General features: G+C 39.2%; 1 protein-coding gene across 1 annotated transcript; it reads right to left on the bottom strand.

The window, feature by feature from the left end:
* Positions 1–58321: 58321 nt before the first annotated feature.
* ADAMTS18 (ADAM metallopeptidase with thrombospondin type 1 motif 18) lies at positions 58322–134204 on the bottom strand. Its single transcript, XM_065640811.1, has 23 exons — positions 134103–134204; positions 133868–133946; positions 131722–132038; positions 106214–106496; positions 103197–103396; positions 102395–102478; positions 101364–101523; positions 100640–100745; positions 97095–97232; positions 95479–95632; positions 94336–94431; positions 93211–93359; positions 87418–87590; positions 85130–85260; positions 84871–84994; positions 83500–83744; positions 72794–72935; positions 71151–71277; positions 66581–66785; positions 64065–64256; positions 63588–63800; positions 62027–62174; positions 58322–58502 (listed from the first exon to the last, which is right to left on the bottom strand). The coding sequence occupies exons 1-23, from the start codon at positions 134202–134204 to the stop codon at positions 58387–58389; spliced, it is 3684 nt and encodes a 1227-aa protein (XP_065496883.1). The 3' UTR covers positions 58322–58386.
* Positions 134205–144179: the final 9975 nt, after the last annotated feature.

The raw sequence follows: 144179 nt of genomic DNA, 5'->3' as shown, positions 1-144179 counted from the left end.
CACTGAAGAAAAGCTGTTTTTATTTAGGTCACTGTGAACCCATTCACAGGAAAGAAAACATATTCCTCAGAAGACAGGAGCACCAAAGATCATGCATTAGCCTTTACTGTATGTTTTCTCTAAAGAAACTATCTGTCAAGAAAGCAACTTCTTTTTACTGCAAAGTTGAGGCAACTAAAAAGCAGCAGTTAAGGATCATGATATACAGTTGCCTCAATATGTGTGGCTTTAGTATATTGCCATAGGAGAAGGGCCAATACAAACAACTTTTTTCAGATCATATTCAGTCAGTATTACTGGGTGCACCGTGCCTTGCACGCTGTTGCATACCATACGGCTTTTCTGCGCTCTGCTTCTGGTTGCCACAGGTTTGTCCGTTGAGCACCAAAATGCTTTAGTCTAGACCAGGATATTGGGCTGAACCTAGAGGTAACTGAAAATAATGTTCTCCAAGATACAGAAGATCAAACTGGCCCAGCTGCCTTAAATTCTGTGATGATCAAGAGAAAGAGAAAGGTTGGTCAGTGTGATGTCTGTCTTTCACCTATGCAGGATTTTTAATAAACCCTAAATATATTTTTCATATAAGTCTAGGACACTTTTTCAGTAGTACAGTCTGCATCAACCTTCATAATAACGGAGTCAAAACTGGATGCTTGCTGTTTCCTCTATTCTGTCCCCTGTGCAATTGGCAGGTTTCTGCTGTAGGGAAGAAGCCATCTTAAAATGGAACCTCTAATCGAATGCATATTTAGCATTAGACTATGTCATCCGAGAAATGTCTTAGCTCCACAACAATGACCTACGTCTTGCATTTACTTGCATTCCAGTTTACTTAATGACATGCTGTGGGAAATTTAAAGGAAATAACTACAGTATTTCTTCTTTCCCATCTTAAGCATTATTTCAGGTTGCAAAAAATAAGCCATGTTCCACCACTTTATGAAGTTATGATGTTGTATTTGTAAACATATAATGACATTTGTGGCACAAAAAATAGCACAATTACCATGGGTAATTACTTACTAGTATCAGCAGTGAAGACTCTTAAACAAGCACTCCAGTGGAGCTCAGGACACTTTTAGAAGAGATGAAGAAGAAGGAAAAGTTAAGTAGAAGTTGTTCATTGCTTTTATTGTGTGCTAGGAAAGAGGATCTAATTATTGCTCGGGTAGTCAGGCAGACTGGCTTCACTTCACTTGTAAAATGACAAGTTCATAGCCTGAGGCAGAAAGTCTGCATCATACCATTCTGTTATATCTTACCAGAATAGTCTTAATGACCTGGCATCCCAGATAAAACACATACAACTCTCTTTTTACTCCTTTTAGTTCTCAGCAATTCCAGGGTCAACGTTATGTAATCTGATGGGTGAATAAGCATCTGTGAAGGAGTTTGATATGTGTCATCCTCAGTGTGTCTGGAATCAATCTCTGCCAAGTCTTCCTGAGACACTACAGTAGAATAATTCAGTAAATCTAAGTCACACTCATGGCTAACAATTTTCAAAGTTGAAAGAAACCCTACTTTTTGTTTTCTGAAAACCTTGGGGATGGCAGGGGAGGGAGGAGTGATTGCCCTGGATGTGATAATGGCAATAATTTGACGGTGTCAGGTGTTACTTCTAAGCTGACAGATCTCTAGAAACATTGAGGTTAAGGCTTTGAAGATGGTTTCATAAGAAAAAAAGGTACTTCAATGATCCAGGACTTTTATTTTCTTTACAAGATGAAATCCTGATGAAGTCCCAGATGAAGGCACATAATCATGTTAATGTAATTACAGAGAAATAAGGACTTGCAAGGGATTGTGTCAGATGTATTAGAAATCACACTGAAAGAGTGAAAACAGGAGAGGTTAACATATCCTTGTGCTAGTCGACATTAAAACTTGACAGAAGCAGAAGAAAGTGACACTATTTAGTGCACCAAGCAGTGTTATACCTCCACAGAACCATCACTGCAAGATAAGTCGTGAAAGCTAGTAGAAATAGGTAAAATAATAGAATCTCTCCAGGACTTCTTTTAATCTGTGCAAGTTCTGTGCTTTTAAATTCTGTGTCATGAATAGGAGTATAATTCACAGTGTTTCCATTGCTTTAACTAAACTGTGTGTTGCAATCGGCCTCAGTTTTTATTCTCATTGTACAAATGAATTGACATTTATTGTCTTTCAAGGTTTTTTTTCCCCGATTGCAACTGATTTACTGAAAGATCCTAGAAATATCACACCAGAAAACAAGCTGGTCAAGTGCTGTTGCTACCAATAGTATAAACCAGACATCAGCAGAGTCCAGTGCAAAAAGCCTGCAGATCTTTTTGTCATTAAGAATTCGGGAGAGCATTTAGACATGTATTTAACTCCCACAGATTTATGTGTCTTAACTACAGGCTTACTGAGGTGCCTGACATCTTTCCTGTGCCTATCACAGCATCTAAGATGGAGTATTAGTGAAATACACGCTCATACAAGAATTTAAAAAAAAAAAATCTCAAAAATTAAAACCTTAAGTCAACTAATATGCAAAGAAAGGCCTTACTTGTTGAAATAGAATTAAAGACTTTGCTAAATGCCTAGATTCAGCAGGAACATATCTGATGTAAAATATATTCCTTCCAGTTTAATAGGAGATGAGGGTAGAACAGGGAATTTGCTTTGCTGAAAACAAAGGTCTTGCAGACTAAATGAAACTGGAAATTTTGTTGAGAGGTTCTGACAGTGTAGTCAATCAGTTTGTAATGGGACAATACTGGGAGATCCTGGAGCACTGTGTATAGAAGCTTCAGCAGACTGGGTTTGAACTGGGGAGTGAAACTCTGAAGAGCTGCCAGCTAAAATAAATCAAAAGTAAAGGACAACCATTTTTGTTGGAGCCTTTCATTAAAATATTGGCAGCTGCTGATGCATAACAAAAGCTCTGCTTGTGCTATGAGATATTAGAGTTGAAAACCAAGGAGGCAAATGTTCTCTTCAATTGCAGTACAGGAGTAAATGGCTCCCAGCTGACACAAAACACCTAAGAAAAGAAAAAATTCAACAATTTTCTGATAAATTACTCTAAGATTATCTTTCTCCATTTTATTAAGGAGCAGTAGTTCTCTTGCATTAACTATTTCTAGATTATTTTAGAGGGCGTTTTTTTCCTTTTTAAAATTCCATTTTTAGCTTTTATTCTAAAATTGTTGTGTAGCTCCATATATACCTTGTAGGGAGCTTCTCTGTTATAATGGTTACTTCCTGTATGAAATTGGTCATAACTAGGGAGTTAAAACAGAGCAGGTATGGCACCTACAGCAGGAACTCAAAATCTTTGTTCTATTTGAAGTTCAGGGAAGTCTTCAGTTTATCTAATGACCTTTTCTGTCCTTAGTATTTGCAGATGTCTTTTAAATGTAATCTTTATGCTGGTATTTTTAGGTTTGCAATGTGTGGATTGGAGAATTAACAATATGTCTCTGATATTTTATATCCTTAAATGCCTGCTACACATGACTATGAATTTTATCTCCATGTGATTATTCATCAGGAAGTAATACAGGAGTATAAAATACAGTAAAAGTTAACTTGGATTTTTGAAGATGAAAAATGTTTCTTTTAATGAAATTATAGGAAAATATACAAAGAGTTTATTTTATTTTAGACATTACTAATTCTTATGTTATGTCTTTGTGAGATAATTTCCTTTGTAAATTATTTTTCTCCATGCCATGACCAGAAGGAAACAGAATATGAAAGCCTGTTCATATAGATTCTCTGCTCTTTTTGCTTAGCTCTCCAAATTACTTGTATTTCAAACAGAGACCTCCCCAGTGTCAGCAGGATAAATTTCCATTTACTCTTTGCTTTTATACAGCTTCTCCGCAGAGTAGGAAAAACTCCGTTTCAGAGGGACAGCAGAGGGGGTTCTGCTGGGGCAGGAGGGCTGTCAGCAGTTCCTGAGGTTATGGCAGGGAACAGGGAGAAGGACGGAGAATGTCGGCAGTGAGGCTTAGGAGGCTTATGGCAGAGAGGTTGGAGGCGAGAGGTCTTCAGAATGGCTCTGACTGAAGGAGAGTAGTTGAAAGGGGTCCTCACTTCCCACCTGCTTTAAAGTTTTTGCGTTTCTCTACTCTTTTCTTCCTGGGTTCTCAAGGAAGCAGCCTTACATTAGAGCACTCTGTACTTGAAGTGCATCCTAGGCTTTAGGGAAGGAAAGGTGCCAAGCTGGGGAGGCTGCTGGAGTGGGACTTTTGGTGGCTGTTGCTGCCAGAAGGGAGCTGCAGGAAGGGACTGCCAGCACTGGCAGGGAGTGTGGCCTGTCCCCGAAACAGTACGTCCTACACATGCTTGATGGCAACGCAGCATCTGCCAGAGCAGTTCAGGCTGATCCGCTGTTAAAGACTGGAATAGACAACAGCCAAGGAGCGTCTGACACTTCTTTCAGTCTGTCTTGCTTGTATAATACCTTGAGCAGGCCTTGCATTCTGAGCCAGGATTGACAGGAGCTGCCAGGGGGCTCCAGCACTGAATATTGACTGTGGTGAGGGCAGGCATTTTTCTTCAGCCTCACCCAAATGTGCTTGAAGGCAAACTCAACTTGTTCTATTTAATTTCAGGTCATTCCTGTTTTCATTTTAGTTTTCAGTTTATAAAAGAAAATAAGTGGAAGTGAGATTTTACAGAATTTAGAGAAAAATATTATTTCGATTATTCACCAGATATTACTAAAACATCGGCTAAGCTAAAGAAATTATGATATTTTAATATAATCTGCAGCATCTACTTTGACATAGAATGTCAGAAAACATCCTATAAATGATGCAAAATTCCTTTTCCCTTTCTCCAGAAATCAAATAGTCCTTTCCATAGATTGCTGATCCTGAATGAATATTCTGAATCATGATAGGAAGCATTTCGAACAAGTGGTTTCCATTCAACAGTTCTGACAGGGTTTCCCATGAGACACTCTCATGGAAACTAGGCTATCAAAGCATCAGTGGAAAGGTCCTCTCATGTATTAAAAACTGGTTAAAAGATAAAAAATAAAGGGTAAGAATACATGGACAGCTTTTCTGTTGAAGGGAGGTACTCCAAGGCTTTGAGCCAGAATTCGTACTAATCAGAGATCCTGAGAAGGAAGTTCATGTGTAGTAGCAATAAGAAAATTATCAGGGTAATCAAACTGAAAAATGAAAACCTTAGACCTTGAGCTTACAGAACTAATAAAATAGCAGATAAAAGTACGGAGAAGTCCAAAGTAGTGCTCAGGGGTGAATATTGAAACAGGAATAAGGCAACAAGAATGCTCAAAATAGGAGGAAAGATCACACAGATTACAAGTCTTTGGTTTAGAAAATAATTGAAAGGGGATGCTTGTGAAGTGGATGAAATCATAAACAATACAAGGGAAAAGCATCAAGAATTATTACTTTAGTGCTTTTCAAGATTGGTGTACAATAACATCACCAGCGATCTTACTGGTGAGAATGTTTAACAGAAAGAATAGAAAGTTCTTTTTCACAAACTGCATAGTTAATTTGTGGAACTCATTGCTACTGGATTTTTAGAAGATAAAATTAAACATAGGTTCAAAATGTGATTAAACTCTAAAAAGACAAGCTTATTAGTGGCTAGTAAAAACAAGTCTGCGCTCAAATCTTTTGTCCTGGAGACTGTGAATTGCTAACCCCAGCAGGGAAAGCATTTCCCTGTGCATTCCCATTTCTTGTACTTTCTCCTTGGTCCCTCTCAGAGACTGAGTGCAAAACGAGGTGATCTTTTCATCTAATCTAGTGCAGTAGTTTTTAGTGTCTATGGAAGTCTTCAGCACAGAATACCTTTCCATTGTTTTTCCTCTGTTAGGGCTTTTTTCAATGTATTGCAAATCAGGCAGGTCTGTCAGTGCATATGCCGATTATCTCCTGGTGAGCTAGACAAGCAAATCGAGCCTTTCTATTCGCAAACATGTGCATACCAGCTGAAGAGACAGGCATCCACAGATATGGATATCCATTTCATGGTAGGGCACTTTATTGATTTTCTGATCTAATTATTATTATCCCATAGAATTGACAAAGAAAGGTTGTATCTAAAATCCAAAACAAAACTAATGGCCTAGAATCAAGCACATGGGGAAAGTAAAAAGTCCAGAATGGACTATTTCCTGGTCTTTTTTCGTCTCTGTTAAAGAAAAAAACCAGATTCAGGCATTAGTATCTGAATGTATGCCCATGACGAATTTTACCCATTTTACCCATGATGCTCACACCTTAGGTTTTTCTTTTCTCTTCTGCAGGAACGCATGATTGTCTGATCTTCTTTTTAAATGGCCTTTTAGAAAATATATTTAGAGAGAAATATATTTTATTTTCCTCCTGTGAATTAGGGATTACTATAAAGGGATTTTTGCCATGGTTGGAAGATGATGCTGTATTTCCCACTGTAATGATTTCATAGTAGGTCTGCGTTTTGTAGTGCTAGCCAACACTTACAGGTGAAGCAAACCCATCTGCTAGCCCTGGAGACCTTGAAATGTACAGGCATTTGGGAGTGTTCCAGGGACTGGGAGCAGTGAAGACAAATGCTCGTGAAATGGCTCTGGAACAGGAGAAACTGGAAAAGGAGAGGGTTTTGCTGACCTTCCTAATGGCTGCGTATTTGGCCTGAATTCAGAGGTTTTCTGGTATAGGGGGGTTTTTTTGGTTGTTTTCTTTGTTTATGATGTTTTCAATCATTTCCATTCACGGATGTTTGAATGTGCGGCTTTTTTTCTTTGCTTGCCGTGCTCCTTTCTCATTGCTTTCTGTAGTAACAGTTGTGATGTTCACTGCAGAAGCAGGCTGGTTTGGGCACAATGAGGAAGGCAGAGGGGCAGAGGACAGAGGGACAGAGGACAGAGGGCCGCCAGCAGGGTAACGCTGGGGATGCAGACCCAGTGCAAACAGTGCAGGTTGGCAGCAGCCAGGCCGCTCCCCTATTGTGTGACTTGAAGTACACACTATAGAAAGAGGTTTCAAGGAGAGCGGAAGGTGAGGACAGCCCCTCATATCCTGTCCCAGCCTATTTCTGCAAGATAGGTGTATTTTCCTCCTTTCTTTTGTTATGCAAAGTTTATCTCGTTTTCTTCAGTTTAATTAAATCCTTTTCTTTGTGCAACTGTCAAAATCTGTCCCTGCATCTCCAGCTTCAAGAGAATGAAAATAACTGGCTAAAAAACCCTTTGTAGCTTCCAATTGTAAATAGATCATCTGATTCTGTTGTTTGATTCCTCTCAGGTCTCGTGTTTGTTGCTGCCTTATATAAGTTTGGCCACTGCATGTTGAGGAGGTTCACACACTGATATCCTGATTTCTCTGCTGATGATAATTGAAGAAATATTAAGCATATCAGTGCTTCAAATAAAGCACTATCAGCCAAACCAGGCCTGTTTTCATCAGTCAGTTTAGCCACCTACTGCTTTGCAATGTCATCCTAATTCTGTGGAAGGGGACTGCCATTGATTAAAATCAAGTGACCCTCACTGCTGGTGAAGGTCAAGTTGGGGCTTATGCAATGAAATGCATGTAAATGTCTGCTACAGTAATGTTTGTGAAGTTTTTTGCCTACTTCAAATCAGGAAACTGAATGAAGTATTATGTCTTCTGTGAATAGTTCGCGGATGAAAGCAAGGGGGAAAAAAGAGACAAGATGAAATGGCATGTCCAGAATTACTGGGCAGTGACACGTCCAGGTTTCCTGATACTCTGCCCTGAACCACCTGCTTCTCCTTTATTGCTAATGATGTTATTACTAATAGTAGTATTATAAGTGTGATTATCATCATCATTAACTTTTACTCTATGCAACCGCATGCATGCATGTTTCACTTGAAAAAAAGTAAATTATTTAAAGTTATCTAATTGGGACTTCTGATGACATAGAAACTCCAACAATTATCTACAGCATGTGTGAATACATACAGCCCTGAACAAAAGAGAATGGGCCCATCCCCAAATTATTCCATCTGTCAGAGTCAGTACCTGCTGTAGTTCACACATGAATAGCATCAATTTGCATGTAAATAGAGGCCTACATGCTTCTGTGGAGCTAAAAGCTGTATTTCAACATTTCACAGTGGAATTAGGCAGTGGGCACATCACTACATGATGGTTCAACCTTGTAGTGACGTGCCAGCTAAAATCATTTTAAATGCTCTTCTCCATATTTCCCGGTAGGATTATTTATTGAAGTAGTGTGTAAGAGCTCAGAAGAATCCTCTATTGAAATGCTGCCAGCTCCCAGCTACGATTCTGACATTGATGTTGTCAACTGAGATTAAGCATTGGTCTTAATGAATGCTGACAGTCATGTTTCTTAGGTGTGGTCTTTCAGCAAAGAACCAAAATAGAAAGGCTGGACATGAAGAGAAAGATTTAGTAGCCCTGATGTTTACCTGCTACTTGAGCTTTTTTTAAAAATTTCTGCTTCTTTCCTTGAGAGATGCAGCACTAACAGTTAACGTTTTCATATAAAGATGTAACAGCAAATGATCCTGTATCAGGATATATATATGTCGTGTTCCTCCAGCAATGCTTTCAGAGAAGCCGGGAAATTCCAAACTGACTATACAGAATAAAATGAGACCTTTCTTCCACTATGTTGATTCAGTATTTCCTTTGAGAGGCTGGTTAATATTTCATTCTCCTTGCGCACATAAACGTTAGGTTTGATCACATTTGTCTTTTGACCGTTTTCAAATGTATATTTGGTTGTGATTTGTTGACAGTGTGCCCTGTAGTTAAGTCCCAGTGGTATTTAGACAGGTGCTCAACTGAGACTCAATTTCAGAGCCTGAAACTTTATATGATTTTAAATTTGTTTAGTTCATTTGCACATAGTTCTTGGGACATCCATAGTCCAGAAAGCTCCTTGTCTGTGATTGCAGGGAATGCTTTACTTTGTCGTTTCACAAACATCATGTTTTGTTGCAAAAGGAAGGTGAGGCTGTTAAATTCAATAGCATCCCTTTCATGCCAAAATCCTCCTGAGCAAAATCTCTTGCCTAACTCCTCTAGTTACTGAATATGAAAAAGAGGCAGGCAAATAGTGATAGAGACTGGTAGCTGCAGAGTGCAAGGAACTTTTCTCTGGGGTAAACGTCGAGGGTGTTTCTGCTCTTGAGGGAGCAGGCAGGCCCATCACGCTGAATGCCAGCAGCAAGGCATACTTCGCTGGAAAGACAAAAGGGTAGTGAAGGAAGAGAGCAGCCAGGAACACATCCACCTGGGTTGACTGGCAGGGAGGGACTGAACACACAGGGGATCAGCCTTCAACAACCCACACAGTGTTCCCACATTTTCCTTCACTGGAAAACTCAAAAAGAAGTTGCACTGAAGCACCAGGGATGTGTTTCCTTATAAGTTTTTATTGCAGCTTTAAGATGGAAATCAAGCCATTTCAGCAGTGGCAGGATCGAAACCTGAGTGCATAAAATACCCTTAATACTTATCCAACCCACAGAGGGTGATACATGCTCTGTATGTCAGTAGATCAAAGTGGATCAGGACAGACTTCAGGGTATATCCCTTTGAGTAAAATAAATAGATTGTGCTTGTTGTTTCTGCTCCATTTCCAATGTGTTATTAACAGCCTTGCATATTGAAAAAAAGAAAACAGTGAAGGAGAAATAAAAATCAGCCTGGCCTTCCAGAAACAAGGTAAAGTTTTGCTGATGACAAGAAAAAAATGTTCCATGGAAGCACATGGCCTGGGCTTCTTAATGGTTTGCTGTGAGACTTGCAGTCCTGTGTCAGATAATAAGAGGTAACAAAAAGTAGACAGCAGGATAATCGTGATGTGAAGTTAGAACTAAAGGATAGTCAGGGTCTGACTTCCATTTGACATCGAAGTGGCAGCTGTTGAATTTGGGCCATTTCTGCATTTCAGTGAATACAAAAGCCCTCCTCTCCTTTCCATTACTTTTCTGCTGTCATGAAAAAAACCCCTGCATGGTAAAACCTCATCAATTGGCATGCACATTTACATCTGAGTGCATACCTTTCCTTGAGCACATGAAGAATGGATCAGTAGAGTGTACCAGGTTAAGAAGAGTGAAGGGGGCTGCATGAAGCATTACTGTCAATAGGCAATTGACCCCCAGACTGCTCTTTGTGCACTAGCGCGAGTGGTATAAAGTGACACATCCTTGGGAGCAGCTCGAGAAACAAATGCCCCACCCGCAAAGCTGCTTCTGTTCCTGTTTATTGTCATTGCCAATTTGTTTCAGAAAGTTAAGTGGATGAATGAAATACCCTTATTGACACTTATCTTACAGGGATGCCATCACGTTTTCATATTAACAAATTTCCTTCAAGTGCAGGGCAATTATTGACAGTTCTTTAATATGTATCTTGGAGGCAGTCTCCAGGTCCCTACTTTGTTTTCTTTAAATATACCATACTATTGCAGAGCCAGGCTATTTGCACAAAGAAATGAGTTATACCTTTATACCAAGTGCTGTTAAAGAGGATTATAAATAGGCTTTAGACTACAGACTATATAGCTTTGCTTTACAGTTGGAAAAATACATCAATCACCTGGCTGAGACTAAATCCTAACATCTCACCTCCCTAACAGATTTTAAAGGTCACAGATGTATAGAAATGTTCAGCTTAATCTTAAATGCATTGACTAGTCTGGCAAAACCATTTTAGGGTCTTTTCCTTTTTATTTTCTGCTAGCTATTCAAATTGTGAAAGGAGAGTCACTTAAAACTGAAGAGTGGAACTTTAAGAGAAGGCAGAGTATCAGAGATCAGACTCGAATCTTGGAAAGGTCTCTGCAGCTCTGCTCTGCTTTTCAGTCAATCTGATTGGTGATGTTTACAGATTGCACTAGTTCACCCCCACTCCCTCCAACGGGTTGTCAGCAATCAGCTACATGCTGAGGACAGAGAACAACCTCAAATGAGGTCTAGCCTAAAAATAGCCATTTTCAAATTAAAATTTTGAATCAGGCAGGAGAATGGGTTGCAGCTGGGACATCTTTTATTTGCTTATGCCACTAATGGCAATCACCTACAACAACAAAACCTCTTCTCCATCCTAACGTTGTCGGGATTCTCCTTATTAAACGTATTTTATGTTGCAACGATGTAATAGAAACACAAATTAAGCTGCAAGATGATTTCAGATGCCAGACAGTGGAATAAATAGGGTCATTTTCAGTCTACATTCATCTCAATGTAACTATGATTAATGTTCAAATTTACCCCAGAAAACTGACATCTAGGTAAGGAATGTACCTGCTGTATATATATGGCTGTATGTTAACAGAAATAAAGAGGTACCCAAAGAAGATTCAGAGCCTATTTGATCTGAGGTCTCCTCCAGTGGTGTGTAACTCGCTGCTGACAGTACAATGAGACCATAGGTAACACTCTTAAAGTTCAGGGTATTATTTTCAAAAATTTCTAGTGAGAGACACAAGATAGATCTGAGATATTTTCATGTTCTTGTCCCTTGTCATTTTGTCTTTTTCACTCCTCCTTCCAATCTCTGCTTCACTTTTTAAATTCCACCATTTGCAAAACAATTTGGGAAAAGATCCAAATGGGAATGATGCCTTTTTTAGACCCTCTTGCTGACTGATTTATTCGCGGTACCCTAGTCATAATTTCTGAAGAAATACTTATTGAGTAAAGGTAGAATTCTGGCAGGGGATAAGGGCAATGGTACATGGGAGTAGTATGTCACAACAACCTAAGTTTACCTTCACATCCTAGGTGGATTAAGTTCTAGCACTATGAAATGGAACAGAAGATGGCTTATTGGGCTTGGTGCCTAGCCTCGTAAGCATTATAGGATGGAAGGAAGCTGGATGCCCTCCTGAAAGATATGCTATAATTCAGCCACAACTTACTGGATCTAAGGACTGCTTACGTGGTAGGAAGCAATAACTCATTTGATAGCAGGATTTATTGGATGAAATTCTTTGGCCTGAGCGATGCAAATCAAACTGGATAGTCATAATTGTCTTTACTTACTTTAAAATCCATGAACCCTGCAGGCTGAATCAGCTGGTGTTTGGTGAGGTTGTGTTAATTTTCTTATCTCTAAGGCTTGCTGAAATAAGACCTTAGGAACGGACATCTTGGGCTGCATGTATTTTAAAGGTTGTGTAACAATTGTTTAGGAACAGAGATTTATCTCCCTGGCTTTATCTAAAATTCCCTCTCTTTTCAGTGTTGTTTCCTTTATGTATCTCAGAGGTTTAGTAACGGTAACAATATGTATCTGATAAGAATCTAAATGAAAATATTCAAAGCCAAATGATATCCTATTTAAAGCCAAGTTACATAGAGTAAAAGTAACAGAAGGTACACTTCTGATAGTGTCAGTCTATCTGCTTATTCAGGAGTAATATGGCTGTGGTGGGGTTCTCACAATGCTGTTTCAAAATGAGGTTTATTTAATACCACAGATTGGTTATCATAAAGATAGTTTCCACATATCTTTTTACAAGCACAAGATCAGTTAAACCACTAAGATGGCAAACAATGGCAAGACCATCATGTGAGCATCCTCATGAACGCATGGTCCATCTGCCTAACTGGTAAATGAACTATGAACAAACAATAGTAATTTGCTAAAAATGCAGCTTCAGGTTAAAAAACATGAGTTCAAGATATCTTTCAAATTCAGAAGATTTTTTGCCTGAAAAAGGAAAACTCTAAAGAATCAAGTTTTTGTTTCTTACCTTTCAGAAAACAATAATTTGAATTTGTTTATATATAAATTTACTTAAAGGTAATTTAGATGCTTATGAGAAAAAAATCCTGAAAAATAAAACCTGAAACACTTGTGTTTTGAAATGAACAAAATGTTTCAGTGGATTCAGAGGAATTTTCTCATTTTGAAAGAAAAAGCCCCACACCGATGATTTACAATTTTAAACTAAACTGAATAGGCATTTTCTCCTGGTATTTCTATTTGGTTAGGATTTTGTCAGCTTTAAAAAATTATTGGTGGAAAAAAAGAAGGTAAAGACTGTGTAATAGGGATGACTGAGCAGTATGAAAATGAGAGGAAAAATAAAAATATAAGGATTTGTTTGAGGAAATCCAGCTTCCTTGAAAGGCAAAGCCAAGCTGGGGGAGACGTTCACTGGGTAAAGCAATTGCTGCTAAACAAAGAACTTCTTGACCTAAGGAAGTGAAGGGGTGTAAGTTGACTCCAGTCTTCTATGACTGTGAGGCAGCGCATCTAACTAGACATGCACTGAAGTGTGTGATTAGATAAGAATAATAATGTAAATAACCTGCTTGTGTTTGGTTTCGTTTTCATTTGCTTTAAATTTTTGTTGCATTTGCTTAGTAATATACTTGCTTAATAAATACAGTATTGATAACAGGATCCTGAGGAGAGAAAAACACGTAACTGGTTTGACCTTCATATGTTAATCAATAAAAACCAGGGCATATAGAGATCCATATGAAAAATGGGATATCTACACTAACAGGGAATAGGTGCAGCCACAGAAGTCAGTAAGGAGATGAGAAGGGTAATTATTTCTATAACTACGACACTTTACTAAAGGCATATTTAGAGTATTTATGTAAATAAGTAGTTGTTTAGATCCCATCATTTTCCACAGTGACCTCCCAGCACTACTAGTTCCTGGTACATGCATGGAATAAAAATGGATATAGCCTTGAGCTGCCATCAGTTGCCATTACACTTGGAGAACTGGCATTTACTTTGCAAAACAAAAACAACATTGCAGTGCCCTTGGTTACCTCCTTTGGTTACGCTCCTTTTGAAACTTGTCTTCTCTTATCGTGTATGGATTTCCATACCTGGTAGTTTAGTATGTGGTAAGTCCATGTATCAGATGAGAAAGGCCTGATTTCCTGCCCATGGAAGGGGAAAACCACTTGGATTGACTTAACAAGCTTAGTCTCCTGGCCACGATACAAACTGTGGCATTACTGTTCGCTTGTTCTGTGGCATATCCTGAACCAGCCATTCTGAAATAAGACATGATGCTTTTTACAGGGACAAAGTCTCTGAACCTTAGAGGAAAAACATAAAAATAACTCTTCCTTCCCTGCAAATCCTATTTGCATTATATAACCATAACTGCACTTGCTTACTAGATATCTCTCATGAAATAGAGCTCTCCTCTCTGTCCTCTCAGCTGGAGTGGTAACTTCAACACAAATCCTTTTCTGTGAAACATCCTGTCTCCAGAGTGAGTGGGGTGGAAGATGAGGGTAATGTTAAAGGAATAGGGATATAACAGTGAAGTTTTTTCCCCTCATCCAGTGCGCTGGACTTGCTGCTGTTGCAAGTGGACTTTTTTATTTAGTCCAATACAAAAAAAAGTTGGTCTGTTAGTTAGACTAAGGGATCCTTTCATGGAGATCAACTTTTCTAATTCCTTCTTTGAACCTATTTACAATTTTATTCTCCATAACATTAAACGGTATGGATCCATAATGTAATGAAGCATTCTGAAAAAAGGTGCATCCATTTTGTTTAATAAGAACCTGCTGCCAGGTAAGAAGTTTGAGCACCCCATTGCTTGAGACACTGAGCATCCAAGTCTTTAGTTGCCTTTTCCATACCTGGCTTTGGCCCTGTCATCTGCCAAAGGTCTTGTGAGTGGTCCTTTAGCAAACTACTCAGACTCTCTCTGACTCAGTTTCCCAAATGGAAATGACGATGATAACATGCCCACACGCCACAAGACAGACTTGTTTTTTTACTGAGGTAAAATAAGGTAGATGCCTGCACGACTCTTATACTGTGAGGGACTTCAACATATACAAGGCATGTGCTCATTGATCCACTTAATATAGCCAAATTATATACCAGTGGCAATGGATCTTAAATCAGATTTTAAGTTTTTTGACATCTCATCCTAAGTACTTCTCCAGTTCATTCCAACAACTGGTGGTAAAGGCTATAATAAGGGCTTAAGAAAGAGGGAGAATGGGATGGGTGTCTCTAAGAGCTGAGGTGACAGCCTTTTCATGAACAGTCCACGGTCAAACCTCAGCACCTGGGGGAGCACACGTGAGGTCCTCTTCTTCCTGCCATGCAGCAATGAATTCCAGCAGAGGAGGGGCACGAACGGTGGGAAGCTGTAACTACCTTAGTTGCCACAGGTTAATTTAGAGCTGGTGGTGACGCTGAGGTGGACCTCTGCGCGGGCTCTCTGGCAGGAGTCAGCCAAAGACGCTGAATTATGCGGTAAAGAATTTACGTGCTTCAGTGAGCGGATGATACCCTGAATATGTCCATGGCAGAATTTCCTCAGAAGCTCAGCTCTAAACGCTGTTATGTGAGTGCTGAGTGTGCAAGTCAGGTTTTCTTAATGTGTGAGGAATGTGAAAAATGCTTAATAAACCGACTAGTTGAGAGATATGCGAAGATATACGAAATGTTATACAGATTAGTTAACACATACACAGCCTAAAACAGAAACTCTGCATTAGAGATAACATGAATCTGTTAAAAAGATATAGCTTAATGGACATCTCTGTTGTAGTAAAGTGGCTTTTTTCAAATCCTAATACAGCTGGAGTCAATATGAAAAGTCCCACTGCCTGCAATAATTCTTGGATCATGCTTGAAAGAGTTATGCTACATTGCTTTATCCAATTGTCTTTAGCTTTTCATTACAATAGTGTCATATTATGTAGAGGAATAGAATGATCTCGTTTGTGCGCTTATAGAGAGAAATAGCTGAAGTTAATTGCCCTATTAAACAATTAATTCAATAAGTGAGTGTTATACACTAGCATTCAGGTTATATGAGGTAAATTGTCTAAAGCATAAACAGAAACTATGGTCCAAAATAAGAGTCATACACAAGCACTCCAAGAGTGAGAAATGACATAAAAAGAGAACAGGTTTAGAGAGACCTCTAGTGTTCCTTAGCAAAAAAACGTGTTACACAATGCTGTTCTTTTAATAATCAAAAGTACTCAGCATAACCAGATCATCAGTTCTATTAAATCTCATTCAGCATTCCAGGGTATTTTTAATACAATGCATCAAAAAATAGCTATACACTCTCAAGTATATAAATATTAGCCAGAACTCCCATTTCTGCTGTACTGCATAAACAGCACTGATGATCTAAGGCTGTTGTATCAGAGCAGTCTAAGTGGCCCTAGGGTAACAGAGAATCAGACGTACGTCTTTTCAAGTAGGTCTTCCGTTTAATGCGGGATCTTAACATGAATACATTATTATGGCATCTTTCTTTTAGCAAGCCATCAAATTATTGTCTTGCTAGGTGTGGATTTTTTTCAGTTTAAACAATTGCAGTATCATAAGGATTATAACAAACAATTCTCAGAGCATTTCATTTTTAAATTGTAACTTTGCATACTTTTAAGACAGCTAAAAATCATGATCTTCGTACTGCCTGTAAATGTGAACAATTTTCCGTGTGCAATTTATCTTGTGGCATTATCTGCATAAGAAAACTTGCATATTTAACTATTAGATAGGCTTACATGGAAGCTACTAAGACCACCTTGCTCTGATGGACAATAATGAATGTCTGTGTTGGCAGTTTTCAGAATTAGTCCACCTCCTCCAATACTCTGCTGTAAATTAAAGGTCTGATATTAGGCAAGCAGTGGAAGTATTTATGAATAGGGGCTTACTAAGGTGATCAACATGTTCTTTCATGTTCAGAGGACAAATTGTTTCCCTTGGCCCTTGCTTATTACCGTAAGCTGACAGGGAGAGAGCAGAGCAGGTCTCGCTGAAGGGAGAGGACTCCACAGGCCCGCTTACCTTTGGGCTCTGTGTCAGATGAGCTCTGTAGTGGAGTACAAGGTCTTGTAAACACCCACCAGTGTCTCCTCCTGCCTAGTGCAGCATGTCAGCGGTGGTGCCCTGGCTGTTGTGTCCCCTTTGCTCCAGAGGTCCCCTCGTGGATCTCCTGATGCGAGAAGACACTTCCATGTTTGCCTGGGCATTCAGTTGCTGAGAACAGCTGGCTAGAAGAGATTAGACTGGCTTTTCCTAACTGTACAAACTGATAGCTTCATGTTGCTGAGAGCGATAAGAAAATGCATACCAAAGCCCTCGTAAAATGGATAGAGGAGGTGAGGAGTTTCTTATAAGCAAACAGCTCTCCAGGATACTGTTTAGGACTGGCTGTTAGTTTTCAGCCCCAATAGTTTCTGCTAATTCACTTGCTCCCACAGCTGAGGTTTCAAATTACTCAAAAACCTTCAGGTCAGCAGAGTTCCTCTACTAGTCATGTTCTGTAGTCTTTAACAAATGCTTGGTTGACTACCCCAGTTGACCATCCTCATTTTAGTATAAAGTCAGTTAATTCAATCTGAAGGTGAAAAATCCCCTTGTGCCCTAACTTCCTGCTTCTGTGAACACCCCAAGGATTTGTTTCTTATCCTTCAGAGATAACTGCATTTAAATAAATCACTGAACAGGAATAAAACTTGCTTGTGATGCAGTTCCAGGGGATTTTTTTAACCCGTCACTGACAGGGTGTTCTGCTTCCTCAGAAATGTGCAAGAATTATAACAATTGAGAGAAGATCTATTACAAGGAAAGAGAATGTCATCCTGATATTTTCTATAGGCAATTGTTATGTCTTGGAAAGTGAAGATGGTTTTGTTTGTATTAGCCCAATGGTGATGTTACTGAACAGGAGCTTGGCGATTGCCCAACTTCGAAAACTGATGAAGCTCAGCTGAAAACAAGGCTGAGACACAAAAAGAGTGAGCTGTGATGTTATCTGATCTCTGGGGAACAGTGAAGATCTATTGCTACTCCAAAGGTGAAATTTAATCAAGCAAATTTGGCTATTTGTGTTTCTAAGAATGTGTTTTGTCATGGATTGTTTTTTGATCTTGAAATCTCTCCTGTTCTTCTCGTGTTACATTTATGGCTTTTGTTCTTTTCATGCAGGTCTAGAATTTCTGAAGTGTTTGGAGCTGGAGGTATATGGACAAGAAGTTGTGGCATTTCCAAACAAGGTATTTGTCATATCTGTTGTATGCCTCAATAACTCCAGCCTTCTGCCATTTAATGCTTTTAAATATACTATTTTTAGTAAATGAATAAGCAATTGCGAAGATTAGAATTTTTTCAGAGAATAGTATGTTGAGGGCCTTTTCCTTTTCCTCAGTTGCTTCCGGTGTGTTAATAACTCCATCTACAGTTCATCACTGAAATAGTTCCAGAAGTACTGGAAACACAAGCCTGAACCAGGTCACTAATAAGATAAAACCTGGATTCTGTTCACACTTCAAACAATGGCCTAGGTGAGGAGAATACACTAGTGTAAGGGTAAAACGATAAACTTCTGATGTGTTTTGCTGGCACTGCTTTTTCCATGGCACAGAGCAGAAGGAGCAGCAGCACACAGTTGGAGCTGTTCTGCACTGGGTGTTGGCCAGTTTCTGGTTTGGTGCTGGAGACTTCACGGCCTGTGGGCAAATGTTGGTGGGAGAGGTGCTAGTGGGCTTTCTCCCAGTGGGATAGTAACACCCTGAAACCATACTCACAACGGCAAAATGAGCACTTCTCATCCCAAAGGCAAAGTTGGAGGGAAAAAAGTGAAAAAAGCTGTGATCAGACGCAGACAGATCCACATGTGCTTTCCCCGTGCCTGGAGCTGGCAGGACAAGCTGGTTTGGTCCTGGACAGGTCTCAGCGGACTGTTGGCTGGGCTGGCGCATGGCTCCCGGCATGGGAGACACTGGTCTGAACTCCATGTGCGGATACAGCTCCAGGCATCATGCTCTGGTAGAAGATGAATAACGGAGTGTCTGATAAGGGTCAGGGATACGCCCATCGTACACAGAAATCAATTTTCACTGATTATTCTTCTACTCTTATCAGTGATACTTTTGGCAGTAGACCTGGGTAGCATTAAACAAACATACAATCCTTGTACAGGAACTACAAAAACTCTCTGTGTTGAGAATTTTTATGTAAATGTGCTCATCTGTTTGTGACCTGCTTTGCCATGTCCAGAGTAGATACATGTTCAAAATTACCCATGTGTATTCATGTAAAATAAAGAGGCAGTGGTATTGAACTTCAAAAAGAAGTTTAACTGCTAATCAGTTATTATTATGCCTGAGGTCACAAAATTTGTAGGCATCAGTTTTAGCGTGTATGTCCACATGTGGGCAGATGTATTAAAACAGCTCTGCTTTCAGAGAGGCTTAATATTTGCAGCTTTCACCGCCTTCTTTGGAAGCTGTGCGAACTCTGTGCTTCTGAGATCATTATTTTGTAGGAATCTAAATGGCCATTCCGGTATCTTAATTAGTTCAGGTTCCTCCATATTTTTTTTTAATTTATCAGTCAAACCATCTGTAAATTTATTAACCAAAGACTTATATAATAAGTGAGCTGCTTAAAAAAAAATCACTGTTAACAAATTAAGGTGGACAGAAATATAAAAATCATTTTCTAAGACCAAAAAGCAAGAAGCAAATAGAGCCAGGATATCATGGTACTCATGTGGTATTTTTTAGCGTGTTATAAACATAAATATCTTTTCTGCCACAGTAGGATTTTGCAATATGTACCACATTATAGGTGCAGAGGTTAGACTGCTGTAAAAACCGTGGCCCAATGCCTTTCATCTTTGTGGCTGGTGAATTCTCGTGTTGCACCATCTTCTTCCTGTGTGGTTGTCTTTCAACACTGTTTGCTGGCTACTTTGGCAAAAATCTTGTGATGAAATAACTCTAAAACCAGTATTTGAGCAAGACATTTAAGAAAATAATATAATTTATTCTAAACAATCTTGATAGCTAAAATTTTTTTTTGAGAATCAGTTTTTTCCTAGTGTTATTTGCTCTCGAAATCCTTGGGAATTATATTCTAGTGACATCTGTTAACACTGCTGCACTTAACACGTAATTAGGAAGGGAAAAAAAAAGAAAACAGAAAACAAAAGCCTATGCCAATCTAAATGTACTTGAAAGGTGCCAGATTGATGACTCTGGGGAATTGAGTCCTCTGTTTATCCCCTGAATTAGTGCAGCAAAATCAATAGCAGCATAAACTTGCTTGTGTCACCCTGAAATGTCTTGTGGTCGCTCAGCTGTGAGGGCAGCCTGGGCTTCGTTTTGCTGACAGTCCTTCGGATCCCAGTAGGAATGATCTGAAGGATGCCGTCCTGTGGTGGAAGGACTGTGCTGAGAACATTGAACTCATTTCAAATAAATTTCTGACTGTCCATCTGAGGTCAAACTTTTGGCTGTACTTTGCAGTTCCAGCATAGATTACAAATGGTGATTTTGAACTGAGAGGCTTTATTGCGCTTTTCCAATCTTTAGCCATCTAATCCCCTGGTGTGTTTTATTTAATGCATAAACTTCCATTGACATGACAGAACCAGAGGCATTACAATCTATCATGTCAAGACTTCATACATTAACAGTTCTTGTTAGCACGCATTGGCACAATACACTGTAATAGTTCTGAATTATGCTAATGATCCATGGATAATGGGTCGCAAGAAGATTTTTGAACTGTACCTTTAAACCAACGCCACAGTGCTTTTAGGATGTGTCAAAGTGCACAGAGGCTTGGCACTGTAACACGCTTTAATGCATCTTCAGAGCACCTTATCTTGTATGCTCCGCTTTAATTGAGATTAAATGGCTTTGAAGGACCTAACACATTTTCAAGGACAATGCAGTATCTCATATTCTCAGTGAAAGGTTTTTAATGTATTTCCTGAAAACCAAGACAAATATTCCATACAAACACATTACACCAAACTGATGTTAAAGGTCTGTCTCAAACTTAGTGAAGCCAACACAGTTTGAATTAAAAGCGTGGCACAGTATTCCTGAGGCTGTGACTAGGATGGGGTGAGAGAATTGCATAGGATCTTGGGTTCTGCAAGAGTCCCAGTTAGCCAAGTAGCAAGAGAAGCAACACTTCTTGGAAAGTGGAGGTGGTTAGATCCTCTTGCAAGTCAGACTGAATTTGTGCCAAGGAAAGCTTGTGAGAGTTTTCTTCTAGGGGTATGTACTCTGAATTCTTTGCACGGTGTCAAGGCAGAAGCAAAGCCATCCTGAAAGTTTGGTTTAGTTTGTCCCCTAGTCTTTACTACATTCCTATAATAACGGTTTAAGAAAATTTAAATAGATGTCATATGAAAACAGAAATGATAAAAAAATATACTTGCCCCCCCCCGCTTTTGTAGTTTCAGTTTAATACTTAGCATTTTCTTTAGTTGCAAACTTGTCCTCTCAGCCTTGCTTCTGTAGTGATAAAAAGGTGCTGCAGTATCTTGGAAGATGTTGTTGTATTCCAATAACAATAACTGTGTAGTTTCATGAACCTCCTGAGCTTACATTTGAGGACTCTGGAAAAAAACACCATCATATCACAAGGATGTGAAGTGTAATACTGCCAATTTTTTGAATTATTCATTAGTTGGAAGGAAAAATAAGCAAAAAAGACACAGGCTTCCTTTTATTTATGGTTTTATTACTCTTCATGTTTTTTAAGTGAAGGGAATACAAATTTTCCACCTTTTCCATACAACAACTGAAAAAGAAAAGAAAATGTGTATGCTTGAAAAGCTGGGATTTCTGGGAATACGTTTTCCTCTTTTAACTTGCATTTTAAAATAAGGTAAAACATTTTTTTGACAAGGTAAGTAGAGTAAACAAAGATCAGTGAGAAAGCAGAAATTATTGAAGTACTGGAAAAACTGCTGCAGGCTACTTTTTCACACATTGCTGCTCAAGTCAGGATTATGCTATGACAGTTCTAACTCTCCTGCTGACATCCTTATAGACTCTATTACATTATTTACTTCTTGTAAAATAACATTCTATTACAGCTCCTTCATGTCCTGCTGCTATTCCAAGTTCAAGGGGAAGAAATTCTGCTCAACCATAATTCCTCTCTTCCAGCTCGTTAATACTGCTCAGAGGAGATCATTATTAAAAAGACTGATATGCAGTCTCTATTTCATGGCCCATTTTCCGTTGCAGCAACAACTGTATTTCTAGGGTGTTGGTCTTCACTTAAATCAACAACACTGCATAAGATACATTAGGCTGTGTCTTGAATATCAGATGAAGCAAGCCCCACCCTGTGCTGAAGATAGAATGTCATTTTTATGTCTGTAAGGGAGAAAGCTTTCAGATATTTCTCTTGCTTTTTCATTGCGGGGAAAAGCAAAGGCAGGCATGCAATCATACTCAATTTCAAAAGAAAAAGAATTGATTCTCAGTAGACTTGCCAGGAACATCTGTGGATAGAACAGGGTTAACAGCAGACAGGTTACTTGAACACTGAAAATTGGCTTCAGTCTCTTTTCCAATGTCAGTAGATAATCATGCACATATCACCGAGTCCCACATAAAGGGTCTGTTGAAACTTGTTTTCTGGGAAGACATACTTATTAGTACCCAGAAAATGAATTTGCCTATTGTCTCTGAATTCCCACTGTAAGTCCCATTAGCAGCTAGGTGTTCCACAAGCAAAATATTCCTACAATGTGGAAGAATGCTCCCAAAGCACCAGCCTTTGAAAAGCAGTACTTTCATGACTTCCTGAAATCACCCTGGCAAGTCAGTCATCAGCCCTGCTGCTTGCAGTGTGAATCTTGAAAGCAACACTCGACACTTGAAGAACTGGCATCAAACCAAACAGCAGTGACCACATGCTTTGAGATGGTCAGAGGACAGGGAACCCCTGGCACTACACACACAGCTCTGAGCAGTGCACTTCATCAGCTTTCAAAACCCGTTTGGACCATCCCTAATGAAATTTAGGTAGCATTTCATCAGTAATAATACAGACAACATGATAGTTATCTAATTATCCAGTCCTTAGGAGGAGATACTTAATAAACTTCCTAGCAAAACGTGAATCACACGTGCTCTTTCTTCAAGGCAAACAGTGAAACAGCCACAAAATCAGCACTGGCTACAGCAGCGTTTCATTATGTATGTGGTGGGTCCAGACAAGAGCAGTGCAGAGCATTTGGCTGTGGATCTCTGAAGTTTGGCAGGGACTGTGTGGGAATTAAGGGTGACTTTTGCCGTGTACCTCTACCTGAACCAGGACTTCAGTCACTCTCTCTATTATTTTCACAGTTTGTTGCGCAGTGTAGAGTTATGGCACTGAAATTGAGGCTAAAGTTACATACATGAGTGTGCTGTGTCAGAAGGTGGTGATTGTTAACCCTGCATGGTGATGGACATGGGTAATTAAATATCTCATTCGCCAGGAAGAGGTTTTCTGATGATCCTTCAAAGAGGCAAGAGGTGAGAGTGGCCCAAGTTCCAATTTCAGCAATGTGGTTACTAATTCTACTAGAGTAATCAAATGGGATAGATACTTGATATTTCTTTCAGATATGGGGCTATTGGTCAATCTGAAAGAATTATTTAGATTCTTGGTACCCTTTGATTTCAAAGGAGTTTGGGACAGGTTCCCACTATTTTGCTTCACAACCTTCTTGGTGGGTTATTCTGAGTCCCTGGGTGGGTCACATAAGCAAAAGTATGGCCACATATTTATTACTAGCAAAGAAAAAAGCAGGTTGCTTGCTAGTGCTTCAGATTTTCATTTCCCTTAGACATGAAAGATGATCCTCTCTATCTCCCCAGTCTGACCCATGTTTTCTGTAAGAAGGGTTGATTCTTCTCTGGGAAACATATTTTGAAAGAATTTCGGTAAAAATACCATGAATTTCGATAAAAATACCATGAATAACCAGCTGTTATAGCCATTTAGTTCAGTGTTTTTAAGATCAGTGTCCTAGCTCAGTTTGCACTGGTAATCTAGTCTCTGAACCAGGGAGTCATTATATTTATCTATTTGGGTTGGCTTTTAGATACCACCAATTGCTGTTATCAAAATATGTTGAATTAAATGTGTTCTAGGAAAGCAGATAATTTCACTGTAGACTGGTAAATATCTGTTTATAAATGAAGCTACCTTTTATTTATTGCAAAGGCTAGCACATTCATCAGCATGCCTAATTAAAATTTAACAATTAATAAGCAGTGGCAGACCCTGTATGAAGGTCAGTAACAACCTAAGCAAACTTATCAAAAATGCAAAGGGGTTTAGAGTTTTTGAAAAGTTCATTCTGTCCTTAATTAACAGATCTAATTACAGCTCTGCCATAGCAAAATGCAAAATGATCTCTTCAAAAGACAAGAAGTCAAAGGTTTAATAGTGCAGATAACCTTCTTCTTCAGTACATACCGACCCAAGTGTAGAAGGGAATTTTACCAAGCAGTCAACAGAGTTGATTGGGTGGCTTTGACAGAAACTGAAGCCAAGCAATACACAGAAATCCCCAAACAACAAAGGAATTGCACAGGAATAAAAACTCTCTTGTGTCTTGGGATTTGAATTAATACCAAGTCAAGACTTCGGATAATCTCCTTTCTTAGCAAGTTGTCAATGTATTTATTCTGTGACCTTTGCTGGTTAGTTTTGAGTAACACTTTCTGTTCCATAGACTGCATGTGTTTAATTATCACCTCATTCAACCAAAATGGACATTACAAAAATCAAGCATAATCTGGCATAGTATGACTAAATACAATCGAGAGAAACGCTTCAGATTCCTGCAGTTAATAGTCAGCATTTAGGAATTGAAGGGCGGCTTTCCAAGTTTCAGTGAAGGGTTTAGTTATGCATTACTTCTTCAAGAAGACTAAGAAAAATCTGAGCGTTATGTTCAGAGTTTTGCAGGAAGAGGCTGGAAATGCACAGAACTGGATTCATCAGTAAGCGAATTAAATCTTCCTGGCTGATTTATGTGGGCAAGGGTCATTACATGTGGGTAATATAAAGTGGCTGAAGGAAAAATTAGACTGCTTAAAATTAATAATATATAGCTGAAATGAATTGTTACTATTCATCTCTCTGTTTGGATTAGCAGAAAGAACACCAGTATGAGAGGCAAGGTCTCTTCAGGGAAACCTGACCTATGTGAATACCCTTATTGTTTCTTTTCAAACCCTGCCAATGACAAAGTGAATGCAGACCTACAGAACACAGGTACAGAAAGTAGAAACTATTGAATCTCAGTAATTATCTTGGAGAGACTCAAAAATACAGGAGCCATATTCATCTTTTCACGGAATCACACAGAATTACAGAATGTTAGGGATTGAAAGGGACCTCAAAAGCTCATCCAGTCCAATCCCCCTGCCAGGGCAGGAACACCCAGATGAGGTTACACAGGAAGGCGTCCAGGCGGGTTTTGAATATCTCCAGAGAAGGAGAATCCACAACCTCCCTGGGCAGCCTGTTCCAGTGTTCCATCACCCTCACTGAGAAGAAGTTTCTTCTCAAATTTAAGTGGAACCTCTTGTGTTCCAGCTTGATCCCATTACCCCTTGTCTTACTGTTGGTTGTCACTGAGAAGAGCCTGGCTCCATCCTTGTGACACCCACCCTTTATATATTTATAAACATTGATGAGATCACCCCTCAGTCTCCTCTTCTCCAAGCTAAAGAGACCCAGCTCCCTCAGCCTTTTACTGGAAATGAAGTACATGATAACAAATATTTCAACCAAGAGGCTCATTAAACACAACATGAAAACAGAGTCTGTTCTGAGCAATCTCCATGAATTGTCCTCTAGCTTTACAGCTGCACCATCATGACCTGGATTACTTCCATGTGGCATGATAATTTTCTGTTGGCTGTAGGAGGAAAAAATGAAGCTCACTCAGACTCATGAGCATTTTTAGACTTCTATTTAATTGTTTTTCTTAAAAATAATATAGTCTGGTTTTTAACTGTCTGGCTTGAACCAATAGGTAGCATCAGCCATGAATAACATGCCATACTAATGTGGCCTCACGCTGGTCTTGTGCTGTATATTTGAAAGCAGAAATGGTGAGGCTTTTAAATGCAACAAACACAATCTTTTTCTAGTCAAAGAAGCCAGACATCCTGTGTGGCCGTGACATGATCCCCACCTCACCTTTAAGGAAATTATAGTTATCTGTCTAAAATGTGGTTGCTCAGAAAGAGTTTTATCTGCTGTTTGGTCCTTCTCTGCAACCTGCCTCAGCAGAGGAGACAAAACCGGTCCTGCTACATTACTTAAAAACACAGATAGCAGAAAACACCGCATTATCACATTTCTTTCTTTGTTAACAATTGCTTTAAGATAAGAAATGAAAATAATTACTTGAGTTCTGCTGATGGGAAGTGAAATCTAGGAGGTAGGCGTTGTTACTGTTGTTATTATTATTGAAGTGGTAGGAAGTGCAGTGCTGTAAAAACTCATCTAAGCAACGTCACTCCTTCTTACAGACCATTAAAGGTTCACTTCACACTTATATCTCTTTTTTCCAGACTGAATCCCGAATCATTAATTTTGCACTTGATGTTCCTAAAAGAAAGCTTTTTTGAAGCAGAACCTTCTCTTGATGTCTGAATGCACTCTGAAGATGTTAATCACCAGAGCTGTAAATTCAAGACAAAAAGCCATCCAGTTACCTTGAATTTATTGATACTTGAAAGCAATAAGATGCAAAGACTTTTGTTTTATTTTCTAGCACCATACAATGTCTAAGCTTTAGACAATATCCTTTATTAATAGCAATCTGAGAAAGCAAAGCTACTGAAAATAATATATGGCCCAAGACACTATATGAAAGGGTGATAAACTAGATTAATGATTAAAGGGAATCAAACCAAATCCTTCCTCCCCTCCCTTGCCAAACTCAGCTTACAGATCAACTAGCTTTAAAGATAGAGAGTAAGGGTAAGTACAATCTTTGGGTTCTACAGGTAAGATACCCCTAACGAAAAGATAATTTAGGGTTTTTTATATTCTACCTACCTCTATAAGCTTATTTTTATTCTTCTCTTTCTCCCTTTATTTTCCCATTTTCTCTCTATTTTCCCTTTTGCCTTTCCTTTCCAAGAGATTTTTCTCTGTCAGTGCTTTACCAAGATACTAAATAAATTCAGAGATCTTAAAATGTCCTTTAGTATTTTGTTTATAAGAGACACCCCCTTCCTTGCACGCAGATATCCTTCCCAAAAGAGTTTCTCACTTTCTTTTACGAATATCACAGCAGTGTGAAAGAAAGCAAATAATATTTCATGCCCAGTCTTCTGTGAAGCTTTTTCTTCCTCCTTTCCTATCCCAGCGCAAGTCCTTTCCAAATTAAAGCAAACACGTGAAGCAAATTATAAATTTTGCTTAACTGTTAACAAATGAAGACGACCCATCTCAAATATTCTCAGGCTCAGAAATTCTGAATATCTCATGCATTATTGCCCTCTAGTGCTACTTCGGAATGTATGTAGAAGATTCCGTCTGTAAAACTGAAGAATTGCATGTTCCAAAGAGACAGAGCTAGATCTGAACCTGAGAAGAAGTGACCATATATCCATGAAAAGGGGCATTTTGCAGTCCCTTGATTTCAGTTGCATCAATTATCTAAGGGCTTTGCTAAGGAACAAGTGCTTTCAATATTCATTTCCACACAAAGGGAGTAGGGGAAGCACAGGGATCTTTACTTTGCCCTTTGCATCTCTATTTGTACCCCAAAGAGGAAGCCACTGCTGCCACATGGGCATTTCGATCTGATCCCAGTTTTCCTGTGGCTGAAAGTTTCTCAGGGAGTTTAAAATGCTTGGTTTAATGATGGGCCAATATAAATGAAATGAATGAACATGACAGTGTAAGCTCAAAATAGCATTGTTTTAGAATGGTGTGAACAAATTGGAGTGTGACCCATTATCATGCCTGGTTCATGAGACTTAGATGTGCCTCGAAGAATGAGAAAAATGTGAATAATTATCATTTTCTATGGAAATGTTCCAAGGCTTTCCAATTTCCAGGAAAATTTACAGGTTGAAATGGGAAGAAAATTACTAAGTCCCAAATCTTTCCTTATGTCTAAAACAAATTATTGATGCAAACAATCCCAGACTGTGAGGGAATGTCGGTCCAGATCTGCCCTCTCCATGAAGAGACACAAAATAACTACTGTACCCCTGCCAGAGAAAAATTACATATTAGTAGACAGGCTACCAGCAGTTTGCTAGAGTGGGTGCTGAAAATTATGACTCCGCATCACTATTTAGGTAACTCATTAAACCTGATCTAATGGCATACCAGCTAGTTGCAATTTTAAGTAAATGCAATAAACAGGAATATTCAGTTTCTTTCAAAATGAGACCTCTAAAATCATGTTTAGGTTGGTATTTAAATGGTGTTCAGTGTTATTATCAGACAGGCATCAAATACTGCATATTTGTTCATTTTACCAATCTAGTTTTCCCATTTGATGGAGGTCTGCTGGAAATTAAATCATGTGGCTCAGTGAATAAAATTACCACCTGTGGGATGCTAAGTGTTCAAATTCAGGATTTCCTGCATCATATTGTTTTCCTTTGCTTCATTCTTCTCATTTAGAAAACAGGATGATGAAATAATTCACTTATGTAGAATTCTTGGAGATCCATAGATATAAATCGTCCATCAGAACTGGGATTTTACTAGACAATATCCAGATTTCCTCTGAAAGCTTTAAACATAATTGGATAAATTGCTAGATTTTTTAAAACCCTCTCCAAATTAACAATAGCCTTCAGAAAAGTTATCTAAACTGCCTGAAAATGTCGAGCCCATCAGCAGATAGATGCACTTCTCTCAAATCATGCATCATATTCATTTTGCTGCCATTTAAGGAGTAGTTTTAAGGAAAAATCCAGAGGACTCAAGCCAAGAGTCCCAAAGGATCCCTGTGAAGTACAATTTCCAGTTCTCTCATAGGTGCTTTCATCCTGTGCTCATGCAGGAGCTCATATGCACCACTGGAAAAGGTTTTGCTGGGAACATGCTGATGAACTCCAGCAAAGAACTCTGCTCATTTCTTATTCAAAATCCTGAAATCCCCAACACAAGCTGAATCATGGCATCCTAGCTGTTTTCAAACAAGAAATGTTACTATGTTTTTCATATATACATGTTGGGCATGATTTTTATCTCATACTGATTTTACAGCTGCATACTGCAGTCCACTTCGATGACATAGTGTGACATATCCTAATAAAAGGAACAGAATAAGAGCAATGTTAAACACTCTATTACATTTTGTGATCTGTTTATTTGTTACTTTAAATGTGTAAGGGGTCTGTTCCAGATGTTCCTTTGCCAGCCATTTAAAGGTACTGATGATTAGATTTTTAAAGTCATTTATGCACTTGTCAATATCTCCTGGAATTTTCAAAAGAACTGAGATACTTTCAGATTTAAAGGATTTTGACAAGAGTGAGATACTAAAAATTTTCTAAATTGTCAATAGGCATTTATCTACATCCTTCAAAATGAAACGTCTTTTAAATGTGACTCTAATCACTTTCTGAGAACAGTAGACCATGACATTCCAGTACTGGGTGTGTTACATGACACTTCTAAAACCCACTTTGCCAACATTTTTATGTGTCTCCTTGACCTGCTTATAAGAAATCAGTATTCAGACAGCTTCGAGAGGATGATTTAAAATCTGATCTTGAACAAGTCGCTATTTTTCAAAAAAATTGCAAACGTCTCCAACATTTCATGCTCTGAAACTCGTTTTTTTAACGATGCTCATAACTAGGTTTTCATGGTGAATCTTTATGATTCAGAGAAATCTAATCTCAGAGTGATTTGTGCCCCCTCCCCCCGCTATGGTTATAACTTTATAGTAATCTTAGGATGCGCACTAGTTTTCTTTTATATTCAAGGCCCATTAAAAGATTTATGTCTGAAGCCAAATGGGTAAATGCACTGCAGGTTGCACAGTTTCCTAGTACATCATAAGGCCAATTGTCTTCATGTATGTGGCTGAAGTGAGAGGTTTTCCAGACAGGAGTTCCACTAGAGCCAGGGAAGACTTCAGAGCAGCAACAAAAGCGTCTGAAGATTTCCTTCATAGCCCACAGCAACTGCAGCCATCACAGTTGTAAACACTTGTCTCTGTAGAGGAATCTGTTGGGGTAAGCATAGCAGAGAGGCACTTGGCATAGCTCTTCATGTGTGTTAAACACATTTCTATCAACGTGAGAGGAGCCTTCACACAACCCAACAAAAGACACAGTGTGGAAATGAGCTCTGGCTGTTTGCTTTCTGTTCTGAGCAGCACAGCTGTACTGGCTGATACTAATGAAACTGCCAGCTCTGATCTCTGAGCAAAGGAACTGCACATGCTGCACAAGCTCCCTTCATCTGCTGGCTCTGGGACAGCGCTGCCTTTGGGTCATGACTGAACTTGTTGCACTCTCGATTTACTATTAAGCCATTCACAGTAGTAGTATATGTAAGGAGGATCGCACCTTTACCTCTAGTTTGAGCTGGACATGAACAGGGTATTTTTCATGGTCAGAATGCAAGGGTTGTTTAACTTTGGGGGGATTTATTCCTTAATTTTAGCATAAGCAACCTAGACTGGAAGGTGGGCTGCTGAGGAACACGAGAAAATTCTTTTGAGTTCTGAAAACTTGCAGGTCATTGCTTGCACCTGCCTGTTCCTGTGTTCCTCCACTCCTGCTCCAAAATGGAACCAGGGACAGTGATCCCTTCATACTCATTAGATCTGTTCCCTGTGTGACTTTTTCCTTTTATATGGAAAAAAAATTCTTTAGTCCTGTAGAATCAAGACAGTGGTAGGGAAGTAGTTTGGATTATTTTTTTCTCTCTTACATTAACAATGGAGTTTTAACTAATATGCCACTTCAAAAGAGCAGTAATGAAATGCACAAGTCAAGGAGAACACAGCTGTGACTTTCAGAGTTTGCAGGGCTGTCAGCGAGAGAAGATGTATCTTTACCTGTAAAGTGGGAAAATTTATTCTCTAAGACTTTGAGAGAAAATAAATTTGGAACTTCACAATGATGTTTATTCGGAGTCACTTTTCAGCATATAACTACTTCTTAAAGTTCTCATAATAGTCAGTAAGAATCTCATAAGCATCTCAATGCACCTTACAGTCTTAACTCTGTCAAGAGCCAGCAACCAAGTTTATAACAAGACCGATCTTCTTTTATTTTGCTGGAGAGACTCTTTTAATCAGTTCACAGTTGCCTGGTATGGGTCTAATTTTATGCAGGAAGAAGATGAGCATATCCTTACTGACTTAGCAAGTTCAGAGGTATTTTGCTTTGAAATTTACAAACAGATAGGATCCATGACTGGAATTACAAATGTAGATAAGCATAACACATTTAGAAATGTATTGCTTTTCTTCTAAATTGTTTCTCTGCAGCTTGTCATTGCTTGTGTAACATATCAGCAGACTCAGAACAGGCACAGTAACACGAATGTCATTGGGCCATAGAGTAGGATGCAAACTCTGCTTTCATATATGCAAATACATATTTTAAGATTGTTCACATTTTAAAAGAAAGCTGTACATGAGATATATGGGAGAATAACAAGGAACTAGAAAAGTTCAGCTTTAAATGTATTCCTACCACTATGTCTGGAAAATCTCTACTGCATTCTGTAGAGTTTATATCTGTACTGAGAAGATAATTTGGCCCTGGAAATAGCACAGGACTCCATTGTGTAGGTCTAGCCAGGAGCATGCTGAGCTGGAAGAAGAATTGGGTCTGTGTGGCTTAAGACCATAGTTTTTGCCTTGAGTCCCATAAAGCAGAACGACAGATAAAAGCCTATATTAAGCATCATTCTTTAGCTTAGAAGCTAATGTCTTAAGGGTTTTGGTGATATTATGTATACCTTCAAGCAGGTACTTAGCATCTAATGCATTTTAATGGAAGCAATTTGATTCAAGATTTTAAATGTTAAGTGGTAGCTCATATTGGGTTTTGAAGGTCCAAGTAGCTTAAGCCTTACTGGTTTTGGTACCTAGGGTCTAGCTCCTCTTCGTGGTCTCAGAATCATATCTGTCCTTCCTGCCTGTAAGGTGTGAACACAAGTGTGAACTGGTCTCCACGTGCTGGGCTTCCTCCAACAAGAACAAGAGGGTTCAATATGTAGGGCTGTACCTCTTAGAGTTTGGGTTCAGACCCTCTGAGGTACATGGCCTTCAGCTTGCACAAGATGCAATAGGTGCTTAAGTTTATTTAGGGTCTAGACCTCAGGTGTTGGAACTAATTAGCTCCTTAAACCACGGCTGAATGGAAGGTGCAGGATGAAAAAAAATTTTACCTTCAACATAGTCCTTTCCAAATTAGGATGAGATGTTTGCTGAGGATGGAAAATACCTTGAACATGCTGTAGTTGCACTATACCTGTTCCATCGCTACACAGTGAATTCATAGTGCTGGCATCTCTCCCAGACTCTGCGCTATGTTCACTTTCAGTTTCAACTGGTTTAGTAGTAAAAGATTCTGCTTTGGCAGTGGCTACAAATATCAGAATTCCCACTATGTGGAAAAGTTTAAATATTCAGAAATTCCCTTTCAAAGCATTAGTTGAAAATCACTATAAAATATTCTGCTCTTGTCTTTTATCTTGTGAAGAAAAGCAAAACCATGAAACATGAAGAAGCAAAATCTGTCTTTGACCTTACCCTTGCTTGGATTGGGCACACACATATATGGAACTAGGTTATTGTTAGTCAGCAACCGAATGTGTTTGCAAGTTTAATGATGTGGTGGCCAACCTATTCAATTACAATAATAGAGCTTAATCACGCTAATATCAAGCTCTTAGAGACCTGAAAGTCATATTCTGCTCATACTTGCAACTTTTCTTTTACCTGTTACAGAGCACTTGGGCATCTGCTACTTTTGGCAAATTCAAGTTGACACTGTCTTAGAGAGGCAAGAGAAGACCACAGCTGCGTGCCCTAATTTTAATGCCCAGAGAACCTGAACTGGGCTAGCTGTGGCAAACTGAGTCATTTTCTTAGTCCAGTATAAAAAGAATCTGGTAAGTGCTGTTCTTGTTGACTGTTTTTAGGACAGAAGGGAGGTCTTTAGGGGAAAGCCCTTAGGCAAAAACACTATTAGAAAAAGTTTTCCAGAAATTTTTGAGTTCTGTGTTGTAGTTGTTGATTACCTTTTTTTTAATGGTCAGGCTGAAGAGAGCTGTCCCTTTGTTCTTAAGCTCTGTGTTTAGAATACAGGGAATTACTTGTCTTTCTAAGAGGCTATAACTGTAGGCTTTGAAACTGTAGTTGACTTGGTATGTTCTTGGCTTGCTGATTTTGCTTTATCCTCTTAACAGAATAAATGATCTCATGTAACAGCAAACCTGACAGATCTTCATAATTGATCACTATTCCTCACAGACAAAGCGCACAGGATGCAAGCAGAATGAAGCAATGTAAGTATTGTGCAATCTAACTATTGATTCTTTTAATAGCAGTACTGCTTTCCTCTGTAAGTGCTCACCTCAGCAACAAGAAATTATGGGAAAAATAGAAGTGGGAAGTAAAATTAGACTTAAATTAAAAAAAATACGTAGCTGACAATTCAGTTAAAGCCTGCCAAGGAGTCTCTCATTGCCTAAGGGTTCAGCTTTACAGAAAGTCCTTAACGATGCTGATAGATTCCTTTTGGACTACTGAAAGCTAAAACAAGTATAAGTGGGGGAGGAGTAATAAATCAGCCCTGCTTGTACTAGACACAAGTTAGCAGTGTTCAAAACCCCTGTATACCATTAGAATGATTTAGAGATGAGTGATTGGCATGGGCTAAGGGGTGCTGTGGGTAATGGGTAGTGTGGTGTGGGGCGGGTTGCTCACACCTTTTACAGCAAAATTATAATCTAGCAAATTGTACTTTCAAAGCCTGATATCCTTAATAAACAAGGAATGGCAATACTTATTAAAGTGTAGTCCAATCATTGTTATACCCTGACACTGGAAGAGACAGGTGTCAGGTTCTGTTACTGCTGAAGTTTTCAGAGCATCCAAATAATCTCTTTTGAGGAGTGTGAGAAGGCACATTGGCACATAAGATGTGCACACCTATTCCCAAACCTGTAAAACCACTGCAGGAACCCTTTAACCTGTTCCTTCATCTTCTCTTATGCATCACCGTTGTCTCACAATCTGCTCCCACTGAGCATGCTGCAGTTGTCTAATGAATTTCATATTCAGATGGTTGACTCACATTGCACTCCACAGGGTCATATAAATGTTCTGAAACTGACAGTTGTGATTACAAGTTAGTTGGGTAAGAAGAGGACCCCTGGGCACAAATCTCTGATGTACCTGAAAATTTTTTTGGCAGCAGTGACTAAATCTATCCCAAGCCTACAAGGTCAATTTGCAGCTCAGTTGCCATCTGTATTTATCTGCATCACACATTGAAATTGTACTCTGGCAGTGATTGGATCTCTAGGAAATATCTCAAGTAGATTGTTTCCACGGATAGCCTGTAATCCTCAGTCTCTTGAAAGAAGCTTCCAGGGTATGTCATTCTCCTGATGATGCCATCTTATGTTAAGTTGGGGTTTGTTTTTAAAAAAAAAAAAAATTCAAATCTCAGTGGCTTGTAACTTGGTACGCCTTGGTCAGCAAGTGTAGGCATTGTTCTGCTAAACAGTAGAGGGAAAGGGTTGGCTGCTAGAAGGGACAAAGAATACAGTGTAAGATCATTAAGTAGCTTAAATTTCTCGTGTTAGTTATGGATCTCATATTGTGAGGGCACTTAACAAATAGAAAAATACGGAAGACAAGGAAAATCCCGTTACATATACAGTCTCTTTTCTCCTAGGGACTTTCAGTTTCTGATAATTTGTCATTAGGAGTTTCTGCTGAGAACTAATATATTTAATGACAGTAATAGTGAGACAAAACACTAGATAACTCTAGGTATGAAGGCAGTCATTCCTACATGTATTGTGTGGATTTTAGAAACAATAGCGATTTTAGAAGCAAGTGGAGGGCAGAGGAAATCAGACTCTTGAAACTGGTTTTAAAGTATTGGGCAAGTTTTAAAGTATTTAGCATGAGGTGTTTGAGTTTTCAGCTGAGTCTCTTGAGAGAACCACTTCTCTTGGTCCATGATCAAGGCAGTGTGTGGCCTTCTGTGATATAGGGACATTCCTGAAATGGAAGAAGGTTCTAATTAGGATGTTTTAATTCACAAGATGAAATGGCTGATCCTTTTCAACTCTCAACACAATCCACTTCTGAACTGTTAAATATTGGAAAATCTGAGACAGTCATTCCTTTGAAGTATCTGTTTGATATTGAGACAATGCAGCTGGTCAACTGGTACTTTTGTCTGTTTTGGGATTTTTTTTTTGTTTTTTGGTTGGTGGGTTTGGGTTTTTTTGTTTTGCTTGTTTTTTTGTGTTGTTTTTTTTTTTTTGGGGGGGGGGTTGTTGTTGTTGTTGTTTTCCCCAAACAAAAGCATGTAAAAGCAAGGGGGCTCCTCGATGGCTAGGAAAAAAAACCAGTAATTTTTTTTCTTTGTGGTAGACTGTAAAATGAGCACTGAATGGGAGGGAAAATAACTTTCTCTAGCTCTGTCTTATATATGTTCCTTAAGTTGTGAAGTATCGATGTAGCATAAGGGTTCAAGAACTTCAGCATTCAAATGCTGTCACTGCAACTAACTGCACCAAGGGCCTAGTATAACGTGTGCTGAAGTCAACAGGAGTCTTTCCATCAGCTAGAATGGATGTTGGATCAGGTTCAACACAACACAGAAATGCAAGCTCTGCAGCTCTTGCTCTCAGAGGAGCTCTCTACAATGTCAGCTGAAGTAAACTCTCCATTAGCTAAGTTGGTATTGTCATCTGCAATACTGAACACAGGCAATTCTGCAAAATAAGCCATGTACTAGAAGGTAGGGATAGGCACTAGATGTAGGTAAGTATAATACCTATCTTCAGAAACGCCATCTCTGTGTTGTGTATGTGCTATGATGTGCATTATGCAAAGTTTCTGCTCAGCAGAATTAGTCTTTATTATTACTTAATTTTTGATATTTAATCAAAAGACTGGATTTTATAGCTAATCAACAAGAAGTGCTCCATAAGATAGGGAACTAACATGCAGGGAGATGCACGTGCAAAGGTTTTTTCTGAACCTGTGCACTGAACCTGGTCATTTGATGACCCAAGGCAAAGTTTCTATAGCTTCCTCCATCATTATTCAATTGCTAAAAAAGCAATAAAGCTTAACTAGGGGCCACAAAATGCTACCAGTGTTCTAGTGTGACTGTGTCCTCTTGCTGTTCACAACCTGGAATCTTAGTCCTGTGAAATTTCGCTTTTTATTTACAGCCCTCTAAGTACATTTCTAGGGCTAGATAACACAGTCTTTGTCAGAGTTACAAGCAATAAAATATTACTATATAGCTGGCATCTCTGAAGCTAGAATACAACCCAATCAAACTGACAGAACAGATATAATTCAGTGCTGCAACTCTTGCAAAGTGTTTGCAGCACTCTGAAATGCTTGACTACAGAGTAGTCCTGAAATCTGTATGGTTTTGCCATAAAAGCAGACAACATCAGTGCCAGAGAATAGTGTCCTTCATTGCACTGAGTTAGTTGTTCAGGCCAACCCTATTCTCATCAGGAACTGGTCACCAGGGACAACTCAAAGTACTTTACTGGTTTTATGCAAGAAATCTAAATTAGTAGAAGCTTCAGGTGGAGGTGTATATTTTCTTTTGCTACCAGAAATCCCTCTGTCCTTTGCATCAATAAACCTGATTGATTCTAAATTTGCCGATTCTGTTGAAAAAAAGGTTTTATTGTACTTTCTCCAAGTCTAGTAAATGGGAATGGAAAATTATAGTTACAGTAGATGGGGTATCATGTAGATGGTGAGTCACAACTCCTGCCGTCCAGCATGTTGGGGTGGTGTTTTGTTTGAAGAAGTGATCTAAGGCTATGTTGTAAGTGTACCTTCAGTACAGAGTATTCTTTATCACTTTTTTCTTAAAGAACTAACTTTATATTAGGTAGCAAAGTATTCCTATGCACAGGAAGAGAAAGCTTTGGTCTGCCAATTTGATGACAGGAGAAAATATTAACCATATGCATCTTTGAGGTATCTGTGGTGATATGGTACCCAGCATCACAGGTGCCACTCCTTCTGTATAAAACTCATTAAAAAAATTCTCTGATTCTTGTAGTTTATTGAGCCTGAAAGCTCATTCAGTAACTGCATGGCTTTCAACCACTTGGATTTTTTGTCCTCTCTTCAGCCCCACAGGAGCAACATAAATTTAAATGAAAGATGATTTAGTGTTTAGAAATAACATGGTATATGTTAACTTGTAAGTGTCAAATATCATTAGACTTGATGGGAAGGATGAAAATGATTGTATTCTGTGCACTGTTTGTGATACAAGCTTGCAGCAAAAATCCCACCCCAGCATGTTTCTTACTGCTTTTCCATTTTGCTGCAGGTGATATTAGAGAGCTAGACAAAGAGAAACAGATTTTAACTCTTTCAAATTTGCATCTTTCCTTCTTTCATCTCTGCTTATCTCTTGCTGTCCTTCAGATCCCCCTCTAGGAGGAAAATTAAAGAACAATATGGAAAACCAAAGGAAATAGCTGTGACAACCTGAAAGCGCTCCCCCCGCCCCCCCATCATTAGCAGAACAAAGGACCTTGTTATGCCTTAAAGGACTGGGTTTTGTTGCTTTGGAAGGACAAGGCAGGTGGTTGTGCAGACAGCCCTCTCCCTCATCTTTCCCAAGGTATTGTGTTTGGTGGCAGAAGAGGTAGATGGTTATGGCATCAAGCACCTTATTAATCCCTGCGAAGGCCTCATGGCCTAGTTGGAATGAGATTATCTCATCTGTGGGACAGCCAGCTACCTGAAGAAAGCCGTGAACCAACAGCTAACCCTGATGGGCAAGACAACTCGCTTCTGGTCGGCACTGTGAACTTTGCCCTAGTTTGCAGACCCCAGACCCATTTCCAGAAGAGTCTCCCTAATTAGCATGAAGAGCGAGCGGAGGGAGGAGATGAACTGCCCACATGTAAATGAAGTGGGTTATAAAATGACCCCCCTCGCGTGGCATCAGGTGTGGCGTGTATATGCTGCACAGCGTAACCAAAGTCTTCAACGCTTCCACCCTCCCTTCACCAGACATTGCTGGATCGATAACCTGTGGAGTGGTGATATCCTACTCTCTTTCGCTCTCTTATACCTTAGTTTTTCTTCCCTCTCTACCACTCTCTTTATCTCTTTTCCTTTTGAACATATAAGAGTAACATCATCTTAAGCTCTGCTGTTGGATTCTTGTTAAGTTTTGTATTATAGCTACTAATGGTTGCCAATACATTGCTTGTAGAAGGACTTTTGTTGTTATACTTTTGCCAAGCCACTATTCACTCTAAGTAGTATTCCAACACGTACTTTTAGTAAAACTCATAATTGAATTGGACCCCTGGAGTGATTGTCTGTCATTCACTTCACATAACCGTGCAGAATTAACCCAGAGTTAACTCACACCTGATCTCATCTGTTGAGTCAGGGTGTGTGTCACGTTCAGAGTTAACTCATCACTCATCCCATCCGTTGGGATGGGACAACAGCAAGAATGTTTTATTTTAAGAAAACTTTTCTCAGAGTCTCTGCTCTCAAATGTTTACCTTCAGATTTTAATTTTGTTGTTTGTTTTTTGTTTAAACACATTCCACTCTGTCATAAACACTTCTTGTGCTCTTTCCAGTGTCAGGAAGGGAAATCTGGGGCTTGGATTGATTGTGTAAAGGTACAGTTACAAGGAGAAGCAGATGGAAGATAAAATGTTGGGTGAGATTTTTTTTGTCTATCTAGCCACCCATTCATTTATTGTTCATTTCCATCTGTCTTTGCCTGGATTCCAAGATTGCATTGTGTATTTATCTAAGTGTTGCTGAGTGCCAGAGGCTTGACCGAGTGTGGCACTCATGCCACTGTAGCTTACTTCAAGAAGAAATAGTATTTAGTTATACTGAATTGGGTTTGTGTTCAGTGTTTCTTATAGCATATTTTTTTACACATAGTTGTTCATGGATCTGCAGAAGACTTTTGTGACAGGTTTATTGTGTAGCCCATCTTAAATGAAGATATGTTGCCTACAATGTAGGAATGTGCTTCAGGGTTATTTTTCTTCAGTGCTCATATCTTTATTTGTATTGAAACTTTTAAATCATTATTCTGATTTTTCAGCTGGATTGCATCATGATACTTTTTGTTATTTTCTTTAAGATTTATTCAGCAAAATACTTTTAGACTTTGTTAGCATGGGGAAGGAAAGGAATTCAGCAAGGTAGGTGGGATTATATACAGGTTTTAAGGTGACTTTCCTGAATTCTAAGCAGGTCTGATCCTATTGGTAGGTGTTACTTTAGAAGGCACATAAACTTGCCTCTCTCCCCACAGCTGGAGCATGGAGATGCTGATGCTACTTTCTTAATGCCAAATGGCTGGTTGAAAAGGATAGTTACACAGTATTAACTGCTTACTGTTTTACACCCTGTGCTGATAGTTGTGAAATGCTGCAGCCTCAAACACTCACAAAACCTGGCGTTTTTAAGCCCACTTGACATTTTGTTCACATAAACACCGGTATTTTACATGTAAAGTGAAAATCTGTGTATGTGTATATATCAAAATGCTAAATTTGTTGTTCAGATTACCAGCAGCTTTGGGTAAGAGAACTGAAATGACCCAAACCAAAACCACTAAAATGTCACTGAATCCTGTTTAGAATAATGATGGAAATGTCCAGTGAACTGAATGATGCAATGCTAACAATTCCTGGTTATAGAAAGTGAGATATAGCTACTGTAAAGTCAGCCAGAGCTAATTGCCAGGTGCCAACGTCAGGAGCTTTTAGGGAGAGGCAGGTCAGATCTGCAACTGAGAGGGGATATATGTTTTGGAGGTAAGATGAAGAACTGGAGGTAAGGGTACTTATCTTCAGGTCATCACAGCAAAACAGTATTTTTAAAGACTTAAAAATACAAATTCTGATGTCTTTCAAAACCTACTGCTTTGTTCTCAGTGCGATTCTTTTTTAACTCTTCATTCAGTCATTCATCTTTTCTCTGATTTCTTGTCCTGAAATAACAACTGCATGAATTGACTGAAAAACTCCACAAAGTTACATAAGGCTCTAACAGATTCTCAGCCTTGGGGAGGTGAGACCGTTCTTCCTCTCTATTTCCAAGATCTTTGTCCTCTTTCCTCTTAAGGATAGGTGCACTGATTTCTTCCGTTAGCTCTATTTGTGAAATAGTTAAATGCTGCTAGGCATTGAATATCAATGCAGAAACAGCTCAGCTATGATATGCCACACAATCCTATCAGCAATTGCTATGCTGTTGCGAAAAAATAATCATATGCAAGTTCTTTCTCAAGTTTGTCTCAAGACAAACATCTCATTTACTGTCTCAAGACAAACATCTGTTTCTTTGTGAAGCTTAAATATGTTACTAGTTTTTTTCATTATTATTTTTCACTCACTTGAGAGTACTTCTTTATGCAGTAAACTTCGGTGAAAGCCATTTGGGTAAGAATTATAGGATTAAGAAATATAGGATTAGAAACTTTCTTCATAGAAGAGATTGTTGCTTTCTCTCTAAGCAATTATTTTTTGGACTACGACTGGAAGTTCCCCAAAACTTCATGCCTGAATTTCTGAAAAGAGTAATTCATTCCTGATCATTACCATATGTTTTATAAAAAGAAATAGCTGTCTGTACTTTATTTGCTTCAGCAACAGGCATTAAAATATTTGTTATATATTTATAGTGGACATAGATACAACATAAATCTTTGTCTTGTAAATAAATACCTTTTCTGTTTCCTGGCCAATTTCTCGGTATCAGCCTTTCCGAGACACCATCCTATTGAAACCATAGCTGACATGTTTTGTTTCCTGCCTTTTTATAACATTTCAGTGGTTTGGGACCTCAATTATAATACATTCCTCAATCTGATTAATTCTGTTACTTTATTTTTAAAGTTGCATGGTCACCACAGTGCTGCCTAGATGTTCAGAGTGAAAAGAAAAAGAACATGGAGTTTTTCTTCAGCCTGTTTTGCAAACTTGGCGACACGAAATTACGAATTGATGTTGGCATGTACTGTTCTTTAGTATTCTCAAGGGATTTTCCTGGTATGAGGAGTCTCCGGTCTGTATGAAAATACCACAGCCAGCTCCTTTGCCGTATTCCCTTAGATAATATGAGAACACAGAAATGTTATGTCTAATGTCTGCTGAACTCTGACCATCTGAGTATGGGAGATGTCATGTTGGAGGCTACCGACTATAGATTAGATTGATTTCTCTGTCTTCCTTGACTATTGAGACACTGCAATTGGGTTACTGATTTCTTCAACATAGTCAATCCCATCTGCAGAAAATGTTTTCCTGTAGTACTCGTATTAAGCTCTGCAGTAAGCAGCTTCATCATCATTTTCCTTGGCACCTCTACATGCAGAGATAACTGCACTATCTGGGATGTTCTTATGAGATTGCTTAGGGTAGTACTAATTCATGAATGTCTACTACAATTTATTCCAATAGCTCATTGCCATGTAGTGAGACACTACTCACATTTCCTGAGAAAAGAATGTTCCTCTTGTGAGAAATGCACTGGATTCTCCTTAAATGTTGATGAAAGAGGAAGATATAGCCGTTACACTGTCATGTCTTTCCAATCCCACAGTTATTTGGCAATAAATACTTGGATAGGAGTAAGATTCAGTTGTGAACTTGAATCATATCTCAACAGGTAGTCATAGGCAGCCTAAAGATAAGGTGAGTACATCACATGTTTGACTTGACTGTGAGAGGAAAATTTGTACAGTTATGTTCTACCTTAAAAGGAAATACCTAAATACCTTTGCTAGTCTAGATCTGTACTACATTAACTTTAAAAGATACACAATATCTCCATTGCACTCTACGGTAGATTATTGGTTCTTCTGAGCAAGAAGGCATGTTAAAAATGACAAAAGGGAATAGGTTCCTATTGAATTTACCAGATCAAGTTGATGAATTGTATGCAAAAAGGGAGGCTGGAAGTATAAATGTGTTCTACATCCTTTCCCTGACAGGCCATGGAGTATTTATTATAAATGGAAACATAAAGCAGGAATAATCTTCCCCATGACCTCACTGTGACAAACTGGCTTTCTAATTCTTGCTGAGTGCTGATTATTACTTGGCTAACATTCTGAGCTCAAGATGAAGCATGTGCTAAGTTGCAGGAATTCTTACAAATAGGCTGAGCTATTTTCAGAAGGGCAATTTTAAGGACATATCCATGTTTTTACTTGAAGGACTATTTTTTCTTAAAGCATATGAGTAGATCAACATATGTGCAAAACCTTCATGCAAACAATATGCATGCGATTGCTCACTTACATATTGTGTTTAGTGCCTGGTTCAATGAAGTGGGGATTAGAGAGCTTGGTTACATGCTATGAAAGGCACTTTCATTAAACATCTTCTTGGAGGTGTATATTAAAGGAACAAGTGAGACATTAATATCAACTGTGAGAGGATGCCACAGGCAAAGGTAGTTTAGAATAGATGGCAACAGTTGGACCTTATGTACAGACTTTGCTCATGGAAGGACGCAAGGATCCTTCTTGTGGCAGTGTGGCTGTTTTGCCATGTGTTTCTATAGAGTGCTTTCAGAAGGCTGGAGAGAAGAAATACAGTGAAATCACAGAAAGAAATAGAAATTAATGACTAGTTCTATGAAATTAAGAATTGTGCCATTCTTCATGCAAGGTTTCCCCTATGTGCCATCTTGACGATTTTACCATGATCTGAATTAAGCCAAAGCTGCTTCTGGTCTGTACTTTGCAGGTGGCAATGACCTTAAGCACAGACTTGCTAGATCTGTCTGACCATCTCCTCTCCAGACCTGTAACTGTAGCTATGAGGAGCCAACCGTCCTAGTGTGCTCTGAGCAGTGTAACATAGACTTTATACTGTTTAGATTTAACCTGGACAGATTTTAATCTAGCAAGCAGGTCAAGCCAGTGAGATCTACACGAATAGTTGTCTTGTTGTTGCACACCTTTTCCATGTTGCATGATGTGCTCTTCCAAATCTCACGCCAACCTTTGATCAATTCCTCTTATACTTACATAGCAATGAGCCATAGTCAAGGGACCTCTGCAAGAACTTTTTTCCCATGTTTTCAGAGCCCATTAGTGTTAACCTCTGTGCAGTTTTGTTCCGCAGCCCTCTGGATGTGTAGATACAGGAACAAGGGCAAAAAAGGTAAAAAGTTTTCAGGTCTTACTGATACTGAATAGCAAGAATAGCATACTTCTGGCGATGGTTGTTACAGCATTTCTTCTAAAAATGTCCAAAAAGTGTTTAAAGGAAGAATTTATCATTCATTTTGTAATAATCTAAACACCTGTAACTTGCCTCCAAAGTTTTCCCATATGACACAAGAGTTTCTCTACAACTTATTCTACTATTTCACCATGTAGTCTGCTTCTATGATAGAACACTTCTGTTCTGAAATTAAGACCACTAGGAGAGATCAGTGGAGGGAATTGTCTCACATGAAGAGTGTAAAACATCAAACAGAATGATCAAACACCTCTTAAGTTCTAGATGAGCTGTGGGAAATTTTTGCTTCTATGAAGTTTCACACACGGCCTGATTTTAAATCTCCTAAATCTGTGAAAACAGGTGGTGGTGGTGGTGGTGGTTTTTAATTCCTTTCAGATCCAAAATATGAAACTTTCTCCAAAACTAGATAGACTCAGCATAGAGCAACAAGAGGGGAAAAAGCTATCTTCAGGCTCAGTAGCCTGTTTCTCTTGGCTCTGACATCTGAACCCTGCGGTATTATCAATGTAAGCATGCTGTTAATCCATGTAATGTTATTAAACCAGTAGGTATATCTTCGTTTCTCAGATGGGTCAATGTTTCTCCTGTTTCACAAAAAGTATGACAACTTTATGTCTCCAAGGTTGTTTCACTAAAATGGAATGGATTAGTTTGTGCAGGCAAGTCATCTAGCAGGTGTAGGAAGTTTTCTCGTGTTCTTGATATGACTTTGAAACTTTGGAACCTGCAAAGAATCTCAGACAGGTCATGTCTCCGGAGCATCCTTTGCAAGTACACACTGCATTAGTTTGCTTGATTGCAGCTCAGTTGAATTTGCTAAAAAACTCAAGCAAATCTTAATAGTTAAATTGGTGTTCTTGTGTATCTCATGTTCACAGGATAACACAAACTTTTATGTAAAATATACTGGAGATCTAAACATATGCTTTCTTCGTACTGTGGGTTATCCTGCATGTCAGATTTTTTAAAAGCATAGTAAAATAATTTCTGGTAAATGTTTAATTTCATGTGCTTAAGAGTTATGTTGAGTGTGTTATGTCAATGTACAATGTTATTCCTGTAAAATGGCTTTACTCTGACTTCAGAGGTGAATTTTTAGTAGTTCCATACTTCAAGTTCTCACCAGCTTCGGCTGTAATTTCATGTTCTTGCCCGCCTTCAAAACTTAAAAAGAAAAGCTCTGATTAGTAAATCGGGGATATAAACAATAAAATAATCCAAACTCTGTTTTATGAAAGGTCTATGAAATTTTAAAAGGAATGTTTCTGTAGTCAAAGATCTGTGAAGCAACAAAAATCTGCCAAACTGTCCTCTGTGAGAGAATTAATGGTTCTAATTTTGCCAGTCTACTTAGAATATTTTCCAGAGGCTTTGGGGGATATCAAATTTCCATTTACAGGGTAGTTCACCAGAGAGAATGGTAGCATTTCTTTTTAAATTAGAAGACCCTGGAGAGATATTTTTGCCCTGAGTCATTAAAGGTTAAACACTTGATCACAAAGATATTCAGTCAAGTCCTGCCCTTATTTTCAAACCATGGAAAGATGGATGCAGCTTAACAGTTGTTGATATGAGAAGTCGGATATTTTTCCAGGAGCCACAGAAAGTTAGTCTGCTCTCAGTTCCTTGGATCCTTTCAGTTCTTACCTCGACTTTTCACTGAATATAGCAGGACAGTGGTATTTAACAAATCGTCCAATGAATGAACTGAAGTCCTAGAACAAAATTGCAGGTTATGCCTGAACTTATATGTAGGTTCAGAAGTTGTTCCCATCATTGTTTCTACAAACCTAAATTTTGCAGTGTCTTATGGCTCTTAATTAGTACCTGGTGGGGTGATTCTGGTTACAAGGTTGTGTCAGAACAAAAAGTCATGGTAGGGGAAATCTGAATCGGGCTTCACAGGAGAGATGTTTCTCTGTAGTAGATGCCTATAAACATGCAATACTCAGCCATGTTGCAGAAACAGAGGTCAAATACTTAGAAAGGGACCTCTAGACATGTCTGCTCCAGGTGAACACGGGTATTTGGAAGGACTGGTTTTTGGGATCGTAACTGAAAAGATTTTAACAATATAATGTAGGAATTAGTACCATACAAATATTACGTAAGAGAAACATTTAGTATAACTTTTACATGTCTAACATAAAGGAAATATAGATGAGGTTCTTAGGGACATTGTTTAGAGGTGGACTTGGCGGTTTTAGGCTAATGGTTGGACTTGATGATCTTAAAGGATTTTTTCAACCAAAATAATTCTATATTTTCTACATTCTCAAGTGTTAAAAAGCAATACCTGCTGCAGTCTGATGGGGTGAATTTTACTTGCACTTCAGGTGAGCTGCATAAAAGCAAGAATTATGCATGTAGGTAAAAAGCTCAATATAGGCATGGCTCGCAGGTAGAAAATCACCTTTGGGTTAGAGTACTTTAATAACTATAATCACTAGCATAATACTACCTTAATACAACAGCAGTAAGCAACTTTCTCTCTTTGGCCAAATTAAATATGACTCTTAATCTAATTTTGTTGCATCAACCTCTAGTAATTAAAGAGAAAGGCTTCTAAATTTTGCTAGTAAGATCTGTGTGGATGTCTCTACTAAACTGGAGAAGCACGGAGGAATTAAAGAGACTGTGGAGACTGTCCCTTTAGAGAAGCTTGTGTGTGTAACTAAACGATAACTGGAAGCAGATTTCTTGATAAAACTCCTGGACAAGTTGCAGCACTAGAAGTAAGATAAAAAATAAACAAAAACCCAGCATGAAGAAATAGAACTCCTAATGGCAGAGCTGGAAAGCTCAGCAGCTATGCAAGTGGCTGGCAGAAGTTCAGACCAAAACGTTACACGCAGCACCTGTGAGTGGTGGGTTCCAGCAGCAGGGAAGTGCTGGGGACCAGTGGCAATTTGGGGAACACTTGTAGGTGACCCCAAGTGGAGGAGAGGGATGGCACTGCAGGGGAGGTGTTTCAGAAGGTCTATATTTCATATTGTAAGTATTTCTAACAGCTGGAATTTAATCTTGTAGGTTATAGTTTGTCAGACTCCCTGGTTTGGCATTTAAAAACAAGCAAACAACATTCAAAAGTCATTGCAAGGTCTAGAATGAATCCTTGACATGACAGATAAAACACTGTAGTAAACAAAAGTCATTCAGGGCCAGGATGAGGCTTGTGATACTTAATACAGAATATGTTTGAATCCATAGTACAAACGCACACACAAAATCAAACCAAAAGTCTGTACTTAAATATACTCAGGACCAGGAAAGGATAAATCATACAAGAACAAACTGCAGGACTTTGTTGACTATGACAACCACTATCTGTTATACTGAAGTGGCTGAAATAATTCTAGTATTTGTAAATACCTAGTTAGAGCAAACTGGATATGCATATCATTCCGATTCTCGTGGAGCATAAATTTTAGTACTTACTATTAATAAGTATGGCTGGGAAAGGGGGAGGTGGAAGACACTACTTTAGAGATGTCCTGGTTCTTAAATGCCAAAACCTTAAATTTGAGTTGGAACTGGGTGACTGAAAAGTGCTTATCTCGCATGTCTCAGCGCTGTCACAGAACACCACAGCGTCGTGGCACAAATTCCTCCCTGGGTACAAAAAGAGATGAAAACTGAGGTTTTTGGAGGGAGATGATGTAAGTGTGCATTTGTCAGTGTCTCTTCTGGGGGTGGTGGTGGTACCCACACTCCCGCTGGTGATACCCTCAGTGTCTGGTGAGCTGCCATCAGGATTTCAGTCCTTTTGCCCTGTAAGGAAGGCAGTGAGATCTGAGCTTGTGTTCCAGTGGCTGGGCTGATAGAAGAACCGCTTGTTGCCTGTGGGAGGATAAAGGGGCTGTAACTCTTATCTGGGATAAATACTGTTTCTCCTCCTCCACAGATCTTGTGTGGAACCTTTGTGCATATGTTCAGCTTCTGCACAGAAGCATGCCATATGTGCAGGCTGGCTCTTCCTGAGGTATAAAAAAATAAGAAATCAGTAAATGGCAAGAGCCCCACATGTCTGGGGAGTTTCAGAGCTGAAGCTCTGAAGGCTGGATGACAGTAAATTCTTAAGGAACGAGGAGAAACTGGGGCAGAAGAGCAGCAACCAGTGTGAAAGGGAAAGGAGAGGCCTGGAGCACAGCATGTGATCTCAGTGTGACTGAGCGTTGTGTAGTGAGCTCAGCCATGTGAGGCTAGCAAGATATTGAGTGAGACCTAATTAAAATCAGCTGGCTCTCATAAGGGAGATTTCTTTTTCCTTGCAATTATTTGTTGTGTGTTGAGGATATTTAATTAGGCATGCAGACCTGATGTTTCTGAAGGGAATTTAAAGTGCACTCACAGCTACTTTTAATATGTTATTATATTGTTTGACTTGGGGATTACAAACACTGCAAGTCTATAAGAACAAAGAAACTGTATGTCCAAGGCTGCAGCAATGCTTCAGGAATGACATGATCTGTAGCTATGGCAATTATCTGTGTGAGATTTTTGGGAGGCAATAAATATCTAAGAAATTCTACAGCATCCCAAACAGAGTATCATCTGCAGGGTGTAATTGTTTCTTCTTTGACCTACTCACTCCCCTGCAGCTGTTCTGTGGCATATTAATATCAGGTGAAACTTTGGAGAACCATGGTTTTGATAACATTTTCCATAGCATCCTAATTTTTCATTTCAGCTGCTTTTTTTTTTTTCTTTTCAATGATCACTGTTAGAAAAAGAGACCATCTCAGAGATTTCTTGCATGTGATCTAGTGGTCTTCATAGCAAGAAGTATTTTAGCAATCAGTGATTAATGGGCAACTGCTGGAATGGTGAGGTGCAAACTGGCAGCTTCATTATACTTGCACACATTCGGCATCTTTCTAACATGGGGATAAAGTTGCATGCTGTGGCTCTGTGAACATCCAGAGCACTAGTGCAGACCCAAGACCATGAGTGTGTAACTTTGTTGGACTTCTCCCTGGAATAACTTTGCAAAGGTAAGCTCAGAAATCATACCTGAATGTTTTTCTGTGGACTCTTAAGGTTGAGGGCTTTTTTTTTTTTTTTTTTCCCATTCATAGAGCTGGAATTTAGCACACGCAGCTAGTGAATGCAAATGCTATTCCTGATATGAACTGGGCTTATAGGTTCTCTTATCTTACTGAAAAGACTTCATATTGTTGTCACAACCACATTCAAATTTAGGTTAGCAGAAATGGTAGAATACAAACACACCAGCAAAGCAGGCTCTCTGTATGAATTCCTAGGGCAGCTCTGAGGATCTCTCCCTCTGGACTCTGCCCCTTTTGTTATATTGCATGGTGTAAGGGTTTTCAGTGAATGGTAATGTTTTGATTTAGAAATGAGTACATAAGAAAAAGGTTAGGTGAATTTTTATATATATAAACATACACATATACTTGTTCCTAAATGAAATTTTGGAAATCACTTAACCCTCAGACATCACTTTTAATACTTGAGCTCTCACCTGAACATTCAGTTCTGGAATTGTAAAGTGATGAAGAATCTTGTGTCACACTGTTAAGTAATTCGAGGGTCCTTCTGCTCTGCTACTGTATTTATTATGAGGTAAAAAGCCTATGAAATTCATTGCTAATTTTAGCACTGTAGTTGTAATGTAGCTCTCATCTCTGTAAGAGTTCACTGAATTTTCTTCCAGCTCTTGATTCCTCACTAACCTCACTAGATGGCTGTCTAAGAACATGCATAGTCTTTTACTTGCTGAAAGGCATCTCTTTTGCTGCTGTGCTGTTCTCTGGTCTCACACTGGAGAGCAGCCTCTCCCCAGCCACAACACTGGCCAGGTACTGGGGCAAGGTCTGGCCTGAAGGAACCAGCCCCATACCTACTGGACACCAGATCCCTTTGACTAAACCACTCTTGTTCTTCAAGGCAGAATTGTTTATATCAACCAAACCCGAGCCTCACTTGAATGACTTCCTTGCAACACCAGATTTTCGAATTCTCTGCGGTATTCATGTGAGTTACGTAAAAACAGGGAATAGGTAGACTGTTCATAACTGAGGCTAGTTTGTTCTTGCAGCAAGCTAGAGAGGAGTGAGGCAAAGCAGCTTCCAGAATCTGGAAATTGTGGTTTGTATGTGAAGGGATAGACTATGGGAAAAAAAAAAAAGTGCTCTCTGCTTTACATCCTTTTTGTTGTTAAAGTCTTTATTACCAGATGTGGCTTGAGTTTGGCTTGTATGCAGTGTATGGTTATGAATCCTTTAACTTAAGGGAAATTATTTCTGATTGAAATGAAAATTGGACCCCAAGGCTCAGGCTGAACTGAACTTCGGGCATGTATCTCAGTTTTCCAATGCTCTTCATTGGAAACCCTGACTTAAGAAGGAAAGTATGCGTGGATCTATCTCCAGTCTATGTGTCATCCTATTGTCTTCAGTACTGCAGAATACAAAGCAGGGAATAAGACCACACAGGATTGCATCTTTCTAAAGCACCTCTCAATCTTTTTAACAGGGTTTGTTTTACTCTGTACTACCCCAGAAAGATGAGGTAGGGAATAGGCAGCATATTGTTTCCTTTAACGTGATAGCAGCAAAGCTGAATCGACGCATGGCTGGGAATGATCTTAATTGCTTATGCACGGAGAAACAAAGGGGAAGATGGGAGAATAGTAGGGAATATAAATGTTATCTGTACTTAATCAGTTTTTTCATATCACTGTGTTTTCAACAGGATACTTACATTCCATAAAACAATTTTTCTTTTAGTTTAGCCTTGTTGAAAAACCTAGATTTACCTGACACTTTAACAATTTTCAGTTGGAAACACTGAAACAAGATACTTAGTCTGAGGGCTGGGTCAACTCCATATCTTCCAGAAAATCTCAGACTGTGAAATAGTTTGTTTCCTGTCATCAGGACAGAAAATGCTGATTTACAACTCTCCAGTGCCTTCTGGGAGTTGTAATTCGCTTGTTCTCTGCCCAGCTCTGGTATTTTTTGGCACCTTGCAACTACATGATACCTTTTCCACATGAAGATAGATACATAGTTTTAAGCCTTCATTTGCCATAAATCTTAATTTGCATATTGCAAGTTTAGCTGAAATAATAACAAATTGCCAAAGTGTTTCTGCCTGGCTGTAAGGCGAGCGTGAAAGCTTGCATACTTGGCTCAGAACCTGCGGGATTAATATGAAACGCTAAAACATGATACTGGAGCTGATCAAACTGTGCAACCTACACCTGAGGGGAATTTTTCTCATGGAATTCATAAAAATGTCCTTATTTTCTCCTGATTAGATGTGACTGTTAAGGTTTAAATAGAAAGCAGCAACTTGTACTTGGACAGCAGTGGGAGCTTTACTGTTCCAAAGCCGTAACTTTTAATCAGCGCTGTTCCCTGTCAGAGCAGATTACCCCAAGACACTTCACAACCCACTCTGCTCCCCACCCCCCTGATGGCTTCGGAGGGGAGCTTTGGAACAGGAGGAGAGAAGCAGTGAAAAAGGGAACGCAATTGTCCAAGAGAGACAGAGCTATGTGCCAAAATGTCTGAAGGTTTCAGGACTGTATGATTCTCACATTATTGGGACTTTATTTTTTAATCAACTGCTGTTTTTAAAAAGGCAAATCCACTGTTTGCCTTCCTCTTGTATATAGTTAGTATGCCACAGTAACACAATTTGGAAACTGAGGTGTAAACTCTCCTTTCAAGAGTTCTTTGGTAGCTGAAGGATTCTGGCTGGGGTCCATCCAGTAGACATGAGGTTCAGAAGGTTAATGAGAAGTTCAGGGAAGAGCATTTACAAAAGCCAGCACCAAGAATAACCCACTTCTTGAAGGACTCTGTTCCTGGGTGAAGTTTGATTGTGCAATTGAGGAAGCTGGGGAACTAATTTATTCTGGCTGTTTCCTGAATAAGAAGACATAGAATATATTAAATAGTTTGGGGGATTTTTTTTCTACCTTAATTAAGTTCCTTATATATAAAAAAAGAGCTAGGTTAACAGCCTGGAAGAATTATACAGTATGTATTGTATAAATGTGTATAAGAAGAGTTTGAGTGGCAGATCCCAAAATTGGTCGTGTTAGAGGAATCTTTACTCTGAACTAAAAGAAGAATAAGACCTTTAATCTCCCTTTGTCACGATCTCACAGCAGATTGATGCTGTTATCAGTACCAGTCAACAAAAGGGCCCTGTTGCATTTGCCTTCCTGCAGACATGAGGTGTGACTTGTGCCTGCCCTGAATAAAATTAACCATTTAACCAAACTAATCAACCATCACCCATTATATAACCAGTTCTTTGAACTTCTGGCTTCTCAGCTCTGTAGCGCAGATGAAGTTTTTTCCAGCAGCGCTCAGGACCAGCCTGCAGCGTGGCGGAGGGACCTGGAGGCTTCAGCTCTGCCTGGCAAACAGCAACATAGCAGGTGAAACTGAGCAGGATTCTCAAAAAAGTGTAAAGTCTAGGGCAGAATCACCGTGCTAAGGAATAAATGAAATGGCTGATGAGTATCCCAGATGTTAAATGTGTCTTAGTGAGTTACGTGTTTTATATCAGCTACTTGAGAGCTGCTCTGGTATGCTCTTGAATCGATGGGGCCGATGTAACATAGGTCTAGTCCCAGTTAGGAGGCTGTTTCTGACACTTGAGCAAGCTGCATGCTTATCTCAACAACAAGCTTATGACAAGTTAATGATTTTCATGACAAGTTCTATTGCAATTGAGAAATAAAAAAAGTCAGCATTAGATGTTAACTGGCCACAAGGCACAGCACCAATTCACATTCAGAACAAGTAATATGGAAGCTGTATATGACAGCAGCCCATATACCATCTCACAGTCTCAATAGCTGAATGCTTTTCAAATTAGATGTTTCAGTTTGTTTATATACAATTTTGGTTTTGCAACTAGTATTTTGGAAGTGGACACCAAAACCCTCAAAATTAAATGGTGGCAAATGATACAGTTTGTATAGATTATATTTAATTGGAGAGAGCTGTGTTTACAGCCTGTTATTGTCTGTGTTGGTTGACTTTTCCCCACGCACCAGCAAAGACAAGAATGAGTAAGCTGTGGTAGTTGTGGGCAACTTGGCATTTGCCATATGTTTTACAAAGTCTGAGGTGATGAGCTTTCTGCTGACAGGTGAAAATCTCTGGCTAGAAATGAAATATTCTGATCCAGTTAAAATATCTGTCAATGGAGAGTTAAAATTCCTTTAATAGACTTGGAAGTAGAGTATCTTTATGGAAGGTGAAATAATGATTTGTATATTAAATCTTATTCAGCTCATGTGGATAAATCGTGACATATCATTAATACAGTGAATAATCTATGGACACTTTTTGTAGGGTTTCTGTTTGTATCATTTGGGAGAAAAATCAGTGAGGTGATGTGTTTGGATATTAAAAATACACATAGAAAGCTTATTCTATCTTTTTCAATCAAAAGTTTTCTCTCATCTTTCAAAAGCCTCCAAAAACAAAAGCCACAAAATATTTTGTGCAGTAGCTTATAAATATCATTTTTTGGTGATGCATTTTGAGGAAATAGTTACTTTTTACTTGCTCAATAGTTACATTGAATATACAATATGGAAATGTGAGTTCTAGTGCTCTGAGCAACACACTGCACCAGAATGGCTTTTCCTGCCTGATGAGTTGTAACTGCATCCAGGGAAAACATTGATTGCATTTTCTCTCATTCTTCTTTACGGAAGGAAAACGTGACCACCTGTGTGCTCAGGTGCCCCGTCTGCTTGAGCCCTGCAGAGCCCCGTGTGTCAGCGCGGCGTCCTGCGGGGACGACAGCATGGCTGCAATACCTTCCTGTGCTAGAGGCACCATGACAGTTGGTCAGAAACGGCATTATAGATAGGATTAAGCATTTCGTACAATAACAACTCTTGAATTCTGTAGATGTCCTGAATCTCTTCGACTATAATCCAAGTAGAGCTAGCAGACCGCCATTATTTCTGTGGAAGCACAGGAGTGTTGGTAGGGGATTCCTGCTTTGGGGAGAATGCCTTCAGTTTATTCTATTTGACAGACCTAATTCGGATATTATGGTGATATGAGAGGGTGAAAATCCCAAAGAGGGAATTCTTGTGTACACTTGCTCTGAAATGTTTGCTTCCGATAGGTAAGAACTTCATGAGTAAACATTTCCATTATAAACCCTTTCTTATTACTTTTGAATAAGCTTTTGTGTCAGCTCTATGTTGTTACAAAAGGATTAATGAACATTATCACAACAGAACATAATAAATTAATGCTTGGCTGCCTAAGTCACTGAAGGGATACTAAATGTCTGTCTTAAGTTGCAGTAGGTACACAAAGAGTGTTAAGGCTCGAAGGCGTGGTGACAATAGCTTGATTTAATGCTTAGAAAGTAAGCCTGGAAGTTAGGGCTTAGCTGAAGGTTCCTTCCTCCGTTGGCAGAATCCAGAAATTAAAATGTATTCTGCTCATGGTGGAATACTTCTTCCTATTGAACAGAAAGTACATAAAATATTTAGTAGTTTGAAGTATAGGTCCCATGAGAGATGCTTTTCTTCAGGGAGCATGAGGACAACTGGTTTTGATGTTACCACATTGCATTGTGAATTGAGATATTCAAGTTTTGTCTCTAGTTCAGCCCAGCTGGGACATTCAGGCTGTTTCTGCCCAAGTATCTGTCATGGAAAATGAATACAGTATTGCCCTTAGCCTTGCCTGGTGTGTGCTGGCTGTTAGAAGGCAAGTTCTTCAGGCCAGAGTGTGCCTCTGATTACCTCTACCTGGGACAGAGGCAATGGCTTTCCATGGGCGATGCGATAGAAATGCTGTAAATAGCAACCCGTGTCCGTGCTGTTTGCAGCACAAGTCTGAGAACTGCTGCAGCCCCGCTGCTGGTCTGTCACTACCTGTTCCTGTGGGAGCAGGTGTTTGTAAGATGCAAGACGAGGAACTTCGGCATGTGATATACACTGAAGGGCGGGTTCCAGCCCAGCCTGGACCCAGATTTGTTCTGAAGGGCAGGGGGTGAAGAGTGTCTGTGATAGTGGTGCACAGTGTGCAGGAAGGAGACAGGAAGGTCAGCTTGAGTTGGCTGATGTTCATACAATATTGGCTGGGGAAGAATTTAAGGTATTTTCTAGTAGCTGCATCTCCTTATTTCAGAAATTTTTTTTGGAATGAAGACTTACTGCCTTTGCAAAATGTCACATCTCTGTAGTCCCTGATAACTGCCAGGCCAACAGTTTGAATGATTCACCTTCTTGCTTTGCTCTTGTGATGACCACCTTGGTTAGGACTCAGCAAGCAAATGCTGTATCCCAACTGCCCTGCTGCCTTTTCCCTCTACTGTCCTCCCAGAGCCCAGCAGTGCTCAGCGTTTGCTTCCCAGTCAAGATAAAGTTCTTCAGTATTGCTCTTTCAGCTCTTATCTGCACCAGCAACACTTTTTCTGCTAATCACAATGAGCTCACTGTTAACGTCCTTTTCCCATTGTTTCCTGCTGTACCGTTGGGACTGTAAGCCTTTGGTGACGTGTATACGGTGTTGTACACAATGGGATCCTAGTGACTCAGTAGGGTTGGACTTCTGTTACAATAGAAATAATAATGTTTATTTATTTTATTGATGCTTTTGAGTAGGAAATACGGGATGTGGATCATGTTACCATAAAAACCACATGCAGGGAAATGTTCATCTGTCTCCAGCATTTCATGTCTTCTGGGCATCCGAGATAGTCGAGTTTGATTTACACAATCAAGCCATTCATTAAGTATCTGTTTGAGTTTAGGCAGATGCATCCTTTACCTGAGTGATGAAATCTGACTACAGGAAGCGGAGTATTCCTTTGTGAAAAGAACCCATTCTGCTTTATAAAGTGAGCCTTGCAGCAATATACTTCTAGAAAACTGCCAAGCTTTGTATACCAAATATCATTGTAAGGGCTCGGCAATAACACAGTTGTGGACTTGGGAGTGATCCAACCACACCATAGCACATCTTTATGCAATATTTCCTCTTTCAACATCCATCTCCAACACTGTAATTCACTGACAACCGTCAGTTCATTTTAATTCCAAAATTCTAGCCCAGAACACAAAGTAGTTTAGAGTCTGAATTCTTATGTGGGCATATTAATTATTTAAATCACTAGTCCAAATCATGTTCAAAAGAGCGCTTGCTGGGAATCTTTCAGGAGCAGACTGATCTATTGCTTATTATTGCCTCCCGTGTTATGCTGTAATTCAGAAGCATGCTCAGTATTTCCTATCAACACTACCCAATCTTGCTTTCTGTCGTCAGAGAACTGAGTGTTGGTGAATGAAGGGAAAAATGGCAAATATATGTTAGAGAATGTCTATATAAAATGATCCAGTGAATCTATGTAGTTCCTACTAGGGGCTGGCTGGGAAACTTCTTAGCAGAGCCATTTTTAGAAAAATACAAGTATCCCAGGGAGATGGGAGAGGCCGTGGAACCCAATGCTATGTTGAATGAGGCTTCTCATCTTGCAAACCACCTTGCAGAGAAACACATGCCAGGAAGAATCATGCTGGTTCTGTGATGCACAAGTTTCTGCTTTCTTTGGTGAGAGGAGCTATAGGTCAGTTTTGTCTTGCACATGGGGAGGCAACTGTATTTTTGTGTATTTTAGCTTTTGTGTTTTTATGAAAATAAACCCATGAAGTTATGTCCATTTTGCCTCTTTGTGCCTGAAACGGGCACAATCCAAGCCAGCTGCTTCAATGGTAGGGTGGTCATTCAAATGAGAAACATCTTCTGCTCTTAAAAGGCAACTACAACATATTCATGCTGTTGAATAACCAGTCGTGCATTCCTCGCTTGCCAGTATAATGGGACCTTCCAAAGTAGAGAAGTTTCACATGACCTTAGCACATACGCCTGACTTTGAGTGCCTGAAAGGAGTGACCTCCACCCCATTCATCATAATGGCTTGTTAACACTCAAATCTGCTGTTTAGAGGGTTCCCTGCCAATATTAACCCATACAAGGCCTGAAGGGCAGGGGCACGGTTGGGCAGAGGTCACTCTTTGCTATGGTTGCTAAATTTCCACTGCCCCAAGGAACAGGCTTGTCTGGTGGGCAGGACGGGCGCAGGTTCTGAGTCACAGAACGTTACACAGCAGATGAAACGGGATAATGTTTTACGCAAAGCTACCATGGGACAATCAACACAAAACCAAATGCATGTACAACTTATATTACTTGATATTTACTTATAACCTCCATATTTTATTCTTGAATTTTACAATTCCAAATATAATGAAACAGTTAGAGTACTTTATTACAAAGCTGATAAAATAATTAAATATTACACTTATATTTTTTGCTTTTTTTACACCATAATTCATACTTTGTGACACTACCATTTTCTTTCCTCAGTTGTCACTTAAGGAAGTGAGCAAAGAAATAGAAAGGAAAAACTATGCATTAATAAATTAATTATTTTACATCAAATAATAAAAAAGGACACAATTACAAAAACAAAACAAGAAAAACCTTGTAGTTTTCCTAGAAAAAAGGTTATAATTACACAATGTCCAATATTGAGACAGAGCGATGTAGGTTGAGATATGTTTCCAATCATCATTTCTTAAAGTATCATAGAATACATGTTTTTAATTTAAATTGTTGCAAAAGGAACTGCTAATTTTAAGTGACCACTGTCTGGCATTAGTGCTGAGTTGGCTAATCTTACGCTGAAAAGATACTTAAAAAAACCAGTAAAACTGAACTACATTCATCAAACAAAGTTGTGGGATTGGGTGGAATTAGATAAATAGGCCCCTCATAGGCACTCCCCAGAAAATTACAGTAGAACACAGCTCTGTCTCTGAATGGGTTTGGCAAATAGGTTGGGTGTTTTTTCAATGCAGAAACTTCTAAATTGTACCATTTGATATATAGTGTCACCAAACATCTCAATACTGAATGATTGCAAATATCATCATGCTTACAGTTCTTTTGTTTGCTGGTGCATTCTGAATTAAATAAAAGTATTAGGAGGATGTATAAAAATAGAAATGACTTTTATTCGGTTAGAATAAATCATCCACTTTTTCTGGGTTTTTTTCATATAACCTGTGTGAATAAATAACTACTTAGAAAAGTTTAGCATGAATTAATGGACTGCAATATTCTTGTTATTTCCTTTGGGTAATGGATGAATCAAAATTTGCAGAGAGATTTAAGATTAAAAGGAAGACATTCTTCAGTATCTTGGCATTCAAACAACCTAGCTTCTGAAAAAAAACTACTTTAAAATATCAAGTTTAAATTATAAAATTACATATCTAATGAGTTTAGAAGGTTGAAAACATAACCATTGACCTCAATAAATCTGAGTTCCTTGAGTTAGTTGAAATATGAAATTCTATTTTACTTGTAACACAGCAATATTAAAAGTCCAAATATTCTAATGCTGAATGTTTCTAGGAATACATTTCAAGTTACTAGTTAACCACCTCTGAGTTTCTACACAAAGCAGAAAATGAATTCTTCAAAACATTAGCAGGATGCAAAACTTGCTTTCCCAGCAGCAAGTCTAACAGAGAAGCACCATCTATCTTTGTAGTGCACCATTTACTTCTCGTGGTCACAGGCGTGAGGCTGTATTTTCCAACAACAGCCGTTTGCGAGTGTCCTTCTGTGAGACTGTAAACACCTTCCTTACCCTGGGACGATAGTACCATAAAAAATATGAAAGGAAACGCTCTTGACAGCGGGATCTGTTGTGCTGCCATGCTGTAACCTTCCTCCTTGAGCTCCCAATCTCTTCTGCGTTCTGGTAAATTAGCCAGAAAAGGCTTCCTTGCCTTAATTTCTTCCTCAAAACGTATGACAGTGCAAAATGACACTTCTAAAGAACAAAGAACTGCCCCTCGAGTCTCAGTGTTCAAGTGATCTGTAGTACCCTGTACTTTAGCGAGGTCAGCAAATAAAAAAACTTAAAAAAAAAAGAAACATTCCTTTTTCAACATATCCAACAATTACTGCACCTCAAATGTTCCCTTAGAAAAAATGTCTCTTCCATCAGTGGTTTATGTGGCACCATGTCTTGCCTCAAAGCAAAGTTAATTCCAACATAAATTGAAAAAGAGAATCCTGTCACTGAAGGGCTCAGATAACACACTGCTATCAGTTCTTCTTTGTGCATGATTTACAACATTGCTTGCCATAAAATTTGTGGTTACAGACACCATGCTGGGGTACCAGATGACACCAAGTGAAGAAATCCACACAAGAAGGATCATCTGAAGGAAAGAAAGCCAAGCAATATGGTAAGACAGTGTTTTACAAGACAAGAAGTCAGGCAATAGTTCTGCACCCCTGTATGCATTTGGTAGTACTATAAACACGATGGGTGACTCAATACAAGGAGGAACTAAGAACTACCTTTCAGCTCACAAATACTAGTTTCTTTTTTAATTTGTTAAGGGATGTTTAATTTGTTAATTTGATAGAGACAGAGCTAATATAACAGGAGAGTCAGAGGCTAAAGGAATTAAAAAATTTAGAGCACACTTTGAAGTTCAGGAAAACAGGAAGAAGTTCCACTGTAGTGGATAAGAAAAAAAAAAAAAAAGTCATCTGTGTTTTCACTTCTGATTACAAGTGTTGTCCTAAAGCCAAGTGAACCTGCTCCGTGCTTGCTGCTGATTGTTTCTTGCCATCAGCATCACAAGGAGTTCACCTGCACCTCAGAGCAGCATCAGCGCTGGGTGTACATGTGTGTACACACAACGTGCATGGAGATCTGAGCGCACAGACCTGCTCCGTGCACACCGAGTGCCCAGCTACGTGTTTGTGTTCCAGCGCTTTCTAGAGGGACTGATTTATCTCTGACTGTGCGGGGAGCCCAAGAAATCTCTCTTCTTGGACACTTCAGTTCGGTGGCATGAATCAGGCTTTTAGGAATTTGACTATAACATGTTGGTGAAATCTTAATTAACTGCAATGGGAGAGGAGACAGGCTGACAATGTTTAGTTCTGAAAAGCCGAGCTTTTAATTACGAATATAAATAAACGGTATTTTTCAATTAAGATTTTATTTCACTTAAATTTATGTACAGACTGTTTATACATACAGCCCGGTTGCCTTAAAAACATTTCATAGCTCCTCTGTTCTATAGTTTTGTAGCGGATGCTTTATGTTTCTTTAAAAGAGCAGAGTGATTATTCATGTGCATGATTTATAAACAAATTCACCATGTCTGCGAAAGCAGTAAAGACATTTAAATGAGATTTAGCAAAATTTATAGCTAAGCTGAAATCTCCTGTGAGCATGGGAAAAGATTCCAGTTGACTCTCAGAACTACTGTTTACATGGTCAATAAAAGGAATTTACAGGGAGACAGTGAAGAAAAATCTAGGCACCGTTGTCTGCGCTCTCAGATCAGCTGAGTCACACAAGATAAATGCTCCCTCCCAGACAACTTCCTGTGGGCCAGGAGTCACTCAGTCCTTCTATAGGAACTTCTTTTGTTTAGTCACCACTTGTTTGGTGGGGGTTTTTTTATTCCCTTTTATATAATGGCAAAGGTGGTTTTGTATACCTTTATCACCCTCAAATTTATTTGAATGAATAAGAAAATAATTTAATAATAATAATTTATTTAAAAGATGGCATTTTATTCCTCAGTTTTTTAAAAACAAAAGCCTGTCTGTAAATGCTAACGTTATGTAAAGAAAATACTGCCCTTGAGCAAGCAGCTGTGCAGAGCTAGGAAGCTCAGTGCGGAGCTGCAGCCCTTCCCTGCACAGCATCGCAGCATTGCTTGTGTTTAGTTGGGCGTCAGAGGGGACAAAATGGGGAGTTCAGCACAAAGTGAGGAAAGCTGTTCCAATTAAGTTAGGAAAAAGCTCTCCTGCCATGTAAGGGTAATTTTGATTAAAAAAAAAAAAAATCTATAAACACTGAGGAGGCAAGGTTCATAAATCTTCCTGTCCCTTTTGAAGATGGGAGGGCAATGCTACCATTACAGAGGTATGGCCAACACCTTTACCCTAGGGACTTGAGCCAAAGACCATTGGAGTGAACACAAAGAGTCCCACAAACTTCAATGGCTGTGGCTCAGGCTGTCAGTTCCTTGTTTTTATTTACTCAATATTGACATGTTGTTTAAATTTTCATTCATTTTAAGCAGTTGGATTTACTAGGAGTTATGGTGACCGTAACTGCATCTAACAGAGGGATGGAAATGACCCGGTTTGTCTAGGAAAGTGTAAACTCTCCTTGAAACAATAATTTCTTGACTGTGATCACTGAGCTGGAGCTGCATGGCTGATAATAGAGACTGATTTGCTTCAATGTGATTCCAGCACAGCTGGTTCCCTCTCTTTTTGCTGGTGGAGAGAGAATTGATCTCTAGAGCCTGACGACCCAGTTAAAATAAAGGGGAATGGGCTCCTGCAGATGTGAGGAGAGAGGAAAACAGGCCAAGGCCAAAATTAATAACAGACATTACTCCAGACATGAAATATAGCAGAGGAAGGCAGGGGTGAAAGAAAAGTGCTTGCTATATCGTGACAGAAAACAATGTAATGCAGAAACTCCGAGGTACAGCAGCACTTTTTAGGAAGGTTCATTTGAAGTGTTGAGAACATTCACTTATAAAAACAGCAGAACTATTTACTTATCCCTTTTAGGCCTCTTTCATCTATGTATCCTTGTTTGGATTCAGGTCCCTTGATGTATCAGTTTGATACTCTGCATGTCTCGAGCTGCTGCAGTGGAACAGTCTGACAGGGGCTGGGTGGGTTTTACAGGGTTCTGTGCACGGTGAGTGCCAGGAACCGGCACAGACAGGGGAGCTGCTGATTTCGATTTACGGGATGCAGAGCCAGAGTGTGTGACCTTTGCTCCCAACTCCATTTAATCCTTTCCCTGCAATCTGGCCTGAGTTTCATCAAGGTTACTTTCAGCTCCCAGTTTTAAAATGGTAACAAGGCAGTTAATGTATGGTATTTTGAAAGTTAATGTTTAAAGTGTTTTAGCAAACTGAGCTAACTAGCGAATGGACAAACCTGGACCTCCATGAGCTTTTTCCCTGCAGTTAAGTCACAAACTGTAATCAGCTTGTGAGCAAATACATGGCATGGGGCTAATGCACCTCTCTCTGTGGTGTTCTGAGAGAATTTCACTTCCATCACTCAGAGTGACACAAAACGTCTTATTCCTCCTGCTCCTCTAGAATTCCAAAACACACTGAAGGGGTGGAGAGGGATACAGCAGACACACATGTGGGGACAGAGCTTCGTTTCACATCATACACTGATCAGAAGCAGTAAGAAGAGGACATACGTTCTAAACAAAGCATTTTTTGACTCCTGGGATATGGGTGCAATCTGAAGCTTGGGCAGACTGACAATAAATGGCAAGTTCTTATTGCTTAGTTCAAAAATTGCTATTTTTAATCATAAAACATTACCAGCATAGTATGCTCCTGTGTTGTTCAACAAGATAGTATAAAGATGCAGCACAGAACCAAATGGCATAACTTTTTGACATGCCTCTTTTTTTTTAACATATCCCTGTTTTTAAAATCTCCTGTCTCAAGTACACTCCCAAGTCTGCTTTAAGAGAGTTCACTTTGAGAAGAGAGATGCTGTAGTATCAGAGAGTAACTGGAAAGCTGGAAAGTCTGGGAAAAATTGCTTTTTGTAAGGAACACACCAAATAGTAATCTTCAGCAGGTGTATGTGGAAAAGGTGATTTTTGCTGGATATAGAGTTCTAGGCAAGCAGCGCTGCTGTAGCATGCAGAGCTGAGTTTTACCTCTTTTCCCAGGGACTGGGCAGAAGTTAGTGTTGCAGGCTCTCAGGACTGCGGGTTTCTGATGGGGCAAGCACCCTGAAGCCGGTCTTCCATGGCGCAGGCACTGTACGCTCCGGGTTTGCACTCCCCCTCCGCATGTTACTGTACACTGTAGAAAGGAAAAAGCTGTCTTCGACTACAGAGATTCTCTGGGAGCCCATGAAAGCTGAGGAGTAACTTTAAAGGGTTTTGGATGAGACTGTCAAAGACAGAGGGGTCAGGATTAGGTGTGTTGCAGTTCAGCACTCCCCATCAGGACCAACTTTCCAAAGATGTGTGCATCTGTTCTCCCTTCTGAAAGTTTGGTCATTTAAGGACTCTGAAAATTTGGTTTCTTACTTGGGCATCAGGACAGAAACTGAACAATTTAGAAAACCTGTTCCTGATTGTCTGCACTGATTTATTTTGAACGCTGAGCCCCTCGGCCCAATCCTGCTGTCTGAACAAAGAGAAAACTCCCACAGGAGCCATAGTTACGGCAGTATCTGGGGAAAAATACTATGCGTTTACAGCAAGATCTATGAAGTATTTTTAAGTGAATAAGCCTTTTACTTGTATGTGTTTCATGAAAAGTTGTCTTTAAGATAAATGTGATCATTTTCATCTGATTACAATTGTCAGGCATACATTGTTTCATGTAGATGTTATTAAATGTGTGTGTGTCATTGATATGTGACTCATAAAGCAGATAAGTTCCAGAAATACAGAAGCTTGTTTGCAAGAATGTAGAAACAAATACAGACTGATCCCATAATTAATCATAGTATTTAGGGAATTCCAGGCAATCTGTGCAGATGCTCAAATACATTGTGCATATAGATATGTAACAGTTCAACCACAGTGCAGTTTGAGGAAGACTGAGAAGAAAGCATTGGAAAATGAGTGTGGAATGTAGTGCTTCTTGAGCACGAATAATATTTTTAGGTGACACTCTTCAGTTTCAATAAAAAGAAATGAGCTGCACCAATGGCATATGATGGATGTGGACCAGCTGTATCATGTTTCAGTGGCTGAGTGGTGTGACCTTCTGTAGGGAATGGCTACGTGCAGGATACACCTGTGGACTCTTAGTACTGGAGATGTCTCCTTCACACAATGGAACATTTGACTACAGCTCACTGTAAGACAGGAGCTAGCTTTACTCTAGGTAGCTTGGACTCACATTGCTCTAAAGTCACAGTGGTGTGGTCTTCAGGATTTTACACCTGCCAGGTGTTTGTGCCACTCCCGCTAGTGTCCATTCTGGGGCATATGATAGGGGGCTCTTCTAGGTTTGGTGCCCAGTACTGCAACCACAGATTCTAATTACAGTGGATACACTGTCCAAGAGTCAAGAGACACATCACAGTTGTTTTGTTCTTTAATGCTGTGTAGTGAAAAGCACTAGGGGATGCTACTTGAGCTATTGTGTAGAGAAACTTGCCCCTTTTGTAAACTCCATAAAAGCCAAGACATGAAACAGTGCTGGAGAAAGCGCTAGCTGCGACAGGGAGAGAAAGGTGAGAAAGTTTTCCATTCCTACCTGCTGCCAGGGTGAGGAATACCAGCCAGACACCATGTTGTACAATGTTTGCGATGGACAGGGTCCCTTGTTACAAGTTTCTTCCAAGTTAATGTTTGGTTTCTTAATGTTTCTACATCTTCTCTGAGGAAAGGTGATCAACTTCCCATGGATGCTTTTCTCGACACATTTTAGTTCTCGCTTTTGTACACCTGGGCCACAGGAGGCTGAGCACTGCAAAAGCAAAGTACACCTTTGAAATCTACAGAAACCCATTCAGATAAAAGAGAACATGTTATGTGCAAATTATGCAAAACTACAAAAGCATTATATAACTAAAACCACAAACACCATGTTTCATAATGTGTAAACTGAAATATGAATCCAAGTCAGTGGAAGTCCTGAAAAACAAAAACATCAGGGTACATCTAACTACATCTGGATGTAAAGAACTGGCAGCAAAGGCAGGCAGGGAGCCAAGGAACTGCAGCGCTTTACCTCACTCCAGGAAGAAATCACCCACTGGAGTCGGTCATTTTTGGGGCAGCGTCCTAGCACACAGGTCTGCTGGGATTCAGGTTTATGGTCTCTGCTGCACATACTTTCAGGCAAGATTTTAGCATTGGGAGAACCAGTACTTTTGCAGTAGACATCCCGCTTCTTAACACCTCTCCCACAAGTCTTGGAGCACTGTGATGGAAAGAAATATTCATTTGAACTAGAGGAAATGAAAATTGGCATTATCTGTATTTTATAGCAGAGCACAGCAACTATGGCTAATGTGCTGTGTAGCTCCCATTATAGTATAAGTAAACTTGACATTCTACGGGTAAATAAGTAACAGTAACATCTGTATGTCACTTATAAAACATTGTTCTAAGTGCTCTCTTACTTTAAACTATGAACTCTTACAGCCCCCATGTAGTACAGAAAAGTAATATCTCTCTTCCGCAGATGAGGAAAGTTGGACTTGCGAGCAAAACACTTTTTTCCCTGGACGGCATAGTTGAAAGCTGGTCCTAACTTCCCATCGCAAAAATCTCCCACAGCAAGATGTTCTCAGCTATTTGTTATTTTGTCCTCACCTTGGCCTAGAGGGATGAGACAGAGGCAGAGAAAACCACCCAGGGAATCTATACATAATTCCTTCACCAAATGAATCTCACTACAGGACAGAATCTGATACAGACAATAGTTAAGAAGTTTGACCAAATGTATTTCAATTGCCAAGATTACAACTGAGGCTTAGGACAAGTCACCAGTGAATAAATACACATTGCTGCACTGTGGTTCAGTTGAACAGACATTCGATAGTTTTCATTGCCTTAGCGTACAACAAAACGCACAAATGAGCCATTTCTGATGAAATGAAGAAACAAACAGTCCTGAAATAATGCTGCCAGATTTCCGCCTTCTTGCATCCTCTTCTAATTGTCCCCCTTGTTACTAATAATTAAGGTGCACATTCCAAAACAGAATCTTGCACTATCACTATCCGTATTAAATCCATAATGTTTTTTAAAAGTTTCATGAAAGAAGAGTTGTACTGAGGATGCAGCAGAAACATCTGCATGCTGAAAATCTGTGGTTTTAATCTTTCCCCCAAACAAACAAAAACTGCTTTCATTAAAAGTTACTCTCACTTGTGTAGTGAGGCTGGGTATTTTGCATTTTTTTTACTCTTAACTCCGTTGAGACTGATATAACAGCTTTCAGCTGAATCTTAAAATCTTCACGAACTCATTCAATAGGCCCGTTCACTACATTTCGGCAGGACTTGTGAACTTAATTTTCATAGGCTTATTTGAAAATCCCAACTTGAATTGTACACATCCTCAAGAGAAGGAAAATAGCTGGTTTAGTATTATTATTATTATTATTTTAATTTTAGAGGAAGGGAAGTGTGAATGTGTTTAAAGACTCTGCTGTTCCTTTTTAAGTATCTAATCATACCTGGTTTTTATAATCTCCTGACACACTAAGGTTTCCTTCATATACACTGGAAGAAAAAGTCACTTTTTGACTGTTAAAACTCTGTTAGGATGGACTATTGAGTAGTTACTCATCTGCCATAGTACATTACAGCGTGCTCCCCTGAAGAGGCAGTCTGTGCTTCTCAGCTGGGAATGCTTAGGTCAAGATGTTCTCGGACGCCTAAAGAGTAACAGTACCAAGAAGTGTACACAGAAGTAACAGATTTTTCAGTAAGTTTAAATCTACATTGAATCTCACTAAATGAAGGTGGAAGAATAAAAATAATGTAGCTCCTTTCGACATGTGTACTGTCAGCTCTCTCTTAAATCCCAGATTTCCCGGTACTTCATTTATCCTTATATTAACAGTTTATACCAGCATCAACAATAATGAAAAAAGGGCAGAGATGAGTTTTGTGTAAGCGTGTGTGTGGTTTTAAACTCGGGCTGGTTTAACGTGAGGCAGTTCATGAAGCAGGGTGTGTACACACAGGAATCTGCCCAGGGGCCTTGTGCCCCTCATGGCAATTAACTGCAGCAGAACTCTACCTGCAGTAGAGTAGTTACTCTAACAAAGGCAAAAATACAGAAGTGATTAGCAAACACGTAAACCAGAAATGTATCAACCCACAATTCACACATAAGTGTGCATTAATATGCAATCTAACCCCAGATATTTCTTCGTCCTTTGACTGCCTGTCATCTCTGAGAAAAGTTAATATTGCTGTGGGAAGGAGTCTCAGGGGGAGGTTAATGGCTTTGAAGAATACACGGAGCCTTAAGTTACGAAACCGGAAAAAATTATCCATCTACTTGTATGTACCAAAAAGGACATGTGTCCTCTTCTGGCAAGCTCTCCTGTCCTGGTACCTAGGAAGGCGAGTTAAAATATATACATAGTTTATGTATTATCTTCATGAACAGAGCCGTTTGCAAAATACTGATCTTCACAAAGTTTGCACTATTCTTTTTGAGCAAAGTTTTGGGCAATATTTTCATTATGCCAGCAGGAAAAAAAAGGTAAGTTTTTCTCCAAATTACCTGAGACCATAGACCAAGGCTCCATTCGGGGGGGCAGTCCTGGCTGTTGCACACCTGCACCTGCGTAGGGGTGCTGACGGGACACAGGGAATGGGCCACAGCCTCCTCTCTTTGGAATGCCCTTTTCTGGACACACTGAATGAGACGACTTTGTTGCCCTCCTCCGCAGGATTTGCTGCACACGCTCCATTCACCTGTTGACCAGCTTAAGTGAGAAAAATACATGTCCAATTAGCTTTGGAAAACCAATACATATGAGCCACCTATCAAACGTGAATTCCTCAGGACTCTGCTCAGCCTGCTCTCGGATGCACTGGTATCTGTTCAAGCAATCAAAAAGCCTTAGTTACATCAGCTATCTTTAAAGCATGGAACTTTTTCTTAGGGATGAAATAGAAGTCACACAACTAGAAAAACCAGTATTACTTATGTACAGTTCTCGTCTACCAGAACCGACTTGCCCACGAATCCAACCTGGAATCTGGAATTCCACGGGGACTGAGGGAGATGCTGCTGTTGAGGCTGGTGGAATATCTAGAAGATCTAAGGGTCTGGCTAACAAATCACTACTCCTTTTTAACCACATCTAGGCTTTTAATAGAAAAAAAAAATCTCTAAAACAGAAGAAGAAGGATGATCCTCTGTCACTTTACCTGCTGGAGAGACCTCCAAATACACTAGCAGACTTGAGGCCAAAGGAAGAAGCCAGATAGATGGAGAAGAGTTCTGTAAATCCATGAAATTCAATTATTGGAAAGTCCTGCCCTTTGTCACAGCATTTTTTTCCTTTGTACATCTCTCTCGGAAGACAGGGCGGAGGAGGAAGATTCACCTAAACTGATATAAGGCAAAAACTGGCACGGCAGGGAAGGACTGGGACCAGTTTAGCTGAACAGGTACCTCCCAAAGCATTTGTGTGTAGTTACACTCACACAGGGCAGCGAACATTGGCAAGGTGCTGTCCAGGGGTATTTATGTCAAAATTCACTGGCCTCTAAAAGAACTTGCTTTCTAAAATCAGCAGTCCTGTCATTCCTGTCTGGAGGATTTAAATGTCCTCAGACTAATAAATTTGGCAGACAGATGATGTGGAATCTAAATAGAACAGAGGAAATTTAACAAGCAAATGCTGCTGGGCAAATCTATACTCCAGTCACAGGCACGCTTCAGTTACGTGTCATGTCACTGAAGTTACACAAAGTCTGAAGAATTATTGCCAATGGCTCGGGTTTGAAATGCCAATAGCTGCTCAGTATTTCTACTACTGAAGCACTGAGCGGTCGCCAGACTTTGTGGAACACTTTGCAAACGTACAACCAAGTGCCTTTGTCCTCAAAGGCTTACAATGGAACACCATAAATAACAACTAGATAGGAAAACAGAAGTGAAGAAACAAAGGAGATAATGCATGACTAAATTATTGATCAAGTTGAGAACTCTTATTCAAAGACAGGACTGAATTTAAACTAAAGATTTTAAACCAGCACTCTTACAATTTTTTAATAATTTATGCCACATAACAGGTTCCAATCTCAAATCAAACTGTGAAAGATTAACAGCAAACCCATTGCCCGTCTCTTCACATCTGCTTGAAAACAAAGCTAATTTTTGTTTGTAAAAACCATATAAAAAGCCTATTTTGGGAAAATTCCTTTGGGAATAGAAGAAATCCCAACTCTCAGTCTAGTAACTTCAGTAACCGTCAAAAGTAGTGGGAAATATAAAAAGCGCTAATTTAAGGACAAAGAAATATTAATGTGAAAAGTCAGCAGTTATGTAATTCCAGAACACAACAGAAGTTTCCTTTTTGTCTGTTTTACAAATATCTGGACTATTGCAATACACACTTCTAGAAAAAACTTATTGTTTTAATGCATTCTACAACTTTTAATTAGTTTGCCTTGATGTTTCTGACAATGGTGACTGGTAGAGCAACCAAAAGCGTTCATTTTAACAGTTTATTCGCTATAGCTGCCCAGAAAGTTCCCCTCTTTGCCGAGGAGAAAGCAATAAACCTACTTGAATGTCCTCTAGTAAACTGCCATTTTCCAAGAGTATCTGGGCTGTGATCCAAGAGTATCTTTCATTAGCTCAAATAACCAAATAATTATGACCAGATTTGGCAGCTCTGAAATCCAACAACAACAGTGTGCAGTTCTGCTGCCTCTCTGTGTTCTTACTGTTGGGACAGTAGTTTGTTCCTACCCAGACTAATAAGTCTTTGTTCTTATGCAGCAATTATTCCTCTCTGACCTTTATAAGTCTGCAGCCTCTTTTATGTCACAAAACTGACACGCTCATATCTCATCTATTATTCACCTCCTTCCCTTGCCTATTATGCTTAACCATATTTTGTTTTGCTTTATTTGTTGGCTGTTAAGTATTCTTTGTTTCCTCCGTGGTATTTATTAATACATTTTTTCTGTTGGCAGACTTGGTTCTATGGGATATATTACACGCCATGACTTTCTGGGCAGACCACTCAGCAGAGATATTCTAGCATAGCTTCACTCAGCTGAATGGCAATCTGTTAATTGAAGACACGGTCCCACATGTAGATCCTCCATATATGAATATATCCCAAGGATTTTTAAGATAATTAATTAGTGAGTTGAATTGTTTTTCCCTTTAGATGACTTGGGGATTTTACGGTTTTTCTTTCTGTAATCTTCTTAGGGTTCAACTCACTAATTGTTTTAAAGTAGTAAGTCTAAGAATATCAGAGCAATTTCAGCATAAAAACATTTCCCTGTGAGTCAAAATGGATATTTAGCATTTTCAGTGACAGGCATATCAGTGGATGTTCAAAATACACTGTGATCTCTGGCTAATAGAAATGGGAAATTGTGTGTGTGGTCAATAGAACTGACTCTGATTTTGGTGAAACTTTATACCATAGCAATGCCACATCAAAATGAAGGTAAGCATAAACAGCTCAGAAAGACTCCTGGGAACATCACAGACACTACATTTCTGTGTACATGGTACTGAGTTCATCGGATAAAAATACTTCTGGCAGAAGATAAGTCACATATGAACAGATTGTGTTTGGCTACAAATGTTACTTAAAATTGATATTGAGAAAATCATGTGGCTAAACACAATCTAAAGAAACTGCTGAAGCAGGAACTTGGGGCTCTCATGTCACATGTTACCGTTATTTAAATCTTATCTCTATTGTTTTGTGGTCATAGTGTATAATTTGCCGTTTGGATTTTGTGTACTCTGCTGTAATTTTTAAATTTTACAGGAAATTCCAAACTATTACTGGCCTATTTTTCAGTGTGTTCAACATATTACAAACTATGGATTTTTAAGTAAAAACAAAACCACTGTAGAACATATACATCTTTTTTGCTTTGCCCCATCATCCTCTTCCAGACTAGGGGAGATGCGGGACGCTTCCTATTAAACTTCATTAAATGTGTTACTTTATGAAGTATGGGGGGGGGACTTAGCCAGTTGCTTTTACAGACCATTGCTTTTATGACCGCAGAGTAAAACCCATAGATGACACCAGAGCTGGAGCTTTCCTCCATCTCCTCTGCCTTCTGCTGCCTATGCGCTTCAAGGCATCTTCAACTGTCTTTATTTTCCACTGAAACACTCATTAATTTTTTTCAACTTTAGAAAATCTCCTGTTCTGGAAGTCAAAATGCCTTGTCCAACATAGTACAGCTTTTCTGATCTTTAATATAAAATTAAAATAATGCTAAGGTTGCAAACTTAGGAATCCAAAAGTGAAAAAACCAGCAGAAGACATCCAATGTATCCTTAAATCTACCTATTTATATTCTAAGCCACATAATACTGTGTTTAATTATGTGAGCACACAACATTTTTTTTCCAAAGGACCCTTACCACAGCTACTATAAATCAGTGTAACTCCCTTGTTTTTAAAGGAGCTCTATTGATTTAGACCAGCTGGATTCTAAATGCTTGTCTATATGTCAATGTCTTCCTTTGCATCTCACCTTTCTTTTCTTCTTTTGAAATTGAGATTGTTCACATAGGCAATGTCATCATATTTATTTTTGTGGGCACCAGGAGCATTGCTGATGATTTGTTTGGTTTAGATAGTCCTCGTCTTGGTATCGTAATACTCTGTGGGACATTTTGTCCAAAAATCACTAATTACACTTCACAAGATCCTTTTAACCTAATCTAATATGTGGAATCTGAGTCACAGGGCCAAGCTTCCACGCAGGGAGTACCACTTTACTCAGGAAATGGTCTTATTGATTCAAGGTGAGCAAAGGTGGCAGAACAGGCCTCTAAGTGACTTAGATTTACTCAGTGCCACATAGCTAACCCCGGCTCGGTGACAGAGCTGCAGCAACCCTCAGGAGGTCTCGCTCAGCAACGTTAGAAGTACCGCCTCCATTATTATCCTTGGGCAGAAGCCTACACAACTAACATTGTTAAACAATTACTGGTTTACGTTATAGAATAGAAGCGGGTTCATCCAGCAGGCCATACACCTCTGTGTGCCTATCGGAGAGGAATTCTTTTGTGGCAAGCTCAGTCATAACGCATAGCAAAAAGGTACAAAAAAAGAAAGAGAACTTACAACGCTGGGCAGGGGTTAGTATTGCATAGTTTTGTTTCACTGAAAGGCTTCGTCCTTGGGCCACAAAAGGAGGAATTAACTCGTGTTCGATGATCTTCTAAACAAATTGCTTTGGCTGTAATGTGTCCTGTGGAAGTATTAGAAAAAAATACAGTGAAATAAACGTTTACTCAAACTGTAAGAGAAAAAGTAGTAGGGAAGAATTTTAACTGAACAGGTCCAAGCTCATCCCTGGTACAATTACACTGACTTGAACTAAATAAAATAGGATTTCATTTGGCAACATGTTTTTAACATTAATTTCCTTCTCTGTAACACAGTTACTATTGAAGTCAGATGAAACATTTTAGTTATAAACAGCATATTTGCAGAATCTTCCCCCAGCAAAAATGCGTAACTCTTCAAATCCTAATGCCTTGCAGAAACCAGCGGCACTTGATTAGAACTCTCCTCATGCACATGCAAACTGCAACAGAACATTTTGCAGCTTTTTACAGTATATTTTACATGCTTCAGAATTCTGCAGGTTCCTCTATCTAGTGTCAACATCAGGACACATCACAGAGAAGTCTACAAATGCCTTAAGAGATGAAGTGATTTTATAGATTTATCCTTTGAGATGTATCATTCACCTCACACATGGTTCACTGGGCACAGCAATTCATATTTGGAAACAGGATTGTTTCCATCATCTTTATATCCATGCTGTAACCTTCACTTGTTTCAAAGGGAAGCAAGAAAAATACAGTTGTCATGTTTTATGTCTGCAGTGCTCCTGGTGGGTCCTTCTTTCATAAACAGTCTGCTGCGATGCTGTGAAGTCTGACAACACACTAGCAAGATATGCCTGAATTTCACTTGGACTTTTTTGCCAATACAGGAGCATAACATGGCATTTCCTTGGTCACCCATTCCTATTCTTTGATATTAAAGACAACTGCATCATATTATCTTATTTATATGAGCCAGTTCCAATTTAAAGGCCACTAAGATTTAAATTCTCAACTCTTTTTGCAGGAATTCCCACATGCCAGTTTTCTGCTTTCACTACATCCCAGAATTACTTTCACTAACAGAACAGCCTGGATTTAGAAAAACAAATAAATGGTCTGCACAAAGTAAACACCTAGAGGAATATGGTAATAAGAAATCCTTAGCTTATAGAGAATTTCAGACTTTGACCTGGCAGAACTCAATATTTATAATTAAACAGTGAGAGGATCAGGGTGCAACTGTCAGTAAAGGTCTTGATAATATTTTAGTCTTCAATTACTCTCTACAGATGAGATAAATTTACTCATTATTTGGTATCTTTCTGCATTCCCAAATTACAACAACATCAAAGCACATATTTAATTCCCACACTACTTCAACAGCAAGATACCATATGCATATGGATTGACCTAAAGAAAAATGACTGAGTCACCATAAGTGACAGGAATTGAGACTGGCATGACTTTTTTTACTACAAAGGAAGCACGAAAGTCCTTCATCTATAAGTTGGCAGATTAAAAAATAAGGTCCAGGTGTTCAGTGTAACCCCCTGTATGTATTGATACACATTTGCAAAAGTAAAAACAGCTGAAATGCTTGAGATGCTTTAAAAAGTGAAAAAGACAATTGGCAATCAGAAAGTTACTTACCACCACCACAAGTAGCTGAGCACTCTGACTGCACCGTCACCCAGGAGTAGCTGTGTTTTTTGACAGATGTCTTGTTTTCATCGTTGGTTTTGGAAAATGTATATTCCCAAGCAATCCCGGGATTTTTGCCTTGTAACAGGATCTATAGAGGGGTAGTTGGGGTTCGTTTAAAACAAAAAGGGGGTAGGTGGGAGTAGAAGAAAAGGATTCTGTCATTCTGAAGGAAGATAAACTAAACATAATACACACATGATATACTTACACACGCCATACTTGTTTAAGAAATTGCAGGAGACCTATTTTTTTGATAAACTAAAAACCATCAAAGTAATTCCTGAACAGCAAAGCATTTGCTTGGACTAACACCTGCAGGGCATATATCAGCAGAGTGCAGAAGTACACGGTTCAGCATAACGCTCCTTCAAATCAGGAGGCGTTTGACTGACTTGGCAAAGCAGAAGTGCCGCAGCAGCTGTGCCGGCCCATCCCAGGGCTTTGGCAGGGCCGTGTCGGTGGCTGCCCCAGCGGGTCCCTGCAGCCCTGGGGTCGCTGGCAGTGCCTGTGGCAGGGACTGCCTGCGTTAGGGATCTGGGAGGGCGAGAAATTGCCTCTCGTCCAGCAGGCAAAGTCCAGGCCAGCTGGTCCTTCCGCAGTGCCTTCTGTGAACAAAGAAGTCTTTGCCCATTAAGTAAGCAAGACTCATGCTCTACCAAAATAAGCTTGAGCAAAGCAGTAGTATAGATGTGGGGACTGGGAACAGAGGAGCGTAGAGATGGCTTCCTCGGTTCTTGAGGCTGAGGGTATAAAACAGATTTTTTTTTTCGCCTGTAAAAAAATATTTTTCTATGCAGATTTGTGATAAATTTTGTTTGGAAGACCCTCAGCTGGTGTTTTTCTCATGATGACTGAAGCTCATAAAGCCTCAGTCCAGGAAAGGATCCATCCTTGGGTATCTACAAGGGGAAAAGGATTGAAAAAATCTTTCATTCATTGTTTTAGCATAATGTGTAGAAAATTGACAGAAAGTGTGACTACTGACTATAAAGACAATCTTTGTCATTTAACTCAGGGAGCCTAGGTCTCGGGGGTATACTGCTTTAGTGATGAATTATATTGCAGTTTTCATTTAGGCAACTTTCTAAAATTCACTGTATTCATTTCAAGTTTGAATTATAATCAATGCAAGATGCATGACCATCTGACATATAACTAAATTTGGAGAGAAATTTCTCTTTAAAAACATTTTTTTTAAGAAGCTACTTTTGGCAGCAAAGTGCATTTATATTCATGCTTAATAAAAAAATTGCAAGAGTTTACAGTTACAGAGCTCTGCTAAGTTTTAATTCTTCACCAATATGGACCTGGTCCTAGTAATATAAAGAGCAGGTGTAGTTAACCTTGGTTCCTAAATATGCTTTTTGAGAAGCACTAGCATTTCAAGTACAATTCCAACCTATGTTTATTAATACCATTCAAAATAGTAATAAAATATCAGTTAAGTTCACATGTTGTCTAACCTGAGGGCTTAAGAAATCCATGTAGGTAGAACTGATCTCTGTATAGACTGGCTTCATAAAATAGCAACCAACTTGCACTTATGTCATTTAAGACCAAGAAATATAAAACACTTTGAAATGTAGCCAAGGGTTTTAAAGTATTCTGAAAATGTACCTATAGGAAAACAGAAATTACCCATGACAGTGAAAATTCAGACCAAATTTACGTGACCTCCAGCTCAATAATGTTGAACACATGAAGGAGCTGGACTGCATACTGTTTGCTTTCTAGAAGAAAGAAAAACAGATGCTATATTTTCCATTCTTAGTAGCCGAAGTTTTTATTTCAGTCAGTGGACCTCAATAATGATCCAAACTGAGAATATAGGAATTAGAAATGTAAACGGCAAAATACTTCCAAAAGAATTAGAGAGTTTGTGCCTTCTCATTGGAAGATTCACATTAGAAGAACCTCCAAGCATAAATACATTAAAGTCTTTCATGTGAAGGTTTTCATCTCACCTATCCAAGCATAACTCATGAGCACCTTACAGTACCTGTGGGATTATGGAAGGAACTGATCTGAGAGTGATTACTGACCTCTGTATTTTTACTGAATATTCTTGATAGAAATAATATTTCTGTATTTGCTTTAGGGGTGAGTCATATATGTCTGTTTACATCACAACTGTTTTACAAGAACTGGATTAAAATCAAACACTCTGAAATTATAGGACATTAGAACTGAGGCTGCTGTGCAACTTGGCGCTGCCCTGCACAGATGCATGCTGAATCTCTGGATCTCATATTGTCTTGCCAGAAAGCCTCTGCCACATTTACGGAGTTTCCGTAATTTATTTTGTGCTCATTCATCAATGTGTGGTTCTATGCCCTATTTGCTATGCTCTATTCAAACTGTTACCAACGGAACTTCTTTCATGACCTTTTTTACTTGACTGTTCATCACTATCTGATGTAAATGTTTCATAAGATTGAACAGCCCCTTCAGATGAAGGAAAATGTTTCTTCAATACAAATTTTTATTCTTACAAAGCTGTCCTACTGCTGATTCCAAAAAGTCCAACTCTGTTAAAACAGCTGTTCACAGTCACTTTGAATCTTGAACATCAAGTCCATGGGCTTTAGAGTTTCTAGGAAAACCAGGTTGCAATAATATGTGTTCACTCTACTGTCCTTCTCTTAAGGACAAACAGAGACAAATATCTAATGTGTAAGGCTTCAGAACATGTGCTTCAGGAAAAAATATGGTGCGTTAACCCTAACAAGAATTGAGCCCTGGAAAAATATTCCTAAATTAAACCAATTCCTTTTCTGGTTCTTCTTACAGACCAGACCTCAAAATGCTTTAATTTGCTTTTACTCATTCAAAGGTCTACGAGTCCAAGGTATTAGCACAGATCTCAGCATCTTGGGCAGCCAGAAACAACGTCAAAGAGCAGATTTATTTTCTTCTCTTTTCAAAAAAGATCTGGCTAATGTATGAACGAAGTCAGATTTCTTCTTTTATGGTCCTATGGGGATGCGCTTTTTCCCATTTCAGTAGGTGCTCTGTGTTCCTTCAAGTAGAGACTGAAATTCTATCTGGCCTTTTAGTAAGTCGTGTGTCAAAAGAGGAGGAGGTTTTGTCCATACCTCAAGAGCTTGTGTAAGGGTTAGTACTCGTCTCATTTGATTCTGACAACTGTCATAAAACTGTGCTGTGTCTCTGGCCAAAAAAACATTAAAGCTTAAAACCCTTCTAATAAAAATATCTCAATGTATTAGACTGACCACTTGTTTTCTGAAAGTGCTCCTTACTTTTTGATAGTAGAGGCAAGAAACAGAATGAATGCATCCTGAACAACAGAATTCAGAACACGAGAGGATGAGAAGAGAAAAGCAGCAACCAGTTTTACTCCTCTTAGAGCAATATTCTCTTGGTGCTTCGGCAGAGCAAAGGAATGAAGAGGAAATTATCTCGGACGAGTCAGAACAAGACACGTTTGTATCTATCGCTTCAGAGAACAACCACCCAAGGATGTAAGAAACTCACAGCCTCCAGCTGAGTGAGTGGCTGTGGGTAAGACCTGCACACAGCCCGGCTGGGCCACACTCATCTGGACACCTCGGCCCCTTCTCGCACTTCGGAGAGTGGGCACAGTTGTGACGGGCACAAGAAGCAAAGTTCCTCTGCGATTCCTAATCAGCAGCCAAAGCCAGAGCCCCTTCCCACCCACCAGAGGGAATGTTTACAGAGCAAGAGCTGCATTGCGGTCAGGTCTCTTACCTCCTGTATCATCCCAGCTACACAGAAAAAGGGCAAAATCAAACTCTGGAAGAGTAATGGAGACAAAATATTGTCGGACACAAAACCATATACATTCAAGTCCCTGGCACTCAGCTGAAAAATAGTATAATCTAATGTTCAACCAAGTTTTCAGCAGGACTGCAATACTGTTGCAAAGTTGCAGTTTTGCCAAAGTAATGAGTGTATAAAAAGTTTTCTATCGGATTTTAAAACATTCATTATAAAGTCCTTCCTTAACAAGCCAATAACCGAAGTCTGCACATACAGCCAAGTTATCAGACCTACAAATTTGGAAAGACCTCCAGTGCTAGTCTACTTAACTGGATGCATTCCAGCATCTCTTCAGCCAACTGGCATTTGCTCCCAAATTTACAGCTGGCAAACAACCTCCTTAAACATTTCCAGTTCCTCAATAGAACTGTTTAATGTCTACCTTTAACACACCAACCACCTGACTTCAGACACAACACTCAGCAGCTCTGACCGCAGGGCGCACAGTTATAAAATTTACAGCTTCTTGAGTTTGAAAACCACAGACTCTACGGCTGGAATCTGCCACATCTATTGTGAAGAAAAAGAACTGTGGCTTTCGCTTAGGGCACAAAATGTTAAAACAATGGATAAATTGAATTCTCCCTAGTAACAAACCTTTTCCTTTTGCTGCTAATTTTGATTTCAAAGCTAAACCAATACACTTTCTAAACTAGATGTGCCTCTGCTCCTTTGAGATTTTTTTTCCCATGGCTATCCTAAGTTTCCAATACAATACTCCATTTTGCAGGTAAAATTTTTAAAGAGCCTACCAACATTGCTTTGTTATTACTGACTCTGTGCTTTTCAGGTGTTTTTTGTTGTAAGATGTGTATGTGAAGCTACTTGCAACACACTGAGTTAAAAGAGATTAATTTACACAAAATAAACTCCTCTTTCTTCTGTAACGTTCTGTCCAAGGTACGGGAGAGCATCCTAATGCCTGGCATGGAACATTATCTCATGACTCATTATCTCTGTGAAGGACTGATAAGCATTTACAAATAATGTGCAGAGTGAAGCTGAGCATAGAGAAAAAGCCAGGTAAAGGAATAGCTACTGTTGACCCATATGTGCTTCATGTAGTTTCATCTTTACTCATTCTGCATGTGCATAATTTACAAAATAGGCCCAGACTTTGAATCTCAGCAAACATGGTAGCTTAGATCTGAGTCTTCAAATTGCTTCTACATTTCCTGGGCCACTCTCGTGCTTTGTAAGTCTTTGATAATTTCCTTAGGTGGATGTAACAGTAAAGCGATCTGCAGTGAGCCACCAGTTACACCAGTAAGGGCAGAAGTTTGTGTGGAACAGGAGTGCCTGCCTATGTTATGCTTGTGAGACCTGCAGTTTTCATCCACCATGGCTCTACATGCGGTTTAATGAATATTGTAGCATCCACCATCCTAAATCAGATTCCAATTTCTCTTTCATTCAAGATTAATTCCATGGACTTTTATAAACATACTCTGTTTTCAGTAGGGTAAATCTAAGCATGCAGTGTATGATGCTGGTGGAAACCTGTTTAAAACAAGTTTTAAAACAAGATTGTTGTCTTGAATGGGCATTTAATGGATGGGATCCTCGACAGGGCCTAATACCAGGAGCTTCAAAGGAAAGTGAGAGAACACCTGTTGGAAAGAACCAGTGAAGGAAGAATTACTCATTGGTTACTTAAGCCAAACCTTAAACCAAAAGGGGTTTTATCCCTTCAATATTTCTAAAGTCAACTTTAAACACAATCTTAACTAAAAGCTTAAGAGAAACTATTGTTTTTGAAGAAAGATCATTAAAAGATAAAAAAAAAAAAGTATCCTTGAAAGGTCCTGTATGATCTCATATCTACTTCGGCTGTTTCAAATTTATCTTCTGTTTTTACTGTGTCTCCATTTTTTTTTTACTGTTCGCATGCTAAATGTACAACCTTCAGGGATACTGTCCAGCTAATCTCTCCTAACTAAAGGAGAACCCCTTTATCCGCTCTACTGAATCAACATCTGTATCTTGTAAGCACATCTTACCTCTCTGTAGCTTACTTTCTCTTTAGGGGAAATCAGTACAAATTTATGATCTAGTAGCTAATAATAAATGTAAGGCTTTATAACTGCAACTTGGCTTTCTCCCAGTGGCAGCAAGATCATCAGCAAAGCCATTCCACCTGGCCTCCTTTCTCTTTTTTTCCCCCCTATTGATAAAGAGGAAGTGATTTACTGGTTTTAGACATATTCCTATTTTGAAGCTCCATTCTCCTTCTCTTCCAGTGAATGTCTGTCTTTTTGCAAAGCATCCTTCCATCTGATACTTACTGCTGTATATAAAGAAACAATATTTTTTCACAAAGATTTCACAATTCCTTGATTCAACATTTCACCAAGTTTGAGACAAACTTCAGTGAGGGCACTGATCCTGTCTCAACCTGAAAAACTTTCCAGTGCTTTCTCAAAGTGGCTTTGAGTTTTCAAATCAGTCACTTCTTCATCCATTTATTGACAGAATGGAAAACCAAATTACTAAACTCCTATGTTTTTAAGTTGGTATATCAATCCCTGGTCATGCAATATTTTAAGCCCACATAGCAGTTGTTCAGTTTGTTTTGCCCTTTCAGAATTTCTCCTGTAATTTGAGTCAGTTGTGGAGGGTGACTGAATATTTCAACAAATGAATGTTAGGAGTGAACCTCATACGAGATTTGTTTCACTAGAGCCCTGTGATGCCACCGTCCCTTGTGCTCCGCAGCAAGTGTTCTCAGCAGTTGGTGGTTCCCACCAGCAGCCCTTATCTGCAAAGCTAAATAAATGAATCATGAATTTACCGTTTGTTTCTCCTGAAGTTAAATATTTTTCAGTTAACAGAAAAACACTGACAAGGTCTTTAAATTGAAAGTGCTGACCTTAGATTACCTATGACCAAATGACAGACAAATGAGCTGAATATATTCAACTACCTTAACAAAAATCCAGCATGTTTCCATTTAAGATGAGGCAATTGTGCTACAGAAACCACACTTTAAAAACCTGGTATTAATTTCTGATCCTAGGTTATCATTTAACTATCATATTTCTACCTCGTTGATCTTTGTCTGTTATTTCATCTAGCCCGCATCTGACCATTTTGGGAGCTGCTTTCTGAATTCAAGAATATTTTTCACTTCAGCTTTTATTTGTTTCTACAAACCCACAATCACCAAAGTATCAATAATACTGACTGCAACATCAGAAGGATGCAGATACACAAATTCTGAAGGGCACTGGTTTACTGGGTTACCTCCTTTGCCTTCCCTCCACCTGTGAAATTAATTCTTGAACAATTCAGAAAGGGTTCTGATAAATTCTAAAATCTCATCATGCATTTACACTTCCGGTAGTTGCGGTCAGGAAATACTAGTCTTACACACCTAATTCCACATTCTTCTCACAGTATTCTTCTCCTCCTCAGAAAACATTTGGCCACTGCAGTTTGTATTTTTAGTCCCGCAATCTAGTTAAATTACAGATTCACTGCCCTTTGTCTTCTTTGGTATGACTCATTCCCAAAATTACATACATATAATACATGTAAATATATATATGTGTGTTAATTTTTTGTGACATTCCAGGCTAAATAAGAAAAGCGCTTTATCAGTTTCTTTCTTGTCTCTTATGCATTTTTGAGTAGTGTTTAGGACTGTGAAATCTGATTAAATGATACAAGCTCAGCTGAACTATTGAAAAACCTGATAGAAAAACAGATGCATAGGAAGATACTGTACAATAAGATATGAATACAAAACTTTTAATGGAGCTGCAAGCTGAACTTACATACAAGGTTTTTTTGTTTGGTTGGTTTGTGTGTGTGTGTTTGGGGTTTTTTGTTTGGTTGGTTGGGTTTTGTTTGTTTGGGGGTTTTGTTGTTGTTGGGGGTTTTTTTGTTTTGTTTTTCTTATTTGGGTTTCCTCCTCTCTTAACACATGCTTCAGATGTCTCTTTCAAGAAAATATTTTGGTGAGCGACTGCATTTCAAAGGAGGTGATCGCCTTGAGCACAGACTTGCCAGGCCTGCCTGGACCCATCCGCGCAGAGCTCTGGTCCAGCCTCTCCCGGGAGTGCTGCTCCCAGGACGTGCTCAGCCTGAACTTCTGGATACCTGCAGGTTGACTGGCGTTTAGAAACAGCCCAAAGCCTGGACTGTTTGAGTCACCACACAAATGTCTAGCAAAACTATGACTATGAAATTAAACAGGCGCAAGGTGTGTTAATCTGTCTTTCAGATCATAGTGGAATAGCAATAAATACACCTACAAAACCTTATATTTTCTGCCCAACTGAATAATAAAAGTTCCTGCATTTATGCCTGCAGTTTATTCCATTTCTCAATACCTGCAGTGTGCATTTTTACAAGGGCTCGCACTGAATTCTTCTGGAAAAAAACTCATCTAGAATAGAAGTATTAAATCTATTTTGAATAGAACCTAATTAAAAAATGAAGAAAAAAATACCTGCAGATTACAGGAACAAGTTGAGGTCCAGACCCTGGAAAGCCTTATCTTATTGAAAAGCAACTTAATTGGATAAAAAATTGCTGATAGGACTTTTTTTGTATGCTGCTTTGAAAATCACAGATGAGATAAAAATAAAAACAAAGCTACAATGAAATATGCTTAAACAATCCCCTTTTACAGCCTTCTATCAGTTTCTGGTACTTGAAGCAGGATTTGTTTTATTATAACTGCTGCAAACAGATCTTCAGCAATATGTGTGTTTTCTCATAAAAGCATATTGCATTTTCTTTGGCATTTTTGCTGCTTAAGAGTTACTAGTAAACCATAAATAATGCAGATCTCTGAACACTCAAAATTTTGCATTTTTTTCAGAATTCAGCTTGTTGAATGTTGGTTAAATTATTGAAAGGAAAAAAATCTTAACTGCAGCTCATAGATATACATATAATTGGGGAATATGTAACAGTAATATTTTCGGTCGTTAGAATCCCTAGTTACCAAGGCCAGTGGTGGAGGTATTTCAATAAAAATACAAGGGAAGTTTAAATAAGCTCTCAAAGGAGCAATAGCCTCCAGTTAAATGTTAAATCTTAATAAAACTGTTTAGCATAATTTGATAGGATGAAAATAGGAGAGTTATTTGGCATTAAATTTTTTTTCTTTAATCTTTATTCTGCAAAGTATGTGCAGGATATGCAGCCAAGTAAGTCATTTTGCAGGCAATTTATTATTCATACTTTAGCTCTATAATAATACAGTTCAATCTACTTTGTATTATGACAAATAAGATTCCTGAGAGTTCAGCTTAATAGTTCATAGTATTTATAAGTGTGCTTGTTTCTTTGGTGTAAGGTCATTTTGGGGATGATTTTCAGGGAAGTCTGTGACTTGTAGACCAGACTCTTCCTTGGACTAAAGCATCCCTTATTAATGTACATACCCAAAATGAAAATCCTTCAACTGAGAAAAAATGTTTTTAAAAGGCTTTGCAATCATGACAGTAATTTGTGAAAATACACACCCTTAGCCCACGTGAAACTGTTGTTCTAAAACATGTGTTCACCCTAAAGTACTTTAACATGTGTTCATGGTCCATGAACTTCAGTGGTTCTTAAAGATAGGTTTAAGTACATTACTCAGGATGAATAGCAGCAAGACTCTTCAGTATTCCAAATAAACACTGTACTGAATAGTTGTGAAAGTTTAAATAATCTTTGAAGAATACATTTCATGTCCCAGTCTACCCTTACTGTGGTTCTCAGTGTAACAGAACAAAGCCGTGTAAGGCTTTAACAAAGCCGGGACGGGGAGTGCTCAGCTAACGGCTCTTGCTGCACTTCTGCAGGTGGCAGGGACGGTGTTGGGTGACAGGGCAAAGAACTGCAGGTTGCTGCCCCAGAAAGCAGGGACAGAATTCGCTCTCCTGCTCCCCATGTGCATGCCAGAGAAAGCCACACGTGTGACAGAGACCTGAGCAGAGCATCGCTGGAAGGTGTGGGACGGAACGGAATCCCTTCTGGGGAGCGCTCCTCCCTTCATACGGGGAAGGATTCATCAAACAGACGCCACAGATGAGTTACAAAGCCAAAGATTTGCTAGAGCTTTCTAACAAAGCAGGAAACTAATGTAGCTAACAGGGAGTAAAGGCTTTGGCGATTCAGCCAGAAATTGACCCTCAGATGTTCTTATGCGTTTTGAAAGAAAAATCCAGTAAAGTCACCTAATGCAGAAAGAGATTTTTCTTAGAAGTATTAGTGGCCAATTGCAAAATTGGAACAAACCATGTAGGTACCAAATTTACTTCCTAGTAACTATATTTTCAATACAGGACATCCAGCATACAGAGTAGGTGACACAAATTTGACTGGAAGATAAACATATATAAAGTGCATTATTTGAGATTCTATCACCAATAAAGCTGAGTCAACAGAAATTACAGAGGAGCCTATGTGTGGTTCGTTGACCACCTGTGTCCCAAGGTAGATATAAAAGTGGCTACATGCACCTGCTGTTTCAGCAGCATTATTTGACACTGTTACCATTAAGCCTTGCCATAATGTTACATTCCATTTTTACATCCCCAGATTTATTGTGTGCCATTTATGGGATGTGTTTATAATCTCTATTACCACTGTGCAGCAACTGAGAAATAATGCTGTATGGTGTGCTTAAGGCACTTTCCTTTTCACTGAATTTCTGACAGTTTACTGAACTTCAGACCTTGATAAACTGGTGAAAGCCCTTTCAATCTAGCATGACCACACAATTAAGTCTGAATACAATGGTGACTCAACGCTATTCTTTAATCTTGCTGAGAGCTACAGTGCAGAGCTAAAGCTGTCGTTACTAATTCTGTAATAGACATCAAGGGAAGAATAAACAGAAGAAAGCTTACTTCAAAGACCAGCGTCTCATTAGTCGGTCCGGCTGCGTATAGACTCTCTGGATGGTTAAAAGAGCGTTGATAATCAAAAACTGTTCCAGCAAAAGAGAACTTTCCTGGCCAGTCAATTGTCCAGTCTCCTGTCAGATAATACTTCTTGCTGAGGTTGCGCACTGCAAGGTAGCTGGTGGAGATTTCCATTTCGTGGAGCTGTATACTGCGTGCTCCTGCTGGAACAGTGACCACGGCGTAGTAGTCTGAAATGAAAGAAAGAAGTAAGCAACATTTTTGCAGTTGTCATACAGACAGAGATGGTGTATTACTTTTGAGCCAACTTGAAAATTTTGCAGTTATTGAAGACAGCTGTTCTGATCCACCCAAGTTACTTCGTTTTCAAAAGGAGAAACCAGTTCTGATTTTAACCCCCTTATGCAGCCTGTAATCAGAGTAACTCAGAGGTACTTCAATTTCTGGAATTTTTCTTTGTGATTAAAGACAAGAAAAAGCAAGTTCACCTTAGAAAAATGCAGAACAGACTAATGGTCATTTCACTGTAATTGCTTTACCATGTTTTCCCGGTAGTGCCCTACAGTAGTTGGAAGGTACTACATCATGGACAAGGTTTTTGAGGTGAGATGCGCTGGGGTGCAGAGAGCTTTCCCGAATTCCCATATTCCACTGGATCCCCCTGCTGTGAGCCATTCCACTCTAAGCATGTAAAAATCTCACTCATTCCACAGTCAGATGAGACACCGCTGACAATCGCCATCACACACTGCACACAGCTAGTTTTGCAAAGCATTCTCTTTAGATTATCCTCAGGATACCCCCATGGGTAAAGAAATGTTATCTGTATTTTATGCCTGAGAAACTGCAGCACAGTGAGATTATCTCACAAGAAGTGTGTGACAGACCACTAAAGAAAAGTCCACCTCCCAGTTACTGGATCATCCACTGAATCAGATGGATAGCTTCCAGTAAACTTAATTTGAAAACGGACATGGAAATACTGTCATGTTTGGCATTATGCTGTGTATTGCTTTTTACATCTTCTACAGGCCCATTCCAGTCAGAGCTGTTGACAGCTATTTTTTCACTTGCCTGAATCCTAAAATCTCTTTTAAGAGGAAATTCACACGTAAAGGGAAAATGTGGCTTAAGAAACAAGAGGAATGCTTGCAAATTAGCTAAGCAAGACTTATGGTCATAGCTTTCTTGTTACCAAGAAACAGGGGAACTGTGAACTCTACTCTCACTCTCCCTGTGATTTTCAGTTCACATCTGGACTTTTAGCCACTGCCCTAATGAGCAAGGAGTTATATATATTACACGGGGATACAGCAGAGCAATGAGTTGATGATCATGTGGAACAGCTTTCCTTACCATTAGCTTTGTGCTGGATCAAGTATTGGCCTTTAAAGAACTTGCACGTTGAATTATCTCCTTTACAAACTCCACAAGCATCCAATACAGCTTTGGAACCAAGTCCATGATCACACCCTACTTGCTGCAACCAAAAGGCACAAGTGAAGGACTCAGACACAAGGGAATTTGAAGAACAGCTGCATTTTCCATAAAGGAGTCAATTGCTCACTTAAAAAAAATAGACATTAGGATTGTAAGAAACTTAATTTCATCTTACTTCACATATTCCATCAATGCAAACATCGTATTTATTTGGAGAACACAGAGTTCCATCTTTCACTTTGCTGGACATTGCGAAGAAAAAGTCAAAGTCTTCAGCTGTGCAGTACAATTTACATCTATCTTCCTCTGGAAAAAAAAAAAAAAAAGAAAAAATGACAAGAAAGTATTAGCAGACCTGCAGCACAGTTATTGGTTTGTTTGTTTTGTTTAGCACCCTGCTATTGTTTCTTCCTGCATCCTAGACAAGAAGCCACAAGCATGAATTGTGTGTGATGAAACTTCTTCTCAGTGAGGGTGACAGACACTGGAACAGGCTGCCCAGGGAGGTTGTGGAGTCTCCTTCTCTGGAGACATTCAAAACTCGTCTGGACACCTTCCTGTATAACCTCATCTGGGTGTTCCTGCTCTGGCAGGGGGATTGGACTGGATGAGCTTTTGAGGTCCCTTCCAATCCCTGACATTCTGTGATTCTGTGATACTAGGACCCCAAGATGGGCAGAAATATAGTCAAACACAGTAGTTTATATTATGCTGTTTTTAAAGAACATGTGGCTTTGACTGTTCACACATAGAAATTAGAGTTTGAAACCAGTGTGAAAACATGCACATTGCATTAGCTCTGCTGATGTGGCCCTGATTTTAGTTCCACTGGTCCATGGTTTCCAATTTCATTTTTGTTATGAGAAATGGGAGATTGCAATAATTTTATTTAATTTTTAGTTAAAATTTGAAAAACATATAAGATGGCGCAAATGATCAGTTCACCTGAAATCTAGGACTGGGGTCAGATTTTCCCCTAACAAAAGCGCTTTTTGTCTAAAAGATCCCAACCATTGCCAATCAAATTTCTTCTTCTATATGGATGGTATGCTATGCTTATAAAGAGCTGATTAATTCTACATAGAAGAAAACAGTCATGCAATTTTAAGTATTGTCACAATTGCTGAAACACACAATTTTAATATAGTAAGTGTAGCAAATAAAACAGCATAACAAAATTTTTAAGAATATGAAATTGGATTCAAACTAGTATCCTTCTATTCTTAAATAAGCAGCTGGATTTTCAAGAGTATTTTCCACAGAGACAAGGCATATGTAGCAATTTTGAAAACCAGATCATCTTTTCAGGACTATAAATGTAGATATTGGGGGAGGTTTCAAAAAGCAGCTGAGTCAGGACAGGCATTTTCAAGTTCAGAGTCACTTGGAGTCATCTTGCTTTTCAAAATTTTGCCCTTAGTCTTTAATTTTAAGTTCCTATTTCTTTTACTAAACACAGCCTCTATCCTTAAAACCAATGTAGGCTACCTTCATTTCTGTTAAACAAGATGCATTATTTTCCCTATTATACAACCTCCATTGTTCATGCTGTGAAACCATATTTCCTCTTTCCTCTGTTCACATTGGCTATTAGGACATAGGTTTCTAAATACCCACAAAAATGTCTGCAACGACTTTTGAAGAAAATGTAATCGGGCTATGAATGAAAGTTACATGTATGTTTATATATGTATATAATTATACGCTTATCATCACAAGCAAATTTGAACGGGCACTAAAGGAAACAGCTACAATGTGACATAATTCAGCCACTTTTACTCAAGTAGTAGCAATCGCAGCTACAAACTCTGCCTTCAAACTGCAGAAAACATTTGTTGTATCTGATAAAAATGAATGCTGATTCAAAATATTGCAAAATTAAGATGTGTAAAGTAAAATAAACTTTGCTTGTACAAAATAAATAGTTATTGAGACTTGAACTTTATAAAGATCTCTTAGTAAAAGATGACTTAAAAAATTTATGCCAGTACATGGTTTGTTTTTCCAGTTCTCATGGGACTAAACCAGCAGAAAAGTCAAAAGGTTGATTTATTGTTACATGTCAAAATCTGAGAACATTCCAAAGGAAGGAGGATTTCAGTAGTGTTATTGCGGGAGCTCACATTTCCCATGATGAAGAAGCCATGGAAATTGTTTTGTTTTGGTTTCACACTAACTGATATGTAACATAAAATGAAAGAGGGGGTAGCAACAGCCAGGGAGTCATGCTAAGGAGAAAGATTTAAATTCACAACCAAAAATCCATTCTGCGTGTTCATACAGGCAGTATCGCACAGGAGGCCGGATTCAACTACGCTAGAAAGCAAACACATCTCAAACAAGCCAACTGAGTTTCTGTTTGCTTACATCAGGGTGATATTTGCCCAAAGAACATGGATGAATTACAGCTTGTAGCTCGCTTCCTGCAATTGCTTTTGCCCATCAGAGCCGTGGCAGAATTACCTTCCACTTTAGTGTACGGCTTCCATTTGTAGTACCATCCCCGGAATGGTTTGCTGTTGTATTCTGCACACTGCTGAGCACGGAAGTCCAAGCTATTCGCTGGACATGGCTGATTATTACAAAGTTGATAAACACGACTGGAACCTTGGCAGAATTTACCGCCATGCTGTGGCCTAAAAAAGAAAAGAAAAAAAATTATTTTGCAAAACCTACTTTTTATGTGATCGGCATGTTACATGTGTATGAGAATGCAGAGAAAAGGAGAGGACCTATTGTCTTAGGACATCAGTGTTTCCTAAATGGGCCATTAATTTTCATGGTTCCTAAAACCAAGCAAAGCAGTTGCCATGAATTATCTGCCTGGATCACTGCAAACTCAGCAAAGATGCAACCGTCTAGAGGTGAGTCATGTTTTCAGTAATTTAAGTTTATTGGGCTATTTTGTATTGCCTGGTTTCAATCCTGTTATGCAGCTATTTTTACTCTGCTGTAACCCAGGAATGAACATGTGCAAAGAATTACCTATCACAATAAAAGTTAATAAATTATAACAAAACACTGATCAAACATAAACAGAATGAATAATTACATTTGGTTGTTCATTTGTTTTGAAAAAATGTTCTTTTAAACAGTCAAAGGAAACAAGAACTACGCATAGTTGTTCTGCGTTAGGAAAATGTTGGAATTCACGGAGAGCTTTAAACATGTCACATCCACTTCAGCAAATCCTACTGGGACATTTTCTTTAATTTTGGCCAGAATTAAAAGACCATATTCTATTACTTTGCTATTAATAGTATCTTATCAGGGTAATAGTTTTTAACTGTTTGGTCTATGCACACGGCTGCAAAGCAATGTAAAATGTAAGACTTGCTCTTTTCAAAGTGACTGAGAGGTCTCACAAGCTGCTGAGAAATGTATTCACTCACTTTGTATTCCTTATGGATCTACACAGGAATTCACTGATGCTATTTTTGCAGTTTCACAATGCTCAGGTATACACCTGCAAGTACTGTGCCAGATCTTCAAACCACCGAATTCTGAGAACTGTTTGTCGTACTATACTTTTTTTTTTAATCACATGAGAAGAAACATAACAATGCTGCATTTGCGTACATAAATATAATGATTTTTTTAAAAATTAGGGAATACACATGCTTGGAAGACATGCTATGATCTTTCAGTGGACAGCTTGCCCGTGTTACACACACATAAAGGAAAAATAATACTGAACAATAATAATATAATCTTAACTAACAATAATAATTAATAGTAATACTGTAAATGATACAGTTACAACAATTTAGTCTGAAGTTATATGTTTAAACCCCTAAACACTATGTTGTAATTATTCCCTATATCAAGCATCCCATGCATCTTCTCTTAACGTGCATCTGACTGGAACAATATGGAGACAGCTTAGTGCAACATGGATGGGAAAATCCTAGTGCTTTTTCTGTTTGCTTTATTAAAAATTTTATCCCTTATATGTCTAACCCTCTGACCAAGATGGGGCTTGGTTTTTATGTTTTGAAGCAGCTTTGAATGTACGTAATATCTAGCTTTTCCAGAATTCAGGGCTACAGAACAGTCTTTGAAAGGAAGAGGTGGAAACCACCTTCTGCTCTATTTAAAACACAGCAAAATGTGTTGTGGAAAACAACAATAACAACAAAACAAACCACAAAAACCAACCAACCAACCAACCACAGAAACGAAGCAAACAACAGAAAACCTACAACAAGAAAAAACACAACTTCCAGTGTCTTTTCTTGAGGTTACCTCCTGGCTACAGTGACACTGGGTATAATGGCAAAGGTCTTAAATGAAGCCAAAGTTTCTGTCCTAGTTGGTGGCATTTCAGCCTGTGAAGGGCAGGGAGGATTTGTAACATCAGTGAAGTCAGGGAGTATTTACATTTTGTGCAATTGGTGAGAGCTTTGAGTTAAGGCAGCCAAACCATTGGGTCCTTACTCGGTTCTCTACAGACTTTCTTTACAGCTTCAGCACATGTCTGATTTTTGACCTTCAGCCCCAGAGAACAAACCTGCTTTAGTGTAAGGAAAAGAAGCAATCTACTTCCATGTAAATGCCACCAAACAAGCAATATAATAGAATTATGTATGGCTAGATCATGATTTCTAGACACAGTCTTGCATTTGAGGATGGTATAAAATTCCACTATACAGGAGCATTGCAAGAGGCATTCTGTTTCCCAGCTCTGCTACAGCATTTTAATATTACAGGACACTCCCACTATTGAAACTATTGGCCAGAGAATTATGAGAACCTCCCCATCTTGGTTTTTTACCAACAAGTTATCAGCAAGAAATAAGTAATTAACGGAAAACTAGACGTAGATCTGCAATTTCTGAGAAAAGACTGTTATCTACACTGACAGAATCATGCTTTTGTTGGTGATGTTTATACCACCTGCAGGTTTTGGTTTGACTGCCTGCAGCAGCTCTGTCACTATAGCTGTGCTTACAGCAGAGCGCTGGGTATGAAGGCTATTCCAATATTTCGATAGCGATACAGTGCTCCTAATACAGACATTCAGCCCCCTGTGCCCCTCCCCAGTGCTGGCATATAAAGGTAAAAGATCCCTGCATGAGTGACGCTGTCAGAGCCGAGGCCTTGCTGAGGATAATCAGAAAGGGGAGAAATTTGGTGAGAAAGGCCAGCAAAAAAAGTCTCTAAAGAATGATTTGTAAAAGGAGTATAAGTGCAAAGATGTAAGTACTCCACTTCATATAAGACTCAAATATTAAGATGCTACAAGAGTAGCTTAAATTAATTCTGCAGTACCCTTTTAAGAACAAGACTTCATGAACAATAAAAGTGAAATGGATATTCACTGCAATGCAACAGAGTGAGAAATGCTGGAATTAATCTGATCAAGGAAAGTATTTTGTGCATTACAAAAGGAATTAGTCTCCAAAATTCTTGACTCCTATTTTTTCATGTTTTGTAATCATTAGATTCAAGTGAGAACACTTCTGCTCATGTTATGACCATATTATCATAGTATCACAAAGCTAGACTATTTTATTCTGCATGAATTTGAAAGGCCTACAAGGTCTTTCACAGACTTAATTTTTAATTAGTATTTTAAATAGCATAATTAATTCTTATCGGTTTTCATCTGCATTGTCTGTAATCACTGTTAAAGCTGTTGTACACAAAAGATTGGAAAGATGTGTTCAAGCAATTCTGATTTAGACTTTTGATTGCATACATGCCTAAACTCCATTCTGCTCTTACTGAACAATGCACTATTGTGAAGTGGGCAGGACGCAGTCCCACAGATATGATTTAGGTATTAATTTAAATCTCTCGGGCACTCTTCACGTTCTTTCCCAGCTAACCTATTAAATTATGTAATCTATTTCTATCTTGGAAAAGTACCTCAACTGTAAAATGTTGTGATGTATGAAAACCAGATTCAAGAAATTACCCTGTGACAATTTACAGAAACATAATGATTTTAGCAAATCTGCATCGTTCTGTGTTCTACAGATGACCTCCCCAGGTGTCTGTTAGTTTGAATTCATCCATAACTGAGGTGGTAACTCAGAAGCCATTTGCGGAGCTGTTTGGGTGTGGTCACAACGTCTGTCTTAAAACTGCCACGAGAAAGGGATTTGAATTGGTTGGATATTATTTGCAAGAGAAGAATTTCACATACAAACACATGCAATGAGATTTTTCATAAGCAGCGGCCTGAATTTGTGTTCTTCACCTGTCTTTAAGCTCCTAATTAGATGCGTCACCTTTAAAATCACTGGAAACGTAGAAGTCTCCCTCAATGTTCATAAGAAGTCAGTTGCTTTGAAAAATGGACTGCTTATTTAAAACCTCATTTCAGAGTCCAGTCACTTCTTCAGAGAGCTGCACCCCTTGTCCTAATCTCTTACAGAAATACATTTTATTCTTTGTCATTCTCAAAATTTTGCTATCCAAAATCATCAAGCTTTTGAACAAAATAAACATTAGCTCCTACACAAATCTGGATTAGGGAAAGTGAAATAAATACATTATATTTGAAATAATATACAGATATGTACCAAAATATATAAACATCTGAAACATATTTCAGGAGTTCAAAAAGAAAGGAATGATTATTCTTAGTTTATGTGTATTTATAGAGGTGAACAATGAGCAGTGACTAGGTTATAAATCATTCTATGTGGTGTAACATTGAAAATGGATAGTATCATTTTTCTAATGATTCCACGTTATACAAAAATGCTGTGATGGGAAAGGCAGTTACCTGGGTGCATTTCCACACACTGTTGTGTGGATCACTTATTTACAGTCCTGTCATTTCATCACTCTAACTCCAAGAGATTTATAGCGTCTTCTCTTTGCTCTAACTGAATTATCACTAACATAATGAAATTAAATTTAGTATTAACATGATCCAGTTTTGGTATCGAGTCTTTCTTACTTGGTTACATCAAGTCTTGCATCAAGTCTTACTTTAATTAGAACAGACAAATAATTCTGAGTGGCAGTTTTAAATACAAAATGCTACAGTAACAGACACTCATGTTAAAGAGCTTCTCTTTGAAGACCATTTGAAATCAGTGCACCAAACTGAAACATTTCAGTCACTGCACATTCTTCTGTCACACAGGGAGCGCAAGGGAAGGCTTATGAATAAATGCAAAGAACAGTGTGCATACACACAAATTGAGCAGGTAAAACAGAGACCAGAGTAGGAAGACCAAAATATATGTATGACTTGTAATTGAGACTCTGCATCCTCTTGCTAAATAGTTTAATAAAGGAAACTATCCAGGTAATTTTATTTATCAAAATGCACTGAGAAACAAAAGAAAAGGTTGAGAAAATGCTCTGCTATGGATCTGCAAAAATTGTCTTGACTGAGTGAGGGTAATAAAGACTATTTTAACTAATTCACATTTTCCTATAACATAGTATAAGAAGCGTGGATATTATTACTGCAGCACCGTATAGTAGGTGTGAGGCCTCTTTACAGCCTCATATAAACTGTGTCATATTTTCTCTCGTTTTATTACTGCAGTGTAAACGCTGGTTTTATTGTGTGCAATGAAGAATACATGTGTCTATGCCTGTTGAAGTTGTGTATGAAATAAAACAGTGAAATCCTTTTTTCTTGTAGGTTGAAGTTAATTGAGTACTTGGGAAAGATGCTGGTCAGATAACACTTTACCTCTACTTTGAAATAGTATTGTAAGGAATAGCAGTATTTACAGTGATAATACATTCACTAGAGGAAAAAACCAGAAATGTTTCATGAGTTAGCATAAAATTCTAGGGTTCAGCACCTTTATTCTGACCTGTGAAACATAAAAGAATGCAAAGAACATGACAGACATACAGAGACATCTGTCTGCAACCATTTTGATATTGACTTTAAACATTTTTCATTTATTGTCCTGGATAATACAATCTCATCAGAAGTCTTAATAGCTTTTAAGACTTTTTTTCCCTTGCTCTTAAACTATTAGGTGCGCATATGTCTGTGTGGCGTTTCGTTACTTCTGCAGGTATTTGATAAACTGTAGTCTCACAAAATAAACTGAGAAAGCTGAGAAAGCAATCTTCAGACAGTCACTACTTTCTAGCATTGGGACATATTTCTGTCCTTCAGCTACTGACTGGTCATATTGGACATGAAAGGAAGGTCTTAGAAACATTTTCACACATACTATTTCCCTACATAATTGACCTCTGTTATTTTCTTTGTTCCATAAACTTAAATAGTTAATAGAAAAATAATACCTTTTCATATCTATGTCTTACTTTGGATTATTGCAGTGTCTTTCTTGATATGTGACCCCACCTCCACAAGTGCGAGTGCATTCTGACCACTCGGACCAGGCAGACCATTGGCCGTTCACAGGCTTGGGTCCATGATCACCGTATTTGACACACTGTCCTCTTCGACACCACTGCCAAAAGAATGCCAAAAAATATCCCAGAGTTAGTGGCACCTACTAGATGCACAAAATTTTTTTAAAAAAATTTTTTTAAAAATTTTAAAATCTCCAGTGCTTAACTCTAATAAACATGAGGTCACCCACTGAACTCAATGAGAGAGTTCACAGTAGAACAAGGACTCTGAAGTAGGACACTGACCCACACAATAGTATAGACAAGTAACGTCCTAAAATTTGTCCGAGTTCTGAGTTGAAGATCTCTGAGGTACAAATTTTCAATACTGTTCTCTTGGAGAGTCTCTTTTTAGCTTAATCTTCCCCATGTTAACTTCTGGTCCTGTGCTGTCAGAACCTCAAAATTTCCCACGTAATTTAAAAATAGCCCACTAAAATTCTGCTAGAATTTCTCCCTTTTAAAATTTAATTATGAAATACTACACAAAGAGAAAAAACCCAAAATAGAACATTTGTCAGTAACTTGAAAATCAAAACAATATTCTACTGGAAGAAACATTACACCAAAAGAAAATATTTGGGGTAACTGTAGATGACTGTAAATTAGAAGGTTCAGCTAAAACCAATAAGCATGCTCTTTCAGTAGTGATCACTGATGATAATATGCATGGTGGCCTTTGTATAGCAAATATTATGGCTTAAGGAATATTCATATCACAGTGGGATTTCAAGCCTTCATCTAACTTCTGTTATAATTAAGGAATTTTCTTACTGATTTAGATTTGCCAGATATATTTTATTCCATAGGTCGATGGCAGAGGCATCACTCCCTACCATCAGATAGGTGCCACTATGAGGACCAGTCCTGACTATGCATCAAAATGCAGTCTTTTACAGAGCAATCCAGAACTCTGTGATGGCAAACCTGGAGGGATCTGGATAACACTGGTTTTGACAGGAGCTGGTATTTGACCCAATAAACTCTAAAAACAAGTCAGAATGACATTGTCCTATTTATAAAAAAAAAACTTACCATACTTATTCCACAAGCTGTTCCTTCCGCTGCTGGCATGAACTTTGTCTCGCACCTATGACCCACTTTGTGACACCAGAGAGATTTGCATATATCCTGAAAAGAAAAAGGTACTCGCTATAGCACACATAATTCCCATTATTTCCTGGTGTTTAGAAAGAGTAAAAAAATGATATAAACCTTTGCTACCATAAAAGCCATATAAATAAAAACTTTTCTGATTTTAGAAAATCCAGAGCTTAAGATTAATAGCACAGCCATATCTTGTATATTGCCTTCATGTTTATACACTATCTCACTATATATTTTTTTAAAACTACTTTGAGTGTGAGACTATAATAGAATAAAAACTGTGTTAAGAAGTTTAAAGTTAAAATTTTGTTGTCTACGGTGACTATAATACCGTGGAGAGACTAGATTTTCTGAACCACAGGAGATATCTGGAAACACAGTCCTTTCACAGTGCTGTTCACTCTCTCTCCTTTGTTTATTAGGTGTAGAAGAAACAGAGCTGCCATCACCCGATAAATGTGGTTAGTATGAAATAAATCAAAATACTCCAGGATAATAACAGGAGTAAAAGAAATTATAATACTACTTTTCAGAATGAACACTCCAGATTATTTAATAAAATGTCTTCTCTGAAGAGATCAGCCAGGAGTGCAGCAGTCACTAAAATAACGGGTTAATTTAAATTAATCCTTCGTCACAAAGTCAAGGGTATAAGTTATGTTTTTATTGTTCTAAAATAATGCTATAGATCTTTTCCAGACTTTGCTGCCAATGCATAAGAATCAAATAAAATATAAGAAACTTAGTCCTCCTTACCCCACACCCCACGCAAGTTTTGATCAAAACTCTACTGCCTGCTCATTTCCCGTGGCATAACAGGGAAGGGCTCACGGCTCTTACGTGTCCAGCTGCACTCCTTATGACTCCTGCAAAGAACACATTTCCTTCTGCAGCTCCCCTGGGATTGTGACATTCCTAAAAAGAGGCCAGTACCTTCAGAGCTAATTGCCAAGTGAGATAAGGTAGAGAAATAGCCCAGACCTCTGAAGAACACCATATTACTTGTACTTATTTAGTGTACTGCAGTTCTCTAATGTAATTCTAACTTTTTAAAAGTATATCAGTAGGTACCTTTACAAAGCTGAGGTTGCACAGTTTTGCTTTCATTCCAAACTGCCATTTGCACTGGGTATCAGCATCATAGATCTGCCCTGGCAGTTTGTCAGGGTATTTGTACTGTCCTGTTTGCTTAGGTTCATCAATCAGGCAGGCAGCTTGAGCTGTACTATAATGAGAATGTATATTAATCATGATTATGATCTTCATATAAAAATATTTAAATTTGCTACAGACCAGCAAAAACACATAATATGGCATACAATACCTTTAACTAGCCTTAGAGATATGCACTGAAATGAGAATATCTGCTTGCAGGAGCCTAAAGATCTTGACATCTTGGTGGTAGCCTGACCTGCGAAGTTTTAAGGAAGCAGGACTTTCCAGGCTTTGGGACTGTTGTGACAAGAAAGAATGATGTCAGATTCTTTTCCTCCCTTTAATCTTGTGCAACCAAGAGCAAGGTGATCTAGCCTGCTTTTTCCCTTAAATGTATTCCCAAAATAAGGACTCAAGAGGTACACCGTCTCATTTCGGCATTTGCTTTGTGTGGATTGACAAACAGAAGGCTGCTGCAGCTTGCGTGCTTTGGGTTGCCTGTATCCACCTTAAGACCAAAGGTACCCCCATGGTCTAGTTTTTTTTCCTTTCTATGTGCTTCAGAACCCATTTAAGCAGAAGGTCACTCCATGCTGGATTTACCTTGCAAGTGTCAGTCTCTTGGAACATATTGCTTGTTGGAGGTCTTACGTGACTTTTCAGTTTACAATTTGTTTGTGTACTCAGAATATATTGCATCATTGCAGCAGAAAAACATCACCAGAACTGTGTCACCTTTTCTGGCCACTACTTTAAGATACTAACTAGGAGTTCAAGGATTGGATCCACAGAACTATCCAGTTACTCAATTCTCACTCTAAGGAATTAACATCTAAAATGCCTGTATTGGATCTGGCTGTTAGTACCGCCTACCCATTTTTTAATAATCATGTATAGTCCACCCATGTACAACAAACAAAATAAAAGGGAAGTTGTACAGTAAAGGACTACAATTCTGATGACATTAAACATAGACCAAAACCCAGTTCCTTTAAAAGTATCACTGAATAGTGCCAATATGCTGGAGAAATAATTGGTACCTTTCTCTTTTTCCTTTTTCCCTCCCTCCCCCCAGAAAGAGTATATGAAAAATGTGAAACGTCCTTACGACATGAGCTAGATCAAGAGAGAAACTCCAGTGAGCAAGGCCAGTAATGTTAATTTACATTTTGTAATGACTTTGGTACCGCTGTGTCTGCCCTCTTTTGTGTTCACTTCCTACTAATTCTCTAATAAACTTAGCTGCTGACAGGAATGCCTGGGAAAGAATGATATGCCAGTCATTACTGCAGGATATTCATGGAGGGTGAAATTCATTCTTTTGAAACAAGGCAGGACAAAAACACTTACATGCCATACCACCTCTATGCTTCATAAGTCCAAGTGTGTGGGCTTAAATAGTACATTGGTTTGAGCACATGTTAAAAGAGGTGAATTTCACACTTAACTAATTTTTATGTCTGTTCAAGAATTCGAGCCCAGTTAATAAAGATACATTCCCTGGCACCAGCCCAGATTTACATCTGACCTACCTGAGAAATTTGTTGAGATACTGCCTGCTGCATACAGACCAAGAAAACACTCCATTTTTTCCTGTGAGTGTGGGAGACATAATATTACCCTCAGCTTTTCTACAAGGATTTCCTTCTCCATCATGAATCATACCAAAGCTGAAAAGAGAATCAGGTGTGAGAGTGAAAATCTAGATTAATCAGAACAAGACAAAATTTGGGGTAAAAGAAACACTTTCTGGGTGACGGCTCTATGCTTGAACTCCATGGAGAATGTGGAACTCATCCCTTTCGATCCAAAGGGATGAAGACATATGCACCATACAAATGACTGTTAGTATGAAACAAGCTCCAATTAATAGCACTCAAATTCTATTGTCATCATACACTTATCTGATGAGAAGAAGATAGTCAATTTTCAAGAAAGACCCATACTTTGCACAGGAGCTCTACAACACAAGCTAGTGACAAAACACTGGTACGTAAGCACCAGAGCTGCAGACTGACAGAAGTTTTGCAGTTTAACCATTTATCTTTCCTGAAGGAGAAATGTTTTGTGGTGGTGAGATGGATAGAAGTAGTGGGTCAAATCTTCAGTCACACTTGTACTTGCCTGTAACGCTATCAGCTTAAAACATGCATGCAGTCTGAGCCTTTCTTTGCCTAGTGATAACACTTGTTAATGTGAAAGGTGCAGAGATCAGAACGCAGGAAAATATCAGTGTTACACAGCTATAAGAATGGAACATAACTGTGGTCCTCATAGGAGGGAAGCACTACATAGGTGCATTCAATCTGTAACAAATAAGGGGCACTGAATGAATTGAATACAAGGTATGAATATAAAAATACGATTCTTTTTCTAATTTTGGCCACCAGCTTGCTATGTTATCTCAGGCAATTCACCTTCTTTTCCTCGCCTTTCTTATACACTGTCACTCACTTTGTCTAGACCGTAACCGCTTCAGTGGGAATACTGCCCCTTATTGGTTGCTTTGCTCAGTCTGCAAAGTCTGCTTTCACTAGGAGAGGTGTGAGGATAATATAAAGAATAACGAGCATTAATAAAAACCATGTTAAAAATGATAAATTATGTGGAGCTTATGGGTATAATAAAGCTAATTTTCAGTCTTTTTTCCTTTCACTGTTTTATACTTACTCACTGTACAGGACATCTGTGAATTTCAGTATGTTTTGAATAGAAATTTCATAATCTGTTACTTCGACATTGTAGTACATTGGCGACTTTATGAATGTAATCTGTGCACATGCAGGGAATATCTAATTTACTGGACTCGATCCTCTACTGTTATAAATCATTGCAGGCTCATCAGAGTTACTGCATGCATTGCCACCAGCCGAGGCTCCAAACTTGCTAAAATATATGGCTCCTTCTATAAATGGACAAAAAGGTCCCAATGGAGCTAGTATGTTAGAATCCGTTATAAAATAATAACTTTGTTCACATGCATTGCAGCTGAAGAATGCACAGTTTATATAGCCACTGACACAATGGGCTCTGAACTCCTGAAGGAACTTCCAGGAGCTTTCAGATAAAAACACAAACTACTTAAAGAAAACCATAAAAATGTAAACCAACTGAAGCTACTCAGTGGATCACAGAGTGTGACCTATACAGTATGCAATATTCTCCTACTATGAAATCCTTAGGTTAATATATTCACAGTGGACCTCAGCACCCCTGAGGCTGTCACAGAGTTTTTTTCTTCCAGGAACCTCTGTATCACAGAGACTGAATTCTGTTGTCTTACCTCACATAGTAGGTAGTCTTAAGAACATGAACACAAACAAATTCTAGTAAAGACATGTTGTATCTGGCACAGATTTTTTTCCAGCAGATAAGATGCGTGTTATTGGACAGGAGTATGGAAGTATACCAAAGAAAGGCTGAATAATAATATGAGAATTAAAGGCAGTGGTGGAAAAAAAATATTAAAAAAGTAAAAGATGTCCAAGCACAATCAGTCAAAGCAAATAAGAAAATAAACAGGAAGGAAGGACATCAAGATACTAAATGGGATAATTCTTTAAAAATAAGCTATTGGCCTGATTCTCTCCTAATACTGATCGAAGAGCATTAAAAATGTACTGAGGTCAGTGAAATTGCATTAGTGTGATGGGAGGATCTACCACTACGTATTTTATATATTTGGTCCCATTGAAAGTGTTGGCACAATTCCCACGGGCTCTACTGGTAGCTGGATTATTCCTTAATTCCTTGTTTGCCTTCAGATGTACAGAAACCTGTGAAAGGGTCACTCATGTAGACATTAGGTCATAGTATATACTGTAAAGCATATTTGTACAATGAAAACTAAATAGTCCTGATTCAGTCATGCAGAATCGGAAGGATTCATGCCTTGATCAAACAGCAGAATACAGTACCACTGCTTTTCAAAGATATTTTGTGCAGTCATGTTGCTGCACGAAATAAAGATCCTGTGCCCATGTTTTATCCGACTCTTGATTTCAGGCTTGTACCACATAGAGAATCTATGCTTCTATACTGCCAGTGGTTCGACAGACTCCAGCTTGAGCTATGCTAAAACTGAAAATCCGAGCCATGCCAAAAGTCGTAAAAAAGTAACTCAAAATTATTTGGGAAAAAAACAGGGGAGCAAAACCTAATCATCTTCTTTAGATTTAATTCGACAACTCAGAGAAAAGCTGAAGCTCCACAGAAGATTATTACGGATTTGGTTTGAGAGACAGCAGGCTCTTAGGAAAATTACAGTCTTATTACCATAGAAATAAAATGGAAATCCAATGGATATAGTTACAGAAAGGCAGAAGTCACCACAAAGGATGTTTTTAGCCAAATCATGCATTGTATAGGTAGAGGGAACCAAGAAGGACATGTAACGAATGGCTCCCAGACCCTGTGAAACACCAGTCTGCTGGGAAAGGGACCTCTAAGAGACTCAGAGATCACTGCTCCATACTGTAAGCTGCAGAGTCCTTTTTTTCTTTTTGGAGCAATCACACCGATACTAGAAGCAATTTGTCTACCAGAACATGGTAGCAGTGTGAGAAGCTTGTAGATTACTGTTGTCAGCTTTTACTGTTTGTTCGGGTTATCACCTGGGATATATAAAATATATAAATAAATATATTATTTTAATATATATATATATATAAAAAAATGTCAAAAAATAAAAATAAAAGGAAAGCACCCTGGGCAGGTGATGCACCATTTCACGCTGAAGGACACACCTCTGAGTGAAGAGTCTTGAGTTTCTTTGCCCTCAAGCCGCCTATAGTTTCCCATCAAATTAGAAACAGTTGTAAGGTACCTCTATCAGAATAAGTTCCCTCCACCTATGGCAGTAAAATCAATAAAATCCCACAGTAGTTATTTTTATGATTGTTGAAGAGACAACATTTAATAAGGCAAATGCATTAACTGGATTGCTCTCTATATGCTAATCATTATATAGCTCTCTATAAATGATCCGTATTTAACTACTTTATATTAACTGGTGCGATGTTTCCATTCACTTACATATTTATTTATAGGAGGACCATGTAAGACTCATGAAACTTACTTGTGTCCAGATTCATGAGCAATTGTAAAAGCCAATCCAAGGCCTGTATCTTCATTAATGGTGCAACTACGGTATTTGCTGCACATGCCACTGATGGGTGCAAATCCTGAGGGAAGGAAGCAGTAGATTAGCTTGTTCCTTTACAGAATTCTAAACACATATATCATCCCCACTGGTCCTAATAAGCCAGTCTATTGTGGTGCATGAAGATGGTTGTCGACTTCATCAGGTTTATCATGGAATAATTACAGCAGGCTTTTATGTGACAATAAAGGGACTCCGGTATGAGAAGTATAAATCAAACCTAACCTCCCAAAATACACTTTACTTGTAAAGATTATTCTTTCCCCCCTCATGCCTGTAATTCTCCCAATTTAGGGAGGAATCCCATTCAAAAAGGGCAAGTGATCACGAAAAGAAAAAAAAAGGAGTGGCTCAGAAATATTCTTAAAATCAAAAATATTCCTTGAAGAGGCGACAATCCAAAAGGATTACTTCAGATAGCTTATTTTGCCACTTCTTCTAGGGCAATGACACCAGTAATACTCTTTTTCTTCTAGGTACCTCAAAGGCAAATATGTAAAAATACTGCTGTTCTTTCCTCTTCAAGAAGGCTAACATTATGTGCAAGAATTGACTTTATTTTAAAACATTTCAATATCTGTTAATCAAGATGCTGCTGTTGACATCCAAAAGTTTTTTAGAATGTGTTTTCATATCATACCTAAAGTATCACAGGGCTCATTTTTCCAAGAGCAGATATCAAAACCCGTAAGCAAGATGGCATGGTCATGGCGCTTCCCGTTCTTCCCAACCAGAGCAGATTGCCATTGACAAAAGCTGTTCAGCGACTGGTCTGCATGGTGGTTTATCAGTAATCCACCCTGTAGGTATTTCACAGACACAGAAACAGGGTGCTTCCATCAGTCTTGAGAAAGGTGATTGTAAGAATAAGAGTCAGTTAGGGAAAAGGGATTACTTTTTCACATTTATTCTACATAAACTTATGCATTCCCATGTTAACTGTCTGTGATGACCAATTCAGGTGATGAGTAAATCTTTTACAATTGTAAAATAAAACTTCATCTCTCTCCAGATGCACGGGTATTTTCAAAGTCAGTGGTTGGAATTACAGTATACAAATACATTTGATTCCTGATAAAGCCGAACACTAAACCGTTTTCAACCTTGTGATTAAAATGTTTGGAGATTTCTGTGGAGGAAAAGTATTGTCCAAGTAGATCAACCCATCACAAATTTCTTTTCATCGAAAGAGATTTTGTCTTCTTTTGCCTCAGCACCCTTGCCAAAAGAATTGGCTCCCCTCCCACCTTTTGTTACACACTATCTTCAGTTTGGGATTTTTTACTCCTTCCCCCTTCTGATCATCACATCCTGGAAAGCCCTGTTCAAAATATTTTATCTATTTAATTACTTCTTAAGTACATTTCTCATTCCAGCCATTTCTCTTCAAGAAAACACTGGAAATTGTTAGGTTTTATCTTACCAGAAGCTTTTCAGTGTTTCTAAAGAACATTTATATGAAATGAAGATTCTAGTATCGAAACCCGAGAAGCACTGAAATGCAGAAAAGTGTGATTTTGGAGGGTTTTGTGATTTTAATCTTCTTCTCATGCTTTATATCTTAAGAAACCTCTAATGAAAGTTCATGTACATAACATGGGAACACTCAGTGCTCCTTGTGAACAGAAGCAAATGAAGTATATACCACACAAAAATTCTGACACAACTTACAGGCTCTTGTTCCAAAAGAAGAAGACTCACAACAATAATGTTTATATCACTTCCAATTGTTCCATCTTTAAACAGACTAGACACCTGCAATGATTATTGAAGAAGAAATATCATCTACATGCATTTTTTTTTAGCCTAAAAAAATGTATTGAGTTATTGCATTGGGCTTCAATTTTCCATACAAATTAATGGAGTTATACACCTCATAGGATTAATCCAAAAGAGCTTAACCCAGAAGAATTATGCCCCAAACCACAACACTTATTCCAAAAGCCTGAAGACCTTATGTTGATTTCAATGGGCTTTGCTCTGTCCTTGGTCTCCTGGATCAAGTATAATCAAGTTCAAAGTTCAAGTTTTGTAATGCTGAACTAAAGAGCAAAGCCACAAAGGAAAACATATTTCTAGTTAAATTATATTATTTTTCTCAAAATAAATTTCTTCTGTCTCAAATAATTTTTTGTTTCAAGGAGTGACAGCAGGCAAAAGAGACTAAGCTTCGTGATACTAAAAGAAATTGAAGTTCCAGTTTCAGAGTATCTGCCTGTTGTGTACTACACAAGAATAGGTTTATTTCGTTTCGGTTTTTTAATGTACGGTACTGTTGCCAGAGCTGTGATAATCTGGAGATATATTTTTAAAGAGCTTTTTTTGATGCAAGTAATACATCAGATGAAGCTTGAAGAAAGGCTTGCATAAGGTGCCCCTGCTATTTTTGGTATCACTTTGTCTAATGAAAGATCCTATTCTGACATAACAATATTCCACAGGTAAAACGTATTTCAGTTACACCACATCTTACCATATTCATAACTGTTAAGATGTACGTTGTTACATTTTCCTTGCCATGTTTTTCCAACATTTTTTTATCTGCCACAACAAGGGTTTCAACATTTAGACTTCCATTTTTCTGAATTTTAGCAGATGATCTTTTGTACCTTGCAGAAGCCCCATACTCATCCGAACGAATGTATGTCTCTTCTGTGGGTGGCTTAGGTGCATCTAAAAGGAAATAAAACTCAGTTTGGAAAGAGTTCAGATCACCCATGAGCAGTTTCATCAGAAAATTTAGTATCACACGTTTAGAGCATTAGATTATTTTTACAGCATGTGATTTAACACTTATGGCCAAGTTCTTGTATATTTATTAAAAAAGACCTGATGCATTCCTGAGGGAAGAGTGGCTACAGGGAGAGAAGGAAATGGGAGAACCACATTCGTATGCAATCAGCTGTTTAAAATGAGGAATTAATCTAATAAAATAGTAGCATCTGTGGCAAAAAATACACACAGAATTTTAAACAGAATATCGACATTTTTCCTTCCTTTTGATAACTTCCTGAGGTGTTTGACATGTGCTACTTACATAGCAGTTGGTAAAAAAACCTCCTTTCCACAACAGATGTCCACCGTCAGTACAGAAAGGAGACACACACCACAAGTAAGATTCCCGCCAGCCTGCTATTTTGATTGACATTACCCTTCTATGAGAATTTGCCACTCGGATTATTCCTGCTGGGAACATATTTATTTAGTGCAGGGAAATGTCAGGCAACAGCAAGGAGGGGTTGCCAACAGGCTTTGCACGTCCAGCCTGCACAGCCCAGTGCAAAGTGCACTTTCCCCTCTGCACTTCTGCAGCACGGTCAGTGCACCGCTAGAGAACCAACTCTACTCCACTTCTTCAGGAAGCCAGAAAATGGGAAAAGATGTCTATGTCCTACATCCTGCGATGCTGCTGTTATTCATAGCTTCCTTTGCATAAACATACACTGCCTTTGCATCAACATACACTGCCTTTGCATCAAGAATTAACCTGAAGACCGCTTTAACAAACTATTTGGGTAACAATAGGATTTTTTTTTGACACAGGATGTAACACAACACAAGTGAGGGAGCCTCATGTAATTAAAAAAATCCTGCCTGTGCCTCATCAGAAAGTCATTCCATTGACAGAGCTGAAACAGACGCTACTTCCTTCCACACCAAACTGGGAAATCAAGAATACCACTGAACACACAACAATGGTCTGCTTTCGAGAACTAAGTCACTCTGAACTATATATAACATAGGTTGTTATTTTCTGAACTCCCCCTTCCTTTCTCTCAGAAGGTTGCAGGTATGTACTGCATGAAGCAAAAGACTGCAGGACGTGAAAGTTCCACAGCTCAGGTAATAAAATGCCATCTTGCTTAATCGGATTCCAACAGTGTGTCTGACACCTAGTTCCTAAGCAATGATGGGTAAATCAATGATACTAAACCCAGCACAGTTGGATGCTAGTTGCATGTTCCTCATGTAACATAAGCTCAGCTTGAATACGCAGCTAAGAACTCATAGTTGTAACTGAAGTTATTAAATAAATAGATACACGTATACAATTATGGAAGCATATGTTCTGATAAGTATTTTAAATAAAAACTCAGTTTATCAATTTGGTACCCAGAAGCAATTATTATTTTTGACATCTCCTGTTCTATGAGTCCCACTTATAAGACAGTATCTTCTCACATCCCAAGAAGTTATGAAAATACACTGTTCAAAATGCACTCATTTATTATGGGGATAAGCACTATGCAAAAACTCAAGAGGACATGAATAATTCTGAATTTAGACAAGCAGTCACGGGGGGTACAGTAAACAAGGTACAAGACCACAGCAGACAATGCAAATAAAATAAAACACTGCAGAGCAGATGAGCTAACTTAGCACCGTTACCCTCTGCCCTGAAGTGTACAGCAGAAAAACCAGACAGGAGGGAAAGGGAGTATGTAACGAGGTAGTTTTGAACTGCATCAAAGTGCAAATGTTCACAGGTTGCATCACAGGCATGTGCATCTGGCAGTCGAGGTCTAGCTTTCAAATCTAGGGAGAAGGATTTTTGAAGCAGCATTCAATTTTTAATATACAGTTTTCAGGTGTCAAATAGGCCTCAGCCTCAGACAGCCACCTCTTCTACTACCTCCTCTCTCATTCCTTCCCTTCTAGTTGTTTTTCTCTTTCATCCTTTCACACCTTCTGGAAAAGGAACCTGCCCATTTTCTCAGAACTCTAGTAGGAAATTGGAAGAATATAACTCGACTGAGACAATATTTTCAATACTGTGTGCAGTCCTGGAGACCCTCTTTAAGAAACCCAGCTCAGAAGCAGCTCAGCTTTCAAAAAGAATCAACTGAATGCTGTAAGTACAGATACAGGCTCCAAAGGGGCTCTAAAATGTTCTGCAACTTGTCGGTCTAATGAAGGACTCAGAATAGACCTGGGCAGGATAATATATTCCCATATGTTTTTTAAGAGGTGGCTCCGAAATCTTGTTTAAACAATTTACATGGTAGGTTCTTTTTGAAGATGTCAGTTACCAAAAATTTCATTATCAAATGGTGAGTTCTGAAAGACTTATTCTCTGTCCTGTCAGAAATTCATGATTTGGAAGACATTTTCTCCATCGTCAAGCCTAATTAGTTATATTTCCCCAAACTAACAGAGAGCATTTCAGGGACTTGGCATCCATCACTGTGCAAAAGCAGCAGTCTAAAACAGGATTCCTTACTGAAAACTATATGAATGTCAAAAAAATCAGGCAAGGGATCTTTTAATCTAGGTAGAAAATAAGAAAACTAAACATTGATTCTGATGGCTTAATAAAACAGATGATCGCATCAATTTAAAGGAATTTTCTCATGTCTATGTCACTTTAGAAATGTGTAATTTAAACTCAGTACATCTCCATCACAACCGTGATAATGAACCACACCTCAGAATCACCATATAGTTTCTAAGAGCCACTATCAAACAAGGAGTGAAAGTTTCCTTACATACATTTCTTGCGACGTCCACAAAAATGTTGCTTTTGAAACCTTCCATGGTGGTAACCATTCGCTTGAGCATGATACTTGTGGGAAGTGTGAATTCTGTGATGACCAAAAGAAAAGTATTTGGGATTGGACTCTACTGTGTACCGGTGCACCTTCTCTTCTGCAGTTCGTTTGTACAATACATGAGGATGGTGTCCAGCAGGTGACGTGTAGTTGTGCTCCTGTGCTAGCTGCTGAGGTAATGGAGATATAAGGAACTCCATCTTCTGTGTCCTTATCAAACCTGACTAAAAAAAGAAACACCACCACAAATTAGAGAAAAGACTGTCAAGGTTCAGAGCTGGAACATGCTAGCTCTTAAAGGGAGCTCCCTTCAAAGCCTAGACAGATTGAATTGTGCTCCTCTAAATTACATTTAACTCAAGATACAATCTAGATAGTCTTCCCAATTAAAGTGTATATTGTTTCACTTTGCAGATGACCAGGTTTCATGTTTGGTAACACACAGAACAAGAATGTTGTAGAACTGGCAGCATAGCACCTTTGCACAGTCGCATGAATAAGTTAATATGCAATATTAATCCATTCTTCACAATATAGATTTGTTTGTGTGTTTGTGCACAGGATATACAGTCTCAAATAAAAAGAAAATGCTTTTGGAAAATGCAACTTCTAATAAATCCATGTATTAGTAAAATTAATCGTTTGAATTAAGATTCAGGCTTTTTCCAGCACAAAGTATTTTCAGATGGGAATCCCAGACTTAAGGTTACTCTAAGTAGAAATGTGAGCATGTTATGGTACAGCAGCACACAGTTGAAGCATCTGAACATTTTAATACTATCATTCAGTAATCAACTCACCGCAATTTAATCATCATAAAGGCAGTTTAAAATTTATGTTCTCCTACAAGAGAAAACTGATCAGTGAAAGCAAGTATCTGACTGTTTTCCTTCTTGGATCTCTGAAAGACAGAAGTAAGTATGGGAAAACTACACTGTATTTTTCACATAGTATCTGTGCATAATACTGCACATGTGATGAAGTGTTTCCAGGATCAGGGCCAGGGAAATGTGGGTGGCACTGAGGAAGTATTTCCATGCAGCTCATTAATCAGTTATGATTTTATTTCATTTCTTGGTTTGGTAAAACACGTTGTAATAAACACTCTTCTTCACACAGTCAAAACCAAGAAGAAGTTTCATCAGGTAATTCTATTACATTATATACGTAATACTAGATACAGATTTTTGGTTTGGATGAGTGGGACTCTACCATATGCCAACACCCTCCTGCCAAAATTGACATCCCACGAGGACTACATATCTCTTATGCTTCAGAAAAATATGTGCAGACAAAGAAACGTCAATTGCAAACCATCTTGCCCGACATCTTAAGTCTTCCCAGATCATGATTCCACCTCCTTCCTCAAAAAGCAGCCTTTGAAAATGCACCCATTGGACATGTATCCCCCATGCCCTCCTGAAATGGACGCTTTTCTTTAGCCTGACCTCCAAGGACCAGAATGCCAAGGGTATCAGAAACAGAGTAGTTTGAATGCCTAATGTAAGCATTGTATTTCTCAAGAATTTGTGGAATTCTCTGCCCTTTCAGAACTGTTTCCCATGAGGAAACTCAACAGAAAATTAAAAGCAAGTGAAAATAGAAAGTTACACGTTAAATCTTCACATCTTTAACTGTTTACTAAGCTAATGATAAAATTGACTTTAAGTCTATTCCAGTTGAAAAGATTTCTCAGAGATATACAGGTCCTCAACAGTCTGTAATCATACATTATGTCCTTTCCATGGAAATTCACTTCTGTCTTTCCCAATCAAAGGTATCTTCGCAGCACTCCCTAATCTAAGCATCTTTCACAGGGGCCTAGTAACAACACTCATTAAATCATACTGTGACCTTAATTTTGAGAATAGAAGAGATTCCGTATTATGAACTGGGAGGGTCTAACTGCCCCCTGAAAAATAATAGGAAAACAAACACAGATGATATTCTGATTATAAATTTGCTCCCTCTCCTTTCTTCAGCATGAATTCATAATTACTTGTCTCAGCCTATATCTACTTAACATTCTATATGAAGGTTAAAATTGCCTCTGTCAATAAGAGACAGGCTTTAAATAATTGACAAGAATTTAACTTGCCTGCTTACTGCAATAAGTTGGCATATTTCAAATGTCAGATCACATTTGGTCATGATGAATTACTTTCCTTTAAGGAAGAAGACTAATATTTTAATCCTTATGATGTGTGTCATCACACAATTTAAAAATGGTTCTGAGAGGCAATCTTTATCTACTAGAGTGCACTGATAACTGGACACTGCTAAACTATTTTTTTTTTTCAGCTGGAGAACAGAAATGTAGTGAATCTGGTTTTTATTTCCCCATTTTAAAGGTTTCAACATCTGAAATTATTCCTGTAGGATTCATTTTGTAAATGATTCAAACCATATGAAACAAAGGGGTTTGTACATTTTTCTGTAAGAAACTGTCCCTGATGTACACCAAGTTTCAGCCCTCAATGTTACTCCTATATTTAACATTATAAGGGTGGGTTGAGAATTGGGGGATGGGAGGAAGCAAAGCAAATTCTGGGCCCTGCTCTGCACGTATATTGCTGCACCTTTACACAGCCTGTAGCTGACTGAGTGCCTCACAACTGTACTCACTTTATTTTCCAGCACAAATGACCTTAAATTTCCAATCAGACTTCCATCCTTTGGGTTTTACATCAGACACATCCTCCAAATCGAAAAAGGTTCTGTCAATGAGAGCTGCCTTTTTTGATAACATCTAGTTTTCTGAAGTTGTCAAGAAGAAAGGGGAAGTGCCACAGAACGGTCTGAACACTCATTCAGCCACAGATCATTTTCCATTTATTCCAGCTATGAGATGGATTCAAGGATTCACATTCAAATAATCTCTTTGGTAATTTCAAAGCAATGCTGAGAATGCTGACCTGGCTTCTGACAGAGGTGCAGTCCTCTGGGGCACTGGGCAACATCGGCCACAAAATTTTCTTGCAGGTTCTTGAATTTTAGCCTTAGGTGAAGCAAAGTGGGCTACAGCTATGGCCATGTTGGCTCGCAAATACGCCAGCTGAGAAATGCCAGAGCACAGAGGCAGGATGCTAGCACAGAATCATCTTTTCTAATTCTATACTGCTAAGAAATTCCAGTTTGTTGAAGGCCAGATTTGGCTGGTATATAGCCCGGGGATTGTGTTGGGGGTTTTTCGTTTGTGTTGGTTTTGGTTTTTTGTTTTGTTTGTTTGGGGTTTTTTTTTAAGTGTTTCTGGGAATTTTTTCCAATAAATACATGAAACATCTCTGTGATTGTGAGTTAGATGCAATATGTTTATCCAGCTCAAATATTACAGTAGGTGAACAAATATTATCAAAATTGTCATGGAAATTTATGCATTTGGTTTTCCTAGTGCTAGCATAGCTTTAAGCATACATGCAATTTTCCTTGAATCAGAACTCAATATCTTTCCATTAATTTGATGGGTTTGGGACCTACCAAGGAAAGGGTCAGGTAGGTCAAAACTCCATTTTTATTTCAGATTCTCTGCAACTATAGCACCATGAGAGGAAGCAGGATGACAAAATCTAACATTTTTACTAAGTCTAGACAACACAGCATGAAAAAGACCAGGGACTCCTGTCTACTCCTTCTCTCTCCCACTGTGGCTCTCACTAATAATAGTAGTAATTGTGAGAATATGGTGGGAAGGAAAACCCAAGAGATTGCTCAGTTGGAATTTGCTGTTCGCTTGTTCTTCCCTCACAACACATATTCGCTGTCCTTCTGTAAGGGATATTCCACGCCATTGGAAAGTAAACAAAAAGGCATACGTTGATCTGTGTGGCTAGCAAATAATTCTGAATCGATAAATTAGAGGAACTTGCAGTTTGTTTCCAGAAAGGTTGAGAAGAAATGAGAAGGCCACATTCCTCCCACATATTATTTGTTATTAAATGTTTGCTTAGCTTTGAGCTAAAGGAATTCTCAGATCCAATATGTCTTTGTGAAATTCCTCAGTACCAGAGTGTTATCACCAAGGTAAGGCAGTTATTTTGTTGGTGTGTTTGAAAAGGAGGAAGAATCTCAAAATGAAACCTGGACAAGGGAAATAACAATAAAATATCCACTCCAAGAATTTTTTAAATTGAAATTAGACTATAAACTGAAAAAAAAGAGCATTTTTTAAACCACTGAAATTTCATCTTAGCTATACAAAACCGGGTAAATCTTCCACTGATTTTAGACCCACATGGAATTGTTTTGAGAGTCATGCTCTAACATACCTGCTTCTAACAGGTCTCATTGGCCTCTTACCGGAACAGCACAAAGGCTGCTCCCATTTGTCTCCCCCTGCGTTCTTAGACTCCGAGTGAAGCCTTTGGCAGCTTACCAGCCTGTAAACCCAATTCGAGGTTTCAGCATCTCCAAAAGACAGACCCTCCATAAGAAACACAGCAGTGAAAGCAAGTGAAAGATTTTCAGAACTTACATTTCATGCCTATATTTTAACAAAACTAAGTTCTGAGATAGCAGAGAAACTCTTGCTCTAAACAAGAAGAACGTCATGGCTGTGGGTTCTCTGCATACAAGGCATTTTCATTACATGCTAATTAAATTAAAGGCAACAGCTTGGCCGTATGCATATTTAAGTTGAAAGGGTTTCATAAACCAGATGCAAATAATGAGGTAAGAAGCATAATGAAGTGAAACTGAGAATTAAAACACATGAATAAATGAATTGCAATGTCTCTGCTAAACATAACTACTTAATACTGATTAAAGCAAAGTTAAATTACAGTTTGTAGGAAAACGGTACTATCTCAACTAAAGCACTAAGAAGTTTGCATGTATTGTTTAAGGAATACTACTTCTATCTAGAGTACTTTATTCGTTATGAGTATATACATAAAATTAGGTGTTAAAAAAACCACTGAGCCTTAACTGATAGCAGCTAAAACAATGGCCACAGAAATCAGTGAAGTCTATATGATCAGATGGGTGTGCATGTATTCAAGATGAAAAATCTCTCAAAAGGAGGAGTTAAATGTAGTTTCACATCCATTAAAATAGTTCCAAATATTCATGCAAAGTTATAAAAGACTTGACAAAAGGCCAACTGAAATTGGCATAAGGCTTCCCACAGACTTCAGTGGACATTGATCCAACACTTCTGTTGAGATATTTCCCAACTGTCCAGCTCCTAAAAAACACAAATCATTGATTCGAACACATCTTAACGAGAGTTACAGCACGTAAAATACAGAGACAAAGTACAGGTTTTAGTTCTACTTAACACAAATAAAAATGTAAATTAAGAACTTCCTTGAAATATAAAAAATAAGAAGAACAGATGACCTAAGAACTACAGTTGCTGGTTATTTAAAAGTATCTGAGGTCAAAGATGCTTATATATCCAGTATTCACACCACAATATTGTTGGGATCATCTCATGTCACAGCATATTAGAGTCTTTCCTCATTCACTTTGCAGTGAGATCTCATGAAATTATCACGGCTGCAATTCATTTTAATCAATCTCCTATTTTCTGCCCTGATGCTCTGCTAAGTCTCTGGCACTTTGGCATCACAAAGGAAACACAAAAGACCTGTCTCTGCCACCAAAGAATTCCATTGCTGGAGGTGAGACTCCTGTAGCTCAGATGTCCCACCTGTGGGTTTTGTCTGTCAGAATATTTCACACACTGGAATAATGAGCATCTTAGAAGCAGAAAGGGAGTATGATATAGATCATAGAACATGAAGCTACTTACACAACTTAGAGCTACCTGACAAAAGCCATAAGTTGCCTTTGGGCCCTGATTGGCATCTAGAATTGAGCAGATGGCAATTTTCAAGTACCAACATACTGTACTGCGTGCTAGAAGAAGGGAGAGGTCTCCCCATAACTCCTGTACCTCTGCTCAGATTCCACCACAGGCTGATGGGGAGATGAGGCCCTTCCCTCAGGTTTTATAAGCAGATAATGGTAGTCCCTTCACAAAGTACAGAAATGATCTTCATGTTTGCGATCAGCCATCCATTCATTCTGCGCATGCTCCCAGGCAGCTGGTGGCAAGCCAGCTCAAACCAGAAGCAACATGGCTGCTAAGAGTGTGGGTTATTAGCTCACGCACAACATCACATTTATGTGTCTACATGGTATTTTGTAACATCTAGTCCATGGCTAGAAGCTTGGAGAACAGAAACGGTGATTTCAGATCCATTCTAAATGCATACTCAGAGAAACCCATGTGGAGATGGCTGCAGACTGTGCATCTACCAGCAGGCCGATACACAACCCTGTCAAGGCAGCAGGAAAAGTACTGGCTGTTTAGAATGGGTTTGGGGTCAAGCCTGGAAAACAGGGTAAAGTTATCGTTTCTCACACATGCCGAGGAATACCAAGGAGAATAAGGTCCTGTTAAGTTTGCCAACATTCATCTCATGGATTCCTTTTTCCTCCAAAGCAGAGATATTCAACCAATACTAGTACGAGGCTGTTCAAAGCAGTCCTGCCTCATGTAAGCAGTTTAAATAAATTATTGTTTCCTTAGAGAATGTGTAATGAAGTAGACTCACCTCTCGGGATGGGTTAAGTTGGTAGTCTGAAAAATATGCGAGACTATAACCTTACTACAGTCATAAGCAAAACTACTTCCAAGAATTATAGCCAGCAGTATAGTAGAGCCTGACCTGGAATTGTAGATACCTGATATCACTAACTGACTTTTTGAGAGATGGGTTATTGAGCACCTCTCAGGTTAGGGTCGAAATGTCAATGCTCTGGAAAATATAATCAAAATGAGCAAATTAAGATGTAAAATTAGGTAGAAAAAAAATGACAAGCAACATATCTGGCAAAGCAGAAAGAAGGAGCAGAAATTGCAGAAAGTGTTGCTGAGGTGAAAGATATCTTTACTCTCGGGAAGCATCATGAGCAAACAGCCAAACCAAAGGCAGTAAATCATGGTAATTAAAGAAGTTCATTCCCTCTCTGCTGTGACCTACAGCCCCTTGCCTGGGTGGTAACTGCAAAGGGGGCAGCAGCAGCTAAAGAGCTGAGGTGGATTTTGCCTCCGTATGTTGTTTCTGTTCCCCCCAGAAGGGCACTTTGCACCCCTGCGCCCATGTTACTGCAGCGCTGGGTAAATTAGACTGGCTTCCGAGGCACAGTGACAAGGACATGATCCACGAATCTCCAACAAAAAGTGAAAGGTCTTGACCCTAAATCCATACACAGGTGGTTAAATAAACACTTTTAAAGAGTGTTAAGCACCCAGGAGCTCTCATTGAGCTGAACATTGTCTCTGCAAGTATTTCCAGAGTGCATTTATACCAACTTGGGAAAGAAAATGTTCTGGGAAACTAGTGAGAATGGACTCTCATGAGGTTTCCAATAATACACATGTATTATTGTAGTCAGAAATCCTATGAGTAAAACTTGGAGCATGTTCATATTTGATCCTCTCCCAAACCAGGCAGCACGAAGGCATGCAAACACACTAAATGAGAGAATTTAAGTTAACTAAACTTTTCCCTAGCTTTTATGTCTGCCAAAGAAATTCAGCCATCCTTCAGAAAAGTATCAAGTCTGTACATGGGCAGTTACTGATGGCTACCCCGGAGTCAGGGAAGTAAAATGTAATGTTTTACTGGACTGGGTCCTCGGCTGATGAGAATAACCTCAGCAGACCTTTACTGTTTTTCACCAGATTGGAATATCTGGCTCTGTACCACAGCAAATGTTTAGGTTAAGTTAATAGCCTTTACACACACTAAAATATTTTTATCATGAAAGAAGCATTAGAATCACTGGTTGTCTATTCTGACTTGAGAATTGTACGGCAGATCATATATTTCTTTAGATTCTAAGTGACAAAAATAACTCAATTGATTCTCTTTTCTAACACAATACAGATTTCTCACAAACGTAAAATGTTAAGAGTTCTTAACAATATAGCATTTTACTATCTGAGGATCTGACAGAAGGAGAGCGTGATTTTTAAATTGCCAGTCTGAGTTAGTAATGAAAGACTACTCTGTTTAGTTGCTCAAAAGAAGTGCTATGTAGAACATTCAGCAATTATTAAAACAAGGTAACAAAATTTCATGTCTTTAATTATTCCCATATGAACAAAGACAGTGTTATCTCTGAATAGTGCCTTTGTATTTTTGCAGTTGACTGAACTTGTTTAAAACATTTTTATGAAACCCTCTGTCAACATATGGCAAATAAGGAAATATTCTTATTTGTTCCTCCACTTAAGGTAATTGAACCAGTCACATTGGTATTTAAATGTATTAAATTGGTATTTATTGCAGGGTAATGAGATACTCTAGAACTAACACAAATTTGATTGCTTTGCCACAGATTAAATACTTGCTTGTCAGTATGTGAGCTCCCTCACTTCTCTTTTTTTTTGTGTGTTTTGTTTTTTCTTTTTAAAAAAAGCAGAAGTAGGTACGATAAATGAACAGAAGAAAAATACGAATGTAAATTACAGCATTATGACACTAACTATACACTAATAATATTTCAGTTAAGTGCCAAAGGTTTACCAGGTTGCAGTCAAGATCACTTCTTTAATGATTCCATCAGTATGGTTTGCTATAATGGTTCTGGAAAGCAATTGGATAAAACCAACAGCTCAAATTTAGGCTTGGTAGCTGTACAAGCACTTGGGTATGGCCTGTTTAAGCAAATCCCCGCAACTGTAAGATAAAATCTAGATATTTTACTAGTTATGATGGTTCTGAAATCCATCACAAAGTAAACAGGAAACAGCAGGATTGTTTTATTAACGTATTTATGCTTCGCTTTTCCTAAAAAGAGGCAGCCCACTGTTCCTCACATGCTTTCTTACAGTCGATTTGTTACTTACAGTAAATCAAGAGTAACAGAAAAACCAGCCTCAGAAGGTAGTTCGGTTAGTCGCCTACTCTAGCACCCCATGGAACTGAGTGCACAGCTTAAGAGAATCCTTAAAGCGTGACAAGAGGTACACCTTTCGGAAATTTTGAAGCATAGAAAATGCATGCCTCTCTGCCTTCTTATTCTGTGTAACAGCACAAAATAAAAGCACCGTTTATGTTCCTCTTAAATCTCCGAAATGTGACTTCAAGATGCCTAGATCTTTAACAGAACTTTGGATAGGGCAGAATTTCACCCTAAGGATGGTTTGCTATGAATTATTCATGCTGCTCAAAGGATTAGGTGCAATGAAAACGTTCTGGCAAGATTCTCCTCCTCCTTTGTGTACAGCTAATCGATTTTATGTGGATGGAATTCAGATGTACTAATATTCTGGGGAAAGTGCATGCCTACTTAATGAATCTTCCACTCCTATAGTTGTGATAAAGGCAAAACCAATGAGATTATGGCATAGTGACACAGAAAATGAATAGTTTTTAAAAAAAAAAAAAAAACACCACACCACAAACCTGATGATAGATAACTAAAATCAGTACTTGGAAATTCTTTTCCATAGGTACTTAGCATTAACAGATGCTTGCTTGAGTGTTTCTGATCAGGAACATTCTTCCGTATCAGACATGCAACTCCAAACATTAAAAGTCATGAATCAGGCCTTGCAGGAAACAATACTATAAATTATGAGATTTTTTTAAATAATGCTGAAGGGCTTTGGTGTTTTATTTTCTTTCTGATTTCTTGAACACTTCTCAACTGACTTTCTAAGAGGTTTTTTTACCCTTCATGATCATGTGTACTAGAATCAAACTTTGTGGTGTTTTTTTTTTTTTTAGTGAAAACATAGCTTTTCCTGTGATGATGGGACTTTGGCAGCTGGAGCCTTCAGAACATTTCATATCATGAGTGAGAGTGGCAGATAAGCCTGTAACGCTCCCTCCCCCTTACAAGATACTCTGCTGAAGTTGCAGCCAATAGAGAGAGGCACCCAACGCACTTGGACACCACGAAGGGCTGGCTGAGGGTAGACCCTTCCTTCTGTTCAGAGGTCTTGGTTTCAGAGTGACTTAGACTGACTGCCTCCAAGCCCCAAAGCAAAAGGTCTAGACAGCGGCAGCTCGCCACCCATACCCACTTTTCCCCAGCGAAGATCCTCCAGATAAAAGCTTCAGCCTGGCAGAGCTGATGCAAATGAATCTGAGGGGGCAGAAGATCTGAGCCTGTCTGACCTGGGATAATTTGCATTCAAACAAAATAAATCCAGCTCAATTCCCATAGCAATTTTACTTTGCTATGAATAGCTCGGGCAGCTCCAATAACGAGGAGCTCGGGTTACAGCTGATTGCCAGCTGTATTGCTTACTAAGAAGTTAGGTCAGTGGTTCCCAACCTTTTAATTTTCCTTGTTGGAGTATACATTGCTATGGATTAGTTACATGAGAGAGTGGTCACAAGGAACTCTGTAGGGAGCAAAGTATCAGCTTTGCTGATATTCCACATACACAGACATATACATATGCTGAAATATCTATGTGGGAAGGAGAAAGGGAGGGGAACAAAAGAGCTTAGGCCATTAAGGGAATGGAAAACAAGAAGCAAAGATGGCCCACAAGTGAGAATGTCGGGCTGGCGCCTGGGTTATCTGGATTAAACTCCCTGTTTTTCAGCAATTCAGCCTTTCTGTTCCTTATTTCTGAGTTTTACAGGCAGGCTTTTGTAATCAACCCAGTAAATGCTCAAGACAGACTTTTGAAGGCTCACATTTGACCCCAGTTGGGTTGTTCTATTAAAACATCTCCATCTTCCTCACTACAAACTACAGCCCCAGGCTTCGGGATGTCACTCAGTAGCCTGAGCTGTGACCCAGTGACAGCTGCAGCGAGCACAGGAGGCCGCAGCACAGGCAGGTACGTGGCACCGAGCAGGGCTCCGTGCCGGCAAGGGCCCCGCTCAAAGACACGTTCCTCAAACACGGCTCTGCCCACGGTCTGTCCCTCATCACATCACCGGGGGGGCTTCTGCTGGGTGACCCCACTCACAGGAACAACAACGTTACAGGATGAGTGACCCAGAAAACTGCAGTCGCATTCACTGGGGTCTGAGAAGTTTGCTCATAACTAGGAATTCCCTTGCTGTAACGCTTTCTGGTTTTCATATACCAATGCGGAAACTGGGATTACTTAGCATCGCTGTGAAATGAGAAGCAGGAAAGAATAAATTTCATTTTATCTTCCTTTGTTGTAATCACCTCTTTGAAATAGGGCAGCAGTCTAGGTGTGTCTAATTTACTTTTTTTCCCCCCACTAAATGGAAAATCAGTAAAAACTTGAATGCAGTTCTTACTGTTAAACTATAAACAGGGCAGCATCATCCCAAAGATCCACTGAGTTAGAATAAGACCTCACAATTTTCTGTTTTTCATAACATTAAGAAACCTGTACAACGGCAGCTCCGTTTAACATTTAGATAAGCATACAAACATCCTTGCATCCAGATCTTAGTTTACAATGGACATTTAAATAAGAAGTGAGCTGTTTGCTAAGATAAATGTAGTAACTTACATCTATATTCCATGTCATGAAAAAGCCTCATATTTTTAGGCACCATTTATGACCATGAAACCTACCTTCACAATATTTCTTCATGAAAGCATTTGCACAGCAGAGTGCTTTCTGTGCACTACCTTACATTTTAGGCTCCCAAAATATAGTCTGCGGGGCACTGAAGATCAAAATAACTGTGTGATGACCTCTGAAATCTCAAGAAACAGGAAAGATAGAATGATAAAGGGAAGGTTGTGCCTGAAAGCAACTTTTTCTTCTATGAAATATTCTTTATATTAAAGTGGTCCAAGAAATCTAGAAATCTATTGCCACAGATGTTGCCACTATGTTAAGCACTATGGAACTTCTTCTTGAAATACTAATACAGTAAAGGAAGTTACAATTATATGGAATTTGTTGAGAGCTCAGCATGCCGCAAACTTACAAAAGGATGGAAAAAAAAAAAAAAAATCAGGAGAAGATTTAGGATGCAAAATTGCCTCAGCAGCCTGACCTTCTTTCTGCAATGAATCTACTGAACAGTAGGTTAAGCAAAGATCAGGTTAAACATAGGTTAAGAAAAAGGCTCCAAGAAGAAGAATGTGCTGTCAGGGTCACAGAGGCTGTTGGACACCAGGAACGCGTGTGAATCACAGACACTCCAATCTCACCTGCAGCTCCTGGTCCCAGGGTCCCAGTGTGCCCTCTGCTCTGTCCCGACACCACAGAACACCAGACCTGAGCTTGCTCCAGGCCACACCGCAGGCAGCAGCTGCTCTGTGTGCGTCAGGCATGACTTGAGAGCAGCGCTGCACAGCTCAGTTGCTCTACATCTTGCGCCATTACTTAGAAATCAGAATACATTTGGTCTGCTGAGAAGTGCTGCATGAGTCAAATTAGCAGTGGATCAAAGCACACCAGCTCCCATAAACAGGAGATAATTTGTCTACTTTCATAGGCAAGAATTAGAAAGGTGAAAAATGTGGTCCTCCCATTCCGAGTCTCTCTGAAGCTCTGTGTCGCTTGCAGAGCCACTGATTTATCTTTCTCAGATTCTAACTTCACTGTTCGAGCCTATCCTCAAGTCCCTCTCCCTCACATCAGGGTGTCCCTGACTTTTCCCCCCAAATAATCTGGCCACTAATGAGGCACTGCCTGCCATAAGACTGGCACAAAGGTAGTCAGGCCCACACATTTTCGTACACAAGGTTATATGTGCCTCCAGGAGTTAAAGTGCAATCCTGTCACTTCTCAGCGTGAATTTGCCCAGCTTCATGTGCCATGGCTAAAGATGTGGCTGTTCATGCAATCCATCTGGATCATCAGTCACTTACTCCACCTTTTCTTCTTTCCAGGTGGTAATGTAAACAGAGGAAAAGCCAGAAGGACCTCTGGTTGTGAAACATTTCCTCTCTTCACAGCATGTCACACTGCACACCCCTCCCACAGCATAAAACCAGCTGTGTTAATGGAAGTAAATTAGTCACAAATAGCACCATAGGGAACTTGAATATTTTGAATGTATACCGTATAATCAGGAAATGCCCACCCTCTTTATCTGTCAGGAACAAGGAAGTTGAAAGCTTCGTAATTTTAAACAGCCCATCAGTTGCTATGAATCAATCAAACATCTTGCTGTGGAGTGCACCAGAGCACTGGGAAGATAAGAGAGGGTTTAATGTGCACTCCCCACCCTGTTGGAATAGCCTCAGCCCAAGATTCCACATCTGATTGCCCCTGTCCAGACCACCTCTTTATACACCTTCACCAAACCCCTCAAAAGGACTAGAATAGAACACTGAACTTTCATAGTTTTTCAAATGATTTATACTAATTCTCACAAATTTTACCAATCCAAAATAAACTTGATTTTTTTTCAAGAGCAAATAGATTTTATAAGATAGTTTGATTTATAATGACTTATTCCTTTAACATATATTAACATACAATGATGAAAGTCATGCAAGACTGATTCACATCCTCAACATTATCATTTTTTTGCAATAACCCTACATCCATCCACTTACTACAAAAATCAGAGAAAAATCACATCAACCTTTTCTTTCGAATCTAAGTCCCTTCCTGGAAGAAACACAAAAAAGTTGATTTAAATGATAATTACTGTTTTGCTAGTGCATAATATAGTTATTGAATGGCAGAAGAAACAATACCTGTAAAGAGCACTGCCTTGTGCAACTTTATGGAAATACAAATATATTAAAATTTCACAGAAAATTGACACTGAATTGCACTGTCCTCTGTAAAATCAAGATTAAAGGATTGGCACCAATTCAGTGCATTTTATAGATATGTATGCATGTATATACAAACTTATCTTTCTTTTTATCAGCAAGTAAAATGCAAAAGCTTGGGTCCAGAGGCTAAGCTGTCATTAAGGGCATATCCATGGAGGTATTTTGGAGCACATGGGCACCATTCAGAGCAGGAAGCAGCCCCACGTGGAAATGCTCCACGTCTTCCGTTAAACCTAACACAGGAGTAGGGCTGTGGAGGTAGAGTGACCTTTGCTGTGCGCAAATGGTAGTTTGCAGAAGACAGACCTTCATTCTGGGTGAATAACATTTCCTTCTGTTTTGTTTCTCACACTAGACCATGTTCCTGACTTTCCCAAACTGTAGTCTTAAAAAATGTGAAAAGCCACAACAAAAAAAATATACTATCCTCTCAGCCCTCAAGCTATTCCCAGCTAATTTAGTGTTGCAGTGCTATTCTGCACACCAGAAAGCTAGTTTTCCAGAAATGCTTAGAAAACTACAACAAAAATAAACTTCTCATGGCACTATAACCCAAAGAGAACCTCTAAATAGAACTGGTGCAATATTCATAGGCCAAGACCAAAGTCTGACACATTTCTGTTCCCAGCTTCAACTGTCTAGGGTAATCGGCCACTCTTTCTGATTTGGCTTCTGGTCCAAATCGTCCTTTCATTGGTATTTCATCTGTCACACAGGCTGGTGGAGTAAGCAAGCCTTTGTCACCATACCATGAGTCTGATGTTCAATGACACATGGCACCAACTGTGTGCTCTTCTGTCACAGCTCCCATCCTGTATTTGGGTTCATGCATGGTCTTCATTAACTGAGACCCGCAGGACACTGTGCCTCAGGCAGTTAAAATGACCACCCAGCACACCCTGGTGAGCAGAGGAATCACAGGAAACAGAAGAATCAACTAACTATTTTTGTAACAGACTACATGTTCTCATCTCTGCAATTATTCGGCTCTCTTACCAAGAGCAGAAGATGAATGATGCCTTGCCTCCTACAGGTTGCTCCCAGGATGACAAGAGATAATATTGAAATGAAGAAATACTCTGCTGTTAAGTTTATTTCTCCATTTCAATATCCTTGCACATTCCAGCAGATCAAAAACTGTGAAGTCCATCTCCTGTCTTACAAGCAAAACAAGCTTCAAAAGCTGCTTTCCTCTTTTACTCCCTATGCCAGACTTGACTTTATCAGGACTTGAACGGGACTAGGTCAAGTCACCTCTTTACATTTACTCATGAATTTGTATTTTTGGCGGCTATTGTGCTTCCTTTACTTCTTCGTTGTCATAATACTCTGGCAACATTGCAGAATGAGTAGAGTTGGCGCTAGTACACTGAAATACAGCGGGCAGCAGCAGGCACCAGCTGCCAAGCATCCCGGTGCATTTCTAGCAGCAGTAGCAGCAGCTGGTTCTCTGGGAAACCGCCTGAACTCCTGCTGCATTTCACTCCTGGCTGTTTTGGTCCGAGCAGTCCATGAGAACAGCATGGGGCAGTCTGCAGACGGGTTTCTTTGCCCTTCAAGCAGGCCATTTTCTTCCACCTCACTTCTGATTCAGTGAAATCTGATTATACAGCACCACCTTGGAGTATTTGTAAGATATGTTTTGGGGTCTGCCAGTAGAAACAGACATGCTTCACCTTCTTGATGAGCCAGTGGTCATTCTCCATTTGAAAAATGTCTTTCTAAACCAGATAGTAATTGTAGTAACGTGTCCCAAAGAAACGGCGTGCCGCTTGACTCAAGGGCCAAAATGATGTAGGAAGGAAGAAAAGAGATTTCTCCTGAGGCCAGGTTCTGATCCAAACCAGTCAACATAAAACTCACCACAAGCTTCAGATGAAGCCCATAAACCAGCAAATACTTGTCAATGTGAGGGGGACATATTGTGCTGCAGGAATCAGTAAACATCAGCTGCTCACTTGTGTCTCAGCCTGGAAATTGTCCTTTTCCCATCCCTTTGCTCAAGCTTTTTGCTGCTAGAGGTAGGATAACAATCCGATCATCAGTACGTGATGTTTAGAGTGCAAAAAAATATCCATATGGCCTTCAGCATGGCTTCTAGCATGAAGAGAAACATTAAAACATTGGAGGCTAGAGAAACTGTCGTGGTAGGCTGGTCTCTACAGTGATTTCACAGATATCTATTGCACACAGTCGTAATAATAATGAAAAGTGGACTATAAGGAATGAACCTTTTCAGAAAAAGTAGCAAAAAAGTGCAAAAGTGAAAAAAGTATTTTTCATGTTCATACTGTGATCATCCACAGTGGGCTGCAAAAAAATTATCTTGGCCCTAGCCCAAGATTGGTATTTTAGTCTTTAATTTATACTTGCATCTAACAAAACAAAGAGCATAACTTTCTGTCAGCTGTTAACAAGCAATGAAACTGAGTAGCCACATTTTTAGAAAAGTTTCAACGTTCTTCTCTGACGCTGTGCTACGGCATTTATACCTATCCCTTACCAGGACCAGCTTACACTTCAATTAGAATATTAACCTGAAATATTTATCAAGACTTAGCCAAGCCTAATTTTTAAGACTTAACTGTTTTGATGACTTCTTCCTAAAAAAAAAAAAAAAAAAGAAAAAAAAGAAAAAAAAAGAAGTGTGGAGCATAACACAAGCCTGCTCAACATAGAATTATTTTTAAATGCTCACTATTTTCACTGAAGTGCAATAATATCCATGAAGAAAAAGGAAATCTGTTTCTAATTTCATGATTTGAAAAAAACCTAATTATATTCTGGTGTTATATAAATTTTATCTCTCATGGCAAAGAAACTGCAGATCTGAAGAGTAATCCATGTTTCATTAGTTTGTGTATTCTGCCACGGAATATAATATTACGTTCTTAAATTAGTTGGAAGCCACACTGTGCTGCAGAGTATAAAAACAAAAGTGAGGGCTCAAGCTAGGTCAAGCATATTTTGTATAGGTCCATTAAAAATCTCATCCATTAATATTAATAAAGATGTTGAGACACAAAAGTCCTTCAATTAACATATATTAGGCAGGCAAGCACAAGCATTCAAGTGATCCCACTGTGAACAGCAAGAACCCAGTCCTCAAAGAATAAAGCCATGAGTGTGCTGTGTACATAGAGGGGCAGCTAGAAATACCAATGCCACCAAAGAGTGAAAAGGCAACACCCTATTGTCTGTGCAAGTAAACATCACTTTATTGCCTCAGCTTCCTCTTCTACTAAGCAAGTTTGTGCTGGACCATGTTATTCCAGTAAGAATAACTTCAAGTCCCATTATCTTTGCCATCAGACTTCTTTCTTCTACTAATGTCTGGCAGGAACTAGCTGGGTAGCCACATATAAGATTCAGGAAAAGGATTTTCATCTGACTGTACAACTTGTTTGTAGTTTTCCCTAGTTTATGAACTAACATTGTAAAAAAGAAATTAACTTGCGTGTTCCAGAAATTACTCTGGACAATAATGGTTCCCACGGTACTGAGCTTCAACCATCAAGACTCATTCACTTGCATATGACCTGATTATTTGACATTTCTTCACCCTCATTCTTAGTGACTTCCGAGCACGATAAACAATAAAAGGTTACTGATGTCAACCTATTATGAGCCAGGATGCTGTTCTCATCTAACACACAGTAAAGCCAGTACTGAAGCTTAATTAATACATGTTTGTAAATTGTGCTGAGCTGCAAGGCATTATGATTTCAGGTTTCTTCTGTAAATGTTTACCTCGAAGCTTTACTCAATGCTCTACTGTCTGAATCAAAGATAAGTTCTGCTTCCATCAGCTATTCACATAGCTGGTCAAATCACTGTCAGAGCAAATCAATAGGAAATTCCTTTAGCATACTGTAATTTATGGTAGACCTGCAGCAACAGAATTGGGATTAAAATGGGATAAGAAAAGGCAAGAAAGAACCAACATTTCTGCTCCCAGTGACATGATCAAAAAGACAGAGGAAAACCTTGTTTGTAATGTAATTATCCATTAAAGTTCAATTCAGATACCATTTAAGGGCTAGTCAGAGCCTTCCTAACACAAAATGAGTGGTTTTTAGAAAAAAAAGATACTGAAGTCTGAGCTTCAGCCAATGTAATTCACTGCAGGTCCACTTGCTAGCTCTCACCGCAGAGATAACCAAGTTCAACCCCTCTCCTGCCAGCTCACTGAGAGGAGACCATTCAAAATGAGGAACACAGGGTTAACAGCTTCTATATGTGGTCAGGAGTTAAGACAGAGGGAACACTTCTGGTGACTAAAAAGGCTGCTGACCTTAATGGGGCCACTGTCAGGTTATCACTGGACACTGCAGCTTCCAAAAATAGAAAGCAGATATTTTCTAGAAAATCCTTAGAGAGCTATAAATCTGTAAGTCATTACTCATGGTCAGGAGAGAACAAAATCAGATGCAAATAGCTCTGAAATTGTCTTAAACAATTGACCAGTATATTGTAGGCCTCGCAGCTCTGGATGCCTGTCTAGTATGGCCTCAGCTTTTATCTTGCCCCCATTCATGTACTGCAAATCTCAAAACCACTGACACTGAGAAAAGTCTTTAGACCTCTGTCCTTCTCTCACTGTTGGCAGTACTGGACAGCAGTCCCATGATCAAACTACCGTCTCTTTTGAATAGTATGAGATATGCTGGGCATCAGAAAGACAAATCCTTCCCTAAAAGTTGCAAACTCAAAAACATTATCTTGAATATTTTGTAGACTTAAAAATAACTGCGACGAACAAAAACTGTAGGTAGCAAAATGACTGAGAGAATTACGGAGCTGGTAACAAACTCCCAGTGACCATCCAGACTGGTTATGTCTGGGCAGCCTATGTTGAATGAAAGTCAAGTTCCCAGCTGAGTACAAGTGTGCAAATCACAAAGCTGTCATCATAATCAGGGCACTGGTTTTGTAGAGAGGCCAAAAGGGGAGTAAGCTGGTGGGGAAGAAAATAAAATTAAAAAATAAAAAATAAAAAATAATTTTAAAAAAATAATTTTTAAAAGGGCAAAAAAAAAGCTTAAGAACAGTTTTGATACCACTGTTTGCCCAAATGAAGTGGACTCTGGCAGGGCCAGGGCACAACCAAAACACTCCTGTGCTTTCCACAGGCACAGAGCTCTAGGAGTGGGCTGCTTGAGCTGGACTCGAACTACAGTTCCACAGACTGTCATTGTGTTTTGGGTAAACAAAAGCTTTTACATCCAGGTCTTCAAACCTGGTATCTTCTTGGTATCTTGAAGTGGAAGAAGAAGGAGAAAAAGACAGAAATAGAACCTTCTTAGGTTAATTATTAGTGACCGAAAGCAGCTATTAGTTATTAGAATCTGCCTCTAAAAAGACAAATATTCTGGCTGTTCAGCAGTTCGCAGCTGTAAAGAAGAGAATATGTTGCATCTTGGCAGCAGAGATGGTATGGTCCAAATGAAAACAGTGGCACTTAAAATAAAAATCCTCATTTACATCAAAGACATCCTGTTATGAAGAGGTCAAGTCTGCACAGACAGGTCATCCTTTCCTGACCCTTATGAGGGCATTTGACTATAAGCATCTCTCTAATGGATGAGGGAAAGTGTGGGAACTAAGCTTTGTGGAAAGACTTTGGTAAAGCAAGAAAAATGCTGATGTTTCAAGTATAGAGTCTACTAATTGCTCTAGAAGTTATGATGAGACTGCTGCTTAACAAGAAACGGCCAGGATGAACTGCCTGTTTACAAATGGACGGCTCCCTGTTTCTGGAACTGCTTTAAGGCTGCAAGCAGCAGTGCTCGCAATGGCCCGAGGTTTGGTCTGAAATGCACCGAACAATTTCAATGCTCTTGCTGCCAGCTGAGCAATAACGGAGCATGCAAAAATGACTGAGAGAACCAGCTCCTGTGGGCACTCCTGCGAGCTGTTCCACGTCCACAGCCCACTGTGTCCAGGCTGATGGAGCCAAAGTGCTCTCAGTGACATAGTACTTCCTCTATATATGTTCAAGGGTTCCAGATTTTTCAATATAAAAATTTGAAGAAATGCAGCCTCTATTACTTTTCCCAGATTATTTCTCCATCATTAATCCTCTTTTCCATTTCTTATCCATCAGGAATCAGCAGGGTCAAAATGCCTGGGATAACAGTGTCTTTGTCTTGCAGAGCTAAAGCCAGAGTTAAACAGAAAGCTTATCAGACAGATATCGAGAAGGGCAATCAATAATCTAATCACGCAATTCATTCTCCATCAGCAGTCAATTTAAGGCTGAGACCAGAAACAGTGTCTTGTATTTGTCTAGCATAATGTAAAATATCTTCAAGAATACAGCTTTCTCCCACTGTCACCTCATTTTCCTGTTAAGATTTTTCTTCATGTCAGATTTACCATATTATAGAGTGAATAATGGCAAAATGTTCATCAAAACAGTAGACAAAATGATGATCCTTTAAAACACAGTTTGTTTTTTTTATAAAGGATGGAGATGTAATGGTGTGTGAAGATAAAGCCAAAGAACTCATGTGCCAGATGCTGTTCCTGTTGTGCTGGTATAATGGCAGAAAATGTAGGATTTGTATATTGACTTGTGGATAGACTAAAAATAGCTTTGAGAATGAGTCAAATCACCAGTTCTCTACTTAGTTTCTCTTCAAGGTCCCACTGGGCCAAATTTTGTCCTATTTTTACAGCTGTAGGTTTCTAAAGGAACCTCACTGCAAACAGCAATTATTTTGTACTTTTACCAGCAGCCTGGCTCACTGAGTTTGATGGGAGCTTGTCTGCATAAGAACCTTGGGATTTGTCTCAACATATTTAATTGGACTTGAAGTGTGAGCTCTAGGAATAAGAGGCTGTTGTTAGTATGAACTTAAATAACGCTAATACAGGGTACAATTAAATGACTACAAAGAATGGGTACATGAGTTGCCTTGCCTGCCTCTTAGGTGGCCAGACTGCATTAAGCAGCTTTAATTTTGTGGCTTCTTTGATACTTTGAGCAAAGTACTGCCCTCAGACATGCACACACAACCTCCATTGAATTAATACATCTCCTGTTTATCTTTCAGTGCTACATCTAACCCTTTCTCCCATCGTAGCCTCCTCCAACAGCTCAGTGAGTGTAACATGATTCACCCTTCCCTCCTCTTTCTTTCCCTTGACTAGACACTAACAAACATATCAGAACTTGAGACAAGAGAAAGAGGCCCTTTATAATGAAAGATTCAGTCACGTATGATGAAAAACAAAGGAGGGCACTAGCTAGTGCATGAAGCTGACTCCACTCTTCCAACTGAGGTACATAAATAAAAGGGAGGGAATGGCCCACGTTCACCGCTGGTGTAAGCAGGTGCAGCCCCTCAGGCCTCCACATTAGTGCATTTGCTTAGGCCTGAATTTGGCATCGACAAGAAAACTGTGGATCATACAGGTTTAAAGGACTCGAACTGTTCTGCAATGTAACAGCAGGAGGGTTCCTTTACGTTGTATGTGCGTTTCTTTCCTCTGGGTACATGTTTTGTACTTGTTATGGACCCTCATCTGCCTCCTCCACCAAATAGCAGTAACATCCCCACAAATGCTATACAATGAACTACTCATTCATTATGTTCACTGTTTTCTATGTTGTGTATTGGGCTATAGTGTAAACTTGTTTGACTTTGCAAGAGAGAGTTCTTGTTCACAAGGGGAATGTGACTTCTGCTTCTAAATGCAGTTATAAATTAGTTTTAAGAATGTCTCTAGAACACAACTGGACCACTGACAACTCAGGAGTTCTCTTGTATTCTGCCCTGATTTACTGTGTGACTGCAAACAACTCACTTTGTACAAGTGATTATGTATAAATTGACCTAATACAAGCAGCACATAAGGAGACAGAATGGAAACAAAAAGTAGCATATAAAGAGATACAAACACCACAGTTTATACACAGACTAGGAATACAGTAGTAAGGCTTTTAGAGACAATCTCATCATGAAAGTGGAGTTAAAGATGGTGACTCTACAACAGATACCTCTTTTTAATGCAGATGAGATGGCACAACATGTGGATGAGAGTGGGCAGGAGGAATGAGGTAGGAATACGGATACAGCCACACTGAGCAAGTTCTAAAAACTATTTCTTATTCCAACAGTAGCCAGCACCATATCCTTCAGCAAAACTGAAAAACCCCTGCATTCTGTGGATTTGGCATAGTCTGCCTCCCAACTACATAGCTAAAGGCAATTTTAAGTAATAATATACTACTAAATAATAATAGTAATAAAAACATATCATTAGAATAAGTAAGAATTAGCTCAAGTTAGGAGTTTGGGAAAAAAATATGAATCTGGGAAGAATGAACAGCTTGAACTGGAGAATGTAAACAGAGGATGAAGCAGTGAGGCAAACCAGTGGCCTAGATATGGCAACTGAGAGAGCACAAGGGACTGAAGGAAGCTCCAAGAAGTCATGTTAGAATAACAGAAGTTTTAATAAAAGTAATACAGAATACCAGTGGAGAAAGAGGTTGGAGATTTTGCTTTAATTTCTATTTGGGTCACATTAAGAAGATAAAAACTAGTTTTGTATTTATTCACATAAATGGCCTCATTGACCCAAAGTTGTAAGAGTTAAAAATTCCCACTCCTGAGAGTGAGAATGTATTAACAAAATATATGAAAATGAAAAAAAATCACCACAATTTCTTTGGAGGGAATGTATCATATTCTTCACAGTTAGGAACACATTTTTCTGAATGTGTACATAGTACATTGGTCTTTGAGCATTTTTGATAAAATGACTGAAAAAAACCTGCGATGTAGAACATAAGCCCGAATTTTAATAAATCTGTCACACTCTTTTATCACTAAGTACAATGCTGCTACTCAATGCCTGATGATGAAACAGACACTTAGGAAGACCTAAACAGGGTTTTTTGCATACAAGTTAATTCCATTAAAAAAATAATAACAAAAAAAAAATCACAACTTTCTTGCTGCATAACAGATGCTCCAGCAAGTAAAGGATGCTGACTGAAGCTGGAAAGGCAGGAGACAGAAGAAAGCAAGTTTTCTGTTGAAAATCAAAGCACCTAAAAACTTGGATGATGAAAAGGCAAGAGACACTATTCATAGTAAACTTGTACACATTCTCCTAAAATGCTAACTTAATGTATTAGATTGCTTATTCAGATAAAGAGCATAGATCCAGTTTTGCCTTCTGACACATCAAGAAAATTATGTTGACTGATTAAAACATCTGCTCTCAAATGAACAAATTAGCATAAAAATGTGGGGCCTTACTGTCAACTAAGCTATTAAAACATGACTAAGATACACACATCTCTTAATAGATCTATACCAAAGCAACAAATTCTTGCTCCTTTCCAGTGTTAAGGTCATCCTGCCTAACAAACCATTTCACATAGACTCTCTCAAAAGTCTGCTCTGCAGGCAGTGGCAGATAACAGACAGCTGAATGACTGAATACTCTAGGTCATCCAAAAAATTAGATCAAAGAGTCCCTGTAGTCTATTGAAATGCAATTGCTTCCAAATCACATTGTGGTGTTCCAGGCTTGAAAGAATGGGTCACTGCAGTTTTGTTGTAGAGAAGCTATTGCTAATGAAAGGAACAATGGAAAGATTAGTGCTACCAACCATATAGAAGAAACACCACTTTCGGTTTAATTGCAGTGAACAAAGCAAATAGGAAAGAAGGGTAACCAAGTGACAAAAGCAGTTGGTGCAAAGAGGATATAGAAGCTATTCACAAGGCTCTCTTGATGAGAGCACAGCATCCAGACTTAACATATGATTACTGAATTTGGATCACAGTAAAAAATGACGTAGTTGTTGTTGTAGACAGCTGACGACACATTTTTAAGAAGGTAGCCTTGCAAACTGAAAGACTAAGAATCCTCTTCATAATTTGCTTGTGATTCATTACGTGCACTGAAATTAATAAATGGATAGGAAGAAAGGAACAATTATACTTCGTGATATCTGCTCTGGAGGAGATTATTATAAGTAAAGGTTTACTTCATTTGCCAGTTTAAAATAACAATTTAAGGTGAAATCTACTGAAACTTGGAACTGATTGAAGAGAAAGAAATTCAAATTGGTGACAATCTTAGTAGTGAAGAAGGTTCTGCCATAATAAATTTGTTCATGCCAAAATATTTATTCTCTTTTGATCAGTTTCTGTATCTTTTCCAAGTGAAGTTTACCAGTCATAACAACCTCTATGTCGAGACAGAGGTAAAAGATCCATTTCAGCCTCAGTTAAGATCACCACATTCTGCTTTTCTGTGACCTGAGGCAGACTTGAACCTTCCTTCTCTGGACAAGACCTGACAAGCCCAGCTTCACTTAGCTCAGAAAGCATGTCAAAAACCAAACAGGGGAGCTCACCCAAACTGTAACTGTTGTGTGTATAGGTAGAGCACTTCTCTTAGAGGAAAAGACAAACACCACAATCAATGAAAACAGTTGGTTTTCTGGTTTTGTTTTCTGAATAAATACGGTAAAAGCTAGCAGTTGTGAAGTGAACCTTCCACAGAAACAACTAAGCACATCCAATATTAACAGTTCAGCACTACAAACACAACAACAAACTTCATTCCAGTTCCTGGCACCCGGTCCAAAGTCACATTTGCAACTGCTCAAATGAACTATAAGACACTAACTCCTCTAACTTGCTAAGGAAAAAAGAAATAGAGCATTCAAAATATAAGCCAGACTACTTAACAGCTTTTCCTAATGAGCCACCCTCTTCTCAAGTCACTGATTAGTATTTCAAAGGAAACACTGGGTGTCTCAAGTGCTACTTTTTTGGTCCCATCACAAAGTTTAATAGCCCTTATGGACAAGTACCTTTGCAAAACAGATTTTGAGAGGGCAACCCAACATATCCTCTGGACCTCAGCCACGAAGCATACAGATAAATAGCGTCATATACTTAACACTTAAGTATCACTGCTTTAATCTGCATCCATAGGAGGTTGCTTTGCAATTGCAAGGGCTTAAGCCTAAAAATCATCAATAACTACTAATTCTGTAGATGATTTAGTAAAGACTTCTCTGCAGGCAATGAGCACTGTCAAATGTATTTTGAAAAAAATCATTTGCGAGTGATAATTTTTCATGAACTTGGATAACAGCCAAATGGAAAACATGCAATGATAATATTTAAAACATTCATAAGAGATCAACTAATCAAAACTTATAAACCCAAATAAGGCCGGAATTGTCAAAGAAATCTAAGGGAAATTGGTTCAGAACTCCTGCTGAGTTAGGAAATTCACCCTTCCTTAAAGAAGTTGACAAACCCAGGTATAATATTTTTTTTTCCTCATAAGCTTATGGATTGATCTTTTTTTTTTTCCTTTATTCATAGAAGTTCACAAAGGCAGGATGAACGTTTACTTAAGAGCAAGCAAAAAATGTATAAACTATCACGAACTATAACAAATGAAAATTGCTATGGGATAATTACTAGGGCTACCAGCCAGTCTTCTGGATTTTTTCCTGAAAGACTACAATCAAAAAATACAAAGGGTGTGACGCAGTTCATTGGCTAAAACTAAACCGCTTCTGTTAAACGCAACAACAACTAGCAGTACCGGGGCAGGGGAAAGAAAAAAAAAAAAAAAAAAAAAATCACCAAATGGTGCATGGTATCTTGAATATTATATAAATTACATACCTTCAGCTACTATTTCACATACAAAAATACTTCGAATGCTGATTTGTTGTAAATAAACACTTACCAAGCCTACACATGTAGATATTGCTACTGAAGAGGTGCTATCATTCCTTATAAATCCCTGGTAGAAACACTGCTCAATTTCATGTTCCTGAGAATTTGAGACTCCATCTTTCCCAAGTACCTGGACAATAAGACTGTTGCTTAAAATGGTTGAAGGTTTAAGTTCTAAGTGAAGTTCCTGTCCAAATGCTGAAAATTTGTAGTGCAAGGAACTCTTTGAACTCTGAGTTGATCTCTTTCTCCTAGTACTGTGCAAAACATCATGTGAAATGTATGATCCACTGGAATCCACTTTGACAGGTGTCACAAATACATAATCTGTAAGGATAAAAAATTAGCTATCAGTTTTTGTATCCAAAAAATAAGGTAAGCGTCATTCTAACACAGTAAGCATCAGGCTCTCACTATGGCATGAAACATTCCCTCATTTAGGGGACAGCCTGAAAGCCCCGCAGGCCATGTGTGTATAGGCTGACTGCATGAATTCACCCCTGTAAGTCACACAGGCTCTTAAACAGTGTTTGTTTCCTTTCTGCCCCACTGAGAGGCACAGACTAACTAGCATAGCTGTGAACATTCCCACAATCGCTCTTCTGAAGACGTTTGTCATCGCCAGCAGATCTGTAGATTTTTTCCCCTCCCCCTGTATTAATTGCTGCCAAACGTGAAGGCCGCTCTGGTCGGAGAGTTTTTTTCCTTCTTAAGAATGCAGCAAATATTATATCACTGTAGGGGTAACCATGACTGAGACTTCATAGAACTGTACCACTTGTTCAAATGGATTAAAGGATTAATTTATTAATGCCTTAACTGAGACCTCATCTCTTTGTAGTGACTTGATTAGACCAGGTTTCAAATTGTAACTGACCTTCAGCAGAAAGAGATTACATCCTACCTAATAACCTTTAGTCAGCCATTGCTAATTGCATGTCAAAGAAGTTTATTGTTTTGGATAAAATATGTGAAAAATTACAAAACTATTTGTGAGAAGACTAAGATTGACTCACAACCACCTAAAAAAGGAAAAAATAGAGGCCATGATTCTGCTGGCTGTATAAGCAGGTGCCTAGATTGAAATACATTACCAATGCTGTTGATCCAGCCCTACAGGGATTACTTGTATCCTGGAAGCTGGGTATGAATTTTAGCTGTTTGCTGAACTAGAACCTTTGCACCTATTCCTGGTTATATGAGTAATTACGCTGAATAACTGCCTCCCAACCCCATTTCATTTTTGAGCCGTATTCTTCTGTGAACACTTAAACATGTCCATGCATTTGACAGTAAAACAATGCATTTCTCTTCCTAAATTGAAATGACATAATTAAAAAGAAGAAAAGCCCTTCCTCCTTGTGTTGTAACAGATGTTGCAAATACTATCAATCTCTTTGCCTGAATAGGCTTTATTTGACACACATTAAGCTGAAAACATAACCAGTGATAGGTTGTTTTTCCTTAGACAGTGGAAACAATACATCAAGAGCTTTCACTTTCCTCAAGTGATGTTAATCAACGGCAGAAGTTGAGGACGCTAAGCAGGCTGGTGGCCAAAAAATGCAAACAGCTGCTGGAGAGAGGGAATCCCCTAGTGAGCAGACAGGGTGCGAGAGGGTTTTCCTTTCTGCACCCTGGTGTGGTTCTCTATTGTACTTTGTTTCCACTCGCACCCAATAAAAAGCATATACTGCACTTCAAACTTCCCAAAGTCATCAGCATTCAAGTGTTAGTCTCTGCAACCTGGGAACAAACAGCTCCTGAGCTCTCCTTGCTCTCTGGGTTTGTTTTCCCTTAGCCTGCATTGCACGGCTTCTTCCGCTCTCCCACCCAAGTCTTTTCACTACTTTAGTCTCATTAACAGACACATGAGGTTTTGTTGTTGTGGCTACATGCACATTCATCTTTCTAATCACTCGGGTAAATGAGGATGAATTCACCATCTCATTCATTTGGTTTGCTGTTACACACAGGGCTTAACAAGTTAATCTCTGCTCATGGTTAGCTATTTTACAGCACCCAACTTGCTTTCACTTCATGTTCCCCAAACACTGTGGTTTCTTCCCTTTAAATGTTCAGTCCACCAAAACAGACAAACAAAAAGCATCCATGCAAACGTTCATATACACAGACACAGAAAGAGCTATACAAACCATGATTCAATTCACTGATGGTGTCACTGGTTAAAGCTGCTGCATGAGACATGCAACAGAGGCAGCACAGCTGAAGGGTCTGCAAAAAAAAAAAAAAAAAAAAAGAGAGAGAAAAGGAGTATTGGGCGAGATTTACTTGACAATGGAAGGCAGAAAGACAAGGCACCAGAAACCGTGCAGTAACCTGGTATGAAAGTACACTAGGTGACTGCAAAAGAAAGTGCTCTCGACCTGCCTTTACAGCGCTTCCAAGCCACGGGAAGGTCGGGAATTGCATGGAGCTGCCGCTGAGAATCGCAACAGGTAAAGTCCAGACGACAAGCAGGAGACAGTCCATGTTCCGCCGTGCACCTGGTGTGCTACCTGCTCCCCGAAGCGTGCGGCAGGCGAGCCCGGATCCCCTGCATGGTCACCTGGGCTCTGCCCCGCAGCGGCTCCGCCGGCCGGCCCGCAGCGCCGCACCCCCGCCGTGCGCGGCGGCGGAGCCCATGGAGCGGCGCCCAGGTGAGCGCGCCCTCGCCGCCGCCGGCGCGCACGCTTTAAGCCGCCGCCGCCGCCGCCGCCGCCGCGGGGCAGCGCTGCCTCCGGCGCCGCGTCTCGGCGCGGCCGCCGCCCGGGGGGCGACGCGGAGCGGAGCGGGCGGGACCAATGGGGAGGCGGTGGGGCCGGGCCGGGGCCGGGACTCGCGGGCGCAGGCGGGGAGGCACCTGGGAAACCGGGGGGCGTGCGGCCCCCCCGGCCCGCGGGGGAAGCGGAGAAGCGGCCCGGCTGAGCAAAGACAGCGGCGGTGCCGGCACACCTGTGGGGATCTGCAGAGAGATGGGGGGACCTTCCCTGGGGCAAGAGAAGCGCAAAAACGGGGGGCCACCACACAGGGCTTAGTCAAAAGGACCAGAGTTTTCGGGAGGATGCTGGGAGGAGGAGTGGAGTCCTGTATCAGCCATCCAGCTCCCAAAACGCCACTCACTTGGCGAGAATATGCTGTTACTTTCTACTATTTTTAAAGGTAGCTTCATGGGAAAATAAACAAACAAACAAACCAACCAAAGATGGGGTTGCCTGGGAAGAAAATACAGCTGTGGTAGCCAAGACCACTTACTGAATACTGAACACTGATGTCCACAAAAGAGCCGCCTTTCACATATACTTTTAAACGTATTGAGCCCAATGCAGGATCAGGTTCTGGTCTCAGTCTGTTATACTGGGTTACACTTTCCCTTCTACAGAAAACTTCAGTAAAGGATCAAAGATCTAAATAATCTGTAAGGAAACTTAAGTATTGAAGTGAATGGGAGCAGCCCAGGTTGGAAATCGATACAGAACTTGTTTCTGAATGGTTTTGGCTGCACTTGGAGAAGTGTCCCTCACCTCATGATCTCCCCTTTGTGCTAGACAGTTTTCCAGTACGTGTCTCAGTCCAAACTCACTCAAAACCTTCCTTGTCCCAGCGCCACACCATGAAAATAAACAGTAGCTGTGTCAATGGAAGGTGCCTTGCTGCTCTGGCTGGCACACAGGCTGGGGAGCCCCACGGAAGCCGAGGTGAGCTGGAGGTCATTGCCTCTATCTACCTCCTTCACCAGAGTTTTGTAGTAACTACTTTGGGGCAGTGGATTAGACAGATCAGAGATATTCTCCCTTCTAAAGCATTTCCTGTCTTTAAACATTAAATAAGTTTCCAGGTGTGGAATTTCTCCTTCACCTCTCTATTTCCCAGTGGGTTTCACATTATCACCTTGCTGAATATATCATGATAAACTTTCAAGATCTTTTTGTAATAGTGTACCTCTCACCGCCCACTGAGTATATTCCAATGAAATAGCTGGGTACAGATTTGTGATGGTCCCAGTGGAGCAGAACGCATAAAACATGCTGTGCATTGCTGATAATAAGAGAAAAATATACAATTACTGGGCTGTCATTTTATTATCGGCCCTCAACACCCTGAACAGACTTGACTGTTTTCAGTAGATGACCTGACTGTGAAGACTGACATTTTATTTACTGTGAGGGGAGGGAAATAAATACAGTTCTCTAGCAATTGCAAGAATTGTTTAAGAAAGAAAAAGAAAACTTTCGCCATAAGCCTAGCACTACTGAAGGGAGTTTAGCTCTTGATTTCTGTGGAGTTAAGATTTCACCCTGGAGATTTATAGTTTCTGAGTACGATAAAAGAAGAAGAAAAAAAAACGTGATGCTTCTTTGCGTGACTATAAATGACATGCATCCAAATTTGAGTTGGCATTAGCCAGGGCATCCCAACCTTCCTAGGCCTCTAGGCAGCAACACTGACCAGTCAACATGCTCAGACAATATCATACTTTGCTCCCAGAGACAGTCAAGATCCCAGCAGTGATGGTCATAAACATCAGAGAATCCTGCAGGCAGCTCATTACCATGTGCAAACATAGTTACCATGCAAAACATTACAGAAATAAAGCTCCGCAGTCCGCAGTATAGTAAACAATGCAGGGAGGCCTTTTCCTCCCCCCACTCCCTAGCAATTCCCACCTCAGATGACCAGCAAGCATATATTCCTTCAGACATAAACGTTACCATACTGCAGTCTGTTACTGGACTATTCTCTGTTCTCCCTAAGCTGTCAGGTTGGATGTCGCTACCACTTTTTGATGCTGATCAGTTTTGTCATGTTTTCAGTACACCTTTTTCTTCCCCTACTTGTTTGTATCCACCTGTTTTAAGTGTGTTCCACCTACATGAGAAACTGCTCCATTACCGGTGAATACAAGAAAGTGTGAGAACTCAGCAGAAGCTTGTCACCCTTAAGCAGCATTGCACTACAGATAACAATACCCTTCCTGGGGAGGGATCTCCAATGTAAGGAGATCACTGACGACGTACCATGACTCATGAAGTCAGGATTTCTTTTGTATCTGCAAGAGAAAGTCGGGGTTTGATGCTCTGTACCAGCAGCAAGCTTCACTTTCATCACCACACCAAGGCTCACAAGAGCATAGCCTGAGTTTCACCAGTTTCATCCACCTGCTCTAGACAGATCACACCTGCATGCAATGTGTCCATCGTCTTGATGTCTACATGCAAAGACATTGGATGTTCTTATCTCTTTGTGTTTATCCTCATGAAGATGTTTCACTCTCGTGAAGCACAGAAGTCCTTTGCCTTCATTTATAGTGAGTGGTGATTAACCACATGCTGGGTGAAACTCATTGAGGAGAAGTCTTCATGGAAATCCTTTTACAAATGAAAATGCCCATTTTTAGAATGAGCTGGTAGTTTTCAAAACCCATCAAGTTCATCTTTGTTCCAAGAGGCTCCAAAGTGAAATTATTCTACAATGCTGGTTATGCTCCATACATACCACAACTGCTAAGGCAGCTTTTCTTTAGCATGGTATTAGTCATTCAGTGATCTCAAGGCATTTTGTTAATTTATATAATTTGTCTAAATTGTTCAGCAACTGTTACTCAGTTGTAGCAGGACAAAACCTCTAGCTGAAGAAAATATGAGCAAGTGGAAAATGAACTTGTGGAAGGGTTCATATAGATTAAGTGCAGTTGCAGTTCATCTGTTATCAAATGACATTTGCATGGAGATGCGTACGTTATCTAAACCCACTCAATATCATACAGTTTAGGATGAGGCCAAATCCTTTCAGCTGGCATAAATGATCACAGCTCCTCTATCTGGCTGAGTTACAGAACCTGAGAAGATCATCTACTGTGTCCTTCCTGCCAGAAAGATCCCTTGTTCAGAAAGGAGATGGGGAACAAAGAGCATTTGTGACTTACCTCCCTACCACAGGGAGCACCTCACACGTGGTACAGGGGCACGGCTGGAACACAACACATCCTAACGGACTGATGCTCTGAGGACACCAGTCAGCTTCCCCTCCAGCTGGAACAGCATGAGCACTTGCTCTTACTTCCATGGAGTAGGTTTATAAAGCACCAGACTGTATTGTAATGCCCAGTAACAGCAAATCTACTCCTACACCATAACCTTCCCTCCTCCCCAAATTTTAAAAGGCTACTCTCACAAAAAGAAGTGATGAGGACTTCCTTGTTTACTTCCAGAAAATCTGCAGCTGACTACAGTATCCTCAGGAATGGAAAATGCCAGTCTAGTGCGTTCCCAAAAGCACTTTTTTGCATTTCTAACCAGTGTTCAGTTTATAATATGAGCTACTGTAATGAAGTTGCTTTTGCACGATAGCTAATCACATTCTTCAGTGACACATGGCATGGCCTATAGCATGCCACTGGTTATTCTGTTTATGGGCAACTATGTTTCAGATGACATAAAAACTGTATAAGTAACAAAATCATCTACTGGTTGACTTAGCGTGGTTCCTCCATTAATTCGTGTTGCTTAAGGGCCTAAAAGTTCACGGAATAAAATTCCAGTGTCTCACCAGTTTCTGTATTAAATTCTGCTTTCTGCAGAATCCTCAAAACGTGGTGTTAGGACTGAAGTTATTTCCTCAAATAGTCTCTAAATCCACAGTTTTCAGTTTGCATCCTGTAAATTCTGGCAAACTCCATGTAATAAAGAGTAATCTCTGTGGAATAGGTTTTCACCACCGTTTACAGTAATATTTTCTGTCAATAAGCCCCTAAATTCATTTCACATCGCTTTTTAATCACAGCCACTGGGAAAGAAGCTTGATCCAGCATTCCTGCTGTACCCGAACTCCCAACGAAATCAAAGAAACAATGTTTACATTTTTTCCTCACCCAATTTGCACGTAGCACTGGGCTGTTATAGTCCCAAATAAATGCTTTTGATTACAAATATTAAACGCAATTTTCTGCTTACATGCATTTCTCTGTATTGCACAGCATGTCCATCCTAATTTGATTAGTTCTACACATTTATTTGTGCTAGCTGGACATCCTACTTTCTGGCATGGAATATGAAGTTCCAGCTATCCTGCTGACTTGTTACCATTGTACTTGCTCTGTCCTGCTACACAAGAGATTTGGGCTCAGGAGCGGAACTAAAGCCACCTCCACGCTGGGTGCTTGCGGCTGACACACAGCAACTTCACAGAGCAATGTTCTGCATTTCTCTTGCAGTCAGTGCTGTGGGCTAATGCTTAGATTGGAGAGGAGATTAACCGACTTGCATTTCTGGAGTCACCAGCAGTTTTTAAAAGGGGGAGGGGAGACCAAGGAAGCAAGAAAGTCAGCCTAAGAACTCCACAAATAGCGTTCATTTGGCCTGGATCCAAATGTCACAAGTTGCTGCCACGGTGTCCTGACACACTCGGTGGCTGGAAAGTGAACAGGTGGAAGCTGCAGCTCAGTACATGGGGGCTCTGTCACACACTCAGACCAAAATCAAATGAAAATGTCCATCACTAATAGAAGAGAAATAATAGCTGTCATTGTGGGTGGCCCGGCTCAGGCTTTGCAAGCACTACATTTTAGAAGAGTTTTCCTGGAAACTTGCCAAGTGTAATTAAAGCACAGGTACCTCCAAACTCACAGAACTCTAATAAAAACAATTATGCAGTTTATAATGTTGTGCACGTGCCAAAATTTGTATTTATACAATGGATCAAAAATGGCACGGGAGAAACCGTGCAGTCCAGCAGGTTCAAAGATCCACTTTGAAAATGCTTTTTAGAAATACCGATTTGCACTACACCCGGAAGGCTGTGCAGCCTACAGAGTCACAAAGACATATTTAAAACCCCTGTGAATTATTTCTAAGACACCAGTATTGGTTTCAGACATACTTTGGCATCACGTGCAGGAAGGAAAGCCCAGTCTCTGTTACTGTCAGCCAGCATCTGCACCCCAGAAAAGGATAAACCAGGCCAAGAAAGAAAATCCATATGGAGGTTTCAACCTCTGTCTTCCATGATAGGAACATATGAGGTTACTCCCCCCCCGCCCAGAACAAATGGCACTGGGATGAAATAGCACCTCATTCATTTCTTATTGCTGCTTCTTTTCATCTCTGTAAACAAAATATATAATACTTGTTTCGCCCAACAGGGGCTAAAAGGTTTTTTTTCTCCAATACTCCTAGTAGTGCTGCTTCATCTCATCCGAGCCTGACATATTATCTTGCTTTTTCATTTTATTTTTGGAAGGGAAAGGTAACTTCATGGATGTGACTTGTTCCCACAACTGCTAGCATCAGTTTGGCTTGCTTTGTAAGATAAGATCTCTGATGATGATTTTCCTGCTTGTATCCAGTTAGTTTCAGGGTGGGAGTCTGAGCTCTGGTGTGAAAATTTCAAATGCACTCTAGGGAGTTAATTTTTTCATAGTACCAAGGATGCACAGCTCCAGTTGAGACCAAGAGGAACTGAACCTGCTCAGCATTTCTGAAGATGAACCCCTGTACTCTTTTGAACAACATACCCTGAGAAGAATGTTGCTGGGAAGATTTAGTCTCCAGGCCTTTTTACATGTGTTTCTTCTTTTATTTGCTACTAATTTCATGGGCCAAGCAAAGAAGAAAATTGGCTTCTCTCTCCTCTGAATTTCATTATTTGCAGATTTTTTAAATACAAGATAATGCTACTTTGGCTGGCTCCTGGGATTCCTCTATTAAAAACTTCCCCTCCTTTTCACATCAATGAGCCTTTGTTACTTCAGCCTTCTCACTGGGAACATAGATTGCAAACAAGTCCAGGAGCCTTTTCAGTCCCTTCAGTGTAGCAGTTGCAGAATATCCACAAATATTTTGTTTTACCATTTTCAATTAAGTATCAGCCCACTTCCTATGAAAATTGGGTGCTTTTACTGCTGGTTCAGTGTGTGTTCATCCTCCCTTTGTAGCTGTCTGCCCAGACCCACCACCTTCATCTCTTTCTTACTCAAAATGGACTTCTCAGTGGGAATTTTAACTACAGCTTGGCAATCAAACAGGAAAATGTCTCCCACAGAATTATGGAGCTGTTCCATATTTGCTTCTATAGGAAGGGGCTTACAGCACCCTGCAATACTATACAAAGAAGGCGTTGTCTAATAAATCTGCATAGATATTCTATTTGCTGTGTACTGAAAGACCTCAAACTCTTGTACTATAACAAGAGTGGGGTTTGTGTTAGACATCGGAAAGCTGTATTTTTTGAGGACCAAGACTCTCATTTCTTGTAGGCTATTTTGTACCACACCGGCAGTGAGCAATCACTTCACAGCTTTGTGTAAGGGTATTAACTCTAAATATTTAACTTGCTTTATACCCTTTCACTAGGAAAACAAGGCCTTCATGACCCACCTTTTATTTTCTGTGAATAAGGACATTTTTGCCACTATTTTTCTTGCCAAAAGATGACGACAAAAGATGAAAAATATGGTAGCAGTAACTGTACAGGACCCCTTGAGCCAGGTCCTGAACACACGCAAACCAGAAAATTAGTCCCTATCCCAAAAGCTAGGCTCACAGCTTTTAATTTACCACAGCCTTCTTTGCATTCCTAATTTGCAAATGAAATGATTGCCTGACCATGGTGTTGATTTCCAAAGTGATTTCAGCATGTTGAGGAGTCAGTTGTGCTGTGACAACATTCAATAATATTTTCCTCTGTGTGTGTACTGAGTGGAAATTCTTTGATTTTTGTCTAATTTCAATAGAGCTGGATGTTGGGAAGAAAAATGAATTAAATCATTTTAGGCTGTATGCCTGTAACATTGAAATTAACAGCCCCTCTTCAGCTGAATTCAGTAAAGGTAGCGTTTTACCTTCATGGTGGCAATTCTGAACTTCCAGATTAAGAGAAGAGCTGTTGTGGAGCAAGCATGTAAAGGTAGCTGGAAGAGTTACAGCAGAAGTGATTTTTAGGTGTATTACAATAAGAGAAATGTACAATAGAATATTCATGAAAATCAAAGTCATGCAGGTTGAAGCTCTACTTGGCAAACCCTTACATACGAACCTAATGCCAGGTATGTTCATGTTCGCTGGGAGGTGCCTTATAATCAAAATCCTTCCCTTCCTCTCCTTTAAGAACTACAAAATACTGTGAAAGTGCTGTTGTTTTGCTCCATGGATGAACTCTTCAAGAGTGTAACATTAATAAAAGTGATTTCATGGCCTTTTCAGTCATTTTACATTTATAAGAGAAGTGGTTTTTAGCTTGGATTTAAATGAGATTTAAACCTTCTTGGCAATGCAGACACTGCAACATTGTGCTGGAGCTTCATGACCAGAAACTGAAACTGATTAGTCTGTTTGAGAGTAACCTGATTATTTTTCACCCATGCTCGCAGGATAATTTTACTGAGTTGCATCTAGTGGAAGAAATGCGCTGACTTCAGCTCTGCCCGGCCAGCCAGCACTGCCTGCTGCCCTCACAGTATGAAACTGGAGCTCACGCTACATGATGCGTCCTGGGATGGGCACAGGATCTTTCAGAGGACTATGGAAGGCATCACATGTCTAGGACTGCAAGATTTTTATTTTCGGGATCTACCTTTTGCGTCCGTTTGATTATGTATATACACTTGCTGTCTTGCTCATTTGCAACCACACACTAAGGGTGTCAAGAGCAGGAACACATAAATGCTGTTCTCATGAGTAAAATACTCTCATTGCAAACTGAGGAAAATGGGCAGTTTATTAAGTCTCTGTTTTCCAGATACATTTTTTCTGAAAGCTGCCTCATCACAGTACAGAGACAATGCGATCCGAAAGCATATTGTTTTGGAAGAAGGCCAGCCATCTGGGAATCCTTCACAAGTACCTGAAATAGAAATAAGGTAGGGCATATTGAGGTGAGTAGCTTCCAGATTTTACCTGAAAGCTCTGTAGGTGGCCTAAGGCCACTTGAATCTAATCCAAAACAGGCACCTGGCTCTGGCCTGGACACCTGCCAGTTTCAGAGCATATTCTACCCCTGAATTACAGTGTCTGGACTGATTTCATGGCTTATTGTTGTATGTCTTTTAAAACTAATTCCTCACTGAAAGATGTTTGAAATTGAAAGCTTTCTTCAGTTTCCCACTTTATTCTGGAGCTGCAGCCACTTGTCTTATTGGGTCCAGGAAAAACCTGCTCTAACAGTTCACTAAACAGAGCTTAACGCTTTGGTAGTGTGCAGGTTGTTGTTCTCGGAAGGAGAAAGAAAAGGGAGAATGAAGGCTTGCGTTATGGCTTTACCTTGTTGATAAACATGCCAAGGTATAACTCTTGTAATGTCAGAGTTTTCACTAAGTGCCGGTGCTGCTTAACTTTCAAAGCACTTTTTTATAGGTATAAAGGGAGCAATCTACTTGCAGTGATTAAAGCTTGGTTGTTTATTAACTACAAATGTAGCTTGTACATGCTAGCCCCTGAATTATCACAGTGCTTTTATTATGGCTCAGTCTTTCATATTTCAGTGAGATTATTCTAACTTCTTCCTTATGAGCTGCCTGGAAGCAACTCTACTATGGAGCTTCATGACTACTGGACTTTTTTGGAATACTAAGTCAGACTTACTCATACTCCAAAACTCTGAGTAGAGACAAGAAACCTCATATAATCCAAATATGAGCAGTATAGTTGATGTTTCCTCCACAGAGAAATAAAATACTTAAAATACTTAAGGGAGAATTTAGCAATGGGTGATACATGTAAGTATGAGAACTTTTCCTTGAGAGCCAAACGTTTAGCTTTTGATGTTGAAATATTTTAAGTGGAAAACACTACAGGATTTTTTAGTGCTACAAGGGCAGCTTAAATGGTAATGTATTCATCTTTCTTCTCTCTATCGGTTCTGTCAAAATGGTTTGTATCTTCATAATTTTGTATAACTAGCAAATCTAATCCTTACCAGATGCCTAGACTTTATATTTCAGTGTGGCATACTCTTAATTATGCCGCTATCTGCCCATCTTAATACTTGATTATCATTATGACACTAAGCATTCTACTTAGCTAAACTTTTAAAGAAACAGAAAGGCAGATTTCTGCAAACTCCCTCCCTAAGTTGTGTAGCCTTAGAAAACATGTTGCCATTTAAACAGCCTAGAAAGGAATTACTTGACCAGAATAAATATCAACTGCCTTAGGGCATGCTCCCTCTCAAATGTTGATTTGAAATTGCTGATCAAGTGTTAGATGAACTGAACTACTTACAGCTCTCAATTAATAAATACCAAAGCAACCTGGCTAAGAAAACAACAGAGACCATTAAACAAAGAGAACAATGCCTACGCCTGCAAAAATCACTTGGAGTGGTTTGTCAGGTACCAGGGCATTACACAGAGAAGGGATTTCTACTGAACCATCCTCAGAGCTAAATCAAAGGGTGTCTGTTATTTCCCACCTAGAAGTCTAATAAGCTACTCGATGGATTTAAAGACTGTTGGGCCGACAGAAAAATTGCAAC

The sequence above is a fragment of the Caloenas nicobarica genome, chromosome 9 (assembly GCF_036013445.1).
Source record: "Caloenas nicobarica isolate bCalNic1 chromosome 9, bCalNic1.hap1, whole genome shotgun sequence".
Taxonomy (NCBI): domain Eukaryota; kingdom Metazoa; phylum Chordata; class Aves; order Columbiformes; family Columbidae; genus Caloenas; species Caloenas nicobarica.
Note: the sequence above shows the minus strand (reverse complement) of the source record. Positions and strands in the feature narration are given on the sequence as shown.

Bases quoted from the DNA above. Each gene is read 5' to 3' on its own strand.
- ADAMTS18 (XM_065640811.1), bottom strand. From the start codon at position 134,204: ATGGACTGTCTCCTGCTTGTCGTCTGGACTTTACCTGTTGCGATTCTC. The intron at 133,947-134,102 runs GCAGGTCGAGAG...TTTTTTTTGCAG, and splicing joins GGCTTGGAAGCGCTGTAAAG to ACCCTTCAGCTGTGCTGCCT. The intron at 94,432-95,478 runs GTACCTACTGAT...TTTTCTTTTCAG, and splicing joins GCAACCTCAGCTTTGTAAAG to GATATATGCAAATCTCTCTG.